This window comes from Phasianus colchicus, chromosome 4 (assembly GCF_987193195.1).
Source record: "Phasianus colchicus chromosome 4, bPhaCol1.hap1.1, whole genome shotgun sequence".
In the NCBI taxonomy this organism is placed as follows: domain Eukaryota; kingdom Metazoa; phylum Chordata; class Aves; order Galliformes; family Phasianidae; genus Phasianus; species Phasianus colchicus.
Genome location: NC_143439.1, coordinates 48,242,273 through 48,368,013, shown reverse-complemented (window position 1 = coordinate 48,368,013; position 125,741 = coordinate 48,242,273). Strand labels below are relative to the sequence as shown.

At 38.7% G+C, this 125,741-nt stretch overlaps 2 protein-coding genes and 2 long non-coding RNA genes across 5 annotated transcripts; 2 read left to right on the top strand and 2 right to left on the bottom strand.

Annotated features, from left to right (window-relative positions):
- The first annotated feature begins 13,606 nt into the window (after positions 1-13,606).
- On the top strand, positions 13,607-107,286 carry GABRB1 (gamma-aminobutyric acid type A receptor subunit beta1). The gene is made up of 9 exons (XM_031588543.2): positions 13,607-13,810; positions 13,885-13,976; positions 14,073-14,140; positions 63,229-63,449; positions 83,646-83,728; positions 99,227-99,361; positions 99,452-99,604; positions 100,363-100,604; positions 105,251-107,286. Exons 1-9 carry the CDS (start codon positions 13,734-13,736, stop codon positions 105,590-105,592), a joined length of 1,413 nt encoding a protein of 470 aa, XP_031444403.2. The 5' UTR covers positions 13,607-13,733; the 3' UTR covers positions 105,593-107,286.
- Positions 16,473-69,461, bottom strand: LOC149918239 (uncharacterized). 2 transcript variants are annotated; one of them, XR_016466177.1, is made up of 8 exons: positions 69,205-69,461; positions 33,338-33,471; positions 31,499-31,575; positions 28,300-28,343; positions 26,783-26,876; positions 24,664-24,845; positions 17,169-17,237; positions 16,473-16,829 (listed from the first exon to the last, which is right to left on the bottom strand). It is a non-coding gene; the product is annotated as an uncharacterized LOC149918239 (long non-coding RNA). The 2 variants fall into 2 exon arrangements; XR_016466178.1 differs by lacking the exon at positions 33,338-33,471.
- Positions 101,853-103,471, top strand: LOC149918238 (uncharacterized). Its single transcript, XR_016466179.1, has 3 exons — positions 101,853-102,050; positions 102,531-102,690; positions 102,802-103,471. It is a non-coding gene; the product is annotated as an uncharacterized LOC149918238 (long non-coding RNA).
- Positions 107,287-111,581: 4,295 nt separating the features above from the next.
- Positions 111,582-115,342, bottom strand: COMMD8 (COMM domain containing 8). Its single transcript, XM_031588545.2, has 5 exons — positions 115,192-115,342; positions 114,626-114,781; positions 113,492-113,644; positions 112,650-112,805; positions 111,582-112,023 (listed from the first exon to the last, which is right to left on the bottom strand). Exons 1-5 carry the CDS (start codon positions 115,234-115,236, stop codon positions 112,003-112,005), a joined length of 531 nt encoding a protein of 176 aa, XP_031444405.1. The 5' UTR covers positions 115,237-115,342; the 3' UTR covers positions 111,582-112,002.
- Between the last annotated feature and the right edge of the window lie 10,399 nt (positions 115,343-125,741).

Sequence of the window (125,741 nt, the reverse complement as noted above, 5' to 3'; positions counted from 1 at the left end):
CCAATTTTAAAAGCTCTATTTAGGCCTCTGCAGATTATGAGTCTGCTTCCCCATATTTTAACTGATGAAATGCAGGCATTTCCCAGCAGCGCCCTCCTCACAGGTACAACCACTGTGTTCCTTAATAAATAGAAGGCACTGGGCACTAAGGCAGACTTATCACAGGAGAAAATATGATTTTTTTGACTCATGACTTTATTCTATCCGAATTTACCTTCAAGACAGACTGAAGAAGAGACCTGAATGACCACTTAAGTGATAAGTAGTACTGTGATATTTGAGTCCAGTCCTGACCAAAGCTGGGTCACTGTTTAAAGAATCAATTAGCTTTCAGATACTCTACCTTTCCTCTCCTATTTGAATCCTGTCTTTTCTGCCCCAAGTCCTGCTAGATCCTCATCTCCTGACTGCCTTGCTGGAATGATGAATGCTGTGCAAAAACTAAACTAAGTGAGCAGCCTGCTTACAGAAAGCACGTATACTCTGTGGAGTATTTACAAGCTTGGACTACGGTAGGATGTCAGTCCAAAGTTACTTAGCCCCAGTGAGAGTAACTCCCAGTGTGAGAGCAGCCTGGTGGAAACCAGCACACTAACAAGTGCCCACTGCCCTTGCTCCATTAGCAATCTGATGAGGAATGACAGCAGTACGTATGAGCAGGTCTTCAGAAGGCTAATTTCCTCACATCAGTTACGTTTGCCAGCATTAATCAGCCTCTTTTTGTGTATAAACAGATGTAATTTGTTTTTCTGGACTAGCCTTAGTCCCATGTTAAAGAATGAACTCTTACAAGGCAGTACTTAGAAGTATCCTCCCGTAATAGAATTGCTACTTTTACAGCACCCTGTGAGAAAAATCAATCCCTTGTGGCAAAAGAGTGAGATTATCTGATCTAGGGATATCTCAGAAAAATTTTGCTGGCAGAAGACAAATTCACAAAATTAAAGCAAGGGCAATAGATGGTAATTCAGAAGTGGGAAGAAGAAGACAAGAAGTGGCTGGTCAGAGGTAGAGAACAAAAGCCAGCTCTGCAGTACTGTCATTTCTAACAGCTGCTGTGGAAGGAAGCCAACAATATCCTGGCAGAGCTGGGAACACCCTTGGGTTCAAATTATTACATGTACAGACACCTGTGTGAACTGAAATAGAAAAGCTGAGTGGTATTCAGTAGTATTAATTTCTCCAAACAAGTGTCCTGAGAAGCATTATCAGTCAGCCCCCTCACGGATCTGTGCCTGGAGTCATAGGAACTGTGGGTGCTGCAGGCCCAGTAGTACCGCTGCAGCTAGAAAACATACTCAGTCATTCCCTTTCAAGTGATTCCCAGGTTCTTTAGAACAAACAATAATTATAATGATATCTTCTGTCTTCTCAGTAAAGGTAACATCAGGTTGAAAGGTCTGTGGACATATCATGTCAGGGCACCAATAAATAAGTACTCCTGGCATCTGAGAAAATTCACAGGTTGTATTTGATAAGGAAAGGTAGACATTAATGTCTTTCTGTCACATTCTGCTTGCTGCATGTTATATTGATGTAGAATCAAGTGCTCTTTGACTGCAGTTACTCCTTACATGTGTTTAAACTGCATGAGAAATCTAGATTTCTCTAAATCAAGAAAATTAGAATACTTATTTATCATCAGTATCTTCCTTATCCCACTTTACAAAGAATTTACTAAAATTAATACTGAAAAACAGAAACCACTGTTGTTGATGTCTGAATGAGTGTGTCGTTCATATGCTGCTGAAACTTTTACAAATTAAGGCTTGAAGGGAACTTAAACAGTCCAGACAGACAGTATACAGTCCTGTAAGCCAGATATATCACTTCTGAATATTTGCTTATACCTTTTGGTATGTCCATTGCCCTGGCTATTTTCCAACATTTTTGAATCACACCTTCAGTGAATTGCATGCATTTGTGGTGTAGACACATACAAAAACTCCCAGGATGACTATTTGTCATCAGCAGATATATGCTGATTTAAGAAACAAACAAACAAAACTACTACTTTAAATCTTCTTTGATCACTTCAAAGAATTTCTGGGTCATGTCATCTCTTTAAACAAATTTGATGACTTGAAAAAGGTTTTAGTGGTCGCAGTCTGGACTGATGGTCTCTAAATATGTTTTCTGAATTCAGCATTTTCTCAGCTTCTCTAGCTTTTACCACCAATTCTTCCAAAATTTCTCCCAAGATATCTCACCCATCATGGACTATTGTAAGAAGGGGACTATTTTTGCCCAGCACCATATGCTCAGAAAGCACTTGAATAACTTAAATAGGCTTTTTTTACTGCCCCTGTGTTGATACATCTCCCTAATGATTTTTGATGAAGCAGATATTCTGGCCATGCCTCAAAAGCAGCTTTAGACAAAGCTATAGAAGAACTTTTTTATTTATTACAACATATAGAGCAGCAGGAAAAAAATTCAGCACTCCTCCCATTTCTACTTTACTATCAGATCAAATGAAAACAAAAAGGAAGTCAGTGCTTTGCTTGTGGAATACATTCTATAGCCTTTCTGTATTTTTTATTAATTTTTTTTTTTTTTTTTTTTAACTGTAGGCTCCAACAACTTTGCAGGTTGTATAAGCAAATTATGGTTTGCAACCTTTTTCCCAGAAAATTGACATGACCAAGGCCTGGCATCAAATACATTAAGACAGCCAACCTTATTGGAAAAGACTGAGGAAGTCTTCAATGCCATCCTTGGACAATTATGGCCCTATCTCATTTTTGGTAAATTACTAAAAATCATACGGGTACCTTTTCGGTATTTTGTAATTTCTGGTTTTTGATCCCTTCTTTGCTCCTCCTCATGAGTGCAAGGGGTCTTTCGTTCTTCTCTTCCACATCTGAAGAGATTCTGGGAACCTGCAAAAAAATACATCTGCTCTTGGCTTTATCAAGACTTTGATCTAGAACTTAGGAGAAGTCCAAACCAACAGTTCAGGGAGGAGCATTGGTGGGGAGTCTGTGGACTGTGAGACCTGAAGTCACCTCTACCAGTATGGTTATCTTTATGCACTCTGGGTTCTGGGTCTGTTGAACGCAATTTAAGTTCTGCTCAGGGAGCAGTAAAATAGCTGCTTCAGATTTCTTCATCTGTTCTTCCTGTCCAGCCTTCCCTTCCCACTGTAGTTCTGTCATTAGCTTATTTCCTTCAGGACTGCACCTTTCACAATTTGATTACAAAGTTGTTAATTCCAGTTTTAAAAGAGTTCCACTGAATGCATTGTAGCTAACATTACTTGATGCAGTTCTTTCTCTCAATAGCTTACAGTCTAGATAGATAAGACTAACTAAGGATTGGGAAAAAGCAAGCACTATTATTCCTATTTTGCTGAGAGAAAAAAAAAGCTTAATTGACAACCCAACTCCACGGAGGAAATCTGCAGCAGAACAGGAGCTTACTACCAGCCTACTGGGTCCCACTTCAGTTCTCTAATCACCACCTCAGATGTCCTTTCAAAGCGCAGTGTAAGCTCTATGTAAAACTGTAACCTTCAGCTGGTCCAGCTTTGCTTCACTTCCATGGCCAGAACTCCTACGAAACTGCAGGAGCTGATGCCGACATGCATTTAGCTGTATATTTTTTCCTCTGACATATGGTATTTACAAGACTGTTCTACAGTACCATGGTTATTTTAACACACATGTCCTCGATACCTTGGAATAAGGCTAGAAAATCCTTTGAGTACCAAATATACTTACATATATATATACTAGCATAGATATATATTGCTATTACTGATTGCAATAGGATTTATGTGGATTCTTCTAGTGATTGACACATGGATTTTTAAGAAGGTAAGCTGTGAGCTTCCTATTTAAGAGGCCTCTACACACTGCATTGGAATAGTGCTTTTGGAAGCACTTACTGCAGGAACAGCCAGTTTGGGACAAAAAGCGTCGTCAGCAAGAAAGCTTTACAGATTTCCTGTGCCACTTCTATTTCTCATCTCATCCTGCACACACACTCATATGTTTGGGCACATCATCAATCTACTTCATGTCTGCATCAGGTTTCTTGTTGTACAGGGGCCACCAGGGCAGGTCACAGCCACCTTCTCAGTGTCAGAAAGGAGAAAAAGGCAGAACTCCTGATTTCAGGCTCAAAAATGAGGATCCTCAGAAAATATGATAAAATCTCTTCATGCAGGGAAAAAAATTCTAAATTGAGACTCTTTTCTGAAAGCAGTGTGAAGGACAAGGCAGCCAGGGTTATGGGGAGAAATCTGGGAAGCCCTATACCCTACCTTCCCCTGTAAGAGCTGTCAAGTTTAACAAAAAATGTGTCAAAAATTGTGGTTGCCCTGAGCAACAGTAGCAAACCTTCTGCAGCTTTCAGAGGTGGCAGGCAGGGCAGAGGGTGCAGAGGCAGATAGAGTAGCTGCATCCCACTGCTGCTGCCTGTTCCTAAAGACAATGAGAGGGCAGAAGCACAACAAGCCCCCTCCCTGGAAGGCTTCGTGTTTCTGATCATTGCATGTCTATTAATCTCAGAAGTGCATGAGTCATGGGCAGATGAGTTAAACTTGCCTCAGGAGCCATAGGTCTGGCTGCTGACTCACAGTGGAGCTGATGGCAACTGCTCCAGTGATTCTCTCCCTGCCGGCATGCTGCCTGGCTTGCCAGGTCTCTCATAGGCAGGTGAGCCTTATTTATCTCTAAAAGAGAAAGAGGGAGAGCACAAAGTCTCTGGGTTGTGAAATAGCTGAGAAAAAGTCTGAATATCTGACCTAAGTGTTTTAAAATGTACTGCATAGAGACTTCAGAGACTTCTGAAGTGGGGCCAACTTCTGATTCTCCTAAGTTTGGGTTGGCAGTGGAAGATTTTTCTGTGCTCTCTTCCCACTTGTAGCTGTGCTGAGGATGGCTAACCCTGCTCAGTACCACCTCTGTGCTGACAGCAGTGTTCAGGAAAGACACGTTTGTTTTGTTTGTTGGGAGAGGACAAGAAGAACCATTACTCACTGCTGCTCTTTTTGCTGGTGTCAGGCACACACATTAAAAAAAAAAAAAAAAAACACATTCCTTTCTGCGTTAAAAAACAAACAACCTACATGTCATAACATTTTAAGAAATACTTCAGCTGCAGAAGGAGCAAGGCATACAGTCATCATAAGGTGTTCTATATCTACCTTCTTACAAGAAAAGCTTGTGAGGTTGCTCATCAACCTCAATCAAAACTTTCCTTATAATGATAGCATGTCTCTACTAAATAACCATGTCAGCTAATAACATGTGCACTCATATTAGGTAGAAAAATACTCCCTTTAAAACACTTTAGCTTAAAAACAAACACAATGAATTCTTTATGACAAGTGAGCTACTAAGCAGACTTTTGCAGTGGCCCAGGGTGTCTGTAAAGAGCTGAGAAAATCAGCATTTATAGCTGTACTTGTAATCTCTGCTGACAAAAGCAAAAATTGCCATCGCAGTAATACACTCCATCTACACAAGACACACAGACTATCTGCTCTTCATTACCATCTGGTGGTTGCTGCACAGAGCAGCATTATTCACATCTCAAAATGTTACACAGGGGAATTTCTATCTTAGCACCAATAAGAAAGGGGTGCTGTGAGAGCACAAGGGGGCTGGCTTTGTTTTGCAGGCCCAGTAAACTTTGTCAAAATAAGAGGGTGGAAGAGAAAAAAGGAACTGAGAAGCATCTGTGGTACCTTGGCATTTCATCAAGTAATTTAATTGTACCTTTATATCACCTGCTGTGGAAGGCACAGTGCATAGTTTCCTCCCACTCAAAGCAGTGGCAGCTGACGCTATTTTGCAAGGCAAGATATCTTGTTGACCACTTCTAATAGCTGGTTCCCAAATCTTCTCCAGTACTTATTGAGTGAGGTTTCTTGCAAAGGTGTCCTAGCAGAGACATTATTATTCATTATCCTGCAGTGAGCAGGAGAGATGTAATCCCACTGTGCAGGAACAAAGTACCTCACATAAACAAGTATTTTGTACCACTGGAAATGCAACCTCTTGGCCCCAGTGACACAGGATGCTGGTCTATATAAACCAGGGGATTGATCCAGTGCAGTTGCAGTATCTGTTGTCTTACAAATATACAAGAATAGCATGAAATGAAGTAAAATCAATTCATTATTGTAATTATAAAATTCCCAAAGTAAAAACAGAAATATTTTTATGGCTCAGTTGCTTTTTATGTTAAAGAAGGACACTTCAATTTCATTCCCAGTTCTGCCACTGATTTCTGTGACCTTGGCTAAGTCATTTAGGCCAAATCTTCAAATAGGAGTACTTAACATTAGTTGTATAGATGTATATGAAGGCCTTTGTAAGAAGGAGTGTCCTAGATCTTGTGGAGTCCAAATACTCAAATCTGCATTTAAAATTTTGATCCCCAGACCTCCATCTCTGAATTTCCTGTTCTGTAAATTGTAGATGAGGCTTACATATGTCGTAGAGATATTTGAAGTATTAATTAGTTCAAATGTGCACAGTGGCTTAAAAATGTAAAATATATAAATACCAAGAATTACTATGAAATAGGTCAGTATTTAAACCATACACATGTCCCCGTTAGTTTAGGCATTTTGTCGACTTTGTGTCTCATTTTGGATGTTTAGCACATAATCAGCTTTCTAAATATTTCTCTGCTGGACACAGGCATCAAAGTACATGAGATTAATACTGAGAAATAAACATTCCTTAGCTAATACGCTGTCTACATGAACAGGTCTCTGCAGTCCCCTCCCCGACCTCTTAGCTCACTCGGACATGAGAATGAAGCACTTGGTTGATGGTGAAAAGGAGCAGATAGAAAATCCAAGGGACAAAAATGAAGTTGAGTATTCTACAAATATAAATGCACAATTGCAGAAGGTAGATGTCAAAACATGAATGGTTCTAACAGGATGGATGATGTCTACACTTGTAAGCATTCCTGCTTATTTCATAGAAAAACATTCACGTATTTTCTATTACCCCAAAGCAGTACATGCTGTTTCCTCCAGCTCACAGCCCAAATAGATGAAGTACAAATCTATTCTGATTTATGTATGCTTTAGACATTAGGGTATTTAATGGCATTTAGGTTCTAGTCCATAACTCATTGAAACAATCTAAACACCTGCCATTCACCCTTGGGATTCTGGAAAGGAACCAGGAAGTGTTTTTCACTCTGGGTTCCCAAACTGCTCACTTGTTGAGTTTTTCTCTGTTATTGTATATATATATCCATTCTATTATATATATATCTGCTTATAATACTTGCAGGTTCTTACAGATTTAATTGTTTGTTTTTAATCTGTTGTACAAATGTTCAAAATCCTTTATTCCTTAGCTCCCAACTGAGACCAGCAGATGATAATATACCTTCATCAAAGGGGGATGGACAGGACCTTCACTTGTTCCCACTTCTGTTGCCAGCTTCTTGGACAATCCTAACACAGAGGCAGTGCTGAAATATATTTTGATGATTTTCTGAAATGAAAACTTGGATAACCTCCAGAACCACAAGTAAAATCTAAGCCTGAATGTGCTAGGCAAAGTGAGAAAAATTCTCTGAGCAAAGGAAAAAGCAACCTAAGGAGACATTTGGCAAGACAAAAGAAGACACCACAAGGAGGTTAAGAATATGAGAAAGACCCAAAGTCCTCTCTTGCAGCAGGAAGGGGAATGCTTCCAAGTTATAAAATTAAGTACATTCACATTATTTCTTTTTTTGGCCTCTTCTGCCCACAGAGCTAAGTCTTCGTTCAACTTCTTATTTCTGTTCAGAGATGGAATTAGAAAATATTTGAAGCTGACACAGTCAACATCACACAAATGCTTGCTTCTGCTCAGGAGAATATGGGAATGCTCCCACACCTCTCATTTCACACTTTAAAGCTTTGTGAGCATTCAGCTTCTTTTGATTGCCCTAAAAGTGACTCTGGGATGGTTCTACCCTGTATGGTGATCTCCCTCCCAAAATGCATGCACAGTGAATTGACCAGTGACCCCTGCTGTTCAACCATCCCTCCCACGGGCCACTTATCTGTGCAGTTAGACCTGGTATAGCCTCTCTGCCCCTATCCCCAGTGTTGCTGTGGTGCCAAATTATCAGTAGGGGCATCATTCCAGTTTTGTGGTCTGGCTGAGGAATCTTTTTGCTAATTGTCTTCTTTCAATTTCTTTTTTCTTACAATTCTTCTCTTTGCACTTGTTTTAGGCTTTATTTTAGGGTTCTTTTTCAGATAGCTAAAAACAGAACAAATGACAGGGCATAATCTATTTCTCAGTTTATGGACTGCTTCCAGTGACTGCTGCCAGCCCATGTGACATATATAAATCACAGATTTGAGACCTGCACTCCTGCACTGGTTAAAGTGATAAGTAAAATTTCTTGTTGTCTTACACCTCACTGCTGACAAAGTGACTCCCCGTTGAAGAGATTCACACTTGCTCTTTATTTCAGCAAGCAAGAAGCATATATTTCACTCATCAGATGTGCTCCTCTGACAGAAAGGAGAGTGCAAGCAGCTGTTGTGTAGGACTACTGCATTTGTTAAACTTGTGCCCACTTTGTTTTCTCCTAGCGTAGGTATGACTATACGTGGCAATACATATTTAACAGTCATTTTCATGGCTGTAAATCTACCCAATTGAATTCCAGAGGAATTTGCCATCAGCAAAGAAATCAGACAGCCTGCAAGTTTTCAGTCTGGCAGCTTTTATTGTTGTATTTTGCTGTTGTTCTAATACTCCCTCTTAAATGTGAGAGGTGAAACGTTTCATAAGCATTCTTGAAATATAATGCAAATTTTCATTCTTGTCACCTTTGTCCTTGGAGGCAGCAGACAACATTATAGATGAAGTGGAATTACAAAATGTCTACCTTTTATGATTTGGGTGCAGTGGCAAGAGGACAGAGAACAGTTCCTATTTGCAGCAGCTCTGTTGTAGCCTTTACTCTTTATTTTTACCAATATAAGCACAACATCTTAAAAACGAGTTCTACGAAATCTCAACCAAATGTTTCTTTTCTTATTTGAAGTTGGCTATTTAAGATGTGTGTGGAATAGGGAAAGAGTTCCCAAATGCACTAAGGACATTTTTAGATAGATCTAATTTGAAAACCCCAGAAGCCCCAGCCAATGGAAAATGCAATTTTTAACCCCCAATCAGACTGAAGTTAAAAATTAAAAATAAATAAATAAATAAACAACAACAAAAGCATTTGCTTTAAGGAAAAGTAGTTAGGACCTTCAAATTTCCAAGCACTATAGAGCACCAAGAGGGCAGGGTCTACTCTAGATAAGAAAGGAGTTAAAGAGGTTAGGACTACAGTTTCCATGAAAGAAGGGCAAACAATTAGCAGAGAAAGAAAGTGGAGTAACAAAATCACAGAAAAGGATTGGAAGGAGAAATTACTGAGCTTCCTCCTGCTCATTTTCTGAGCCACATTCAACTCCTCCTCCAAGTTGAACTAACCTTGAAGATAGATAAAGTTTCTCAGAGCTTGGAAAGGAATGTTTTTTAATTCTAAACTTCTTGAGAGTAAATAATGCAAAAATCTCTCTTTTCTCAAAGTAAAGTTCATTTTGAGTAATATCCCCAGAAAAGTTGCCTTTGAGACAGAATTCAGCAACTCTGACACCTTATAGATGGAACAAGCTAGGCTCTTATTTATATGAGCCACAGATTCATAAGCATCTCTATGAATAAATGCATCACATCACTGAAATGGGACAAAGAGACACATTGCATTCTAGTGGCCCAGTGTGGTAAAATACTTGTATTACCAAAACATGCATTTCTCTATTCACCGCTTTTAAAAAAAACATATTCAATCTGACAATTTAAATACCTTTGCCATGAGCTTCTTCATATGCTGATGCAAAAGCAAAGCTAGAGAAAATTAATTCCATTTATCAGAAAAAATAATCTCTGTGCCATTCTAGTAAGAGTTTCATTTTTTCTACAAAATACCTATAAGGACAGTATGAGGTCCAAAAAGCTTAGAAGCAAAGGTCTTGATCCCACAAACACACATAGAACTTCCTGAATTAGCCTATTTGAATCAAGGGAGCTGCCCATTCCTACATGTGAGTTTGCACATCAGACCACGTCTCCTTCCACTGTGCTTCTGACATCTCACCAGCACTGACAGAAACCTCAGTTGTTGGGAACTGCATGAAAAAAAGCACCTGAAATACATTTCAATAGAAATGATAACATTAACATATCTCATATTTCTTCTCTATGTTCTTTAAATTTCTCCTAAAAACCTAACTCTGCAGTTCTGTCTATAATTGCCTGGTGACACTTAAGACTGCTGGCTTCTTGTAGTTAATACACCAAAGCCTTTAAACTATGCAAATGTATACAGGCTAATTGCTGCCTGCACTTTCTTCATGTCCATGTCAACACTTGTTGAATGTCTTCCTGACTTGTCCTGGAAGCCAGGATTCTCTTTTCTATTAATCGCTGCATTACCTGTCTCAAAGACCTTAATCTCCAGATTCTTGAGATAAGAGTCTCCCATACCTTGGATGAAGAAACAGAAGATTAGCAGAATTACTAATCAGGTAGCATGAAATGGGACATGCAGACACACTGCCAGTGGAGGGGTTCTGGTATTAGGCATGCAGTGCTGGACTAGTGCTCCTCCAGAGGAAGCCAGCTCTGCAGAGTTAAGGATGTTAGGTGAGTGGTAAAGATGTGTGGCTGGAAGATCTGCAAAGGAATTTCAAATTAGTATTACAGATGTTTATTTGAAGTGACTAAAAATTCACAAAATTATTTTGACTATGGATACGGAAGAACAATTTTTGTCCTAGAGTTCTCATTAAATACATTCTTCTCACTTTGATTATAAAACTAAGAACAGTTCACAGTCTGAAGATCTGAGGATAAAGCACAAGTTCACTGTGACACTCCACAGCTCTTCTTGGTTGTTTTTCTAGTGCTCTGAAATCCCCAGAGCACACTAGAATTATCTCCAGCTTGCTATTTTCTGTCATCCAAGAAGACTGCTCACAAGCCGCATTTGATTCAGGGGATTACTGTAGGTATAAAATAACAATAGCATTACCTCTAGCAGATTAAATATGCGACCTATTTTGTTACCTACCACTTTTAAGTATAGATAATACATATTTTTTCACCTGCACACGTAGTCATTTCACAGTTTATAGGTTTCGTTTCATAGTTTCCAAACCTGATCATTTACCCTATTTTTTACAAATTTAAAATTTTCATCTTAAATTGCTAATATATTTCATCAGTAAAATTACTGAAAAAGACCATTTGCTCAATGCCAAGTAAGAAAAAATGTTTATCCCTCCTAATTCTCATTTTTCTTTGACATACGGGATATGCAGTATGACAAGCCCCACAGCCTACTGGGAAGCAGCTGTCTGATAATGAATAATCCAAAGAGCCTGCTTTGCCTTATGTTTGTTGGATTTTTTTTTTTTTTTTTTTTTTTTTTTTTGCCTTATGTGCACACTGTGACAATGTAAAGCAATTTTGCTAATTAATGATGCTGCTTGCACACTTACCTCCAGCCCTGCTTTCACCCAGTAATTCTCCCCACTAACTGGAGAACAGCAAGTCCAGTTAGACCACCTGGGTTATGAGCATCTTGTTTCTGTAAAGCCTTGGGTCTGATTACTCAAGCCAGTCAGCAGCACAAATATTAATTTTCAAAGACTGTATCTCCATACAAAGAGCAAGGAATGAATCATGGAGCTCCCCCTCTCCATTTTGAGCAGGTATCATGGGGACACACCTGCCCTCCTTCTACATTTAAGATGGCATAAAGTATCACTAGAAAGAGATGCATAATCATCACTTTTGTAATGTTTTTTTTCCCTAGTTTTATTAAAAATCATGGCCTTCCTTTTTACAGAATGCATCCACTGAGAAACAAGAAGGATTTCCTTCTTTTTTCAATGATTTCAATGATACATTCTTCTTAAGCAGCTGATATTATCTGAGCAATACATTGGCTTTTTATACTGTGCACTTTCTGATTACCAAATGAAAAAGAGCACTGAAATAAAATGACTTTTAATAAACTGGAAACATTTTTCTTTGTGAGAAAAAAAGGTTTCCTCCTGAAAATCTATGCATCTCTCTCATTGACCCTGTCAATACTAAGCTCAGTGTAGAAATGAGCAGGAGAGGAATTTGCAATTATTATCAGCAATGTTTTAAAATGCAACCTGATTTCCAGCAATGCAAAGTAACACAGACCAGAGCCATACATCCCTGTGTGTCTGACTTTTAAGGCACTCAGGCAGCTCCAGGAATCTGGAAGGCCACACAGGGAACCCACCAGGTTTCACTCAGCCCAAGAGGGAGAATAAAATCCAGCTAGAGCATATGGAATCATGCATTACACTCTTCTGAATCAAGTTTATTGGTTGCAGAAGAAGCTTCAGTTTCATAATCAGACCACCAGGTGTTTCGTCATCTTTGAAAGCTTTTAGAACATGTCTGTGATAATATAAGGCCTATGAAAGTTAGCCTCTTTGCTACAGTCACTCATTTTAGAGGCCACTGGTTCTTTGTCACAGGTATTAAAGAGCTGCAGAAGGATACTAGGATGTCTAATTTCTTACTGAAATGAGAGTCAAGATTCTGCTACACTGGTTACCTAGAGAAGCACACTATATTTTCTTTCTAGAAATAAATCTTTCACGAAGAAAACAGAACCTCAATATTCTTTACACATCCTGTAAAACCACAGAGTGTTTCAATTGGTAGTATATGAGAGCATAGAGGTTCTGCTGTTAATAATAATTCAGCCCTGGAAGCATTTGAAAGATAAGTTCCATCATGGTGCCATCATCCACCCCAAATGAGCCAGAAAGGAGCCTTCCTGCTGCCTGCTGTGGCCATGTAATGTCAGCACTCTTGAGGTGTGTTGTTCAGAGCCCCACACAAATCCCTGCTCTCAGCCCCCAGTCACTGAGGGCCTTCCCAGCGTTCTCTTTGCACAGTGAGGTGTCTGCAGCTGCTTCCAGAGCCCAGCTTAGATCCCAGCCATCCCAAAAGGAGCTTCAGAAACAGACTTCACACTGACAGGCTACCAGCAGAACAGCTCTCTGAAGTACAGTTGCCTTAAACCATACAGAAATGAGAATTTACACAGGATAATCCCCTGCGCTCACACCTTATGACAGATTTTAGCAGGCCAGACAGAGCAGGTCTCCTTTTAGTGCAGGTGTAGCTGATCGCCACACAGCTTTTGGCAAAGTTAGAATTATGTAGAAGACAGAACGCTGCAAAGCATCGAGAAGACCAAAGGAACTCCAGTCCCATGGAAAACCCCAATTTAGTGTTTAAAAGAAACCAGGTAACTTTATCAGGACCATGTTTTCAAACTTTTAATACACGTTGAGTACTGTATGCCCAGCAGCACCAATCGCACCTGATCACTAGCACAACTACAGCATACAATAATCATGACTAGAAAACATTAAGAATTCACAACAGCAACGCCGAAGTTCCATTGACTTGAGCTAGGAGGTGATTAAAAGAGGAAGAAAAGAAAGGTGCGTTCATTGTGACAGCCCTCACGGCCGAACGACAGCACTAATGGCACCTGCGGTTATGCGGGCTGACAAGGATACCGGTGCCCACGGCGCTCCGCTCGGCGCATGCGTTGCGCTGCCGGCAATTGTTGCTCCGCTCCGCTCCGTTCCAACTTGCAGTCGGCCCCCGAGAGGCGTAGGCGCGGCCGGGGCCGGGATGAGAGCGGCGAGGCGGGGCGGCCCGTGGGCGCTGTCGCTGTCCTTGGTGCTGGCCGTGGGGTGCGCGGCGCGCAGGTGAGCGCTGCCGGGCCGGGGAGGGGCGCGGGGCGGCGGCCGCCTCCCTGACTTGGCTCTGCTCCTTCCCGCAGCGCCGATGAGCCCAGCAACATGTCCTACGTGAAGGAGACGGTGGATAAGCTGCTGCACGGCTACGATATCCGCCTCAGGCCTGACTTCGGAGGTGAGGCGCCCGCACTTCTAGCTCCCCGGCCCGATGCCCGGCGGATCTCCGCCTAACACCGGCTCCCGCTTCCTCCCCTTCCTCCCCCCCGCGCAGGTCCGCCCGTCGACGTGGGCATGCGGATCGAAATCGCCAGCATCGACGTGGTGTCGGAAGTCAACATGGTGAGTAGCGGCGGGACGGGGTCGTGGGGCGCCGAGCCCCCCGCGTTATGGCGCCGCCTGCCGGCCGCGTCGCAGCGCCGCGGCAGCTTCGCGTCCGCTCTCCGCCGACAGCATGAATGCCGCGCGGCCGCCTGCAGCGGCGTCGGGACTGCCGAGAGCCAGCCCGGATTCGGGGCTGCCTACCGCAAGGGAGAGCACATGCAGCACAATAGCCGAGCACGTCGGGGTTGCTAGGAAAATCTGTTTGCGCTGTTGGCGTAATGTCTGCATGCTTAAGCCAGCACTCCGTAAGCGCTCGCTGTGTTCGAAATGCCTGCAGCAGGTCTGGGTTCTGCTCGCGGTGGTTCTTCACGCGGTCAGCAGTTGAGTTCAGAAACGTTGGGGTTGCCCTGGCTGTAGCAGCACAGGGATAGATCGGTTTGTTTTTGCGTGTATTTGCTTTTTTAATGTAAAATGGCACCGAATAAAAGCAGCAAAAAGTAAACAATATGAAGCTTCTGCAAAAACAACCTTTCTCGTAGAAAACTGTTGTAGATTAAATGCACAACCATGTCCCTCATCCAGCTATCTAAAATTAGAGAAGTCCCCAAGCTACAGTTGTGAAATGGGTGTCAATTGATTTCAACTCTGCTGCTGAAAGGACTATTACTAGAGATGCAGGCTTGGAGAGCAAAACTACGTACAGTGGTTGCCTCGTTCAGTAGTCTTTTTCCAGAAGAAACTGAAAAATCATCAATTACAATTTTGAACATTTTACAGAAAGGCACTGCAAGCATTTTGCTCTCTCTCTTTTCTTATGTTCGGTCTCATGAAAATCTAAGATGCTTTTTTTCCTCTTTTTAGCTAAAAGAAGCTTAAAACCTTATGTTTCCATTCTGATGTTTCCATTCTGATCATCAGTTTATTTCACACCCAAAAAAAAAAGGGGGGGGAGGGGGGGTGTAGGAAGAAAAATGTAATATATGTCTGTTCAAAATAATTTTCTCACGTGTTTGCTTCATATATTAAAGTTAACAGTTGTCACAGAAAATTGCTGAAGAGAGATGGTTTTTCTCTTCATGCTCTACATACAGGGCTCCTACTTGTCACTGCTAGATTTGTTGATAAACCTAACAGAATCTGGAGGGAGGAGTCTGGTCACTTTGCATGGAGCAAACTGGACTCTGCAGAACATAAAGAGAGCATGATAGAGGTATCAGCTCTTGGAGTTCCTGTTGCTACTTTGTACTCTGGGGGTGGTCATGGTAGGGGCTGTTCAGATGAAGCAGAGGAAGCAGGGAGTTGATTTTCTTTAGGTCCAAACAGTCAAAGAACTAACAAACTCGAAACTGTTTCTCCCATTCTGTAACAGAATCACTGCTTCTGCAAAATGGTGTACTCTGGGATAACCAAACACTGCCAACACCATCACCAAAATACCTGCTCAGAAAAGTCAAGTGTCAACACCTCAAATCCCGTTAATTCAAAGGGGAGTAGATCTGACAGTTTCCAGTAGCAGCGTCAAGGGGTAATAATCGCATAGCACTGGCTCACAGCATTTCTGCTTAGCTCTGAAGGGTTCAACGTACACCTCTCTTCTCCCTTCCAGCCCTTGCACAGCCCCTGGGAAAGTGTAATTTGTTTTTTAATTATGGAAAGTTGTATGCTGGATGTATTCTTTGACTGCTAAGAGGGGCAGCTTGACTAAGATGGGTAAAAAAAAATCAAAATATTTTCATTACATAAAATGCCACATCTTTCCCAGTGGAAGAAAACAACCATTCCTCAGTATGGCCAAAAGACCATTCTGTTCAATCAGTCTCACATAGGAGTAGCGGGGCAGTTGTCACACGCCTGGGCTCTCCTCAGTCGTGTAAAACTTAATTTTCAGAGTGTCAGAAGCAGCTGTTCCAAATCCTGGTACGCATGGCAGGTTAAACTTCCTATTCCAGTTCCAGTGCTTAGATAAGAGTTATCTTTATCTCTGTACCTCTTCAGTGAGTTAGACGAGAATTTGTCTTGGCTGTAGGCTGTCTGCCAAGTCAACAGGCAGATTTGTATGTATGAGTAAATCTAGTCATAGGGTGAAAAGTTGAAATACAGACAACAGAACTATTGTGAATTCTGTGAAAACCAATAGTAATAACTGCTCAATCAGGCAGCTTGTCTACCTGTAGCATCTTTTCTAAATATGCTAAACTATTATGAAATATTCTACTGAATTGTCTTACATGACACAAGCAGGAGAAGTAGGATGTAAAAGTCCTAATGACCAATACTCTGTTCAAAAGCCACTTATTTCCAAATATAAAATAAGTTTTAATCTCTTTCCATCAGATTTTCCCATCCTTGCTACAATAATTGGGATTTACAAAGCATTTGCTTCCAAAGGTATAAAGTGATCCTTCGCTTTGTTTCAATTAATAACAGTTCACCTAATTTTCATCCATGACAGAGTTCTCTTAGAAGAATTCTAGAGATTTACATGAATATAGTGATTTCATTAAGAAACCCTGCTATTACTGAATCTATTAAGTTTCTGTGATATGCATTGCCTGGTTTATCATGATACCTTTATGCTATTAACAAGAGATGCACAGCAAGAATGAACGTACGCAGCATGATTCACAGTAACTACCTTCAAGATCCAGGGCACACAGCAAATCAAATGTCATATTGCTCTATCTACTAGAAAATAGTTGAGAAGTAGCTGGAAAAAAACAAACAAACAAACAAACATCACACACAATACATGACTATTTTCTCTCTAAAATATTTTTTCTACTGAGCAGGTGGTCAAACCTTTATCATAGTGAAAAAGTAGCTGTATGTGCTTTGAAAACCAGTGCACTTGAAAAAGAACCTTTTATAGAGAAGTCGAGAGAGATGCAAAAAAATACATTAGTTCATTTTGGGAAACTCTATACTTAACCCACCATACTGATTTGATATTGGTTTGTGTGATACCAGATTGCAGGTTTTATTTCTGAACAAGAAGAGGGAAAAGAATGTTTCATTGTTCTTTGACATGAGAGATATAATTCTTTACCTTCTCCACACCCAATATTCTTCCCATGCTTTCTCCTTGAGAAGTCTGTCTCATGTACTGTTAACATACCTGTTGGAAAACATATGACCCAGAAATAACTTAGTTTAAACCACTCATTTTTACATCCTTTTGGGAAACTGATAATCTAATATGCCAACTATATCATTTTTTTTTCCATTCATTTCATGTGATACCACCCTCTCATATTCTTTTATCTTTCCTGCTTTTATAATTATATGTAAGAAACTGGACTTTATGTGGAATTTATCTTGTGGTGCATTTTTGATACCTTGACTTATGCTGAATGAGGAAGTTATGTCTGTGGCATAGAGCAGATCCATATCATGACCCCATCACTGTGATAGATTTGAGGAACAAAGTGCCTCTCACAGCACAAAAGCTCCACTGCTCATGTTGTCAGATATCTTTTTCTACTATGTTTACCTTACTTTTCCTGGAAGCAATGTAGTGCTTCAGGGCTGCTCCCAGATCTGCTGTTGAAACACTAGTTTACGCTGCAAATGAAATCCAAGATCAATGCACTTTCTGACATGCCACATCCGCTCCTTTGAAAGTTTATAATCAGTCTGAAGGCTCAACTAATTTAGTGCATTCAGGTCACCATACTTTGTTCAATTTGGGTAGTGAACAGTTCTGCAAGTGTGGAAAACTGAAAAACAAACTCCTGTGACACCATGACCTATAGCAAGGGTCATCTTTATCTTCAGCATGGATCATTCTGGAAGGTTGCATGCTTTTTCAGTTTGAACTTTCGCAGAATCATTTTCCACATAGCAGTGTTGATGTACTTTAGTTCTTTTGAGATCTTCACAAGTTTGCTTGCTGTTCAGTGTTTATCACCAATGCAACAACACAATTCACTCCAAAAAAAGACAGAAATGAGTATATACAGAAAAGAAATAAAGCGCTTAATTCCAAGATCTGGGGCTATCACACAAGACTAACTTGTCAATATATGCATATATATATAGGCAAATGTTTTCAAATTTGCCTATAGATGAAAGGCAACCACACAGATGCCTCCAGAGCTTGGAATAATAGAAGTGCTTCCTATTATTTGAGGGCTGAACCTCTAAATGGTACAAGGTACTTCTCTCTCAGTAGTTACCTACTGAATCTTACAGAAACTGTGTTTTTTGGTTCCAGATATACAAAATTATTAAAAACAAATAACAGTTTGGAATTGGAGTTTCAATTTTTGCTGTATGTTTTTAGACTATTACATATATCTACATGTTACCACATTTCAGTAAATTCTCATTATTTAGTTCAGGATAAAATCATGTTTTGTATTAGTGAAGCGAAATCAAGAGAAGACTAGAGTAATATTCAAGAGAAATATACCACAACCCTGTCCACAGTCCAGGACCCCATTTCAGCCTTCCTTCCAAGGGGCTGGTGTTTAAGCCCTCAAGCTGAGTAAGGCTTAGAACCACTCTAAGTTTGCCCATTACCCCTGTCAGGCCAGCATTTGTACACTAGACCCCAGCTATCGACCAACTTCTGTGTATCCTTGCAGGTTATGTTAAGGCACTTATTTCAGGCTAAGGGACTCTTAAGCTGTGTTTATTGACTGCCTGAAGTTTCACACATTGTCTTGTCCCTTCTCGCTGGCTAGGTTAAGTATCTGAGAAAGCAGGATATTGGCTGCTGTAAATGTCAGACTAAAAAACCAGCTCTCTTCTAGGCAATTTCATACCAAAATAGATGTCATGAATCCCATTTCCATACATCCCTTCCTTCACAGCAGCAAAATCTCCTTTATTTGAATCTCAAGTTTGGTACGTGGAGAACTGAAAAATCAACTTCTTCAGCTCAGCCAGGAAGGCAACAGAAGCAGTCAGGCTAGTTGCAATGATAATAAATGCAAATCCTCAATATAAATACATCCGTCAGACAATATTCATAGAGATTACATTGATTTTTAAAAATGACATAAAACTCAACAACTCTTTATGGAAACTTCTGGGCTGCAGTGCAGAAGAAGGGACAATTACTTTCTAGTTATAGCATGAAGGACATGCAAAGGACTTCAAATGAATATTAATAAGAATGTTCAGCAACTGATTTTATTTTTTCCAGCAAATAAGGAAATACTAGCCAAGTAATAATATATAAAGGTCAGATCATTTCATCACTGTCTGCTTCAAATGTAAGTAATTATGTTAACAGTGAAACATGGAGTGAATGTAGAAATCAACATCTTGAGGTTAAGCAGCGAGGTCACTGTTATTGGATGTCTTGTTGGGTTGTTTTTCATTTGAATACAGAACTAAGTGATACTTCAACAAAATTAACAAGTACACAAAAAGGATAAAGTGATAACTTAAGTGTTGCTTTATATGACCCAGAAAGGTCAAACATATGACTCAGAAAGTGGTCCCTTCCAACCGAAGCCATTCTATGATCTTAATTTGTTTTTAAAATCAAACTAAACTGAGAACAACTTCAAGGTTAATACAAGCAATACACCAAATCCTTTTTTTTAGCTTGACAGGCACAATACTTCACAAGTTTCCTTACTTCAAGGTTTAAATGAACTAGCTGTGAATGCCCTTCATAGAAAATATGACTCTCTTATCTGATGTTAAAATCACAGTTGCCCACAGGCAGTTCTTCCAGCTTTCTCAATTGCTTCTCTCTGGACACAGCAGGTGGCTTACCCTCACTACCTAGCTTTTCTCAAGGGTCGATAAGCTCAGTTCTGACCTATGTACTTCAGCTTGTAGTCCAGATTTTACACCTGACACCACATGGTATCCTGATATGTCTGTGGAGGCAGATATTATAAACCCTGCAACACCTACATTTCTGAATAGAACAGATAGTATTCACACTTCCCATTTGTTTAAAGCACATTCCAAGTATGCAGCACAAGATTACAAATGATAGAAAACTATCTAGCTGGTCTATTGAATTTTAACAACATTTTTTTATAAGCTGCATCTTGCCTCCTCATTTCTGTTGAACCTGGAGGCAAAAATAAATAAATAAATAGAACTGAAACATGCTGCTATTACTATGACAAACTGCCAGAAATAGCTGCAAAGAAAAGGGCCACACATTTCCTTAATCATTCCCCAAAACACTTCTCCTTCCAGGTCTCATTCCTAAAATCTACAGTTAATCTTATAGCAATGGGAGGCTTGTAACGAGATGGATTTTCTCATCCCATAACTGAAGGTCACAATGTTTTCTCCAGATGTTTTGTGCATCTGCATCAAACAGCATGCCCATGAAATCTTCTTGCTTGGGGTCTGTGTGCCTCCACAAACCTCACAGTTCAGTAGCACAAACACGCTGAGGACATCCAGGGTCATAAATGATATTTTAGTAATTGAATTGCCAACAACTCACACAAAGGATCTGTTTCCTGTAATTATCATTTCTCTAAAAAGAAAAAACGTCTCCATAAAATTCAAAGTCCTCCCAGGAACCTGTTGTTTCTTTAAATGAATGTGTAGGTAGGTAGAACGGAGAGCTTAATTAAAAGTTTGTATCTTTATTTTCTTTATTTTCATTGCCTTTTTTATTCTGATTCTGAGAAATCTGAAAGAAGAGAATAACAGAAGCTTCCAAAGTAAGCATCTGCCTTCATAAGGAGATTGAAGGGGCGCATTTCAAATGACTGCAGAACTTAGTGGGTTTTTTTAAAATCAGATTTACTTTTTACTCTATTGCCTGAAGTGTTTTCTGTAATTCTTCTAGGCTGTTCTCATACATTCTCTTCTAACTGCTGTTCAAGTAACATTTGGAAGTAAAGCTGTGGAGCCAGGAGAGGAAATAATCACACCATCACTTCTCCCTGAGGTGTGAAAAGATTCCCAGCTTCAGGAAAGGAACAGGAACATGCTCCAAAGCTACCACCAAAAAAAGACTTGTTCCTGTTTGCAAGATGCCAGGTAGTCTGGAACAACGTCTGAAGTTATAGAATTAAGCCTGAAGATTTCTGTCATTCAGCAGCATCCCCAGCTGATATGCTTTATGGAATGCTGTATTCCAAACAGCAGCTGCTGGGAAGAGATCTCTGGGATGTCTCATTCCATATATTAAAGTATGCTGTGTTTTGAAGCGTAGCGAAACCTCAGAAACCAGCTAAAGGATTCTCAGTTGATACCGGAGTCCAAGGTGGCTACCAGAAAGGTTTTATACTTGAATACTCTTTAAGACTCCTTTTCTTCTTTCTAGATGAAGAATTCTGGAGCTAAAAGGAGTGCATATTTGGGCTTGTGGAGTTCCTCTTCCCTCACATGAAATACTATCCGTAATTCTAACAGCACTCCAGAAAGTATATTAAAATGAAATAGTTTCTACCCCAAAGGCAAAACTGTTGTAAATATGTTCTCTACGAAATTTGTAGCAGCAATCACTGAATAATCTAGGAGAATAGTACCAGATAATCACAGAATGGCCCCGGGTTGGAAGGGACCCCAAGGATCATGAATCTCCAACCCCCCTGCCACATACAGGGCCACCAACCTCCCCATTTAATGCCAGACCAGGCTGCCCAGGACCCCATCCAGTCTGGCCTTGAACACCTCTGGGGATGGGGTATCCAAAACCTCTCTGGGCAGCCTGTTCCAGCACCTAACCACTCTCATAGTAAAGAACTTCCTCCCGACATCCAACCTAAATCTTCCCTCTCTCAACTTAAAACCATTTCCCCTTTTTTCTAAGCAATATTTCTGTATTAAGATTTTCTTATGCTGGAGATGGAGAAGGTAGATTAGACTTGTTGCCTATCACGGCTGACAGCGTCCTTTCAAAACTGCAGTGCTGTCACACTGAGGTTTGCTATATTTTCTGCTAGGGAAAATGCTTGATTGTTTGGGTTAGGTCATGAACAAGTAAAATGGAATCTAAAACAAAAAGACAGCTTCCAGAAAGCTGCATTATCACTTAGCAAGATAGAATTGTAAGGTTTTAAATTCCTACAATAGAATACATAGTTTCAAAGCAAAGATTTCAGACTGCCAAACTTAATTAAAGACTGGAATAAGCGTTCTCCATTAAAATTCATCAATCCATTTGGCTGAGATGAAGAATTTCAGTCGAGTCTTTTTTAATTATCTATAGAATGAACTGAAGAGACAGCAGTTAAAACTGCTGAAACAGATAGATGGCGTCTAAATATTGTTCAGGATCTTAATCATATTAAAAGAAGAGTGCAGTTATTTCCCCAGCATGTTTTTAATCAGAAGAGCCTTTTAAGCACAGCTGAAATAAAACAAGTACCAGACAGCTGCAGGTGGATGCGTTCATGCTGAAATATCTCAGGAGCTCCTAGGCAGCATTGAGGAGACTGCTCCCATCCAGAAAGACTAGATGCTGATAGCCCCATTGGTCTCAGTGAAACTGCTCACGAGTAAAATTTCTTAACCAGTAGAAGCAAGCACATGTTAATTTTACCAGCTTATCAGTTTCTTCAGCACTTTGTATGAGCACTCAAGCTCTCCAGTCAGCAGTTTTTAAACCTTTGTTTTGTTATAATTTTCTGTGTCATTACTTTTTTTTTATGAGAGAATAAGCCTGGAATAAGAACCTTTCCCTGTGTTCTTCCATGCTGATTTATCCTTTCTTTGATCAATTTGCTTGTAAACCATTCATCCTGAATACCAATACACCAGCCAAGGAGAGGATATAGATGAGGTTCAAAGGCTACATAAATATAATATATTGCATCTCACAGGCAGTGGAGCTTTGTCACTAGCTTCCTATGGAAAGGAGTGAAACATGGGATTAGCAGCCACCTATAAATTCAGGATTTATTTTATCCACTGCACCAGGACTGATTTAAAAAAAAAAAAAAAAAAAAAGCTTTCAAAAAAAAAAGCTTTCAAAACATCAATAACATGCTGGGATCCAAATCTGCAATAACAGACTTCATAGCTTGTTAAATGCTTTGTGGATTATTACACTAATAGGAAGCAAATATGGTGCCACTGCAGTAGCAATTTGAAATGAATCCTGCATAGAAATTCAGCTCGCACTGCCAAGAGAAATGGTTTTGTTTTCCAGAAGCTCACCAATAGCATATATTATTGAGATCTCAAGGAATACCATGTTATTTCCTTTTCATTATTCCTAGCAGAAATTTGGAGTAAACAAAAAGGAGAGCATTACAGTTACCAGCGTAAGTCAGAAAAATACAGTGTAAGAACAACTACTAAATAGCAGTATGGTTATTAAACAGGAACCATTCAGCTTACAGTAGTTATTCTAGCTCTTCTCACCAGCACAGCATGGTCTATCAGAGAGAGAGAAAGAGAGAGAGAGAGAGATGCTCTGAGAGGAAATTTGTGCACTGCATAAAATTATCAGTTCATTGAGACAATTTCAAATACAAATATAAAAATTTAATTCATTCTAGAGTGTCTCATCCTTGAGATGGGATCAAGAAGAGAAGACTACAGGGAGGTCTTATGGTGGCCTTTCAGTACTTAAAGGGGGCCTATGGGAAAGCTGGAGAGGGACTATTTATCATGGAGTGTAGCGACAAGACAAGAGGTAATGGTTTTAAACTAAAAGAGGAGATATTTAGATTAGACTGCAGGAAGAAATTCTTTGCTATGTGTGTGGTGAGGCTATGGCACAAGCTGCCCAGAGAACTGGAGGTGCTCAAGGCCAGGCTGAATGGAGCCCTGGGCAGCCTGAGCTGCAGGGTGCAGGGGGGAAGAGGGTAGAACTGGGTGGGCTTAACTATTTTATGATTTTATGGTCTTTTCTTTCATCATTCATTTCCACAACTACATTACCACATAAGCATGATTTACAAGCTTTAAAAGTCACAAGTGAGAGTCTCTTCCATTCTTGGTAGAGATTAGTGATTTTTTATTTATCTGTGTTTAAATAAATTAATTAGGATAAGTCCACAATTTGGAGAAGTATGTGGGAATTAATTCTTTTCCATCCCAACGAGCATGACCGTCACTGTAACAGTGGAGCAAAGCTATCAGAGGATGTCACAGTTCCAGAGGAAAAGATAGTAATTCAGCTAGCTAGAACAGTATGCATCTTAGAATGCAGTGCAGAAGCCTTACATTTCACTCTGTTCAGCAGGAGAGCAGTGCCATCAATAGTTAAATATCACATTATAGAAAAAAAGACAACAGGCTGAGGATGATGTCTACAGTGGAACCATAAGCCAATTTCAGATCCTTACTCAGACTTCTTTGTCCACTGCTGTGGACACAGAGCAACTCCTCTGGCCCTTAGTTTCTCCTCTGTTACAATTCCTGTCTCACATGGATACTATGAGAATTAAACTCATTGGGTAAGAGCTTACTTGGACAGTGGACAAGTTTCTGTACGCTCAGATGGAAAGAAGAGATACACAGCCTGCAGCTAAAAAAGAACCTACCCTCTGTGACCAGTAATTTCAGTGAAGCATCATGGCTTATGACCCAGCTGGTCTGCTCCAGCATCTCCAAAACACTATTTCTGCAGTACCGACAGAACTTTATTTTTTACTTACCTAGTGAGAAACCCCAAGATAGCGCAAGATGTTGCATGGTAATTACATTTTCCTCAGTGGGATTACTGAATGACATATTGTGATATATCAAGAGGCAACTGTGAATTCAACTTGAGTCAGCACAGTAGACTTTGCCCTGTACCAGATGCAAACAGTGCCATGTTTCCAGATGAACAGTATGACTGCAAGAACAAAAGGAAGTTACTGAATACCTCATAACATCATATATGCTTCATCAGCATTAGTTTTCAAAAATGAACACACCTGATTCTGGGCTAGCCTGGGAACACTGTGTATTCATTATTTGTTTAGTTTACATATTTCTTTTATGAACATAGTTTGCAGAATGGATTCACCTCCTAGGAGAAGGCAATAATTATACTCATTTGTAAAAAGAACAATGCATGTCAAAATACAGAATTAACAGTTTTTTCTATTTACTCATTTACATCACTAGCTGCCTGTTTCTTGTAACAGCAGATAAGCAACAGTCATGGCTCATTTGTGAATAGGCTATTTAATTTCATTGAATTTAAGATTTACTTGGTTTTTGGGACATTACAACAACATCCAACAGCAGAGGGCTCTGCTGATCATTAAAGAGGTTGGGAAATTTTTTACGTGTATCCCTGATGGTCTCACCATTTTTGCAAAAATTGCAAGAATAGTGTTTGGGGAGGAAGAAGCAATAGAGAAAAAAAAAAACAAAAAAAAAAAACCACAGTTTCACATGTATTTACCAGGGCAATTACAAGCACGAGCAAAACTTCCCTTCTCTGGAAAAGATTTTTCCTTTGGGTATTTGTGGTAGAGCTTTCATGCAAAATGCGAGTCTTGAAAGTTGAAAAAGTCTTTCCTGATCTGCTGTTCTCTTTTCTCAAATGGCCACTTACTCACTGGGTTCTCTGTCACATCCATGCCTGGTGTGCTTTCTCAAACATAATCCTTAGCAACTCTACATTGCAATTTCAGTAATTTCAGCCCTTTGGTCTCTTGAGTAAATTATGTCTGTGCTAGGAGCAACACATTTACAGCTGTTCACAAAGGCAGAAGCTATAATATTTATATTAATACAACATCCCTCACTCAGTCAACCTTCTGGTTGTATCATCCCACAGGTGCGCCCATGAGAAGATTAATTTGCCACAGAGATTATTTGCAGAAACATTGGTACACCCCATAGATAACAGATTTTGTGATTGTAACTGAGTTAAGAGAAGAACAGTAAGTGATTTACATTAAATTCTTCTGTGAAAAGACTTACAAACAAACCGGGTCAAGATGCTGTATTACAAAAGATGCTTTGCTGGCATAAATTATTTCTCATCACATTTCTGAGTTCTGGGGCTGAGTTAAGATTTGAACCAAATTCTGGAGATAAAGTGTTTTGACCATTTAGTCTCGGGTTTATTACAGACATGAAACAAACAAATTCCTTGGGAGGCAGTATATTTTCCACAGCATGACTGCTAGTAGATAGGCAACTTTTATATGACTTTCCACATCAGTGCCACAGATGAATTTGTGTGCAAGTCTGAGTGAAAATATGTTACAAGAGCAGAAGTAAACACATGTTTTTAATATTTCTCAGGTTTGGGTTTCTCATTGCATATGCCAAGTAGACAGTCATAAAGTTATATACATGTTATTTTTCATACTCAGTAGCTTTTGTTCTGATCCACAAGATTTGCATGATGGGGCAGCAGTGTAAGGACTCACCATGTATCCTATTCATTGACGTGGATATGAGCAAACCTAACACCTGCATGGCAAATGAGAAAAGGGACTTCTGGCAGAGAGCAGGAAAATACCCAGCTTGTTTTTAGTTACGGGTTTGATAAAACTGGTTTGTGCCTGTAGAGATACTTTGAATTAAATTTCATCATTAATATCTCGTTCCATGGATAAAATTATAGCATTTTAAAATGATGCTGAATGGGAGGAAAACAAATGGTGAATGAGTCTTTGGCCTAGACAAAAAGACATAGCATAGACCTAGATTGACAACAGTGCTTAAAAAAGAAAAACAATTATCTCCAGAATTTCTGGGTTTTGTGAGGGTGGGAGGTATGTTTTTCTGAAGTGCAATATAAACATCAAGCAAAAATACATTCCTTACCTTAACAAGAATTGTTCTAATACCTTGATAGCAGGCATGTGCAATTTCTCAGTTTCTTTGTAGTCTTGATGTACGCAGGCAGTCATATTGAAATCTGCATTCACAGAATCAATGATAAAAGAGTATCAGATACTCAGTGAAATGTACTGAAAAAATGATCTGCAGACAGAATATGTAAATAATATTTTAATGAGTATGTAGAGCATTCCAGAGTCAAATGCAAATACCAGACAGTATATTGTATTCAATTCTAGTACAGTCAAATTTTTAAAAATTCAATACATTTTTCATTTGATGTAACAGAGGATGTAATATTAAAAACTAAATACAAAAAAGTTATGAGCACTGCTCCAAAATAAATGCCTCCTATTTTATTATGTTGGCCCATGACATCAGAGGCAGATGTTGGTGGTATGGTAACAGAGGCTGAACCTTCCCACCAGTGTTCTGCTACATTTTGTTGCTGTGTGACAGATGGCAGCAGAGGGGCAATCTGAAAAAATGGTATCTGACATGCAAGTGTGTATGAAGTGAATGTGTATCACTGAATTCCTCCGAGAGGAAATAATGGCACCCACTGACTTTCACTGATGCTTTCTGGATGTTTATGGAGATCAAATGGTGGATATCAGTGCACTGAGTTGGTGGGTGATGCCTTTCAGCAATAACAACAGCAATATGAAAGCTACATTCCGGACGCCCGTGCATGGCTGTCACACCATGAAATGAGAAGGATCTCCATCAGCTCACCAGCACAAGTCAGTGAATTATGATCAGAGAACTGTGTCTAGAGCTGAATATCAGCTTCAGTGCATTGGAATAATAGTGGAATATCACAAAGTTTGCATGAGGCAAGTCCCACACATGCTCAGACAAGAGTAGAAAGAACACTGTATGCAGGTTTGTCAGGACCTATTGAACAAATAAGAGGCTGAAGGTGACAGTTTCCTGGATTGCATGTTATTGGTGATGCTGTCACCACAGAATCAAAACAGCAGTTCATGGAGTGATAAGATGTGAATTTCCCACTGAAGAAAAAGTTCAAGAAGCACTACTCATGAGTAAAGTGATTTGTGCTGTCTTTTGGAATAGGAAAACTGTGATACTTATGGATTTCCTGAAACCTGGACAAGCCATCAGATCTGACCATCACATCAAAACTAAGCTGAAGGCTTAATTAATAGGACCAGAAAATAAGACCACCTTTCTCTTGCATCATAATATCACCAGGCCCCATACCAGTCTGAAGTACATTTCTTATCTTGGCTGGACTGCCTTACCACACCCATCACATACTCCATATTTGGAACCTTCTGACTTTCATCTGTTCAGGCTAATGAGAAGATTAACTGTGTGAACAACATATGCATAGCAATGATGCCATTACAGCAACTGTGAAACAATGGGTCACCCTCTTCGGTGCAGATTTTTATGATCATGGAATGCAGGCTCTCATTCATCGCTGGCTAATGATAGTGACTATGTTGAAAAATGGTGCTTCGTAGCTGAGAACTTACTCTATCAAGCAGTGCTATCACGCTCTTTGAATCTGTTGTAGCTCCTGTAAAAATAAACAGGAAGCATTACTTTTAGAGTGATAGATACAGTAAAAGGAGAATTCACAGAAGTCTTCCAGAAGACGAAAATCAGCCTTTTAGAGAGTGCTACACCATGACTGTGAACAAAAGGTTTCAGCTTTGGAACAGAAACACTGATATTTTTTCTTGCTCTGGAGAATGTTTTGTGAATAGACAGTGCCAAATTTTCCTTGTTTAAAACCAGGCAGTACACCAACAACTGCATAAAATAATCAGCAGAGTGGTATGAATTTTACTTTTTGCTTTACTGGTTTATATATTTGAACACAAGATTTAAACAAACAAAATCAGTGAGTGTAAGCAAAACATCACATCTCAATTTCTATATCCCTCCATAGTGTTCCATGGCAAAAAAAAAAAAAAAAAAAAGAATTCCCCTCTCTGGGCTAAAAAGTAAATGAAAACATAAGGCAATGCAGCAAACCAAGTTCTCTCCTGCAGATTTTATAAGCCACTCTTTCTCTGTTGGTGGCAACTATTGTTTCTTTAGCATGGCATCCTGTGTTTTGAAATGGATGTTATTTGCTCTTTTACATATGGGATTCTTTGGAAAATTCTCCAGTTGACATTTCTTGCTGACAAATTGTCCAAAACCTATGAATCTATCCCTTGCGTCCCACAAAAGCTATTTGTCACTGTGGAAATAGAAGAGATGATAAACAGCAGGGGAGCAGCAGGAGTTGAATGCATAGAGCTCCCCAAGCAATACAACCTTTGGAAGAAAAAAAAAAAAAAAAAAAGAAAAAGATATAATCATCCCCAAAAGAGATAAAGAAATAAGAATGGCTGGTCACAGTTAATTGGCAAGAGCTTAAAGAATGTGATGAGTCAGGCAGAGAAACAATAAGTGAAACAAGGAACTGTGCTGGACAGGGATCAAGGACATCATGTGTAATGTTGGGGATCTTCAAAAAGTGAGTATTGTTTTACCCTGAAAAAGGATTAGAAAGGAAGCTTAGATTCTGGGTAGTCTAATTCAATTCCTAAATCAGCAGTAGAGATGCATTTATGTTTTATCCAGCTATATTATTTCCCTTTACCAAAGACCTGAGCTTTCCAACACATAAATTATGACAACATTCAACAGATTTATTATTGAAATACTGGAATATCACTATGAGATTTTATGGTATCTGATTTTATTTTTCAAGTGAGGCTACCTAAATGAGCTTTCTTTGTTAAGAGGTAGACTCACACAGAATGGTTTATTGCTCTGTACAATGTATTTCTGCCTCTTTATTTTTCTGTTTTGTCAGGTGACTATGATTTGCTTGCAATATTTTCATGTCATTGAGAAGTCTTTTTTTAATACTCATAACATGAGTTACTAATGACTTGAAAATTCATTGTTCAGATATTTAGGGGAAAATGTTTAAGAGGTATGTTTTATGACAGGAAATTCCTATGAAGATGCATTTTTTCCGTACACATTTTCTTCCACTGATTATAAAGCTAAGAGAATTAACAATATTTACTGGATTTGTACACATTGGTGAAAATATATATAATGTTTATGGAGCCTCCACATCTGAGTGTTGTCTTTCCTGCAAGACTTAGGTAGCTGTAGTCCAATTACAGAACAACAAGAAAAGGAAATCGGATATTCCAAGTCTACTTGGAATATTTGTCAAATCAGTAGCATCATTTACTTCTGTGGTGAACTGCAGTAAGAAACTTTTTTGACTTTCTTTCCCATTTACCATCCATCCTTAAATAAGTCCTGGAAGCCATAACAAAACAAAAATTCTTTCTGAATTAAACAAAGGGAAGGCTGGATAACGTAGACAGAGAAGGGCAAAATTGGTCAGTGTAGCACTTCATCACAGCTCTGTGCAAGTTCTCCACATTCATTGTGAATTGTTCAGCTGAGACCAATAGGTTTCCTTTGATGACCAAAGCTGTCATTAAAATATGATAAAGGTCCTCTTCAACAATTAAACTAATTTGTTAAAAGGTGTCAGTGAGTGCTTGCTCACTGTCATGCCATACCTTTTGGGAGTGAGGTAGAAAAGCCACTCTATACTTTCTTTTCAGTATGGCTATTTAAAGGTTATTTAAATTTGGAACAAATTGATGATGAATTAAAGCATGCTCTTTCCTCAACCATTTTACAGTCATAGCTTTTGTAACTTTTGTTACTTTGGCTCAGATAGAAGGTAGGAACTGCAAAGAGATATTCCCAATCAGAAATACTGTAACTTCATTCCCAATCCCATTCCAATGGGAACGATCTCAGTCGGACTTAACATCTCCATGTAACAATAACTCCATTTATACCAGTGAGTTACATCAACAGGGAAATTGGTAACTCTCTTAAGAATTACAGAGACAAAATTATGAGGACATAAGGGACTTAATTATGAGGACAGGCTGAGATCTGGGGCTCTTCAGCTTGGAGAAGAGAAGGCTCCAATGGGACTTTATGGTGACTTTCCAGTACCTGAAGGGGGCCTACAGGAGAGCTGGAGAGGGACTTTTTATTAGGGCATGTAGCAAAAGGACAAGGAGAAGTGGTTTTAAACTGGAAGAGGGTAGATTTAGACTAGATATAAGGAAGGAGTTCTTTACTGTGAGGGTGATGACAACTGGAACACATTGCCCAGCAAGGTTATGGATGCCCCCACCCTGGAGGCATTCAAGGTCAGGCTGGATTGGGCTTTGAGCAACCTGGTCTAGAGGGAGGTATCCCTGCCTATAGTAGGACACTAGCAGTTGGAACTAGATGATCTTAAATGTCCCATCCAACCAAAACCATTCTATGATTCTATGAAAATGCTGGCATCTGTAGCATTTTGAAGTTTCACATAGTAGTCAAGCTAACAGCTAACATTGTGATGATGCTGTTTTTATCAATACAGCTAAGAAACCCTGAAAAATGCTGATTAAACTATGCACTTGATAAGCTTGGGACATATTTTTTTATTTTATTGAAAAGAAACTTCTACAGAAGCTATAGAATAGGATTGCTACGTTAATAATTATAGCTCACTTAAGCTGGCATGACTTAGTATTATTCGTATAATGACAATTTATAATCATTTGTCCAATAAAATATGATTTCAGGCAAACAAAGCTGGAAAATGTCTCGCTTTGAGAATGATTTTTAAATCTCACTTACCAATCAACTGCATCCGCGAAAACCAATGAAATCTTCAAACACATTATAAGACTTTCTGACAAAAAGACTCATACTGCCTAGAATAATTAGAAAAGCAACAAAAGATAAGTGATTACAGGCTAAGCATTTATGTTCTAGGTTTTAGTTGGATGATTATAAATTCTTCAGATTGTAAATTCCTCAGATTCATTATGTTCGCACTGCCAAGAATTACTCTAATGTAGTAGATGAGAATTACTCTAATCTATTGCTGTTGACTGCCAACAGTAATTCTATTAATTCAAAGAGCTAATGACATTTACTAGTATTGCCATGATGTTTATTGCATCTTTGAAAGTATATGGGAATATTTAGTGGTGCATTACTCTAAACAAATGAAATTGAGTCTAAGTAGGTAAATGGCACCTGCACTCCTGAATTATACACTCTGCATCACACACAGAGAGCATTAAGTATGCAAGACTATGGCTCATCCAGTGATAAAACCAATCATCAAGCCAGTACACTTCCAGGCTTGTATTTTTGCATAATGACAATAAATTAACAACAATAAATGACAACAATAATACAAAGATAAGGGTCTGATTCTGGAAGCAGAGCAGCTGAATATTGCAGTACTATCCCCAGAATAAGTCCAGGCTCAGCAAAGCATTCCACAAATGTAGCTGCACTGTTTCTATTTCAGAACAGACATAGGTTAGAAGCAGTTCAGGTTGTCTGTACCAAGACCTGGTGCATCAGGACATGCACCAGGTAATGAAACTATAACGTCAACTCGGTGGGCAGAGTCCTAGCCAAATAGAAGTCACCTTCATAACTTTGAATGCCCAGGGTGTAGGCATCCAAGCCAGGGATATCTCACAGAAAAGGAATGTGCAGTAGGTTTTCTTAGCTGCCTGCAAGCTTGAGCAGTCATGTGGTATATTATGTACACTCATTTGCTTGCTGTAAAGTAACAGATTTCATTCTTCCCTGAAGAATGCTGAAACAAAATTATCCTCATACAGGGCTAAGGAGCTCCTGTAGAAGCTGTTGCGTTATTCTTATTTAAAAAAAAAAAAAAAAAAAAAGTGAGAAAAAAATATCTGCAGTCCAGCCCTACCCTGGTAAATGTCTAATGTTAAATATACACTAATTTCAGACAAAAAATGTTTGCCTGTGCAATTTTTTTTTTTTTTTTTTTGGGGGGGGGGGGTGGGGAGGAGGAAATACTCTTTCCCAAGGAGTTTAGCAGAAATCTAACAAAGTTACAAAATAAGAATGTACAAAATAAAAAGTTCTTTCTTCCCCTTAGCAAGAAGCAGAGACTGAAGTTTCTTCCTTCATCCAAAAATCTGTTCAGGTTATGCAAGCACGTGTATTATTGACTTTTCAGCATACAGCATTTACATAGCCACATTGTCAGAAGAGGTAGGAATGAAAGATTAAATAATAAGGATTTTTTTTTTTTTTAAATAGTATGTAATGCCTGAATAGGTCTCCACAATGAAGTCATAAAAACTCCCTGGAAAGATGCAAGAAGTCTTCTTAGGAGATTACCTGAACAGATGAAATCCCTCCGTACCAAAATTGCACAGACAGACTTAGTTTTTCAGATGCCAAATTTCATAACAAAAGTTCTTTCTCAAACAAGTGTGCTAACGTTTAACAGCAAGACAGCAATACCACAGGGTTTGCAAGCAGGACGTCTGGTTGTTACTGATTTTGTTGTGTTTATCCAGTCTTGTAGCGGAGATTCATCAAAACACACAGCATCAGCAATGCTAACCAAAGTACAAATACAGCAGCTCTACATGGGCTGGCTGAAATGGAAATTGCAGGCAGCTGTGTTCCACTCACCTTCCTCTAGACCAGGGTAAGGGCTGAGATCATAGGCTTTGTATCAACAGGGCAAGCAGCAACAGTTCGCACAACTGAGCACACAGCAGAGATAAGCATGAAGACAGGTAGCTCATTCAACCTTTGCTCCCAGCCTGCATAGGTAGTGGGTACATGACAGAGTCACTCTTCTGAAGCTATGAAACTGAATTTTACCAAAATGAGTAAGTTACTGTTCAATCATTCTCAAGGCAATAATTCTTAATTTTATTTGCACCCATATGAAATCTGCAGCCAACTCAGTACTTGGAGACAGATACAGAGCAGCACAATACATCTCCCATGCACTTTTCATGGCAGAAGGCTAAAGCTCTTGACAAACCATGGCACAAGGAGAATCTCCTTGCTACTGCTGAGCATGTCACGAGAGTTTTTAAGACGTTACTTCACTGTGGTGAATCCTAAAGCAACAAGGAGCAGCCCCATATCATATATACTTAAATTTTCTATGCTTAAATGCCTTCCTATGTTTAGACTTTCTCAAAACTATGTTCTGACTCCAAAGGTCTTCTTACTCATTGTTTTTGACTAGTGTGAGCATTAGCCCAGAAGGAACAAGCAGTTTATACAAATACTCAAACCCATTCTGGAAGAATCACTTCAGTGTCTCAAGGGGACTGAGATCCTTGTCTGATCCTGCCATCAGCCCCAGGAAAGCAGTATCTCTCTGCAGAGTTAGGCTCAGTTTCATAAAGTAAATTTGCTGCATCTCTTACCTATTTAGAAAAATTAGTTTTATTCTTTATATAAGCTTTTTTTCATTTCTTCTCCTGCCTGACAATATCATGTCCAGATACTGAAATCAAATGTTGAAGGCTCCAGATGTATGAACTAAACTATTCCACAGGCAGAGATACCTATTGTGAGCCTTGTTTATTTTCTAAGACAGAAATTCTAAGGCCAAAGCAGAGCTGCCTGTGTGTTTGCAGTCTTGTCCGTATCAGTCATCACAGCTAATTTGTAGCAAGTGATCCATTGATTCATCCTCACTCTGAGGTGTCAAGAAAGTTGTGATGAAAGGCTCTTCTACTACATGCACACAAATAAAATAAGCTCACATAAAATGTAATTTAGTAAGTGTAAAAAATATATGTTTGTGTGAGATAATGAGCAAGGGAAAGAAAATAAAAATCAAGAAAAAATCTGTAGCAAAAGCTGCACTTGGACATCCTCTCTAGTTCCATCTTTATCATCTGGAAATGGCATGACAGAAACACACTTGTGTGCATTTAAACACCTGCCCACACAGAGCAGTCCCAGTTGCATAAAAATGTAAAGCAATGAAAGCCTTTTGGAAAAAAATAGTATTATGTGTTGTAGCTAATTTCATACCCTCCTTGTGCTCATCATTAAAGTATTCACAAAATCCTTCTTTCTTGTGGAATTTAAAACATGCTTGTTCAAATATGATTAAAACTGCACGAACCTTAGAAAGTTACTATTAGAACATAGGTTGTATAAAGAGGATAAATCTGTGAATGACCTTCAAGGATTTTTTCCTCATCTGTGCTAATGTTAATGATGTGCCACCCACATGAAAGCCAGAGAAATACTTATTAGTGTTACTAAAATAAGCACCAAAAGAATTGCTACCAACACAGTCATTTCCACTCCATTACAGTGTCATGAAGCCTACCTAGGATTGCAGTGAACAATGTTTTCCAAAGCAGGGAATACTAGGAAGTCAGAACAATTCATAAACACTGCACGCAAACTCTCCAGCCATCCTACCATTTTAAACATTGTCATCCATTACCACCATGTTTTCTGTGAGTTTTTGGTGTTGTTGTTAAACTATTTCTTGTATTTACATCCATCTTTCACACCCCTTCTTACAGTCCTGTCCCCAGCATACCCAGCCAGAACCTCCTTGTGTTAGGACAGGGCATTACACACCATGGCCCCATCATTGCCTTCAGTGATGAACAGGGCACTACCTGTACAAGCATTTGATTTTTCAAACACAGAAACATAGAGTCAAGAAGAGGTAGTATATCATGCACCCTTCAGATATTGTCACATTAAATTTCTACATGTCAATTGTGTAATTAGATCATAGAAGTGCTAGATCTCAGAAACACTGGATGCTGTCAGACTTGCAGCGCTGAGTTGAATGGAGGTTGTACAGTTCTTCTGCATGCATTTTGAACTGAAGTTACTTTCAGTTGAAGAAAAGTTCATAAGTCAAAATTTATGAGACTGGAATTTGGAGGAGTAGTGGCAGTTAAGAGACCCATTACAACACATCAATTACAAAAAGACAGACACTACACAATTTCCTGGCAAAAAAAAAAAAGTGCTTCTGCCAAGTAAACACAAAATAATAATAATAAAAAAAGCATTTAATTAATATTCTACAGGAAGAACGCCACAGCTTAACTGCTCCCAATACTTAAGACAGTATAAATGGTGCAAGTGGTAACCCTTATTTTTGTTGATAAAGCTTCAAAACAGGCAGGTATGTCTGACTGAATAGAATCAGGCTCATTGAGTTCAGTTGATATCCAAGCTGACTGGACTGTCTATGTTATTATAAGCGTTTTCTTTAAAATGGTTGATCAATAAAGCAGCTGCTAGAGACAACAGTAGTAAAGTTCCTTGTAAGAAACACAGCATTTTCTCTATACTTGTTTATTTCACATTTATTTTGTGCTTTGGCTTTGACTAGGACTAATGTTATTCCAAGAATGTCCTCTAAGTCTGTACATGTGACAGATCATTGTCCTGTCAAGATCCTCTGTTTGCTCAAAGGATAGTGTTTCTGAATCACTATTTATAATTATTATTTTTTTTTTATCTCTTCCAGTATCGTTCACTGGAAAGAGGGCATTTTTGATTTCATTTGTCCTCTACTCTGAATGAGAGCATCTCTCCAATGATTATCGTACACTGTAATCCAACGAGTAAATCGAGATCATTCTGCCCCATAACTCATTGGTGGGAAAAATTCTTTTATTTTGGCTTCATCTCTGTCTTCATGTGATGCAACAACAGCTGATATAAGATATATTAAACGAAATCATATAGTAAACCAAGAACAATAAGTTCAAACAAGTGAGTTCAATATTTAAAGCCTTCACTGATGAGCACTGGCAGTGGCTGTCTCCTTGGCTATCAGTACACTTCACTTCTCTTACTTCACACTCACTTCCTCTCTCACTACTTCCCCTCTAAGTTCTTTTTCTGAAATGCCCTGTTCTGTATGTCTGTGGTTTCCCACCCTAACAAGTGGGAAAGTGCAGGCCAGTCAGGCTCAACACACCACATGCATCCTAACCATTTGGCCCCTTTTGTAAGCCACATGTCGTGCTTAACAGCATAAAAAGTAAGCGTTCCTAAATGTTTAATTGAAAATCATATACTAATCAATTAACCAAAATCAGATATTAATCAATTTCTCCTGTTCTGGGAAGCTTCTATAACAAGTGCTCTATTCAAATTTCTTTCCAAGTCCTTAACTTGAAATTGTTCCCATGGTTAAGCTGGACTGCTCTTTTAGGCACTCCGGAAAATGTAGGACAGAACAGGAAGCCCTGAAGAGAGACCAGAACTGCTTTTATATAGAGCAGAACGCTATGTACAAGGCAATAATCCAACACACCTATATGAAAGCTCTCAAATTTCATAGTCTAAACCTCAAGACTTAATATTTGCATAAAGCAAACAGGTGAACCATAAGAAAACTAAGAATCTGAATAAATAGCAAATTTTCTTCTGCCAGTCTGAGACATGCTACACAATTCATAACAAGTTGTACTCATTGCAACATAGCCAAGTTTAGATTGAAGTATGAACTGCATGTCACGGACAAGGGTTCTGTAGGATATTTTCCACAGTTAGAAGAAGGAATGTGAGAGAATAAAGGTATTAATGTTGTTGGTTCAGAAATTTCAAAAGCACAGCTCTGATAAAAGGATGATTTGTATCATGCAGATCATGCTCTATGTACACTGGACACTACTTCATAGATTATTGTAACCCCTTTCTGTCAGGAATTAGCATGAATAGATACTTAGGTAATTGTAAAATACAGTAATTATACACCAAAAATATGTTACTTTCTTCTTGCCTCTTATCAACTATTGTCCAGATGATCTGATCCAAGGATACGTATTGGCATCCCAGAGAACAGGATCAGAAGAACCCACAGTCCATTCTTTAGGCAGGAATACTGCTGAAGTATAGTACCTGTACCACTCCTGAAACAGATTTGTACAATGTGTACCTAGAAATTGCCAGTGACTGATTTCCCTGTGACATTCTGAGGCATCTAATGCAAAATTTATCATCAGCATAAGGAAGTTTTTCCTTTACTGAAATCTACCTTCCTGCATTTCAAGCCCATCACATCTTCACTCAGCCACTGAAGTCAACAGCGGCCTTTCATGTATTTGAAGACTGATACCACAACCCTTCTATACCTTCTCTTCCTTATGTTAAACACGAGATGTTGCAGGTTCTCTTTCTGTTTAACATCCCACTACAGCATATGCCTTTTTTCTTCCTTCATCAGCTTGACGCAAGCCCATTCTTGTCTTGTGAGCCACAATAAATGCCCCAGATCTTTTTATTCAGAGCTATTCCCTATTTCCTCTTCTGTATTTACACATTCAACATACCTCCTGTTCTCCCTTCCTCTCCTCTTCTGCATGGGAAGTTCTTCCTGCAAATAACTGGAAAGTAGCATCATTGTCTTGCCTTAGCTATAATGTCAGCAAACTCTTCACTATTACTAGACAAGCGGGAGGACGCAATGGCAGTGAATCATGCTGCCTTCATAATTCCATAAAGCTTTCAGCATGCTTTTGCTGCTTTCACACGCTGTATCATCTAGTGGACATTGGCCAACTGTCTAAGCCAACTAGACATCTATCATCTTTTATGCTCCCTGAAGCACACAAGACATTTGTGAAGGGCTGGAAGATGTGAAACAGCATCTACATCATTCTGGATTAACAGCTGAAGGCCAGGCAGGACATACTGCAGAGCCCAGAGAGGCCTTAAATATCCATGGTCGGGCTTCTAAATCCCTTTGGATGGTGCCACAGCATATAAATCTAAACGTGCATAAAGGAAAATATAGAAAGACTGGAATTTCCAAGTCCCATTGGGAACAACGGTGAACTTAGGCAATCTCAAAATAAATGTGATTAGTGGACAAAGATCAGATAGAAAATATTTAAAATCAGTTGCTGAATATCTGCAATCCAATTACATGAAAAATACCTGTCCAGGATCAAATCCTTTGAGAGCCACATGGAGAAATAAAGAGGCAACACTTGTCCAAAATTGAGATCATCTCTACTCAAGCATTTCAGATTTTAGTGCAGAGCCAGAGTAAGTGTTCTTTATTTCAAAGAGAGAAAATTACAATTCATAATCACCTCTTGCAGCAGAAGGTGAAGAGCAGCACATAGGCACTGGTAATCGATGCTGACCCTTGTCTGCTTTTAATCTGCACAAGGAAGAAGGGGGAAGATGAGTATCAGCTCCTGTGGAAGCTGCTACATCTTTAAATCCAACCAGGTGGGTACCTTAGGAAAAGATCCAACAAAACTAATCCACAGCATTTGCCTTGCTGTGCAGGCAGGTAGGGCAAGAACAACTGAAGCTGCCATGATTTGATATCTGACAGGTGTATGCTGCTTGGAAGATATACCTGCAATACGAGCAAGTGCAAGATTTGTAAGGATCAACTATGGCATATACGTGACATCCACGACAGGATGAATTTATAAAAGACAGCTCTGAAGTTGCTAAGTAACAGTATCCTATCCTCACAGCCACTGATCAGCAACAACTTGTTCTCATGCAGTTCAGTATTCTTGATTGAAATTTGTGTGAACAGGTTTTTAAATAAAACCAGATCTGAACCAATCCCTTGGATTTACTGAGTATTTTCTTTGCCAACTTTCTAATAGTCTGTCTTATCCTTCACTCTTGCACCAAATGCAGCTTCTTGTATTTCAGGAAGAGGCTGTGATTTCCCTAAATCCCCACTCTTTCTGGGAGAACAATTAGAAGATTTTACATCAGAAAGTTCACTTCTCTCCCCAATCTCATTAAGAGAAAATAAAGGGAGAAATGCATTCAATGTATAACTTCAGTCTGGTGTCAATTCTTGATCAAAATAAGCACTAAGGTAGCAGATAGAGGAGCGTGACTATGAAGTTTACAAACAACCTGAGTAAATTCTCACCCTGCAGTGGTGCTCCCAGAAGGTCTGAAACAGCCTTGAGAAAAAGATGGTAACACCAAATCAAATCCAACTAGACATAAATTCCCCAAAGCCCATCATCAATAATGAAAACATCTGCTGCAGACATAACAACATCAGGATTTGTATGATTGACTGTGACAGGCAAGGAACTCTGACACCAACCAAGTCTTTTTTGGGGCTCTATTTTTTCAAAATGTGTTAACATGGTTTACTCCTTCCCTTCATCTCACAGTGGCATTTTGCACTTTCTGTTGTTTCAGAATAGAGTAAGCAGTACATTATAGATTATTGTCTTCTTGAGTTAGAATTTCAGTGCTAAAAAGTTACTGTCTGAGGATTGAGCAGCTTCAGCAGCTCCCAGGGACTCTGTCTCCAAGGCAGACACAGGGTCTCAAAAGGAAAGGGTCAGCTGTCTTAACTGTTCTACAATGCTTTATTCCCCAGCAGGGCAGGTGAAAGCCTTGGAAACCTGTCCATAATGGCCAGAAGAAGTAGCCTCACTATGCTGTGCAGAAGCAGTGATGCAGAGAACTGCAGCAGGATACTGCCTTCAGACAGGTCCCTCACAAAGGGAAAGCAAACTGTAACTCAGAGATTGAGTCATCCCATGAGGTAGCAGGCAGTTCTGGTCAGTTCCAGCCAGGAGAAGATTTATTAGCTTAAGAAATTCTGTGCATCCAGAAGTTTGTCCTGAAATACAGCTTTCTGGGAGCAATAGTCATTATTTTCTGCTGGTTTCCTAATATTTTAAACATACTGCTATGAGAATTCTGTGTGTAATCTAGAGATAATTAGTTCCATGTTCAAGCATCATTAAAGGCAAACAAGTTTGAAGTCACCATACACCTTTTGCAACAAGAGCCACAATTCAAGTGCATTTGAAATATCCCTCACCCGTGTTAAAGAGGCTTATGCCAGACTTGCTTCTCACTGGAATGAAAGCTTCACACCATGACTTTGGTTCAGCATGTACAAGTAAGCCCCTTGCCAAAGCACTCCTCTGTAGAAGACACATTCATTGCTGCTGTAGCCCTCTTAAACCAGAGCACACAGCTTTGCCAGAATTATACCTGCTGAGGTATATTCATCACATCCCCCCGCTGCCAGAGATGTTTTCTCTACGGGAATCTAGCTTATTAAGGTTGTTTTCATAACAAAGGAATCTACATAGTGAAGTAAAAGACAGTGGCACATCTGACCTCAGCTAGACCAAAATATTTCCTTGAAATTTTTATTAATTTCAGCTTATATCAGGCATGCCTTGCTGTGAATTCAGGGACTGGCTACCCACCTTTCCCCCCTGCTAATTTCTGTTCTCAGTACATTTCCTTCAAGGAACTTTATCAACACACAAACCTTCACAAACATCCCCTTTGCCACAGGATCTTTTAAATTCTTCATGGTATGCCTGAGCTTTCAGCTTACCAGGACCTTGGATGACACATCTTTATAGACAGTAACATCCAGTCATAGTCCTTCTCTTAGGACATGCCGTTCATCTCCTTTATTGCAGGGTTGTTTACCTAGCAGCATCCATGAACCTGCTTAGGTATATTTCTCCTTCCTAGCTCCTAATACTTCTAGTGACTAAGTCAGCTATCCACCAGGCATTTGCAGACCAACCATGTCTTCTCCTCCTGGAGCAAATACAATATTTCTTAAAAGCTGTTGTTACGTGGTTTAGAAATCTCCTGTCCTCTGGCAGGATATCTGTTTGTTTAAAACTACAAAGATCACAAGCTGTAGCTAAAAACAAACAAAAAACCTGCAGAGATTTTTACCTGAAGCTTTTCTCAGACATGGCACCAGAGAAAAAGGAGAAGAGTTCAAAGAACCAGGCACCTCTCTTACTTCCTATCAGCCTGCCCATCACAGCTCTGATTTTCACTGCTGACATCATGGTTTTTTGTTGTTTTTTTTCTTTTCATTTTTATATTACATGGACTCTCACCACCTGCCAGTCGGGTTAGTTCACCTGTGAGCTTGCTGAGATACTAGTTTTGAAATAGATGTCACTTATCACAACTGCAGACCATACTATGCAACCCTCATTTCTATTTTGAGAACAGTTTTGCAGAAAATCCCAAAACAAAATTCCCAATTTTCCCACTATTGAGTAGATGTTACATAATAAATTCTTCAGTGACCACTGCTAGCTCCTCTAGACTTTCCTTATTATAAAACAACAGATAATTCAGGACCATAATTTTGACATGCTTTAGCTGATCCAGCACTGGATTCAGTCTTTCTTGTATTTATTTCAATAAATACAGTACTGCTCCTCAGTACTGTTCTTCATTACCACAGCCCTTCAGAGAGGGCTGACTTTAGTTCACATTGTATATGGAGCCGTTTGTGTCTATATCAAATCTACTACCGAATGACTCTTGTTAAGGCTTCCTATACATAGATGCTCATTTTTAACAGGTTGTTGTATAAGGCATAAAAACACAGCTAGCACCATTTTGAGTAGACATCATACCAGAAAAAAAAGAGTCTGCAGGTTATTACTCCGTGTACCTGAAACACAGAAATGTTACACACAGGTCAAAGCATAGAGCCTAGATCTCCAGGAGCTCTTTTGGCTGCTTACAGTCACAACTTAACCAGTGCACTCCTCCAATGAATGCTTCTATCACTAAACTTTTGAGCTAGAGTCTTCATAAAGTGCAAAACAGGGAAGGGGAGGGGAAATAAGTCATATTCCAACAGCTTTAACTGAAAAATTAAATAAATAACAACAAACAAGCAAGAGACCTTCTAATTAAGGCTTCAGAATTTACCAGTTTTTTCCAAAGAACACATGCCTGGAAATTTCCCTTGCTTATGACAGACACTTTTTAATGCTATATGTCAGCTAAGTCTCCAGAGCAGGCCGTGTTCCTGTCATTTCACTCAGCATTTCTCACTTCCCAGCTTGCTGTGATAGGAAGGAAAAAAATGGTATATGGACTACTGCAGTTTATGAGATGTTTCTTCTTTATTCCCTCTGTTTTTAAAGCTGTTTGTTAGTTCACACATTAACGCTAATTGCAGCAGCAGAGGCATAAGGCTTGGAAAGTCAATTCTCTACAATAACAAAGTCACAAAACATTTAGGACTTTATGGGGTAATAAGGCAGAAAGCAGCTAATGCAGCATGCAGTGTGCTAGCAGAATGTGTAAGGCATTAAAGCTTAGATAAATCCATTCAAACCTAATTCACCTTTTGGGTGATCTCAATAAAAACCTATCTACTGCATAAATACGTATTGGTGAAGGTGATTATATAAGTTAGAAAGGCCAAATTCTCCTCAGTAGACACTGTGCCTGTACAAATGTCCAAAATTTAATATACTTAAGAACTGCAAACTTTTAATAGGTAATACGTTGATAGAAACACAGCCCTAGCTGAGGCTGGAAGGGACCTCCGTGCTCATCTGAGCCAACCCTCTGCTCAAACAGGGACCCAGAGCACACTGCCCAAGAACATGCCCAGATGACTTTTGGAGACCTTCACAGAAATATCTAAGAGTTCATGACTCCGCAACCTCTCTGGGCAACTTGTTCCAGTGTTCCGTTACCTGCACAGTAAATTTTTCCTGACATTCAGACAGAACCTCCTGCATTCCAGTTTGTGCTCATTGCCTCTTGCCCTGTCACTGAGCACCACTGTAAAGAGCCTGGCTTAGTTATATTTGCAGCCTCCCTTCAGACATTTGCACAAGTTAATGGTCAACACAGATCTCAGGGCACAGCCATACAGCCAGTATTCAGTGCATCACGCTACTCATCCAGCTCATACATCAGCAACATCAAAGTTTTCCTCAAACTTTTTCCTGCACTCCCTCATTCTATAGAGAAATTCGTGAATTTAAACCAAGGAGTGTCACACACACACACGCAGGTGTACAACTGCCCTATTAACACATTACAATCCGTGGAGCAACCCACATTAGAGAACTAGCATTTGGCTAAGAATTTTGTAATTCCTTATGCAGATCAGAGGGAACTTCATTTTTATATATGCACACACACACAAATTCTCTACTGTAGAATAGCTGCAGGGAGCATTTTAAGTAATAGATGATAATTGAGCTGAGAGTAGTTGCTATATTGAAGCTACTTTAAAGAGTGGAAAGGCAGTTTCCTTCCAAAACTATCAAAAATTGCAATTCTACCAAAACCCAAACAAAAATAAACTAAAATAAATAAATAATGTATCAAAATATATACTGACTACAGACAGTGTTTGATACAAAGATTATGTTTCCATTTCCAAAACCTGTAATTTTTCCTGAGAATTCAGGTGGTATATTCTGACAGGTGGCCAAGTAATAGGATGCTTTCAGTATTTGGGTTCTAGTTCTACACTTCTAGACTGAGGACACTTTGCAGTCTTTAATTTCATCTCTGATTTCCAGACGTCAACACATTATCAATTTAAACAAGTCTCTTAAAATTAGCAATGAAGGAAACATTCTACTGATGTATGTATTCATTTCCATTCCCTTCTGCTTCTCAAGTTACTGCTGCAAAGAAAACTAAAAGCACCTTCAAGACACAGATCCCTCCTCCACATTTGAAGCTGTTTGAACATTTCATTTCTTTAACTTACTATTGTGTGACATTTTACATATTGCAGCATAATAACTCTAGTTCTTTACAGAGCATGATTAATTAAGCCTCAGAACAGCCTTGTGAAAGACACAAGATTTATTATATTACAAGTGAGTAAACTGAGGTACAGAGAAGTACAGATCAAGAAGAAACTTGAGAAATACTTAGTATAAGGTCACCACACCATTCTTGCACAGATACTGTCAGTTTCAACTCTTCACTTCTAATTTGCTTATTAATTTGCAAGAAGACATTGAAAATTTTTCTGTTAATTTTGAAATGGAGCTGGCTTAGAATTGTTAGCTAAAACCCATGTTTTTTTTTCTCCCAGCATATGAAGGTCTGCACCTTCAGCATATAAAGGCATCAGTCATAGATGGCTTATGAAGGTCATTCAGAAAGCAAAAAATAATAATTTCTGGAACTGCTTATGGTGGAGTATGATAGATTACTCAGCCCTAGCTGTCACCTGTACAGTTAATCTGATTACTCCAGAAACATATTTTAGCAGCAATAAACCTACCCTAAGTCCAGACAAACTGTCTTGCAAAACAAGTCACTGAAAGCATGAAAGGAAACGTTGTTATAAATAAGAGTAAATAAATTAATATATATATAAATAGCATGACTAAGTAGCACATATAATCTAGAAGAGAAAAGCACAGCATAGTGAAGATAAATAAATAATTTAATAAATATTCAGTAAATTGCCTTTTTTTTTTTTTTTTTTTTTTTTTGGAACTGACAGTATTTTACAGCTAGAATAAATTTTATTTCACAAGGATTTTTATTACTTAGCAAGAGTATGATGTAGGAAGCATGAAAACAAGGGTGGATTTTAATTGAAGTTAACCTTTGTATTCTTTAATCTTCTTTAACCAGAGATACTATTTGTTTTAATTTGCAGCTCATCTCACAAGTCCAGGACCACTCTTTATTTCTAAGTTCAAAGGCCACCAACATAAGCAGCCCTCACTTGTCCAATTTCACATTTATCACACGGTGTTGCTCAACTGGTCCATATCAAACAGTCTCAAGTTGAACAATTTGACAGCTCATTTTGTAAGGGCTAGAAGGCTCACTGTATTTTTTCAGCAAACAGCATGTAGACTGGAAACAAATATTCACCCATGCCAGTGCCTGCAGTTTGTCTTAAGCAGTTAACTCAGCCACAAAACAGAAAAGCACCAATAGCAGAAAAACATCAAAAGAGATTTGAATAGAAGTGTTTACCATCTTGAACAAAAATGGATGAACTGACTAATAAAGGAAGAGATAAAGAAAAACTGTGAGAAGTCATTGCACTCAGATAAAATACTTCACAGCACAGTATGCGAATCTATTAGACTCAGAATCAGACTAGGCTCTAAAAGTAAGAGGACCTGTAGATCTAGTAGATAACTCCCCATTGCGGTATTGAGGGTTAAGCCTTGATGGCAAATTCCCTTAACTGTTGGCCTGATGTTACAGGCCAACCTGGTTACCATTTTTGCAGCCTCCGCCTACAAACAAGACTCCAGGGAGAAGTATTGTTGCAAGTTGGGCTCACAAATGCTGGGAAGCCATCACCAACAGTTTGACTCAAATGATGTTTGACACAAGTCACTGCAGTGTATGTGTAGTGCTCAGTGTTGCCAGCTGCTTACCAGTTCTCATCTTATGGACAAGTATATTTGGGAGGGACGGTATGACCTGGAAACTTTCAGCAACTCTGAATGTATAGAAAAACTGTAGAAATAAAGAGCTGTCTCCATCTCTGCAGTGCTCCACATTGTGTCTCTATTTGTTTCCATATTCTTTTTGTCTGGAGTATCTCCTTTATGAGGAAAGACTGAAAAACCTGGGACTGTTCATCCTGGAGAGGACTGAGAGGGGATCTTATTGACACTTACAAACATCAAAAAGGCAGGTGAATGGTCTTTGTTACATGCTTATTCTGCCACATCTTATCAGTAAATTTGAAAAAAAAAAAAAAAAAACCAGTATTTGAAAAAATACAAGAATGGGATGCAAACACTATTCTAGTCCCCATAGCTTGTTATGCTTCATCATCACAGCACAGTGCCTTCTATTAGTGTAACATGTCTTCTTTAATAAGGAATTATTTTATACCTTAGACAGCGAAAAGAAAGAATAATGAGCTAGTATTCTGGAATCAAACGCCAGATCTTCTCTTTTTCCAAGTATGAAAGTGATTATTAAAAGCTTGGCTGGGAGCCAACTCTTACATGAGGATATGCACAGAAATATTCCTACAGTATTTGAGCCACACACATTTCTGCAGTAGATATCTCAATATTAAAACGCAGAGGCCAGGAAGAACTATTACTTACAAACTATTACTTGCTAAAGAGACTTCTGAATACACACTAGATGGTACATGTGTCTGTAAGCAAGCAGTTACAGAACTTGATTCCCAACATTTCTTTGCTCAAAGTGCAAGGGACACTTTTCATTTCTTTTTTCTTCATTTTTCACAACACTTGAGAGTACAAGAAAACACAAGATGTATCATTCACTTAACTGTTACTCACAGTCATTCAAAGCTTCCACTGTTATTTCTTCTCTACTAATGTGCACTTAATCACAGTGAAGTGTTTCAGATTAATTCTTCACGAGTTCTTTTTCTGCCATTCTTCTGCCAAAGCATGACAGTATTTCATGGTTAAAAAAATTAATCCTCATTATTCCATGACACACTTTAATTAAAAAAAAAAAAAAAAAGCACATGTTCTACTGCAATAATAAGGATAAAATAATGTAGGAGATTCTCTCAGAAAAATACCTTACTTGAATGAAATAATTTTCTTTTGAAAAAAAGATGCCCTGGTGAAGGGCATCTTTTAAAAAGCATAAGCCAATTAAAAGCTGTCATTTGCTCAATAATACATAAGAGAAATTTTCATTTCAGCAAGAAAACTCGGCTTCTTATTTTTGGACAATTCGATATGATTTTTTATTTTTTCATTTGATTATTGACCTGAAAACACATTATTATTCCTTCTCATGCAACTATTCCCCATTTCACAAGCATTCATGCTTGCCTCTTTCTTTTCCCAGGCTTTTACAACACTATATTGCTTAAATCCTTGTATTGCTTTTGTTTTTTTCCCCTCTAGTTTTGTAGAAGAGGTTTGCAAGAAGGGACAGCGTTTCCCAGACTTCATTTCAAATATTCAGAAAAGTGCTTTCCTGTGCTGCCCTCTGATCCCTTCTGGTCAGTTTCCTGATCTCTAAGGAGCCAGTCTTTGCCTGATCCTCACTCTCATGCTCCAGTACTTCAAACTCCACCTCCTCTCTATACTGAGCCATCACTTTCTGCAGAAAAAAAAAACCCTTAAGGTCTAAACAGCAGCTGTAATAAAACATCTAGAGACAACCATACTGCTGACCCCTACCAAAGGTGGATTTTTGTCAGGCAATTGCAACTAAAATCATCTTCTCCTGTCTGCAGGGACCAGCACAGCCTAACCTCACAGCTTGCAGGCATCACTGAAGTTGCGCTGAAAACTTTGAAGCTAGGGAAAGGATGAGTTGCTCCCCTATCTGCAGCACACAAGTCAGGAAACAGCCTGCAGCTTTAGGAGCAGCAGACCCAGACTTACTTGCTAGTCAGAAATGTGTTTTTAATAGTCAGCTTGCATCAGCACGCAAAACAATGGCTTCACATTGAAAGGCAGAGCACACAGTCCAGCCATCCTTGGCTTGCAGAAGTATTCTACTACTGCACACAGCCATCTCATCCTGGTTTCCTAAAGTCAGGCTAACCACGCTCACTGCTGCCAGAGCTGGAACTGGAGCTCAGGACTCTCCAGCCTTTCTATTCATCTTTCTCTGCTTGAATGAAGCTCCTTGATAATAAACTGGTCTCTCTGAATGACCAGGATGGCGCTCAGTGTTCCCAGCCCCACTTCCTGATGCACAGCCAGGTTAGCATGTCCCTGAATCATCTGCAGTATATCAATTAGTACACAATAAGATCATATTTCTTCTATCACATCTGCTGAAAGGTAACACATCAGACTGATAAATATTTCTCTCTTTTCTTCTTTTCTTTGTCCCACTCCCCAGTAAGGCGTCAACTGGTAAAATACATTCTTGCCATTAGTCTCCCACTCCATAACCATGCTCTTTTCAGCACTGAATATAATCCTACTTCTACCCCAGTATTCAAGATAGTCATTGTGATATTTTTTATATTCTATTATACTGACACTGGCTCCAGCTTTAATATCAGTTGAAAATTTGATTGACACATTTTGATTTTCAAGTCATTAAAGAAAAAAACAAAATGTAGTCCCAAATCTGATCCTTGATTATTTCCACCTGTGCTCTCCATTGTTCTTCCACATTCAGCACACACTACTAGAATATTCCTTTTATCCAGTATCCTAATCATTCTTGTAATAATTCCCATCTTCTCCAACACAGCTTGCACAATCTCACATGTTTTGCTGAATACCACACAGTTCAGATCCACCACATTTCTTTTATCTAGACAATCAGCATTCAGAAAAAAATATGAAGTGGTCTACGATCCCTGTTCAGATTCACAATATGTCTGAGTCACAGCCAGGAGGCTTCTGCCAGTGCAAAAGCATCATTTGTTCAGATTCTACGTAAGACTTGGCTTTCAGCAAAGCCCCCTGCAGTGCTTTAATGGAACTCAGGAATCCACATTCCTTCAAGCAACTCTTCTTACAGTGAAGACACTGGGTGCTCGAAAAGCCTAAGTGAATTACTGGCAGCACCAGTGGAAATCAACACGCAGCCCCTGCAGAGGCTCAGCAGCTTAAAACAGATGAAGACCTAGAACAGATCTGCATGCTGATTTCAGTGCCATGACAACCCCACATCACATCTTACAAACACAAGTTGTCTTGGTGAAGCCAGTTTGCACACTTGTTGTTCACAACGGCTGGTCAAATCTCTGTCTTTGGCCTCTCCGATAGAGCTTTTAGTTGTAGCTGACTTACAAATTGATACCTCTATACTGGAGAGAGCTGTGGTAGGTCAGCAATATTCTCCCCAACTGTAAGCAGTTGGGTTGAAATTAGGGATGAGAGCTCAAAATAGGAAATACCAACCACCACGGCAGCCATAAAAGTCATCTGCTGTAGCTTGCAGAAGCTCCAATGCTTCATAATGTTCATAACTCTCATAATGCCTAAAAATGTCTCACTGTAACGTCTTGGCAATGTTTGCAGCTGGGAAAGAGTCAGCTTTCAATAGTTTCTTGGCAGACAGTGTCGACACAGACTTCTAGCCAGGTGGTGACTAAGACGTGGATTTCTGATTGAAGAAAGAAACCAACATGCTTTAAGCTATGTTTTAAACTCGTGCATACACTTTCACTTCTTAGGTAAGCAATACATCTATAACAGCAGACTACTGTCATGCAAGCAAAACATTGCTATAGAATTATCTGAAACTGTCAGTGTCAGTTTTAACACTTGCAAACACAAACGTCCATGGGTGTCTCATCTACATATTTTGTTAAAAGCAGTAAGGTCTAAATCCTGGGTCCCTCACTGGCTAATGTAACCATAGTGATTTTCTTTCAGTTACCAGACTTTTGACTTCTCATGAAATAGAGAAGAGTTGATCCAATATTGAACTGATACCAACTGCTGAACATATTTTGATGCTGAAGAGAAGTAGGGATATTTAAGAGAAGCAAACTTTACATACAGAATTTGAGAAAGAAAGGAATACAATTAAAAGCTGACCGTGGCTCCTAGAAATATAAACTTTTTAAAAAAATAAGGGGGGGATAAACAGGAGGCACAGCTCCCATGCAGAACAATGATCTTAGTGATCTTTCCACCATAGGAAAGCTTTTCTCAAACATCTGGATGGTAATATAGGATTAGTTGTCTCCTGAGAGAAGACAAAAGTCAGAGTAGTATTACTCCACCATTACAGCAGGCAATTTACAACAGTAAGCCTACTGAATTCCATTTTACTACAGCCAAAACTTCCATTTTGACCCTACGTAATCTAAGAAAGATTACGTTTGTTGAATTAACTGTCCAGTCTCTTACAGATATAGAGCTCTTTCTTATCTGATGTTATTTCACTGCTCAATACACAGATATTTATGTATTTTACTAAATCTTTAATCCAGAGATGTCCAAGAGCTAACATTCATTTGGCTGTCTTAGAACAACAGGGCTGACATTATCTATAGTCCTATCCCTGTAACGACTGGCATCAGATGATATGTGAAAAGGTACAAGAATCTCCAGAATACAGGAGGGAATGATCTCTCTACAGCTTTATGGGTTAGACTGAAAGTAGCACAGTTTCAGAGTACAATGACTTTCTTGTTAAATTATATTCCTCTTAAAATTTATTTATGACACATTTTCATCAGTCTATTTTAAAGAGTGCAGATTGGATGCCAGTCTCACTTCTATCATTAAAAATCACAAACCGAAAAGTAATCCAGGAAAGTAGTTGATTTCACTCATCCTAAATTATGAGAAACTGGAGGAGACTTCTGCCTGAGAGTAGTGGTGAGTACTCAAGTGAGATCTGCTTCGGGCTTTGTGCACTAGAGCTCAGGATGAAAGGGGAAGGAATCAGGACTGTTCTTTTTTGATGATCTGCTAATTAAAATGGTTAGAGCAAGCTGTTCGAGTCCTACAGTTACCACCTGATTTTTTATCCTGTTCCAAAGAAAATGCATCTGGTAAGTTTGCTGTAGGATGCTTCAGAAAGCCAATCTAGTAAAAGGAATGAAATATTAGGATAAGAGATAGCAAGGAGAGGCAGAACTGTCCCTAATTGTTTCCTAAACACCATTCTCCATTCCATTTATTAGCTCTACGATTACTGTCTGTGAGAAGTCAATCTCCAGGGAACAGATGTTCATATTATCCTGAAGTACCTAGGGATGTTGTAATTGGCTGAAAGCAAGCAGGAAAACATAATGTTTGGTAATCTGTTAAATTTATTACCATACTTGAACAGATACTAAAGCCACTCATGCTATAAATACATGAGAAACTAGACATCCATCCAGAAGCAAGAGATTCATCTAGAAAGTCCTTCAACTAGCTACAGTGTTTATCTCTAAGCCTTTCAGCAAACAATGATGCAAATATACCAATTCTGCATTGAAGATTTATTTGATCAGGTAAAGAAAATAAGAAGTGACAAATGGAAAAGGATCATTCCACTAAGGCTGTACTTGACCACATCTATACCACATAATCAGGAACCTTGAGAGAAGTAATTTGCCATATTCCTTCTATGACTGTATGGCACAGCGTTGAGCCTTACTTTGTGCTGGAGCACCACTTACTTAGCCACCTGGGATTTATCTCTGAACAGAAGTAACTAAACAGAACTGTTTTGTTCAGGTAAGAATTAGAAATTGGAGACTCACTGCCATTACCACAAAGAAGAGCCTCCCCATAGTCACTATCACTGCTCGTATCATGAACAATGTCGTGATTGTCACTGCCTTGGCCATCCAGCAAAACTGACAAATAGCCAGTATCCTGTCACAGCTCCTATTTATTGCCACCATCTCCTCCTTGCCACAGATCATCTTTATAGGTGCAAGAAAACTGCAACTGTCCCATATTTTACTTCTCTGCCAGGATGCTTCACTGCCACTTGCTTTCTATTCGTGTCCACAAACATTCTCTGTTTATCAGTGTTATCTTCAGAAAAGTCAAGCCGCCTGAACCTCTACATTTCATATGTTTCTGACACCAATGAAAGCCTTTCATCAGTTCTGTAATAACTTAAGCAAGTCTTATCAAAAACTGTCATTGGGAGAACATTATGTTTTATCTTTAAACAAAGGGCACAGACTACATAGCTTGGCCAGCTGCAAGTGAAGCTTTTCTGTATAAATACAAGCAGATTTTAGCCAAAAAAATATATTTTTCTACTCAGTGGAGGCATTAGGGAAAAGAAAAACAACCATGTTTGTCAAGTAAGGAATAAAAACATAGGCAGAATTTGGAGGACTTATTTTCAATCCTGAAATCACAGTGAATTTCCTTTCCCCCATGGATGGAAATTGTCTAATTTGCAAAGCAATGAAAACTTATCAATAGTAAGTAGCTGTTTGCTTGTTTTTAAATGAAAGAAATTAATGAGGGCTTTTAGTGGACATGATAAAGGCACTGCAATGACTCCAGAAATAAACACTGCCTGGCCAACAACCCATGGATTTAACGCCCCTTAGCATCCAGTAGTCTCTCTGACCTATATTACACCAATCAGAAAAGTTAAGGACATCCCAAATCTACACCTTCTCTGTTAGTGATAATTGATCACTACAAAGTGCTTCAACTTCCTCATTCGTACTTGTGACACAACTGTCACAAAAAAACTCTAAGGGGTGTAAAACTGTGTACAAAAGCATTGCTACAAGTACTACTGTTCCTATCTCAGGATAGACACAGAAAACTAATATTAAAGTAGGAAAACATAATAATGATAACAATCTCAGAATGGCACCCAATCCGTCTAAGGTCACCATGCTGGATAGGGTTCATTGGAGAGCCTCAACATTCAGTAACTGACTCTAGCAAGCAAGGAATCCTTGAAGGTCTATCCTGCTTTTCCTCTAGCAAGTATTTTGGTTACTTTTCAAGTTAACTTCTTAAAAGCACTTACAAAAGATTTTTCTGGTAAGAAACAACAAACAAATGCAAGATAACTCTGAAACAGCATAATAAACAACAGAGTATGATAGCAAATAGGTCACCAGATGCCAAGCCACGGACTCTGAGGTCCACAATCATACAAGAAAGTGTCAGTGCAGCCCTGGCAGCAGATGCAAGTTTCTTCTGTCATCCTGACCCAGAAGGCATAGAAGAGCTAAGAGGCTTGGCTTCTGCCATAGCCCCAGGCATAGCCCCAAGCTGCTGTCTCATCCTGCTTTCCCCTTGTTTCCTCTGACTAGCAAATAAAAAACACAGCAACATGTGCCTTCAGTTGAGAACAGTAAACACAGTCTAGGATCTTTCAAAAGTCCATATTTTTTTTCTTATCTCATTTTTCAAGGAGGTAAAAACTCTTCTGGACTGTAGTTTCACAGCTGCTCTGAGCTGCCCCAAGCTGCCCTTTCCCCCCACCATTAGTACATGGGCAGAGTGAGTGGTAACAGGCTCAGAAAACTTACGTAAAAGAAAAACACCACACCAAAAATAATATCAACAAGGTCAATTTTTAAACTGGATCACTTTTCCCTGCTTCCTAACTAGCTATTCTGATGAGAACTGACATACAGGAAAGGATGGGAATAGTGGTCATCTTGGTTTTCGCTGAGGTGAAAGTCTTTGGATAATTCATTCTCAGGGAGATCTTTTGCCATAAGGGTTAAAAGACTGATTTAATACACCAGAAGGCAGTGCTGCCATTAGTGAGGCCTGCACAGGCTGGAGAGTGTCAGGCAGAGAGGAACCTTATGAGATGAGGGAGGGCTTCTGTAGTGTCCTACACCATGGAAGGAATAACCACAGCATCAGTGCAGTTTAGGGGCTGAGCTGCTGGAAAGAAGCCCTGCAGAGAATGAACCTGGGCGTCCTGGTGGACAACAGGTTGGCCATGAGCCAGAAGTGTGCTCTGATGGCCAAGAAGACCAACTGTATACTGAGATGCATCAAAAAGAGCATGGCCAGGAGGTGAAGAGAAGTGATCCTCCTTCCCTACTCAGTCCTGGTGAGGCCACATCTGGAGTACTGTGTTTTGGGCTCCCCAGTTCAAAAAGGACAGAGAACTATTGGAGAGAGCTCAGCAGAGAGCCATAAAGATGATTAGGGGGCCTGGAGCATCTCCCTTATGAGGACAGGCTGAGAGATCTGGAACTGTTCAACCTGGAGAAGACTGAGAGGTGTTCTCATCACAGTTTAAGTATCTATAAAGTGTAGGAGTCAAGTGGACAGTGTCAGACTCTTTTCATTGTTGCCCAGAAACAGAACAAGGAGAAATGGACACAAACTGCAATACAAGAAGTATTACATGATGAAAAATTTATTTAATGTGAGAGTGACAGAGCGCATAACCAGAGAGGTTATGAAGTCTCCTTCTTTGGAAATATTCAGAACCTGCTTGGATGCTTTCCTATGCTTTAGCAGACAATCTGGTTTAGCAAGGGGGGTTGGACTAGATGATCTCCGGAGATCCCCTTCCAATCCCTGCGATTCTATGATTCTGCTATTTTTAATTTTGCTTTATCTATAACCTCATTTGCAAAAAAAAACAAAAAACAAAAAAAACAAAAAACAAAAAACCACACACAAACCCCCCCCCCCTTTTTTTTTTTTTGGTATATAAGTGCCAAATTCCAACTTCCTCCATTAAGCTACTCAGTTTTCCAAATAATTATAATTCTCCCTTGTTCTATGTATTCCCTTTTTACTTATTTTGCAGGGAAGAGAGATTGAGCTTCCATATCTTAATCAGTGCTCAGGGTTATTAGTCATATGCCTTCAAACTGACTGATGAGTTATTTGTTCTGGCTCATACTCTTGTATAGTGTACATATAAGACATGTAGTATGTGTTCACACACTATGAAATGCTTTGAAATGTGGATTCCCATGAAACTGATAATGACACAGGATTTTTATGTTTTTTAATTATATTAAACAGGCCAACTCAATTAGTTATCCAATTGGTTATGCTATAAATAAGATAAAAATAAAACAAGCCTTTTATTATCAGCACTAAAAATAACCTGGATTCTGTTCTGAGGATTTAGTGTCAATGATTCATGCATCCAGACTGACTACCCACAAAAGCCAAAAGCAAGTTTTCTGCAGAAAATTTGCATCCACACTGTAAAGTCAGATATTAGATCATCATGTAAGCAGCTTAATACTTAAATTATGAAGTTGCAGAGGAAAGGTTTTTCTCAAGTTGCCTTTTGTAGAAAAATCCTGGATTTTTCTACAGAGCAAATATTTACAGCACGTTTGGTTTGCAGTGACCACAAGATGACAGACTCAGGATTTGGAGGACAGTCAGGAAAGGTGAGCAGCAGAGTTAAGGCTCTGGATTTCAGGATGGTAAAAATATATCTTATCTGAGTAATTGTCAGGTAAAATTCACCATCAAGCAGCCATACAGGGGAAATAATTTTTAAAGAAAACATAATGAGAACCAGGAGCATTCTGTCTCATCATCCATGAAGAGTAGGAACTTCTGCAGAAGGCATATCTGGCTAAGACAGGTGCTTCTTGATGAACTGAAGCACAGAAGGAAGCATACAAGGGGTGGAAGCAAAGCAACAAAACTGTCTAGAAAAGCAGCAAAGTCTGGCAAGGAGAAGAGACGGAAAAAGAAATCTTATTGCAGCCTATACCTGCCTCAAGAGTAAAAAAAAAAAAAAAAAAAATAGAAAGGCAGTTAAAAAAACAGCATGATATAATGAAGAGCAACAGCTACTAATTGTGCCTTGCCACAGTCAGGGTCCATTACAGGAAAGACTTTTTTCCACCAGAGACATTGCACTACTGGAAGCATCCACTCAGAGGCGGTAAACTCCCAAACTTGAGAGTTTTCAAGATTTTCTAAGGGAAGAAGAGAATTTTTTTTTGTGGATGACCGAAACTTAATGATAGTTCTGTTTCAAACAGGAGTTTGGGCTGGAAACTCCTAGAGGTCTTTCCAACAGCACGTCAGTAGCTTTACTCTACTATGGCAGTATATCTTCAGCATTATCAGTCTGAGTGCAAGATACCTCCCCTAAGATAAGTATCATGTAGTAGAAACATCAAGATGCTCCTTTATTCCCAATTTTAAGAAACAACACAAAATGTTATAATTATTCATTTGAAAGTACCAGAGATAGATTGATCATATGATTTTCAGAACTGATTGCTGTAAAGATAAGCAAATAGATTTCCATCACCAGAACCACAAAAATAAGAATAGCTCCTACCTAACCAATACAGAAGTAAATTCATTTAAAAATATATTAATTAAAAAAAAAAAACAACCACACACCTAACCACCATACTACATAACTATTTATATAAAGGCATTAAGAAATATCTGCAACTATTGTAGAGTTGACCCAACCTCATCTCGACATATATGTAACTTCCCTCCTACATTGTTCAGCATCTTCCTGAACTAAGGAGTCTGGCCATGGTAGACTCTTCTAACTGCTTTCATATTAAGCCCCAGTACAATAGAATTCAGGGTTCTGTGGCTTTCTATCCAGTGCTAATAAAATTAGCATAACAATGCGTTATGGCTTACACAATAGGGTACAAGAAAAATTTCAGCAAACTCCCATCTGCTCCCAGGCTAACAGTCAGCTCAGTTTTGCCTTCAGCACTGTTCACTGACACCATGAGCCTTTATTGCTGTGCCAGCCTCCATAGACCTGCAGTGCTCTTCCTAATGGGCTCATAGTTCACGCCTGCTGAGCTAAGAGGAAATTAAAAGAAAAACATCAAGTGCTTCAGAAACAACTGTTGTCAAAAAAAAGAAAAAAAAGGTTGTTTTCCCATCCTCTTTCTTATAGATACCAAGGGAAGTGTTAGTTTAATTTATCCTTTTTTTCTGCAAAGTTTTTACTTTACAGGAACGTTAAAGTGCTGCATCTTTTTCTTAGCTTGCTTTACACCTCATGTCACATATCAAGCTGTAGACCCTCCAAGGTAATCCATGCCCACCTCACTAAGAGCCAGTCTTTCTTCAGTAAGGAGCTACCTCCTAGCAGTTCACAGTAGAACCTCAGAAATATTGTCTCCTATCAAATGCCCATCCTCATTCCTATGTGTAGGTAATTTCAATCCTAGCTGGCAATTTTATGGCAGTATTGCCCTTCGTTTGAAAAGAATCATAGAATTACAGAATGTCCTGAATTGGAAGGGACACACAAGGATTGCTGAGTCCAACTCCTGGCTCCGGTCAGGACCACCTCAAATGCTTAATGTATTTCTGAGTGCTTTGTCCAAAGACTCCTTGGACTCATCAGGCAGCCTGTTCCACGCCCACTGAGCTGTTGCAGAACTTTAACCTAACCATCACCTGGCCCTCCCCTGACACATCTCCATGCTGTTCCCTGAGGTACTGTCACAGTCACCAGGGAGCAGAGCTCAGCATTATCCCTCCATCCCCTGTGAGGAACTGTAGGCCACCACAAGGCCTCCTCTCAGCTAAGAGAGGAGCAAAACAGAATTTTATGGGAATACATAAGATATTAAGATGTTAAGATAAAAGATGTTAAATAATACTGCACAACTATTTCAACAAAAATCTCAGAAGCAGTAATAAATATAAACATACATCAAAACGCAGAACAAAATGTAACAAAAATCAATGATCTTTCAAGAGCTGAGAAATATTTTGCTTTTTGGTTGACTGAAGACATTGGATACAGTTTTTATCACATTGCTATTAAGAGAACTTCTACCATTGACTGCAAAGGGTAATACTGGACACCAGTACAGTAATGATGAGTGCCTTCATTTCCAACATCTACACTTATGAGTCTAATCTTGTTCCTGGCTGTGCTTCATACAATAGAGAGAATCATCATTAAAGCTATGCAGACTCCTGCCAGATCTCTGCTTCTTTTTGTAAGACACAACTGTGATGCTGCATATTTAATTTAATTGTGAGTTTGTAAGTGCCAACGAGGTTTTTGAGACATACCTTGGGAGAATTACAAGCACTTCTGAAAAAGGAAAAGCGTGGGGCACTTCACTATCAACCTAGCTACCAATTGGAATAATCTAAACATCCACACAGCTTTTTCTCCTGCAGAAATCTTGCATCTATAAGTGATGCACCATTTTCTGAGAGAAAACACAATTTTTGCAGAACTGAAGCTTGCTTAGGGAAAATTCTGATCCTGTTTAAAATAAACTTTATCTTAGGGAAATAGATTTTTTTTCTATTGTCTTGTAGTCAGGGAACCTTCCTATCTTGTTTCCACAACAGAAGTCTGGTTCACAATAACCACATTCTCTTGTGAAAAAGACAGAACATACAATAATTTAAGAATATTTTCAACCTTCTTCCCTCTCTTCTCACTATCTTGAGCTGAGAAGGGGAACCAAATAACACATGCTGCATCAGTGTGCACTTGAAAACAAATGAAGGAAAACTAAATCATGTCCTTAGAAAAAAAAGTAAATGCAGTCAGTCAATCATTAGAGTGCATATCCATATCTCACTGGTCAGCTGACTTAATAAAAATATACAGCTAAGCTAGAGTTTCTAGAGAACAGTAGTAGTAGAATTTCTACTTCCTTCCTCCATAATTTGGAGGAAGAATATTTTCCCCTAATTGTCGTGCAATATCTGAAATTGATCAAATTTTTACACAGGACTGAAAAAAAAAATCACCACTTATATTGCATTGTCTTAAAATAGATCTTTTGCAGGTGAGAGCATGAACCTTCTGTAGGTTCTCCAAGATGAATCAGAGGAGAGCTTTACTGAAGAAGTGCAAACATTTTCCTCTGTGGCACTAGCATCCTTTACAACATATAAAAGAGCGTGCCTTTTCCAAGCTGCAAGTACTTCACCATAGTTTTGAAACTCTACCTTTCCCTTTTCCCTCTCTATCCAATAAGCCCAGACAGTAACCTTCTCCAATTAATCACATCTTGGAGTTCCTGCAGGATTTACACATGTGGTATTCTACACGCATTGCATTATTTCAGTCAGTATTCTGATCATCACTCCAGATTTAATTTTAAATTGTAATTTCAGTTATGTTTCTCTTGATTAAGTTATACTGTATTTGAATTGCATCTTATTTTCAGTGGTGCTGCAAGTCATTTGGTTATTGGGTGATTCCTAATGATTTCATTTACGTTTAAGATCAGTACATATCCCATCACTATTAATACACACTTATATCTATTAAAAGTATAATATTGGTGTGTTTTTTGCTTTGCTATTCTCAAACTCATCTGGAGTTCTAACAGTTGATATTGATCTACAGTGGTTACATAATTGCAAAATATTCTTTTTTTTCCTTTTTTCTCTCTCTCTTTTTTTTTTTTTTTTTTTTTTCCTAAGAATTGCATTCCAGATGTTAATTTTTAGCTTCCTACTTAAACATATGAAACAACAGCAGAACTTAGGTTAGGATGATTTTGGAAAGAGAGAAAATAGAAATTCTTGTAGATCATAGTGCTGAATGTGGCAAATTACAAGATCCCTTTTATTTTGCTCTTAAAACAGGCATGTCTGGAGTCTTTGAAAATATAGCAGACATTTTTACTGCTTTTATATTCCACTTATATATCCCATTATATATGTAATCCATAAATTATCAGATAAGCAGGGCAATACCAGTGTGCCTCCCAGAAATTTTGATTATAATATAGCAATTTATTTCACATATTCTGTTGTGCTGAACTGGTAAACCACACAGTAGAAATTACTTCTGCATTTTAATGCACCTCTACTGGTTTCAAAGAGATGCAGAAGCTTATCATGAAAGAAAAATTCCATTATTGCACTTATATCATGTATACATGTTGCATTACAAAATTATTCAAATATATAACAAAACAAAAATACAAAAACAAAAAAGACAGTTTGGTATGAGACCTCCCCAGTCTATTATTTACTGGAACTACAAACCACTTTCTAACTTCAGTTACAGAAAGCAACAATCACATGTTCTCCTATAAGAATTTTATATTACCTAAGTGAAGTTTGGTGCCAGTGATTATTTATGAGGTTGATTAAACTCAGATTAAGAAACAATTTGTCATTTTGAGGAAAATGCATTAATTTGTCTTATTCACATTTTCACAAAGTCTCTCACTTAGCTGAGACTGGCATGTCAGTATTCCTTTTAACCTCCTACACCTTAAAATGCATCACAGAAGCCAGGATAATGAAAAATCTCTCATGTTTCTATCAGTATTATGTTACAGAAATTAGCTCAGCAACCAGGTCACTTGAAGTCTAATAATATTTACATTTTAAAAATGAAATCAGTAGTAAAGACAAGATGAACTTGTTTATTGAGATTTTGTCATCATCTTAAAAAAAAAAAATTCTGCAGCCAACCACCACTATAAATATGAAAGTTTCAGATACCATTCATACACCTAAAGCTTGAAGCCAAAAAACCTCCAGCAAATTTTACAGGGTAGAAGATGATTAGTCATTAAAATCTCACCTCACATATAACACTACAAAATGTAGAAAATAATTATTCTAGAACACATCCCAAGATGAAGCTAGGTACATGGTCTGCTGGCATTTCCTTCTCCTCTGATAAAATAGGAGAAAAATAAGGCTGTATTCTAAAAACAAAGAACAACTACAAGCACAACAATTAAAAAAAAAAAAACAAACCATCAATTATGTAATTTGGATTATTACACTTCAGATATAATTTGTCACTGAAATAACCTTTAATTTCTCTTTTTAAAATGAAAACTTACAATGACAGGGACACTCAAAAATCACAACATGCAACTCATTTTCTTCACTAAAATACCAAATGAAGAACTCCCAGATTCAGGGAATTAGAAAGAAAATACAACTCTGTGATGTAAGAAATCTGGAGATACTTTTATGACGAAGCTCAGGTTCTCTCCTCTTTAATATTTGTTGATGTGCCACATATTTCTGCATAGTACAGCACAACTTTAGGTCATAGGTTCACCATCTCTGCTCTAGTGCCACCAACAGCAGCATTCTGTATAAAGCACAACTGGATGAAATAAAAATTGAGACAGTCCAAAATGCTAAATACAGTAATTTATTTCATTCTGGTAGCTACAACCAAGAGACAGATTTTTTATTTTTATTTTTTGTCTGATCACATCCTTAAGATATCTTGTAGCCTATCTTGGCTATTTTTCTCTCTGATTGAGCTTTGAGAAACATCACACAAAATTCTCAATTGTTAGCTTTTTTCCCTTTTTCCCTTGATGACATGACAGTTATACAAAAGCAGCTTTAAGATCTATAGAAAATATAAAGGAAAGATAAAAATTGCATGTAGTTGGCTTTGCTGAATTACACGGAAGACAGAGGATACGAAGCAAAGATCTGAGCTTTAAGAACTAAACTTGCCTCAGCTATTTATGATACTTTTTCTATGTAAAAATTGTAACAGTATAGGATAGAACGCAGACAACATGTGAAAACTGTACAAAAACGTTGATTTTTTTTTACCCCTTCATCCAGCTCCCGTCTGCTCTCTGTTTGTGTAAGGGAAGCAGAGGGCAACTTTGACAGGAAGGTGCCTGTGTAGCCAACAGCAGACCGAAGTCTTTCAGCGTCAAGTTTCTTTACATTGGGCCAAGCACGGTCACAGTTCAGCCAGACGCTCCTTCAGAGCTTAAATTAATCTGAGGCAAACCCTGATAGACCTATGTAGTTCATATCTCTGTGAGATGCGGTATTTCAGGCAGAAAGGCTTTTTGAAAGGTAACAATAGTGCTTTGATTTTCACATGTTCTTTGGAAGCCAATAAAGATGAGAAGAGGAATTCACATCAGACAGCTTTTATCCTCTCTATTTCTTCAAAAATTACAGTCCAGGCTAGGTCAGGTTGACAGAGGTGAGGCTTTCCCTTACATAAAAGAAAATCTTACCCAACCAATCTTTTCTATATCTATAATGTCACTTCACTTTTAATGCTAAGTATGTGACAAAAAATGACTTGCAAATTAAAAAGGGGGACAGGGGAGAAGGAAGATAAGGAGGATAAAACTGGTAGTCTAAAAAATTGCTGGAACAGCATTATGTAAGAACTACATCAGATATAAAGAACAGTCAATTTTTCCAAGTGGAAAAGCCATCCTTTAAAAACCACTGAAATTCATAATGAGAAAGACAATGAGGGAGTAAGACGAAAAACTTTTTAAAACAATTTATTTTGAAATCAAGTGGAAAGCTGAAGGACTACATAAATTGCATTTCCCCTAAACTATAGCACAATATCAGGAGAAGATGCTCATTTCCTACGGGGCAATGTCTGATTGCCAAGGACAGAAAGCCCCTCAGTGCCTGGGCTGAAGTGAAATTTGTCCAGCTCTTGAAGATGTTTACAACTGGCAACTGCAGCCATTGCAGAATGACAAGTTATTCATGATACATTCTGCAGTTCTATTTGCTCATTCTCAGAAGGTTTAGGGAGTGTTGGTGTTACTGGATTGCACATAGAATATTTCAGATTGAAGACATTGAATACACTAAGGTATCCTCAACAGTATGCAATGCTATTTGATTGAGATTGGCTGAATTCCACTGTTTTCATGTAAAAGGAAGCCTTGCAAGAGACTGTGAATGTGGTCTGTAGGCTGGAGATCTTGTGACCTGTACACTGGAGACCCTCTGGCACAGGAGGCTTTGAAAGCCCATGGCCAGGGATGTGTGGGCAAATCACTGCCACTGGCAAACAGCGTGAATTAGACACCAACACAAACAAGCTAAGACTCATTGTAATGGATAACAACAACATACTGTGTTCAGTTCTGGGCTCCCCAGTTCAAAAAAGACAGGGATCTCCTAGAAGGAGTCCAGTGAAGGGCCACAACGATGATAAAGGGCCTGGAGCACCTCCCTTATGAGGAAAGACTGAGTAACATAAGTCTGTTCAGCCTGGGGAAAAGATGACCGAGGAAAAAATCTGATTAATGTTTATAAATATCTAAAGGATGGTGGGAGGCTAATGAATGAGACCAGGCACTTCTCAGTGCTGTATTGATAGGCTGTTGCTCCTTGTCCTAAAACTTGAACATTGGATGTTCCATAAAAACATGTGGTAGAAGTTCTTTAAAGTAAGTGTGACAGAGCACTGGAAAAGGTTGCCCAGAGAGGCTGTGGAATTTCCTTCTATGGAGATATTCAAGACTCATCTGGACACCTACCTGTGCAACTTATTGAAAGGCAACTGCTTAAGCAGGGGGGTTTGGACTTCATGATCTCTTGAGGTCCCTTCCAACCCCTGCAATTTTACGATCCTTAAACTTCCTGCTGCATTTCTGATATTCAGCTACCAAACAGAAAGTTATGTTAAGCAACATACGTGCAAAATAGAAAAAACCCTTCTTATTATCTCTCTAGGACTACACCCTTACCATGTACTTCCAGCAATCGTGGAGGGACAAAAGGCTCTCTTATTCTGGAATACCTCTGAACCTAACACTGGACAACAGAGTAGCTGATCAGCTCTGGGTGCCTGACACGTATTTCCAAAATGACAAGAAGTCCTTTGTCCATGGAGTGACAGTGAAAAACCGAATGATTCGGCTCCATCCAGATGGGACAGTCCTCTATGGCCTACGGTATGTTCCAGATGTTTCCTGTTTGTTTTAAATCAGATGTATGGATAGTGATTTTAGGTGCATGTATTATCAATGCACTCCTTTTACTTGGTTTCTCATTGCAGCTTTATAAGTCAGCAAATTTCCATATACTGCACAACAATATATACAACAGTTTTCCAAAAGGCATGAAAATTACTTTTCTTAGCTACAGCTAATAAAAACGTCTCTTTCAGCTCTTCTGAGCATGTTAATGCTACTAATGAGATCTTCTTTACTACAGATCTTGTCTAGTAATCTACCATAACTTAGATAAACCCTTCTAAGATTTCTCACACAGTTCTTTAGAGTGATATGAAATATAAAATTTGGGAGGTCACCTGAAGAAATACAACCAACTTTTAGTAGAGAATAAGAAAACATCCGTAAATTTAAATGAATTATTTGAGAATTACCAACACATCTGAATATAGGTTTTATTTAACCTGCCTTGATCTAACATCACTGCTTCACATTACAACTGCTACTTTATAGAAAACAATCTATATTCACACCTGTAGAGAAAATATATTCTAGAAAAGAGCAGATATAACGTAATAATAACGTTCAAAATATGTAACTGAAACTAAATTATCTATTACATTGAGATGGCTGCAGAGCTTGAGTGAGCTTTGGATTTTTTTTAAAGTTAAAAATAGTTTTGCTGCAAGGCTGTGGAAAACACGCTACCTCCTTGAGACAACTTCGATTGCTGTTATCATTCAACAGCAAAAATCCCCGGAGAGCATAAAACTGATAACATACTTCAGTAAATCTGAGGGGGAAAAAGCATTAAACCTAGATTAAGTGCCTTAAAATTGTACCTAAGATAGGATAGGAAGGAAAAAAAAAAAAAAAAAAGAAGAAAAACTGCTGCAGCAATTCAAAATGAAAGTAACATTTGAAGAAATATAACTTACTTCTTATAAAAAAAATAAAAAAGTTTGATGTGACCTCTTAGCCTATAAAATCACAGCCTTTTAAAATATATCACTACTCATGCTCTCAGAGAACCTTCCAACCCATCAACCCAAGCTTCACAAGAAACAAACAAAGATTTTAAAGCTATTTATTATATTGGCTCATCATAATTTTTCTTTTGAACTTGTTAGATTAAAAGGCCACACACTTTCTACCAAGGCATGCAAGGTACTTTAGTACAGCCAGATCTGTTCTATTGCTTCAGCTGTAAGAAAGTAAACCAGGGACCCATGAGGAAACAGCCGATAGACTACAGAATGTCATTACTACCTGCTAAACAGAGCATGGGAAAAACACCTCTTTCCCTTCAGACCTCCTATTGTTCCTTTCAGTCAAACTGAAAACCAATTCAGCAGAGCAGCTATGATGAGAAGACTTCTTTGCTTGAAAACCTCCCCAGCACAAAGAACAACAAATATTGCATGTATTCCTCATACACGCAGCCTCATCATCACCAGCCAAGTGCAGGAAGAGGTGCTCTGCTGTTGCACTGTTGGCTACATTCACAGCTCTAGCTGCTGAGCAGTGATTTTCCTAAGACAAAGCTGCTGTTTAGGTGCAGGTGAGCAGCATTCACTCTGCCAGCAAAAGCACATGTAACATTCCGGTCCCACAGGAAATACCTGACTGAAGACAGAGGTAACAATGAGCATAAGGAAGAATGAAGTTAAGAGACTGAAATAAGTTTCATACCACAAATGGCAATTAGCACACTGAACATCTATTTTTGCATCTATTAGCAGCCACTGTCCTTACACTAATAAGCATGCCACTGTCAGCCTGCAGATTGTCTTCAGATCATGCCAACAAGAATTTCTTCTATATCAGAAGACATATGCTTCATAAGAGAGATGTTGCAGAAAGTATTCTGAGGTGAAGTTAAACATTGCCCATTAGAAAATTCAGCACAGCTGCAATCTTCACCTGCTGGGTAGAGAAGAGACTTTGCAGCATATTGTTTTACATCCAGCTTCTACTCAGCACACAGTGCAAAGAGTACCACCAAAACTCATGATTTGTGAGCTTAACTTCCATTACTGAAGATGGAGCACTGGACTGGCACAACTCAAACAAGACAGACACCCCCAGTTGCACTGCAGGTGGAGTCGGAGCTCCCAGCAAATTCCCAGTCTGCTCAGACATGGCCTTCAGTCACCCTCCGAGACGCTTTAAACTTGCTTCTCTGCATGCCTCCCATTCCCCATTTTTCTATTTCCACTCCAGAGTTAATTGTGCCTTTTCAGGCTCAGATATGATATTCTACTGGCTTCTTTAAGCAGGAACTGGAACAATCACAGCAATGCTAAATAACCCACTCTACCTGCATCCACGTGCCCAGCAGTTTGGCACTGATGCAATATTCAGTTCCAACACAGTTGAGTTAAAATAAAGCAAGGTTAATTGTCTGACTTTACAGATGAATAAACAAGGAAACATACACTGAATGCACTGAACTGGTTTTAGATCATACAGCAAAATGTTATCAGTTCCCTATGTCTCCATTATAGTACTGTTTCTGTGATGACACAAACAGTTCCTTTAGCTATTTTTTCTTTCAGCTGCTGGATCACAACAGATTGAGGAACGATGTGCACATATCTACTTATACAGACACAGAATGCTCTTAAGCCTTCTGCCCTCTAGAGATGCGAATTAACATTATGTTTCTTAATGCAGATGCTACTTCTGCTTATTATTCATGATAGTGAATGATGTGTAACATTACTAACCAACTAACTCTTTCATTCTATTGCCCAAACAAGTAAATGCACATAAACATATGTAACTCTGTAATCATCTTTCCATTGAATTTCTTTTCAAACATTCCAGGGAAACTGAGTGCAGCTATTAAGTATTATATACCTGAAACATGTTACTTCAGTCTCTATCAAATACTCCCATGAGCATCAATTATTTTTTTATGGCGTACTGAAATACAGAGCCCACTTACATCTTAAGGGAAAGAAAACTCCCTTTAAGTGCAAACCTGCAGCGTGAGGAGGGTGGTGCCTGAGACACACCTCTAGCTTGCTCCAGAGCAGCCTGTGAACTACAGTCTTCATTTCCCCACCCTCCCAGCTTTAGTAAATCATCAGATCACATAGCTGTAATCCTTCTTGTGCTAGCAGCCTCTCTCATTATTGTTTTTTGGGTTTATTTGGCTTTTCAGGCAAGACTCTCTAGAAATCTCTTCCAAAACTTTAGATGTTCAACCAGCACATGGTGTGGATGTTTCTTTCTCCCTTTCTTTTTAGTAAGATGCTATAGATATAATCTATCTTTAAAATATTTAATTTGCTCTATGGAACTGCATACTCAAATTCTTACATCACGGTCTTATGAATGGAAGCTATGATATAAATAATTCTTCCTTAGAATCATCCTGCTACCTCCCTAGTTCATTTCACCAGTAGAACAATGGCACCTCATTGCTTCTGAAACATCATATTATTGTCATACTGTCACAAAATAAATGACTGCAGAATTTAATGTTACATGTTGAAAAGCAACAATGGGCATATTCTTCAGAAAAATTGGCTAAGAGGAGCAAGTGTGGGAAGGACTGGCCCAGAGCACTTCCAGTTGTTACATTTAGTAAGACCATGTCTTCTTACTGCTGCCACAAGGATGCACTTTGCCAGGCAGCGCTAGGAGAGGGTAATCTTTGTTTTCAGTGTAAAGACTTATTTCAGCCTTTCTCACATGCAGGTCTACTAGGTCATTAACTATTGCAAATACTGCTAGCCTAGAATTCATATATTTTAATACAGTGATATTTTACTGCTTTGTGGATTGATTCTGTGTTGTCTTGCTATGAGGCTATGGAGTTTTCCTTCAAACACCCTCATGGATTTGATTAAAAGAGTTGACTGGTCCCTCTTAGGACATGCCATCACCACAACAGGCAGCCTGCTCCCACTAGTACTCAATCTATTGTCATAAAATAGCTGAATGGTTTGGGTTGGAAGGGACCTTTAAGATCATCTATAAACCTGCTATAGTCAGGGACACTTCTCACTAGACCAGGTTGCCCGAAGCCCCATCCAGAATGGTCTTGAACATCTCCAGCATGAGGGCATCCAGAACCTTCCTGGGCAACATGTTCCAGTGTCTCACTACCCTTGTAGTAAAGAATTTCTTCCTAATATCTAGTCTTAATCTGTCCACTTCCAGTTTAAAACCATTTCCCCTCATCCTGTCACTACGTGCCCTTACAAAAAGTCCCTCCCCAGTTCCTCCACTGTCCACATTGCCTACAAAGATGTTAAATAGCACTGGTCCCAGCAGCAATCCCTGAGGAACACTACTTGTCTTCACTTGGACATTGAACCATTGACCACAGTTTTCTCAGTGCAACCATCCAGCCAATTCCTTTTCCAGCTAGTGGTCTATCCATCAAATCCATTTTTCTTCAATTAGGCAGCCAGCATATCATGCAGGACAGTGTCAAACACTTTGCATGAGTCCAAGTACATGACATCAGTTCCTCTTTCTTTATCCACTAAAGCTGTAACTCCATCATAAAAGGCCACCAAGTCACCACCCATTTTCAACTCAAGCCAAAAAACAAGACTGCATTAATTCTAAATGATAAAAACCATGCCACCTAACTGAAAGAAAAAAGACTTTTTATCTCACACTACAGAAAACAGAGCAATTTACAAAGCTTCTTTTTATCAAGAGATATAATAGTCTGTACAGCAAGACTTTTATTCCGTATCTCAATGACAAGAGATCTAGCAGCAGGTATTAAAAAAAGTTACACTGGAGTAAAAAATCCAGAAGAATAAGTCATTATTACATCACAGCCGTGAGAGAAAATTTTACCTTCACCATTACAACATTCACCTGTGTTTTTGGTAGAAAAAGGCAAGAGATCATCTGGAAACTGTAATTTCACCTATGGAGTGTATTTTTAGCAGTGCACATTAGGAGTACATTCTTTTATATAATGCTATTTTACAGATAGATATCTGTGCAGAATATTAATATGTTAACATACTGTAAGTAGCATACTTCATATTGACATATATGAGGTACATGCATTCTCCCAGTTCATCAGAAAGCTATTTAATATCCATTTCTCTCTAACAATATTGATAATAAATTCAAACAAAAAAAATTAAGATTGTACTTTGTATACTATTAACTTCTAGCCTGGTGAGGACAATTACTACTGAGGGAAAAAATAACTACTCAAAACACAACCTCATTCTCATTTATACTGATAGCAGTCAGTGACAACAACTAAAATCAAACCAAGATTTTCAGTTTCTGCAACCAAAATCAAGGAGGATGAAAGATAGGGGAAAATCTCTAGCTTTTCTACTGTTATAGAAGCATTAGATAGGTAAATAAAAAGTCATAGGAGAGGCAGTTGATATTTTCCCAGATACAGAGACCTGCACTAGACTGAAGAATACACCCAGATCTCTTAATAAGTTTCTTCTGATGTATTGTTGGACTGATTTAGAAAGAGCTGCAAGAACAATTTACAGTCTAGAAAACAGCCAAGTCCCTGAGTAAAATAAAAGAAAGTGACAGATGAATTACTCAAAAAATACAAGAGAATATTCCCTATTTGGCACCTTTTCTTTTAGTATCAACATACATGCTTTAATAATTGCCAAGCCAAAACATCTTCATGTAATTTGCTAATAAAAAAAGAAACAGACAAAACCTGAAACTAAAAAGTTTACTTTACAAAGCCATTAATAAGGTGGCATTATTAGGTAATGCAATAACATAATCTTACCTTAAACTGCAGGTCTAGTAATGTTTTCTTCGATTCAGAAACCAGCCTTCACAACACAAGGATATCAATACTTCACATGCAATTTATGCTGTTTTGGGTATTGTTTGATTGAATTACAAATACAACCACAAACCTTCTTTCAGAGAAGAATCTAGAAGCATCAGAATTACTAGAGCTATCAAAAGCTCAAATGAAGAGTAAAAAGCATAGGCAAATACAAAGCAACTTAAAACTCACTCAAACCTATGCTAGGGATATCTACTTAGGAGTAACCTACCAAGAGTAACCACCTAGGGCTCCAAGCCAGCTGCAAACTATTTCTTCACCTACAGATAAATTATGAGGAAACAGCATCCACCTGAGGTCTGGTAGAGCATTGCCTACCCCTTCACATGCCTGGTTTCACATTGGTTGTCTAATCACAGGTCAGAGCAACTCACCCACTGATGTAACTACCAAAAGCACTTTCCATGTGAAAATGCCAAAGACCAATTTTTTTAAAACAGGGTTTTAAAAAGTCCAAAAAGGCAGTGATCATTTTCCAAGAAGATACGTATGCTTTCTTGTATCACCATCATTTCTATAGATCATAATGAAAAGTTTATCATCTAGAAGACAAGTTACCCACTGAGGGTATGCTGACATCTCCCATGCATCACAGAACAAGCAGAAGAAATTTGGTGAAGTTCAGAGTCCTTGGCACTTTTCAGGCCTTCCAATTTAACTAACTATGTGATGATCAGATCTGTGTCACTGAAGGCTCTTTTAGTATAGCCTCTGAAAACCACTTCTGAGGGTACGGTCAAAAGAGATTACAAATGCAATATTTTTCATAATCTTTAGATGAATGGATCTGTAAACTATGCAAGACAGCGTGATCAAGTGGTTTTATTGGAAGCATAAATCATGAGATTTGTGACCTGCTTCTAGCTCTATTTACTAATATATTTGTGTAAATGAAGATCCTGCAGAGCAAGTATGCTATGGAAATCTTAATTTTTTTTCATTCTATTAGGTGATGTAGGATGTTTTAAATTTGTCCTGATGAACAAATCTTTTTCTGATGAAAAATCTTTTTACAAAAGAAAGTCCATCTCTCTGAGATTTTTCTGTATATTTGGAGCAAATATGCAAGCATTTTTAAAGGACTAACAGCTCTCCAAATTGAAGTATCTATGCATCCCTCATGCTGTATTTATTAGCTTTAGTATATTCTCACTGGTAATCAAGACACAAAAAGACTTCACACATCTGTTGAAATTCAAATAATATTTCACCATTTTTTCATAATTTTCTTTGATCAGAAAGTATCTTTGGACACACCTTTGCAGTCCTATGAAAATAAAACACCTCAATTTCGATTTTGTAGCTAATAAACTACAAGAGTATTACCTTAAGCAATCTTCCTTAAGAAATACTTCCAACAGTCACCTAATCAGATATTTGCTCAAGCAGGAGGAGAAAGAAAATCACAGTTTGTATCCTAAGATACCCCAGTTAGAATCATTTGAAATAAAAGTGATTACTGGCATGTTTTATTACATGCTCTCCAAAAAATAAAATAATCAGCTCTAAAATTAGCTATTTTTTATTTATTTATTGGGGGAATAACACACCGTAGGATTGCAGATCAATTATTAATTATTTCTTCACTTGAGACTGCTAATTCTGTTCTTGATACAATAATTGCTGCTGCTTCTTGATACAGAGTGTACATCTAGCCAGCTTGAAGAAAATTACTAAAATGGAGAAAAAATCCTAGATCTTAGATAGTTAAATCTAAATTGGCACAAGACCTCACTCAGACTGATTTTCAAAAACTCTGAGCCAGACAGCGTTGCCTTCCCTGTCTGCCTTTGAATCCAAGGAAGAGCAATTTCCTCTAAAACACTAGGATGAGCCAAAAGAGTATAGCAACTGCCTTACCTAAAATACTTTTTAAAAAATACAGAGATGGTTTTGTTTGTTTGTTTGGTTTTTTAAGTTTTAAAATACACAGCTATCATGCAAGTGTGAGCAACTAGCAAGCAGCATCTCTCACAGATTTCTCAGTGTTACCTGGGAGCCCCCTGCTGGGGCTTTGCCTCTAGGAATTGAGCAGAGAAAGAGTTTTGTTTTGAAGGTGTGACACAGATGTTTCAGTAATATTTAATTACTCTACATATGGTATACTATGATCCTTGGAGCCAGTGAATTCTTAACTGCTCACAAGCAAATCACCAAGTAGAGGAAAAATAAATACTTTTCCTCTGCACAACAAATTCATTTGCTTGGTATTAGTTAAATAATTTAAATGCTTAAAAATAGTCTTACGTCTGGAAAATGCATACAGATTGATTTGGTCAGCCCATGCACTGGATAGAAAGGATCCAAACCTGCAGATGGTCTGTGTGGCTGTCACTGTGGATGCCATGAACAGAACTGGATTTGTTCAGTTTGATTAACAAAAAATGAAAACAACAACAACAAAGCACTGGATGAACATTTTTAGGACTGCAGAAAAAGCAAAATGCCATAATGAATCTTCATCTTTTAAGGAAAAGTAGTCTTTTCATTATGCCACCTGATTTAACTGCAACAAGCAGACAAGCTTTCAGGAAAGTTACCAGGCATGCAAGCCTCTCTTCAGGGCAAATAGAAGCAACAGCTTTCAGGTTAATTACAGGACAATTGCTCTGAACTCACAGATCCACTGGTATATTACTTCAAAGCAAAACTCATACAAAAGATCCAACCCATACTGCAGCCACTACCTCCTGAGTGTCAGCAGGTACTGCAGTGCTATGCATTGCACACTTATAATACGTGGGATAGTACACACCAGCTTTCCAGAAATATTTTATATCTATATCTTCTCACTCTTCTGGTTATGAGCAGGGCAGTCATAAGGATGAAAATGCATATTTCTCTTTGAAGATGTTTTGTAGGACTCCCTGTAAGCTGGAGATTGAGTGGTGGAATGGCTGTTTCATTCAAAGTGTTTTCTCAATGGCAATGAGAGTTAGATTTTATGAGCAATGAGCTTCTGGCTGTTTGATATGTATATAAGCCTTCATTTACTGGTGATTTTTTATTCTATTTCTAATTCCTTCCTCCATTATTTCTTGATGACAAAATGTCAGGCTTATTTTTAAGATGTCAGTGAAAATATCAAAGCACTGTCTTGAAAAAAATTCAAAAGCCTGCATACATATGAGATTATAAGTAAAGCTGCCTGGACACAGCACAGTCCATGAATTTTCACTGACATGGGGAATAAATCAATCTTCCACCATACCCAGTCACCTACAGAATTTATTTATTTATTTATTTATTGTCAGCTTAAGTATTATTTGCAAAATTGAATTGCTGTTAGTAAGCTTAAAGAAAAACTTCTGGCTGTGGCAAAAGGAGTTAAATGACCAAAAGGAAAAGCTTACTATAATTTATTCCACTACTTTCAAGGACACACTTATTTTGTGAATATGCAATAAGATGTAAAATTTAGGTGTAAATATTCCGCTTTCCCATGCAGTCCTAAGTTATACCCAGGCAGAACATCTTAAACTAGTAGAAGCTCCAACATACAAGGCATTACTAAACCACTTTTCAGATCTCTCTCCTGGAAAGATTCCTAATTCTCTCCTTCAACCATTCTGTGAAACCTCAGGGTAATGGGTTTAGAATTTGAGTACAGTGTAATAGCTCCTTCGAATGAACGGTTTGCAGCCCATACGAAAAGGCAAGAAGCAGCAAGAAAAAGGTGATTCTGGGAGAAAGAAAAAAAAAAAAAAAAAAACTTAGGCCAGAGGGGAGGGAAATTGTTCTCTATAAATTACATATTCCATTTTCATCTTAATCTGCTGCAGGTAGGTAGGGAAGGAACTTGTTTGCTTATTTCTGAGATAAGCCTTCCTGTTCTTTAGAACAACGGCGTTTATGATGCCACTGAGCAGCCATCAAGGCTGTAGGTTATTAGAGTGCCTTTTCTTTAAGCTTAATGGAACACTGAGTGTTAGCAATAACCATGATTCAAATATTAAACATGAGAATAATAGCCAAAACATGTACAGGATGGAAAGCGGATAGATCAGAATTTCAAAGCAATACAGCTTTGAATAATAATAATGTCTTTGATATTTTCCTGCATTTTCATTAGACGTCTGCATTAAAGAAGGCCCATGTGACTTACTATGTCTTCCCTCATTAGAATATTCCAGAGAAGAACTACTGAACTATGAAATCCAAAAGAAAATACAGAACAGTAGGTGAGCAGAATATCTCACTTTGTATTTCTCTTTTGGCCCAGAAGAGCAAACAAGTAAAATCATCCAGCCACCTCCTGGGGTTTCAAGCAGCCATGCAACAGCCAGCTTGTGAAAGAACAACACAGAGCGAGAGTTAAGCATCACACCACCTGATTTTATCTAAAAAATTCTCCTTCATGAGTCAGACAACTTGAATATAAAATGATAATGTATATCATAAGCTTCTATCTTAATTTCATATATTTAAGTAATGATAAAGTACATCTCTCATCTAAGCATTATCATCAGTTGCAAACACAGAAGAAATAGTTATGAAAGCTTGTTCTATCTCACGTATTTAGGTATTTCTGAAAGGGAGGTTTTGTGGTTTTTTTTTTTTTTTTTAATATATCATTATTTTTATTGTTGGAATAACCACATTCTTATTGAAAAAGAAAAGGATTGTAAAGGCCACAACTGAATTACCGAATAACATTGAGATTTTTGCTTCTTCTGTCTTCATGAACACTACATAAATAAAGGCAGAACAGCATTCATTTTATAAAGTCTACCACAGCGTGCTTTTAAAGCTAAATAAAAAATAAATGGGCACAACAATAGGTTCTGACTGTGAGGAATTATATGTCAACTATTTTTGCATCAAGCACAGATACACTGCAAGGAAAGAAGTAAAATCTGAAGAGTCCAAGTCTGCAGAATATTAAATTTTACTTGAGGCAGGATTAAAGAAGGTTACAAGAAAGCCTGATACAGGTCAGCAGCTGAGCCTGAACTAGGAAATTCTCAGAAGTACATGAATAGTGTCTGTTGTGATGAAAAAGAGCTGAGGATTTCAGTCTTGTATTTATTCAGCCCCATGATTCAGATCATAAAACATGTACTTTTTATTTTCATCGAGTCTTTGATTCTTAGCTGGAGGAGCCAAGAGCTAATAGATCCTCATATAGCTCGCTCACATTTCACAGATGCATGAAATCTTCATGAATATATTCATACTGCCATTCAGAATATAGATAGTCTTCATGATTTTAGTGAAAAATCAAGAAGGGAAGTACCATAAATGCAGCTCTAAAGTCAAAATGAGTATGCAAAAAAGTCCAAGAAGATTCTGGTCATATCTCATATTGGATTTCAGATGGAAATTGGCATAGTTTTAATTACAGACTGCCAGCCCTTTAAAATGCTGTGTCATGAAGTATCAATAGTGCATCATGAAGCACGGAGTGGAAAAATTGAATTCTTAAGTACACAGTGGTATCCTTTACTCTCCTACTTGAACACATGTATGTGCCCACCTCTTTGGAAAAGTTTATCTTTTTAAACAGCAGACAACACAGACAACCAGGCAGTCTCTTTCTGTAACTATTAAAAATGACATTCACAGTTTTAAAAGAGGGGGAAATGCAGACAGATAAAATAAGATCTACAGAGATACCACAGGAAAAACTTTCATGTGAGTATGTCATCTACAGGACATAAAACACTTTATTTTATGAATCATGTAGTTAGCTTCTGAAACAAAAGAGTTTATTATACTTATCCTGTGTTCTTTCTTTATGAGGGATATTCAATTTCCAGAGTAGCAGTGACAGATTTTGTGCATTCAAGATACTGCATAACTACATTATGGTCTTCTGGATCACTGATGCATGCAGCAAATAAAAGAGGTTAAGAGTAAAAGACATTAAATTTTTATTATAACTGAAGTCTAAAACCAAATAAAATGGGATGGAGCTTCAACATTTGAGTAAGTTGTTCTTCTCCCAGTCCTGAATTAAAATTTGAATTTAAATATGCATATGGTTTTGTCAAACTCCGTATAACAGCTAGTATTACTGAAAGACTAAAAGAGTAACCCTCCTCCCTGTATGCGTGCAACACATCCAAATATGCAATATTGATCCCCTATCAATTTAAAGTTATCAATCTCTCTACCCTGAAAGATCTCCTCACTGAAAAACAATATCTCACTGGCACACAGCTGATTTTCTTTTCAACATGACCCGCTCAGGAGAAATCTGCATATGACTCATCAGTTCTGGCAGTCAGGAGAAGTTAATGCTTTAAATACACCAAAGCTGCTCACTCTCTGGGGTTTATTAACCTGCTCCATCTTATGCAAGTCTAGCCGAAGACCTGGGTGAAAAGGACAAGCTCAAATAAATTATTCACACAGATGAGTTCATAGAAGTACAAATATATTCTTTTCCTAACCAATGCTGTGCTGATTTAAAATGGTCACTCCTAGTTCATTCCAAGTACACATAACATCCTCTCTGCTTGGGACTACAGATCTCATACAGATGCTAACTGAGGTTGCTTTGCTGAACTCTTCATCACCTATTTCAGTCACTACAAGCCAATTATCATCTTACCCACATTAACTACTAATTAACAAAAAGAGACTCACAAAGGCCATTGAGGGTGCTCCCACAGTTGCCTTACACTGATTCAAAATTACCGAATAAGTCTTGGGCCAAGTGCAATGAAAACATTCATTTCTTCCCCAATTTATCTCATCTTCCAATTGAGATTCATTGATAGGGCTTGATTATCAATCAGTTTTCCTGTAAGCCAGGGTCCTGAAAAAAAGCAATCTAATTTCTTCATTCATGCTTTATACTGCCATTGAGGTCAATATTTCGGCAAAAGTAAAGATCCTCTCATTAAGCTCAAGTGTAAGATTTTTATTTTAATTTTAGTTCTGCAAGGAAATTAGTCACTGCACATGGTAGATTAACTGCTGCAGCTCAGCTTCTTCAGGTGCACTTGAGTTTCCTCAGAACATATGAATCAAGACATAATTACTCTGCCAGCATCACTGACTGAAATTATTAGTGTTCACATTCTGCTACTCATCTGGGACAAATGGGGTGTGCTTACTATCTAGTCAAGACGGAGGAGGGGAAGGAGGGGAAAACTAGGGAAATTCATATGTAATGGAGCCTGAGAAGTACTTCAGAAATTGGTCACAATGTTAAGAATCACTTCAGTGATCTGGAAAGGCTTAACAGTTTAAGCTCTGCTCTATGAGTGGTAAGAGCATATTTTGATTAGGTTCTGCAGTCATTTACATGCATGAATCAGCACAGTGTCACATTTAAGGAGCCATTTATTGTTGCTATTGCAATTTCTCCTAGTTGATACATGTTGATAATAGGTTTTATAGGTGAGCCCTTTATAAGGCTTATAAAACTTAACTGCAAATTCTAGTAGAAAACTCTGCATCAGAGTTTCTCCTGTCCCTCATATTACATCTTTTTTCTCTACTGCACCTAACAGAAAATGCCGCCACCTATTTCTATTGCATTCTCCTGGGAGTAGGGACTAGATTCAAACCATGTTGGACAAAGATGTCCTAAAACCCTCACATCAGATTCCTTTGTACTTGAGTAATTACTGGATTCTGCTTCCTTCTAGCTTAAAAAGCAGCAGGGCTCATTGGTGCCAGGACAGTCCATAAGCAATTTGCTACACACACTAACTGCTTAATAGTCAGAGGACACTCTACATTCAAAATCATTCTGCAGAGATTTAGAACCATTTGTTTTATTAAAACTATATTCAAAACTAGCTATCTCACTTTACTTTCCTCTTGGACCTTCTCTAATGCTAAGCAATTCTCATCTGTCTCTCACTTTTTGTCCTGCAATGTACCTGTGCTGTCAAACTGACCTACTTCTTGCAGTAAATTTCAGCTCCAATTCTCAGGCAACTTTTATTGAAGTATCTTTTTTGCCCTGGTATCGCTATAGTTCTCTTAGGATTTATATTATGAAATTTATTTTCATAGGTTTGAGGCTGGACTGTGAAATTTCTCACCGCGCTGAACATTGGATTACAAGCATCAAATAAGTCTGTTTGCTAATATTTAAAAAAGTTACATTATAGCATTTTAATGATTTTTTATATTTCTAGATCTTTACAAGCAAGTGATTCATTTCCACTGTAAGCAGAGTTATTTTTTATGTACTCTGATGAAGAGAAAAAGACCTTACATTACCTATTCATAGTGCATATTTGGTTTTGATTTTAGAAGATTCTAAATCCAGTCAAAGCAAAATTCTTTCTTTCAGATTATTTCTCTTCCCCTACTTTTCCATGTTAGAGTCTCTCTTCCTCGTTGCCTCTCACTCAGCCTCTACCCTGGGGCTTCATGCTCTCCTGTCAGCAAAGGGTCAGCAAGCCTATTTGGCCTCATTTTGGGTAATCTCCTCACCCTGTCCTTGCTTTATGATAGTACTATGCAACTGTTCTCTGGAGCAGAGTTCTAGCAGTATCTAACTGAGACTATTCAGCAAAGATTTGTTTCCTGAAATGGCATAGCCATGATTCATTTTCTGACTGAAGGGAAAAAGAAGAAGGATAAGAAGTGGACACTATGGCAGCCTAAGCAGGCAGCTGGATAGATTCCGTGGAAAAGAGCATACATGAATAGAAATAATAATAGGGAGTGCAATGCTTTTTTATTTGCTATTTAGCATTAATAGTTCAAGCCAAGTTGTTGATTGATGTGGCACTTTGTAGATTGATTTTTCATGCCTAACTTTTGCCTGGAAACAGACAGACTTTTATTTATGTCTCAGAGATAACCAGACATTCCTCCTCTACATTTGCCAAGTGTATTCACTCTTAAAAATGCTACTAGGTACACAGGGATGAACAACAAGCTCAGAATGAGTCTTTCAGGTCCATTACTGCACTGCAGCACTAGACAGTAGTACTGTAGTAGTTAATTCTTCTGATTCTTTTCAGTAGTATATTTTGTTTTACCACTTATTTTCTTCTTAAAATATATATATATATTTCAGCCCTTGAAAGACATCGCAGAATTTGATCATTTAAGCTTTTCTGGTTGCAGCTATACTAGCTCAAGATATTGACCTCCCCAATTGCTCTTCACATTGATGTTTGAGGTTACCTTACTACTGAGTCATTTGCATTTCATTTGAGGCTCGATGTGGGCAACTAACAGGGCAGCCTGGAAGGAAATAAATGTGGAACAGAGGAGGCAACAGCATCAAAATGTAGTGGGAGCCTTGTCCAGAGCGTACAGTCTGTCCCTACCAGCAGTCACTCCATGTCACCACTGTCCACAAGCAGTGGAAGAGATGACTTCTGGAGACATATGAGGCTACTGCATTGAAAACAAATTATTTCAAGAAAGGTCAGAAGCTGTCTGCACTGTGGGTTGACTGATCACTGTAGCGTCAATGGTTGGCTTGGCAGCTCTGCCTAAAGCAAATCCAACAAAATTCTAACGAAGGCTTGGGAGAAAGCTTTGATCTAATTTCTATTTACCTGCAGTAAATATCCCCCTGCTTAAAACAAAGCATAAACAGCATGTTTACTTACCCAGACATACATATATGTACATATACAGATATATAATATCACACCTTTCCTGGAAAGGCACACCATACAATTTCTAAGAGAGATTTAAACTATTTTGAAAGTTTTATTTTTCAATTAAAAAAAAAACCAAAAAACACAGAGGAGAGGCAAATCAAGCAAACTCTCACTAGTTCTGGATATCACTTAAACCGGGAAGAGTGTAAACATTTTTTCTTGGTCTCAACTTTGTAAAACATAAATAAAACTACCAAATATGATAAAACATTTTGAACCCTTCTCACACTAAATCTTAGTCTCAGCTGCTTATAGTTTTAGCCCTCTGAGCTGAATATTTCTCTGTTCTTCTTCCTCAAGATGCTTTTTATCTTTCATTCTTAAGAGACTCTACTGTTTCTGTGAGCAAAGATTAAAAGAAAGTGTATTTTGCACTTGCTAACCTAAATCCATACAAATGCTCTTCTTATAAACTTGAGCGTTATCTCAAACTACATAGTCTGCAGTACTGATCTGGTGGTTAACAGCTTGTCTCCCTGGAGTCATAGAGTTGAGATATATTTCATGCTGCTTTTGTGAGGAAAAAAAAAAAAAAAATTAAAGCCAAATTATAATCGTTTCCCAATAAAGAAAAAAAAAAATGTTAATAAACTCATCTCTAAAACACCTATATCTCTTACTAAATCTAGCTCAGGAGCCAATCATCCCTTTTTCTCTCAACTTCTAATGAGATCTTTGAAGACACTGGCTCATCCTAAACTTATTAACAAATGTAAATTCTTTTCTAATAGAATTTGATCAGACAAGCAATACACAGATTGATGAACACAGCATGTACAAGTACACACTATATTGTATAAAACACATAACACCAACCCTTGCTAATGCTCAGATACACCTCTTGTAAGTGGATTTCTCTTGTAAGCAGGTTCCTCACAGCACTTGAAGCTGGGCATGCTTTCAGGGTCAGAACTGATATTTTCTCCCTGGGACAAGCAGACAGCCACTAATCTCTTAAGCTTTGCTTTGAAATTTACAGTAGGCACAACAACATTGTACATAGCATGGACAGAGAAGGAAAAAATTGCATATTTAAATGCACAACGCCTTCTTCTACCCCTTCAATAACTCTGCGTACAAGACATCCCATTAGATCTCTAATATAAAGAGACAAATAGGACAATTACTCCAGGGATACAGGAATGAATTCTGATATAAAAAAATTCCTATAGGAGTAAGTTCCCTGATATTACTGAAGTTACATTAACACAGAAGCAATATATTACCTAGGATATGAAAATGTACTTCCAGTGTGTAATACAATCCCCCAAGCTCCGCAGTGATTAACAGAAGCATGGCTACTTTTAATTTTATTTGAAAATTTCAGTTTGCTTTCTTTTTCCTTCCCCTTAAAAGAGTTCACCCCAGTTCATATCCTCATCTATATTTATAATTTATTCTCTGTTGACTGAGAGAAAAAGAACAAACATTAAAATTTGATACCTTTTCTCCAACTGGGAAGAAACATCTCAGAACAGAATTTGCATTGTTTAGCTCTGATCATCTCCACATTTAGTTGTTCTTCCTGTCTTAAATATTGCTTTTCTTTCTTCTGTGAGAGTTGAAGAATAGTTTTTTGACAACATTATGATGAAGTGTTCCAAGTATTGAAACACAACTTCACTTCCTGCCCTCATTCTGAACCTAAACTGCTTGCTGCTGATGTATCCAAAAACATTCAGCTTTGGCACTTGTTACTACAAGATTTACTGCCCTACAGGGAAACCTCTGTCAGTATTACACAAGAAGGCCTGTTTTGCAAATACTGGACAGCACTGTTTTTCTTTCATACAATTTTATTTTAGTCCAGAATAATTTGACTATAAGTAAGAATATGGTATTCATAGAGTCACACACACACACACCCAAAAAAAGAAAAAGCTAGGAGTGGATCAGATAATTTGAAATACAATAAATTATTTTGAAAAAAAAAAAAAGTTTTTTGCATTTCATAAATATTATTTCTCTTGCCTGTTAGAACTGCTTACCTTCTTTGTTTAATTACATTTAATCATTTGTCTTCGGAATAAACAAAAGGATGTAAAGAAAGTAGGGTAGAAAACAATGCACAAACAGATTGTATTTGCTTCAACATTGAAGTAATACCTAAATTAAGGCACAGTTAATAAAACAGAAATCCTGGAAAAACCACACCCAACTTTTGAGATAGAAATAAAACCTTTTACAAACACAGGATTAGTCTTCCCCTTTCACTTTTACGGTGTCTCATGACATTCCAACATCATCACAAATACTCGTGCCCAGGGATTTTCAGGATTAAATTCCTTTAATATAATTTTATTGTGGTTTTGTCCTATAGAAAGACTATTGCATTTCCATTTTTGCCATTGAACTTCATATTTTGCATTTTCATATCTACCTGGTTCATATGTAAACCATCAACTACTACTTTGACTGAGAGAATGCATCCAGTAACAGGTATGCATGTTTTACTCTGCTTACAATAATAAAAATTATATCAAGGCAGCAATTACTATGGTAGCATATGTGTTTTATTTATATCCTTAAGCAAGTTTTAAATTTACCCAGAACATAATATCATTAAAAATTTTACACAACTGAGATCTACCATGATGGAGAAAAAATGCTTGAAAAATAAATTTATGAACCACACATATGATATGCCGCAATTACAAGTAGCTATTGTCAAGAAAGCCCAAGAATCCCTATAAAAATTAAGCACCTCCATCTTTAAGAGATGCCACATAGTTAGCACGTTGGTGCCTCCTTCCATTTTGGATGAGCCTCCAGTAACTATCATCTGCATTTTCCCATCCACCTGAGCACTAGGTTCAAGTTCTGATGAACCCCTGGTTGGGTGCTACTCATCATCCCCTGTGCCCAGGACACCATACCATGTTCAAAGCTGCAGGTCTATAGGGGAAATGGGAAGTGACCAGCTTTCAGATTTCCACATCTTGATAGTCACCCGCTCCTAACTGCCTAATAGTGTTCCCCAACTGGCCTTCCCACCTAGCATTATGTGGCTATCATCTCTGCAAACTTCAGCTAAAGCCCTCTTCATCTAGAAACAGCTGCTTGCTGCAGCACCAGAAAGCTTAGGGGTAGGAGAGTCATGAGAGGGAAAGCTGCTCCCCATTGTTTACTACTGAACACTTACCTTGTGTCAACAAAAAATTCTTGATATTATTAAGAATGACAAATTGCTGCTGCTTATGTAAGATATTCAAAACTGCAGAAGTCAGGAGTACATACACACTGGCCATTAAGAAACAGCTGGCCACTGTAACCCTGTGGTCTAGAAAACATTATGTCTACTTCTGTACACATTTAAATAAATCTGGCTGATCCAGGTGAACGAAATTACCTGAAAGGCTGATCTGTTAATTGGGAACAAAACATTGCTCTATGAAACCTTAATTAAGAAGCATTTAACTGTGACTAATGTTAGTTATGTACGATCTTCAGCATTATTAAGTAGAGTTCTGACAAATCATTACTGCATGGTTTTTTCAGTGTCTCTGAGTAAGATACATTTGTACAAGGCTAAACTAAATGAAGTCCTACCTGTTCTGAAGTTTTCAGCAAAAGCCATTAAGAAACATGTAAATCAATTCAATGAGCAATACTCAAGACAAAAATCAATCTCGGTGGAAAAGCAGAAATATCATACTTTACACAGTATTATGCAGTAATTTCATGGGCTGGTTTCTCTGTCACAGCACTTGCTAGACAGTTCTTATACACAAGTAGACAGATGGATTGTGAAGAATTAGGAAATTTGAAGCATGTCAAAATAAAGAGACGCATGGCTTTTTTCCCCCCTTTTTATTCTATCAGTTCTGTGACAGCACAAATTATCATCCCAGTGCAGCATGTAAGTGTGCTTGACTTCCATCACATCAAAAGTAAAATCTCCAGATGTGCTCCTGTGGTGCTAATTACCATGAAATAGAACCACATCTAGATCCAGAAAAGAGGAATCTTTCTCAGGAAGGAATTTTTCAAGAGAAGGAGAGAGAGGCCAGTTAAATTTCAGGTCACGTTTGCCCATTCAAACTTCCAAAGTTTTATAAGCATGTAAGCATCACAAAAAAACAAAACAAAAACAACAAACAAACAAACAAACAAACAAACAAACAAAAAGACAAACCTGAAACTGCAGATGCAAACTCACTTCTGTGAGTTTGAAAGCACCACTGCAAGTGACTTTCTTAAGTAACCAACAGGTGATGGACATTCCATAAGATTTTTATTGCCTAATACAATTTTGAGAGGCAATATACTATTCATACTGATAAACTGATTATGAAACCATAAAAATAATGACTCACATGCTACTAGTGCTTCCACAGCATGGAAAATGCACATGCATATCAGACAAATCTTAGAAAGCATTACATAACAACAGAATGAAAAATGGAACTATTGCAGTACCAGTTATAAATAAAAATATGTGCAAACCAATTTGAAGATGTTTGAATTGAGAACACTAAAAATGAAATGTCCAAAGAGAAACCTCAAGAAATGTCCTTTAAAACACTCAACAGTTTTTCTTCTAAAGTTTTCTGTCAAAATCCTACCCTAAGATATTTAGTGTATGCTTTTAAGCTTTATACTATATTTGGTGTATTGTGCTATATAAATTATTTAATCATGCTTCACAAGCAGTTTTGTACATCAGCAATCCATGTGCACTGCTGTTCAGTATTTAAACAAAAAAAATACACTACAGAAAGATTTACCTAATCAAATAAATCAAATGTGGTTTCAAAACTGATTTTTTTCACCCTCCTCTTATAGGATTACAACAACAGCTGCTTGCATGATGGATCTACGAAGATATCCTCTGGATGAACAAAACTGCACTCTAGAAATTGAAAGTTGTAAGTTACTGGAGGGAGAGGGTTGGCCATTAATTACTTGGCCCAAATTTAATCCGAGCTGCAGCCTCTGACATAAAATTAGAGAGGTTTCTCTCAGTTGAATAAGTACTTATATACATAGATCTGAACTTACCTCACTGAGAAATGCACACTCAGTCTAGAGCACTGATTAGGAAAGATGAGCTCTCAGGCCAACATTTATACCAGTTTATAACTTCTAATTGATAGCATCAATAAAATGCCTTATTTAAAGGCCAAAAATGCACACATACCTTCAAAATTACTCTTCGTAATCAAGTACTTCTTTTTTTTGTAAAAGCATACTCAATATCAGGACTTAATCAGTAGAATTGCTGTTTTTAGTCCAGATTTTAAATTGTTTGCTGCTTTTCCCAGAATGTCATCTTATACTGATTTTTAAAATACTGCCAGGTTGAGAATTATTCTGACAACAAAAGATTTTAATAAGTAAACATCTCCAGTATTTTTAATGAAAATTATTTTTACCAGAGAGAGAGCAAAAATTAATAATAATATATTTTATCTTTAAAATAGTGTTTTGGGCACTGCGAGCAGACATACTGAAAAGAAAAGCAGGGAGTCACTGTCAACAGGGTTCCCATGAAGCACATCAATAGCTGCAGTCAGGACTCACCACAGTTACATTGCAGTTCACCATTCAACACATGCAAGGGAGTCACTGGAAGGACATGCTGGTTGTACACCATAGTTAACCCTCCACTACAGATGCAGTGGCAAAACAAGATGAGCCAATTTGATATGCTTGGGTTGAATAAGGCAAACACGCATTAATCTTCCATGAACATCTGTTTTTAGTTAGCCCTGCCCGTATCTACATTGGTCAGAGAGTACTGAAGCACTGCAAACCCACACACCTGTATATGAACATTAATACAGCTATTTTCTTCTCTTTCTTGGAAAGCAGAGGCATTAGTCAAATTTTAGCTTCCTCTTCCAGTGCCACCCATCACCGTATTGTTCTCAACAGTCATTTTCTGTTGGAGAAGAACTCTGTCTGGACTTCATAATCCAGCAGTACAGAGCCACTCACTAAGCTGCATGGTTGTCTTGCTTGTCCTTGGGCTTGGCAGTTCACTGCCTCTTTGGCACACAGAAATGTTGATGTTGCTTGCTGCTGCTTGGCTCACTTTTTAGCTTAAACATAAGAGGGCATGCAATGAATACATTTGGAGAAGTCGTCGTTTTGATTTTTCAAAATTAAATGGATATATACAGTACAATAACAATCAAAAATAGCAACTTCATACTGAAGTCTCTTTCATACTAAATTCATACCTGAATTTATTTACCAGGATGTAGCTGATTTGAAGTCTCCAGTCCAGTCATGTCTGAAGCTGATGAAAGTACATGAGCATTTATCAGCTAATAGGCCAAATAATAGGAAATGTCTGGCTCATGTCTCTCTATTCATAAGCTTTCATTACATTGAAGCTTTGTAGGAAAGAATGTTCAGTGAGAATGGGCTTGATACTATCACTGAGACTTCGTCAAAATCAAGACTAGCATCAGATCAAATAAGCAATTAAAATGCTAACGCTATCAGGGATGAGAGAACACCATGTCCCTCATGTGGCCAGTCACATGTCTCCAAAAGGAAATTGCTTTTCAGACCTTCACTCACTATAAATAATTCATGTCTTCTAGGATATATATGTTGATATTTTTATCTGTTGATATCAGTATCTGTTGAGATGAATCAAAGAAATCAAAATTTTTGTTCACAATTTGCCAGCTGGACGAAATTTGTAGAGTGTGTTACTTCTAATGAGTATTTAGATCAGTTCTACTAGCAACTGAATGACTTCCCAAAAGCAGGAAGAGGCTTAACTTCTACTAAAATCCTAGAGGTTGTGCCAGGAACACTGGCACAAATTGAATCTTTGACAATTTACAAAGAAAAAAAAGAAGTCTGTTAGTGTACCCCAGCTTTCTCCTGTGTATTCTAAAACTCTTGAAATTATTGATGATGCACCTGGAAAAACATTCTGGACACAGTTCTAAGACCAGAGCACCCCATTTTTAGGCTTCTGAGTAGAAGTAAACCAGTCATCTTGAGTACTCAGCATTTAGGAGTCCGCATTAATCTCCTTGAAAGCTACCAGAGGGCAAAATGGAAGTGAATTAGCAGGTGACAACCATGACCACAGCCCCTCTGTTGGTGCCACACACACCAGACATGTGATGTTTTCTTCCACAACAGAACCAATTTACGAGGTTCCCTCTCTTAGCCTCTCACCTTAGATCTTTGATTGCATATCAGCCTTTCATATTTATTCCTATTATATAAATTGTTGCAGAGCTAGGATGAAAATGAAATTATTAACATTTTCTTGGTTAGAAAATGTTTTCTGCAAGAAAGTTTTATCCAGCTTAGTCTTATTTAATTTAGAAATTAAATAAAAATGTCATTTAAATAAAAGGGCCATGGAAAGTGGTGCTGTAATCAGTAAGATACTCTGGAGCTGCCCACCACTAAGCAGCATCCCTGACTACTAGACACACTATGTGCCATGTGAAATGTCAGATTATCTCCAAAGTACTGGAAAATCTGGGGGGTAATTTTTATACTGTGTTTATACTACTTATATGTGAACTCCCTTGGCACCGGGTTCCAGAGCAGAATGGTTCATGGAAATCATCACTGAACAACAATCACTACTTTGAAGAGATGTGCTCTGTCTTGTCACTGACTTTCTTCTGCTGCTACCTACAGTCTTGTTGGTTCCAGCAGGAGTTTAATAACAGTAATATTGACCTTTCAAAATCCTTACTTTACTTCTTAACAGTATTTTTATTGTTACTGCTGTTACTAATTGTGCAAGGTAGACACAGCAGAAAGAAAACAATCAATTAAATTAAACGTATAGTCAGCAAAAAGACCTGCATAGATGTGTAAATCTATGCAATATTGATAGCCCTAAATCTAGTAGCTGACAACAGCATGTAATGTGATATAGAAGAAATAGCTCTGATCTTTAGCTGGTGAAAGCTGTTAAGACCTCATTTCTGTCAATTAAAGCACTGCAACATACACTAAATGAGAATCTTCTCTTTTCAATTAGTTGCCTCAAATGTTTGTTCCAAGTGAACACCCTTTCTTCAGCCCCACCCTTTAAATTAGATCTGATCAGGAGAGACACTGTAAGTGAGCTCCGAAGTGAAATATTTGAAGGAAGAGTTCAATGCCTGTAGAAAGTGCACATGAAAATCAGGAATTTAAGCAAGAAGGCAAAAGCAGAATATAAGAACCAAAGTATGAGCTGGTAAAATATCCAATCCTGCACTTAAACAGGAGCAGTTATTAAACTGATCTCCACTCACTTGCAGACGTAAATACACAGCTTGCAGGGAGATACATGTCTGAAGATGTAATTATGAGTGCAACAGAAACAGCAAGAAAAAATCTGGAAGAAAAATAAATTCCAAGACACGAGACCATGGCCAAGATGGACAGTGCATTCCTCACTCTGCTGTTAGATGACCCTAAAAAAAAAGGCTGAGATTCTTGAGCATACCAGGATTGTTACTCGCTCTCCTAGACTCCTGCACAAGGAAAGTGGGGCTGCTACATTGCCCTCTCACTTCCCATAGTTCTTCAACAAAATGGGACTGTCATATCTCTTCAGTTTCAACAGGGTGCCAAGAAGATGGCATCTGAGCCAGTCCTCTCCCTGCCCTAGAGTGCTTCCTGCCATAGAAACCAAGAAATTTGGAGACTCATTTGGCTCTCTAAAAGCTCAGTGCATTCACAGCAACTCTATTCTATTCATAAACAGAAAGGCAGAGTAATTATATCTCACAGGGATTCTGCTGGAATTAACCAGAGACGATTCCTTCAAAATCTAGAGCATTAGGACTTGGCCTTAATAATACTCACTGGTGACTAACATAAAGCAATGCCAATAGCAGCAAAAAACTGTGCTACACAGAAATAGGAAAAGAGCACAAAGAATAAGAACGCTGCCCTACTATCTAATCTCTCCAGTGGATCAGCCAAAACCATGATGATACATGCTTATATTTAGCCTATAGAATATTTTAACTTAAAAATAATAATAAATAAATAAATTAATTAAAAATCTGACTTTCCTGAAGCTATCTTATAGGCTGATGGAAGCTATTCCTATACAGAGAGATGCAACCATCCAGGCGGAGAAGAACATTTTGGCTACACATATTCCTTCACAAATAGTCAACTGCTTTGCTCAAGTACTTCACCTTACTCCACTGCTGTGGAAGCAGATGGGAGACCATATGAGGGCTTTAAATCTGTTTTGGTGTCTGTTAGTGTGATGGCCACCAGAAACTTGTCTGTATAAAAGCGAGATTTTGTGACAGGAATTGCTTTGTCAGCAGAGCTGGGATCTGTACTAACCCAGTTGTCATGGACCAGCAGACCTTGCAAAATAGGAGGCTTGATGCCTGATTGGAGGTAAGGTTTCTTGGCACCCTTACATGAGCTCTGATGGATGGCAATTTGGGATGTTAAATCCCCTAGCTGAATGTTCTGCAGTGCCAGCAGGCTCTGGTGAGGGTTATAATAGGGCACACCAAGATGCTATAGCCTGGCTGTGGCCTGTAGTGGCAGCCAACTGCAGCGTTCCAGCATCCCTTCTTACCAACACAAGAGCTGGCCTTGCTGTGCCACCTGGGAGATCAGATGGGACACTTATTAACACTCTTTGTCCCTTTGAGTTCCAGTATCACAGTCATGGCATGATCTTTTAGCCTAAACTTGCATCTGGCTTTCACTCAGCAGAAAAATGATGTGCAGACAGCATCACTCTGACGATAAACCAAATCCCCATCGGGGTCTCTCTCCATCAGACTTAAGTGAAACGTGTTTCACACTCACAGGAGAGGTAAGGACAGGCTGTGCTCCAGTTTGGCAAAGCTATTTACTCATTGGCAAGTTGCCATGTGTTTCACAAGAAGTCTGTGAAGATTAGCAAGAATGGTCCCTTTGGCCTTAAAAAAATCTGTGTCTCTATGACAACCGGAATGCTGCAGCATGATTCAGGAATCAACATCGCAACACTGAGACATGTGTTAGCCTGATTGGTAGCACTCTCCTACAAATCACATTGCTTGTGTGGGAGATCTCAGTGAGCCCAGAGGAGCCTGAAAAGGCTGAGCTGAAGGAAAGACAAAGAATTATTTAATCAGCAACAGCACAGAAAATGGCAATTCCACCTTGACTTCATTGTTTTTATGGCTGTCTCTGCTTCATAGTGAAACAGACATAACACTAAATACGTATAATGCTAAAATGGAAGAGCAACAAGCTCACAGTGATACTGCAGTCAATCAATAAAATATCCCACTAGAACCTCTGGATGCTTTGTTGCCGAAAGAAACAAGTGTGTTCATATCTAAACATTCATTATTGCCTCTGTTGGCACAGAGCCGTTTGACAGGATGAGATCTGAATAGATTTATCACAGCTCCCTGTTTGAGGAAGACTGCATTGATTCACAGTATGATTGCATTTGAACTACCAGTGATGTAAGAACCAACGTCTCAAAAAAAGTTCTATTTTATTAAAGATGAAAACCTGTCTTAAATCCAAGCTTTCCCAGACAGCTTTTCCTTTACATGCCTACAGATAGAAAAGGTAAAAAACTGGAAGGAAAATCAGCTCTATTCTTTTTTCAAGAGATTTGATCTTTCTGACTTTTCGAATGAGGGCAGTTTCCACCCCTCACAGTTCTCAGATTCTCATCCACAAATGAAGAGCTTCTCTCATTCACCTGTGTGTCAGATTCCCTTACTCCCTCATAATAACTATCAGCCACAATCCCTTGCCCCAGTGTGTGTCACTTTACATAGGCACTGGCAGCCCTAGAGAACAAGGTTTTATCCTCTTTAACGGCTCTCTGTTTATGACAGTGTAGAGTGGAGAACTTTTCTGCTTCTGATCAAACCCTTTAGCTGCTCTAAAACACACAGCCACCCTCAAATTACGTTTGAACTTGATGCACTACGGAGAGAGGGAGGTATCTGTTCCAGAACTCAGATCAATCTAAACAGTGACATCTTTTTTGAGATTATCTCAAAAATAGGGGCTCATTTAGAGGAAGGGATGATTTCTAAGGAAACATGTATGCTTGTACATGAGTCACTATGTCTGTAGTCAGAGCAGCTGCAAAAAATAATCTCTAAACCCAGTCAAGTCATGTCTTTTTGTAGAGCTGCCATGTTGTGCTTTGAGATAACATCATTGTCCTAAGATGTTACAAACCTAAGTACAGTTTATGTGTTTACTTGCCTTCTGCCAAGGTGTGAATTGCCGTAAAAACAGAATCCAGGACAAACTGAAAGATTTTGGTACTCTGGGATTCATTTCAATCCATGAGAATAAATTCTTGCTCCAAATGCATCCAGCTTCACAAATGCAATAAATCTTGAGAAATTTTCTGTTTGGTGCCAATTCACTCTATGTCTTCATCTGTACCTATGGCTCCTTGACATCACAGCAATACAAATAAGAAAAACACATTGCCTCAAGTCTCTATGCAGAAAGATTTCTTACCCAATCTGGCACAGCATGAGTGTGAATAGGTTTATTACTGAGCAGGCCATATATTCAGGTCCTCCAGATGCCAGGAATCCAATCTGCAGAACTGAGAGCATAAGTCCATCAGATAGAATTCTTAAAGCTTCTTCTGTTAGTTTTCTTCTATCACTGCTATCAGCTTTATCTTAAGCTATTCATCTTCTTCACAAATGTAAAGAAAAAAAAAAAAAAAAGTGCAAAAGCAGACTACACAAAGTACTAGTCCTTATGAGCAAACCACAGTGCATAGGAAATTTCAAGAACATACTGAGAATTTCAGATTTGTTTGAGGAGTTCATTGAAAAATGATATTAGTATGAACGAATTTATCTTTTCTGTCAATCAGCAGCCTTTGAAACAGCAGCACTGGGCTTTCCTGGCCACCAAAACTCATCTGCCTGGTCATGCAAGGATCACCTCCTTAGACAGGTGCACATTTCTCTCCCTGAGTCTTAGTAATATCTGTTAACACTGAAGTGCAAGACTGTTTTGCACTCTATTGCTCATTACCCTGCAGCTGGAAATGGAGTTAAGGCAATGATTCATTTCATAGCAGACAATAGATGCCAGGATCTGGTCTGCTTGTGGATGGGAAAACTGAAAGGCTGCACAATTACTTAAATATAGATCTGAGCAAATGAAGCAGCACCTAAAACACTGCTGAATTGTTGGTCAGTATACCTATTCCCACTTAGCAATTTTGGCTAATATCACCAAAGACTAACATTTAATTCAGAATATGTGGCCAGTCTCCTCAGTAAACTCTCTCCATTCTCATTCATTGATATTCTGTAAGTGCCTATGAACTATAAATTGCCTACAGGGAGCTCTTCCTGAAAAAACATGGTTGTTTAACACATTATCATTTCTCATCCAAACCAGACAGAGCACGACAACCTTACCTGAATTCACATTTAAGGTCAAAGCAACAGAATCCTCAATTTGAATATTTCAAACGCTAACTTGGGCTACAATTTGTATCAACAAGAACGGGCACATAGAAAATTGTTCAGAGTCCATTAATTACAAGATCTTGAACCTTCTCTCTCTCTGGAGCACCCGCCCCTCACCATCACCCCACATTAACCTACCAGTGAGCCACACACCTGCCTCCGCACACAGCTGCACATACTAAGATGGTTTTCACATCACCATGTAGGAGAGTCTGCTCCTTTACTTCTAAGTAGAGAAAAATTACTGCATATTTTGTAAACATTTTCTTAGCAATAACAGAATCTTGCTAATTTTGTACTGCAATTTTGCTATTTGCTATTTTTCTCCCTATTGTTGCTAGCACAAATTCAGTCTCTGCAATACAGGCAGCCCCCAAAATGCCTGTAATTTGCACTCCTTAGCTTTGTTGTGTACTGCAGTACATGTCAAGGTGTTTGACATGACACTGTTTTATCTCCATGCTTCAGTGGGGTAAATTCCCTCAGGAGAAGACAACGTCATATGTGCTTCTTAACTAATGAGTCCTTTCTTTAGAACCAAGACCAGAATTCAGTCCAACCCCCCATCAGAGCTATAAATCTATTTATCAAGAACAGATCTGGATATACTTTCCTTTAAAGAGGACAAAAGAACTGCATGAGAATGTAAGGTGTACTTGCATGAGTCATGCTGGCATAAGTGAAAACATGCAGTGTTGCAGTTCAAATAGAGGCCCTGCTGCCTTGCGGCCTGACACAGCAGAGCGCAAAACAGATGGATGTGAACTTCACATGGCTTCTTTGTAGAGCACATCAGCTGTACCTAAATTTGGGAGAATCTGCCTGGCAACAAAACAGGAGTACTTAGAAGTATATCTTAATTAACCAAATGAAATAAGCACTCAAGGGCAAGATGCATTTACCATATGAGCACACAAAACTATGTACCATGCAATATTGACTGAACTAAATTAACTGAACACTAAGCAGCAGGACCTGTGTTGCTAATGTTTACATAACGTGCAAATAAATATCATTGTTCTCTTTTTAACTTTGTAAAGCAACACGAGTCAAAAAAAACATCCCAGATTATGGTTCAGAAGGACATAGCTACACACTGTGTAGGGGGTTCCAGATGAGAAAGGAAGAGCAGCAGAGCAAGGGGTGGAAAGACAAAAACTCTACACAAAACATGCTCCACTGAAAGCAGGTATCCTCATCTGGTTAGTGCGAAGGTTGGAAAACCCTTCAGATAGCAAAGGAAGTGTTGCTCACTCTTAACAAACTGAGCAATCTCATCCAGAACTCCCAGGTGCACTGCTGCTGAAGCTAGATTACTAGCTGAGAAGATAGCTAAAAGTATGTAGAAATTAATGTCTGAAGGCTGTACTTATCAGGGCTGATTGGTAACTAGCAAGTAGATATATGTATGTATTACATACACAATTACACAATTACCCAGTCTGTACACGTAGACACTGCCCAGTTGTTAATTAGTCTGGAGCACATATTGTACATTTGCTTAATTTATGTAGTTTAAAAAGAAATATAACTGTTGCTAGTTTTGAGACAGTAAGTCATCAAAATGCCTCAAATTACATCACTGACTCTGCTAAATTATTCAGATATAGAAAACCAGGTTTTTTATGTCATTTTGGCCACTGTGTTACCATGGACAGGTTACTTATTACTTCACAAAATGCATGGGCAGGGACAAGATTTCCCATTCACAATATAATTTACACTAATTATACACAGATTTGTAGAGTTAGAGGCTCTCAACGTTAGGCTAAAAGTCATCACTCTGTTGATGAATTAAAAAGATGCGTTGTAAAGGTGAGAGACACCAGACAGACCAATCTGAAAGTGGTGGAACATATCACAGATGCTTAACGTCTGTACTGACATAGATGGAAAGTCTATCTTGCCAGGAATCAGTTTGTCTCTGACAGTGGCCAATAACACATCTATGAAGTCAGAACAGAAATTTCTCCAATCTGTTATTTCAAGTCAGAAATACTAGCATTATATTTAATAAAGATAGGTTATTAAATATATGATCACTTCTGGACAAACATAAACTTTCAACAGCACATCACCTCAAGCAATGAGTTTTGCAGTGTGTCTGCACATTGCTTTTCTCTTTATTTTTCCAAACCAGCCTTTAGGCAATTCCATTTGTTATCCTCTTGGTCCAAAGGCGTAAGAGATTGCAAATAATAATTTCCTGTTCTACCTTGCTAACTTACAAACCTATAGGCTATCGTCACAACACTCCCTCATTCCACTCATACATGCCCCATACTGAAGAATCAAGACTGAGTCAGTCCTCCTTTCCATGAAACCAAGTCTGTCCTTAGTCATCCTAGTGGCCCTTCTTTGCATCAAATTTAATACACCCATTTTTAAGAAAGAACGGACTGAATTTAATAGTCAAGATCTATCCACAAAGTGGATTAGAAAACACACGAAAGTGTGAACAAAAAATTTTGCATTTCCTCTCCATGTCTTTCCTAGTAATTCCTGGGTTTGATTGTTTATAGCTAATGAGAATGAAATTTTTAGTGCAAGTCTGACTACTTGTATGACTCTTCCAGAAAGCTTGACCAGACTCTGAAACGTTTCCATCTATTGGGACTGCAGTAACACAGAGGAGTCCTGTTGGGTTAGCCATTAAAGAGATATTAAGCAAAAACCAAACAATTCTTCTCTGAAAGGATTTCCAACCTTGTATCAAGTCTCAATGGCAAATGAGATGTAAAACATTAAAGGAACAACAACAACAACAAAAAAAAAAGATAGCAAATAGCAGTGAATCAGTGTTAAAGGTGTTTGCAAAGAGACGCAAGGCTATAATTCTCTTCCTGAACTAGATTAGGATGCTGCAAGAGTGACTCTATACAGTAATAGCATTTATTTTATGCTTCTAGTGGATGGGAAGCAAAGTCTCCAACCGGGATGGAAGAGATTCTCCCATATGTTAAATTTATTTTTACTCGAGAAACCCTCTTAAATAACTGACAATTTGTAGTACTGCAGCAATCTAACAAACTATTCATTTGGGTCAGTACTTGTTAGGCTAAATTCTGACTCATGTCCATGGTTACAATCTGCCATCTGCCTATAGAAAGTAGAAGGCTGCCTTCCCTCAGATCAGCCTTTATTCCTCAGTGAAACTCACTGAAAAAAAAATCAGCTATAAACATCCACTCTAATACAGCAACAGGAAACCATTTCATGCAATTCTACTGCCCAGATATTAACTGGTAATGTTGCTTTCCAAAGGTGATCTTCAGATATATGGTGCTGCAATTCCATGCTGGGTTTAGGCTGAAACTATCAATTTACCATTGTTTGGATTTTCTGCACAGTGTGCAGAAAAAATGCTTTTCTTTAACATAGTCATAGGAATACTAACAATATGAAACAAGAAATATACTGTAAAAATGCATTCAGCAACCACGACCAAGTTGTTAGGAAAGAAATGATCCAGTAGTGGTAGAAGGGTGGGTTCCAGCCTCATATCCTTACATAAGACTGAAGGCTTAGGGCTCACAGCCTAGAATATTCTTTGGAAATGAGCTATTAGAGTCAGATCCCTAAGGAAGAGATCCTGTTGCTTGCTGTTTCCGAGCTACATTCCCTGGAGAATCAGACAGAAAAAGTGTCTCCATTCATACAGCACTGGGGAATTTGGTAATATGAGTACAACTATGATTTTATTTGTGAAGTTAATGTAATATAAATCTTTATTTATCCCAGAGGTATTTGAGAGGTAATAGCTGGAGTGAAAAATAGAACAGCCTGGTGACATTAACAAGTAGTACACTGTTAACCTCTGCTTTATCACAGTGTCAGCAACATTTCTAAAACTTCTTTTCTGCAATCAGCAAGATTTATATATAATCTACTTATTGCCATGCTTGAATCCAGTTACTTTCTAGACTTGTGGTACTTCTGCTTAAGTGTTTTCACTCAAGCTCTCAGCTGCTGGTCGAGAAGCAAACAAAACAAAGCATTGACACATGAAGGACTGCATTACCATTCCTAGACATTATTTTCTAGGAAGCAGAAGTTTAATATCATTAGTTGAGCCACAGAACATATTTTCATAGAATCATAAAATCTTTTGAGTTGAAAGACACCTTTAAAGGCCATCCAGTCCAACTCCCCTGTAATGAACAGGGACACCTACAGCTACGTCAGGTTGCTCAGAGCTTCATCCAACCTGACCCTGAATGTCTCCGGGACGGAGCACACACCTTCTCTCTGGGCAACCTGTTCCTTACTGCCCTTACTGTAAAAAACTTCCCCCTTATATCCAACAAAAATCTCCATTCTTTGAGTTTGAAACCACATCTGTTCGTCCTACTGCAACAGACCCTGCTAAAGAATCTGTTCCCTTCTTTCTTATAGTCCCCTTCTTTTAAGTGTTGAAAGGTTCCTATCCCATCTCTCGTGATATTATTTAAACCAAATCCCAACACAGCTGGCATTTTAGTGGCTCTGAAGAATCTAGCAAGCAAACAAAGGCTTAAACAAATCAAGTAATTTTCACGGAAGCATTTTTAATAATAGAAAAAAAGAAAAGCAAACAAACAAACAAAAAACCGTCATCATCTGTGATTAACGAGGTGACCAAGGCGGGATGGCCGTGCGGAGCTGCGGAGGGCGCGCGGTCAGAGGCAGCGCTCCGCGGGGAGCGGGCTCCCCCTAGTGGTCGCCGGGGACCCTCGGCGGCCCCGCTCAGGGGGAATGCACTGCGCTGAATGAGATCAACCTGTGCCGGTAGCGCAGATCAGTGGGGTTCATTTCGCGCTCTGCATTTGTGAGATTATTTTGTACCTGTACCTACAGCCTTCAAGCCTCGCATCCGTGAGCCAGAATAAGACAGGAAAGCAATGACTCTCACACACCTGGAGAAAAGTGTGATGCACATAGTGAAAGGCATTAAAAATCATAAGACATCAGGGACAAAACTGGCAGGAAGAGTTCCTGCTGGATTCTTTATCGTAGAATCATAGAATTACTCCTCTAAATGCAACCATGAATGAAATTAATGCCCCTGAATCAAAATTATACTAAGTCTTCCTCCTAATTTCCCGAATTCTAATTGGAGGAAATTCAATGGACAAATCAGCATGTTAGAAGCATTCCAGATTCATTTTTGCAGTGTTTGGAAGTTTGTAAAGTTGAAAGGCATGGCCTGCCATCAGGGTTGGTCTGTCAGCAGCCAAAATCTTCCATGCAAGGCTTCTACTACTGGTCCAGAGAGTTTACATCTTTGTAACTCTACTACAGCAGCAGCAGCAGCAATTTAGCTAGAGGCACTGAAGCTGCCTATCCAAGGGAAATGGAAAGCACATGTGCCTCTGTTACAACCTCTGGTAAACTGTTTTTGCAGAAGACCAGTAACACTACACACTGCACTGGCAACACGGTACAGTCCATAGGTAGCAAGGCAGACCTGTTTTTCACTTTTGAGATCTGCCCTCTGACGTTTATTTGGTACTGTTTTGGCCTTAACAAGTAAATAGACAGAAATTCATCCTTCAGGGAAAGGAACAAAGCCTAGCTTTCTGAGCACTGGAGGCTGCTCTACCCTCAGCCAGTGCATGCTGAGACCTGACAAGAGGCAGAATGGGGGGGAAATTGGAGGGAGCAGTGTGGAAAGGGTGACAGTGAGGAAAGGCAGATGAATCAAGTTCATCACCTTTCTCCACGCCCTGAAGTTGACCCTTTGATTCTCACATCTAAACCTTGCCCTGGCTCTCTGCAGCAAGTACCCATGAAATTTTGGGTTGTGTCTGCACCCTTCTTCCTATCACTGTCTCCTAAAGATGAAGTAATAACTATGCCTGTTAGCTCACATATAGGATGTCTGTGTGGTACCAAGGTGACAGATAGTCAATATGCTTTCAGCAGGAGATGATAGCTTGCCATTTGCTCTATTGCACAGGGTCTTGGGAAATATTCAAGAGACATTCTTAAAATAAAGATTTGCATGAAAATGAAGTTAAGAGTTCCCTGGCATTTTTAAGCAGACTTGGCAGCCTTCATTTCCTGATCCAGTTGTTCAGCATCACATCCAACATCGAGCTTGTCCTAGGCTCGTGGTGTCTGGGCCTTGTCACTGAAACCCCACACCTAGCAGCTGTCCTGACCACTGGCAATGACAAGATTCTGGGCTTCTGCCAGACAGCACCAAAAAGCCAGCTAGCAGTGCGGGCCTGATACGGGTTACTGCAAATCAATTAGCATAAGCAATGGGTAGCATTGAAAGTTTAAGTAAACAGCAGTAATTTGTATTACATAGATTAGCATAGTTTCATCAGCAAGCTATAGCACAGCTCACAAATAAGATTGAACCTTGTTCAATCCACTGTGGTGTGTTTGCATCAAAAGTTGCTTGTTCACTAGCTGCAGTTTCTCAGTTGTCCATCCTTCCCAGCAGCAAGGTTTGTCTCCTCCAACTGTCCCCAGGGTAGCTACAGATCTGGTTTGCATGTGGTCAACCTTCAGAGATGAGGAACTACCATAGGAAAAGTCATCTCCAGTCCGATTTCTCTAGCTAGAAAAGACATCACGAGTACACATACATAGTCAAGTTCTAATTCTGCAGAGACTTCTGGTGCTATGGTTTGTGCCACTGTCTCATTTCCTAAAACTTTGAGTTCAAACTCCTTCTTCTATTTAATCTGTGTTATATGATTTAAACTTGATTGTAATTCACACCTGAAGGAAAAGTCTAAAATTAGATGAGATGTTTTTTCCTCCTTTAGTAGAAATCTGTTCTAAACGTCATCAACTGGGAGATTTTAAAATTCAGCCACTACTGAGCTTCATTTAAACATATTTGAAAATGCTAACAATGGCAGAAAGGCAGATTAATTTCTAATTAAATGAAAAATGGTCATCACTGTTAAAAGAACAGAGAAGAAATGTGCTAGTTTTGGAATAGATAGGAAATACTCTATGTTAACGGCCAATAAGTGATGGCATGGTCTCATTAAAATATAAAATGCTGTATGAATTCCAAGGGGGTAACTACAGCTCAGACAGAGTCAGAGTATAGTACAGGTTTATGAATTCTTCTGGAATCATCTTTCCTGGTCCAAAACTGCTGGATCAGGTACTAGGTCAGGTTGCCCAGAGCCCCATCCATCCTGGCCTTTATCACCTCCAGGGATGGGGCATCCACAACCTCTCTTAGAATCTTGTTCCAGCACCTCACCACCTTTTTAGTGAAAAACTTCCCCCGACATCTAATTTAAATCTTCCCTCTTTTAGTTTAAAAACATTCCCCCTTGTCCTATCACTATCTGTCCATGTAAATAGTTGATTTCCCTCCTGTTTATAATCTCCTTTTAAATACTACTTTTAAACACTCCTTTTAAAGCATGTAATGAGGTTTCGCCCCTCTTCTCCAGACTGAATAAGCCCAGCTTCTTCAGCCTGTCTTTACAGGAGAGATGCTCCAACCCTTTGATCATCTTCGTGGCCCTTTTCTGCACCCTCTCCAAAAGCTCAACACCTTCACTGTGTTGGAGGCCCCAGACCTGGGTGCAATATTCAGGGGCTCACGAGGGCAGAGTAGGGAAGGACAATCACCTCACTCACCCTGCTGGCCACCCCTCTTCTAATGCAGCTCAGGATACCATTGGCTTTCTAGGATGCAAGTGCACGCTGCTGGCTCATGTTAAGTTTTTCATCTACTCAGACTCCTAAGTCCTTCTCAGCAGAGCTACTTTCAAGAAGTTCTTCTCTTCTTGTTATCTCTATGTCTCTTTTCATGCTCAGAAGTTTTCCCTGGACACAAAGAAGGCAGTGGCTTCTGCAGAGCAGAAATTTTATATATGAGACTGAACTCCTTACCATGAGCAGCTCCTTCCACTTCAAACACAACTATTTAAGCTAAGTAATAAACCTGAAAGAAAAATCAATAGCCAAACTATGTCTCTGTTTTAGATGGATACACCACTGATGATATTGAATTTTACTGGAATGGAGAGTCTGCAGTAACTGGAGTTAGTAACATCGAGCTCCCACAATTTTCTATTGTTGATTACAAGATGATATCAAAGAGAGTGGAGTTCACAACAGGTAAGCATCAGCTAGTTTGAAAAGCTTCTCCCAGGTAGCAATGTCTAACTTTTCTTAGGCACCAGTCATTATTTGGCTTCATTCTTTCAGGAGCATATCCTCGGTTATCACTTAGCTTCCGGCTTAAGAGAAATATTGGTTACTTCATTCTGCAAACATATATGCCTTCCACGTTGATCACAATTCTGTCATGGGTATCTTTTTGGATCAATTATGATGCCTCTGCAGCCAGAGTTGCTCTTGGTAAGCTATTTTGTAAATCACTGCAATACACTTTTCAAATCATAATGCCAGGTAACCATTTTGTCCCACCTCTATTTTAACCCGCCGCTCTGTAAATTCAACTAATCACATTTGTGTCTAGAGCTATTATCTAGATGCATTAACAAAATGTGATTAGAGCAGACTAAAAATAATTTCATCCAGCTAAAAACAACACAAATACATACACTATGCATAACAGTCAGGCAGATATGCTTTAGTTCAGAGCATTCCTTTAATAGCAGAAGTTGTATTGATACAAGCATTTCACTTTCTCTTTACCAAAGATCATTTTACTATAAAGCCACACTTTCTCCTTTCAATTATATGCTTTCAGTCTTAAATTAGTTACTTAATCCCATCCCCTGGGACAATGTAATCTAGTCTTTGGGCCAAGCAGAGCTACTGCCATATGAAAAGGAAGAATCATTTCTTCACATAGTGGTTGACTCTTTGCTATACAAGTCAGCTAGCACTACAGTATAAACACATTGTGTCTTCAACACTGACATCTGAATTATTTGTTTATGCCACGTAGGATAAGAAAGGTACATAGGGTAAGGAAGGGCAAGTTCCTGTGACATCTACCTTTTCAGTTCTGGGAGAAGCATTCCCTTAGATGTTAAGGATCTGATAACATAATTAAGCTATCAGCATTACAAGTGCATGGTGGGCAATGCTGTTATTCTCATATCTTCTTCACCATTTCTTCCACCAATATCCACTTCTTTCTTTTGCAGGAATCACAACTGTGCTGACCATGACAACCATTAGCACCCACCTTAGGGAGACACTGCCAAAGATTCCCTATGTCAAGGCAATAGATATTTACCTGATGGGATGCTTTGTGTTTGTGTTTCTGGCCTTGCTGGAATATGCTTTTGTAAACTATATATTCTTTGGGAAAGGACCCCAGCGTCAAAAAAAGGCAGCAATCAGAGAGACAGGCAGGAAGAGCAGACTGGAAACATATAGAGTCCAGGTAAGATGTTCAAGCTAACATTTCAAACATGACTTTTGCTGTGACAATATTGTTGAATATGATGTTAGAGAGAAATGCAGTTTCAACACCCATGCAAAAGCGGTTAAAATTGTTTAGAGAAAAAATATTTTAAGGGCATCGCAGCACGTTTGGTTCAGTCTTCAATTGAAAACAGAGTAAGAAGCTACAGAATATGTAAATGACTATTCAGAACATGCAGGCCTTTGCAGCACAGAAAAAACAAAAGGAGTACGAGAATGTCAAACATTTACCACTTCAACTGTAAAGATGGACTCAGCTGTGGAAGGTGGTACTGAATAAACATTTGTTATACCATTCCCTTTTATACACTAAAAGCTCACCAAAAGTAGAAAGCAAAGATAAATTCTGTTTCTTCAATAAGTCTCAAACATAGCCTACACCACTGAATTCTCAGGAATTCAAGGAGAACTCTGCCAGATTATAGTAGCTCTCGCAGATGTTAGGATTTTTTTTCTCAGACTAAATTCAAGCAGATCACATCTACTCTTCCTTATGTATAAATTTAAAATAAAAGAAAAAAAATACTGTTATTTTCTTTACAGGAAAATGTTAAATTTACCAGTATGTCACTGAGCACTTGCAGACTTCTGTAAACCTATTCCAGTTTCACCCAAATTTCAGAAATAAACTTTTCCTTAATTATATTTGACCTAGTCTGACTCAGTGAAAAATACATATTATAGTGAAACCAAAAAAAAAATCTTTCTACTCTCTGATTTTTGAATACATATTCCATCTGGATGGATCCCATCCAAGCTACCTTATATGCTTCTGTGCTGTTGTTGAGGTCATCGCTTTTGGATGAAATATTTGAGTTCTCTGTTCAGAGCAAAGAATAAGACCAACACAAAACACTCTTACCATCAGCTTGATGGATGATTGTAATTTTACATTTATGTCAAGAAGTGCATTTCTGAAATTCTGACATTTTGTTAGTCCTGGAGTTGTGTGCCTACCTGGATGTTCTGTATTCCTGCAATCACACCACTGCAGCTAAGCACCATGCTATCAGTCCCAGCAAAATCATGAGCTCATTAAACGTCCTTACCTTCATTTACCTCCTGGTCCAGTACACAAGATGCTCTATTACAACACTTGCAAAATTCAGCTCAGGTTTGTAACAGTCTCTAAGGCCACAAAATATTATCCTGCACAGAGCTAAGGAAATATGGATCATTGTTTCCATTATGGATTGTTCTGTGCAGATACTATCAATCTGTTTCTATGGAAAATAAGAAAGAAGAAAAACAAGATCCAAAAAATGGAAACAGTCTCTTTCACAGCTCCTGGGCTAACCCAGCCTGGGTGGAAAAAAAGCACAAGTGTTCCCAGTGAAGAGTGATGTGTTGGCTACCCGGGTCCCAATGCACACACCTGAGTTGGGATAAGAGAGTCACAGCACAGGTGAGCACTTTTCCTTCACATATGGTTAGCTCGTTTGAATCACAAAATGCTCTAGCTCATAAAGAAGGGCTTTTGTCTAAATGTTGTGCTGGTAGAGATTATACCAAGAATGGTAATCAAGAGATTAAGCCAAGAATGGGATGGGGTAGATTTGCAAATTGTCAAACGTGCCAGAATTTTTCTGAAATCAAATGTGATGTATGGACATTTTGTACCATAATTTAGCAGTGTTGACTCTTTAGGGTGCAATTCTGTTCTGATAGTGAGAACGAGCAGACTGCTTTCTGTCTGTATAGTGCAGGTTTGACAATTTATATACACTCATATAGAGATACACGTATGCAGATACAGACACCTGAACAGATACTAGTGGATTTAGTTATCCCACTGGGAGACACACCAATATGTGACCTTCTGAGCACTCACTTTACTCAGCATGGCAATGCTGATGTTCAACAGCAGTACTTCTGTTTTTGGCAGGCAGAATGTACATGGTCGGAGCCAGAGGAACGCAGTAAGCTTGTCTGATCCCAGTGAAGACACTTTCCAGCTGCTCTCCATCAGCTTTTGAGATTTTTCAGTGATATAGTCTGTACCAGAGCAGGGCAGAGCCTCTTCAGAACTCAAAAGAAGTACAGTTGTAAGTATGCACAGCTATGGGATATTTATCCCTTTTAACTCGTATTGCATATACGGGCAGGGACCTATAACCAACAGAGGGTAGTAACTGTGGCTCCTGTCTTTGTGCCAGGTGAAGATACTGTTTCCATCTGACATGCAACCCTCCCAGCTGAAAGAGTTTGACTTCCTTCACCAGATAACCAAAACACCAAACCAAAATGTGAGGAAAAGAAGAAACTGATCTGGATATTAGCACAGAAAAGATCACTCAGTAACTGATATTATTCTGCTGTTCTGTATATAGAGGTTCTCTGCACTACAAACTGAAGAAGATGAAAATAAGGCCACTCTAGTTTTACAGTACATACCATTTTATATTTCAATACACAGGGGAAAATGTATTAAACAAGCTTTCTGTTTCTCTGAATAAAATGTAAAAACTGATTCTATCTCCTTGTCTGTTTGTCAAAGGAAGATGTCACAGAGGAAATCAACATAATTATGGATAAATAGGATTCATCTCTGATCAGGCTGGTAACATTATCCGTGGGTCTCTAGCATAGCCCTTCTCTGCCATACTACTGCCAGCACACTCAGCCTGAAGTCCATGCTAAATCAATAGAGATTAATCATTACAGATATTTCAGGAAGTCGCATTTATGCACACTTTCAAATGGGAAAAACTATGTGATTTTTGATGCCCCTGGTATTTGTAAGGCTCTGTGCTCTGAACTGCAAAGCTTGCAATTCAAAGTCTGAATTGTTTCATGATGTATACAACTCATCCCACCTAAAATGATTTAAATAAAACCCATTAAAAAAAAAAAAAGGGATAATTCATAACACTTAGTTTAGGAAATCATAGATTGCTTGGTTTGTAATAAACTGTCAGTGCATATTAATTTGAGAAAAATCTCTGTGAATCAATTTAAATTGTAAGCACTTATGTGTTGTCTTCACAAGAGAGAAGTAATAATACTGCCTAATGACGCTTGCACTGCTGTCACCACTGTTACAGCACTAAAGCAAATTAGCTTACACATTAGATTATGCAATCAAACAGCTCAGGTAGCTATTTGGTAAAACTGAGGAGAAAAGGTTGACCCATCAAAAACTTCTCAGAATTAAAGAAAATCTAATTTTACACGGCAATCTGAGATCTTTGCTTTTTCCACAGAAAATGTCAGAATTTGAGAGTCGTTTATAGTCATTTATAGTTAAAGGATTCCTCTAGAGAGTATGAAACCCTAGCTTAAAGCATCTTCTGGCTTAAAAGACTTGACCCATATCTCAAGTAAATACTGCAACCACACTGGTCTGGGACCAGCTGGCCTCCCTACCCCAGAATATGCAAGGTGGTGGGAACTGTGACATTCCCAGTGATTGGTCATTTCACTGTGTTGTAAAGAATCAGTTGCTAAACCTCAGTGAATGTTATGTCTGTGGCGACTTCATTCCTCCTTCTAGAAAGCTCTTTACAGACATCCCCCTCACTTCTTCATTTTCAGTGAGCAAGGACTCAGAGTGGCACATCTCATGCTGCCTTCCAGCCATCCTCCACCACAGCTCTTGAGGACTGTGTGCTCAACTTGGAGTTTTCCTTGAATGTACTTCAAAATTTCTGTAGGTTACACCAATCCCTAGCTCTTCTACTTCTTGCTAAAAAGGTAAAGACCAGAGCATGAACAGAGTGAGGCATATCACAGAGGTGCTTCACTAGACTACAGATTGGCAACAGGTGATTTTTTTTTTTTCCTTTGTATGAACATATTTGCATACAGTCTTGGTTTTCACTTTGGTACATTTGGGGCACGCGCAAGGCCACAGCTTACAAAAGCCAAATGTAACACGCAAGTCTCAAGGCCAAGTCTTAAAAGTTTCATGTAAGAGGTCTGTTTTCTGTTGTGTATTTCCTTTCTGCGAGCTAATGTGGAAGTTTAAATACCTGGAAATTTGAAATATCTTAGAAATCTTCACGAGGTTTTACTACAAACGTAGTAAAGATCTTCATCCAAAGATGAGTAAAAAAGTAAACTCTTTGTAGTAATGCAACCATTTATGTTCAATCACTTGCACATGAAAAAAAGCAATGATATTGAAACACAGCTTGTGCCAGCCACGTTCATGCCAGTTGCAGTTTGCAGTTCTTTTCTCAAGCACATAGAACAATGTAATAAACAACAGCACAAATAAACATAATGGAAATAAAACTTCTGGTAGCAACATAAAAAAATGCAACTGCATGTAAGACTTCCTTGAGTAAAATGGATTTTTAGTCTGTTTGCAGATGAGCAAATTAACGGTATGCTGTGGGCAGCAGAGATTTCCATCTCTACCACAGATTCATTCTCCAGAATTAATTTTCATCACAAGCTTTATATGATAACTGGTATAATGCTCATGTACCTACATGTTTTTCATATGATGATCTTACCATTACAAGAACTCTTTTTGAAACTAACCTACAACACTAAAACTGTATAAAAATGACAGAGATTGGAATATTTTCACCATCCATCTATGAGACAGCTCGGGCTGGCTGAGGAACCTATCTAATTGATATTCCTTCCTTGGCACAGGTTGAGCCCCACGGAAACATGCTGCTTAGCACACTCAACATAAGAAATGATGTCAGCAGCTCGGATGTGTTCTTGAGCCGCCGTGATGCCCAAGGCCCCATGTACACATCTGATGGTCTGCAGCACAGAAGGGCCCTCTCTGGCAGGGCGCCCTACAGCAGGAGCGCACTGGACAGGCACAGGCTTCATCAGAAAGGGCGCTTGCGAAGGAGGGCATCCCAGATCAGAGTCAAGATACCTGACTTGACTGATGTTAACTCCATAGACAAGTGGTCCAGGATGGTCTTTCCTGTCACATTTATTCTTTTCAATGTTGTTTACTGGCTGTATTATGTACACTAATGTATGCAATAATGTTGCTGTACACTAACATATTGAGGCTTGTTTCTTTTCCATCCCATTTTTGCTAACTACGAATATCTGCAATAAACATAACGTGAGATTTTCAAGGTAAGGTACCTATCCAATGAATACCTCTAGATCTAGGCTTTCAAAGCAAACACTCAAATAAATGAAAAAGCACCCATACTCACCACATTCTGATCAGAATACTACTAAATTCCTTAATTTCTACGGTATGCATCACTCACAATCTTCCTGTATTTGCTTTTGTCTTTTTTAAGTGGAATAAAATTTAGCCACATACTGTAATCCCCTGGCAGCATATTTCCAAACAAGATAGTAAAATGACTCAAAGCAGTCATCATGTCACAGTATTTAAGTATTAAAAGTGTAAAGAAATCAGAAGAAATAACTTTCGCAAGATTATAACTGTTGCATCACACACCATTTCAAAATAATTCTACTAAAAAATGTTTTCATTCAAGGAGATATAAGCCAACTAATATTTCAGAGAGGCCAGGATCTTCAAAGGAAAGAAACGGAGACAAACTCCACTGAGTTTTCAACCATGGAATCAGAGGTTTGGACCTAACTGGAATTTTGTTATTTCCACAAAGTAGCAAAGTTGAAATTGATATGCCATCTGTAATTATGTATTAAAATCAGAAAATTCCTGCAAGCAATTGCTACAGGATACCCCAGACCCAAAGCGGACTGTTTTCTTGGCTTTCAGATTTCCTGTATCCAGTAATTGCAACACATCTTCCCAAGAGCTAGCAGAGATCTGGGAACAGATCAAGCAAGAGTTCTGCACACAGGGTCCTACAGATTTCCCGACTCTGATGAAGAACAGAAGACATAGCCAAGCCTAAAGGCACACTAGTGGTGCTGGATACATGGCTCTTCCCACTCTCAGAGCTCAGATTAGGCCAACACCACTGCGTGTTGCCAAACATAAACCCAGGCAAGGAGCCGAGCCCCAGTAACCTGCCTTCAGCTAAAGAGTAGTAGGTCAGCCATCTACCTGCAGCAAACCTTCTAAGAGTCTAGAAACAGTCCAGAATGATAAATGCCCAAGAATGGGAATAACTTCAATGTATTTATTACAAAAAAACGTGAAGCTGCAACAGGCATTTGGCATCGCTAATCCAGTGGGGTACTTGAGTCTAGCAGTTTTGTTGTGAATTCCAAGGTCTCAATCTCATCCCATATTCAGTGGAGCACAGAAATTGTCTCAACCTTTAATAGAATAGTTGCTGTGACAGCTTAGAGATCACTGCATACCTGCCTGATTACAATAGTAATTTCTCTGCGTGCTACAGGTACAGAAACACCAGCAAAGACTCCTCTGATGGTCTAACATACCTTCAGCTTAACACCAAAACTGTAACTATAATTTTGCATATATGTATCCATCCGCTGCTATCAGTAATAAAAGAACCCAATGTCAAATGCAGTCTGCAACTCACTCTTAGGAAATAGCACCTAACTGTGACACTCAAGATCATCTAAACCAAAAGAGAAAAGGAAAAAAAGCTTTCAGATGCTAACCTGCTCCTGTTAACCTCTCTCCAGCTCAGAAATGCCAAACTAGTTCAACTGATTGGACACAGTCAAAGACAGAGTAGAAGGAAAGTCCATGAAAACAGAGTTAGCAACCAAAATATAACAGATTCAAATATATTTGATATATAGATATATCTGGAAATAAATTCAAAGAAAGCAACACATTCTGTACATTGGTATTGTAAGATGTGAAAAACAGTTTTTGCACTTATTTCCCAAAGATATTCCCAGGAAGGCCACATCAGTTCCAGTATATAGAGATATTACAACTTCTCTTTCCCACTACAGCAGTGAGAGCATTTGGCTTATAGGTGAAGCCCACATCCAGTACAACACTGAAACAAGATAATAAAGGATAAAATAATAAAGGATATTTAGCCCTTCTGTAGATCAAAGATCTGCTATGGTGGTCTTAAACATTTTTTTCTTGTAGGTTCCTAGCATCTGAATACACATAGTTCCTAATTTGTGTGTCATCCAGTTTGTTCAATCACAGATAATAGCAGTGGGCTACAATAAGTTAAATGCACAGTACCAAGCCATGAAAGGAATGGAGCTGAGGATGGGTCATTTACAAAGAACTGTGACAGTGCCCCTTCAGTGGGGCACATTCCAAAATAGCAGGGTCCAACTTACCATACCATGAGTCCTCCAACACACGGCAACAGTAGGAACTCCAGAAACCCCAGGCTTGATACAGGTTTTGTACGGTATGTACACAGCCCTGGCTGTGGTGGGAGCTAAAAGTCAACATCCAGAGTGAGGAAACAACCAGGGGCTCTCAGCAGGAGGTTTGGCAGCAATGGCTAACAGCTGTTTCACAAAATCAGACAAGAGGTCCTTACTGCAGGTTGGCAACATCTCATTCCAGAGCCAGCATCTTTGGCCTTAGACACAACTCCTTCCTGCCCATTTAACCACCTGACTCTGGTAGGGAAAACAGAATTTGACACACACGATTGCAAGGAACATTTGATTTAGACTAAAACCGCTTTCTAGCCTCAAAAGAGAATTAAACCAAAGCTTGGGAATAGCTAGCATATTTTCCATTTTTTCCAAGTGTTTTTAGCAAAAAGAAAAAAAAAAAAAAAAGCAGAACACACTTCTCACTTTAGAGCAATATCTTGTCAGTAAGGGAAAAGCAGAGGTTATGAGAGACATGGGTTGGAAAAGTGCAGCTATATATGGGGAGCCTGTGTCCACTGCCATCTGCTGTTGTAAGCTGGTAAGTGCAAAAGAAACACAGCCTCTTCCCAGCAATAGGCTGCAGACATCTGAGTGGCTTTAAGCGATAAAGGTGAGTAATAGACACTTCAGCTCTAAACTCCTTAGGAACAGACTTCCAGCTCAGTGTAGATTAGGTGCTATTGTTAATTAGATTTCAGCTAAGCTCTCCCTTACAATATGTGCAGCTATTTCATGCAATTTTGAATGTTACTAGATTTAAAGAAACTTGTACTGGAATTTCTTCCTAGCTAAGTTCCCAACAATCAATCTTCTACTATCACAACGTGCATATATGTGTGTGCACCTATCTGAGAATCTGCCAGTAATATTTCACTCCACTGGCAATTTCACACTAAAGGCAACAGAAGAGTAAGGGCCTGCGTGGTACAACATTCATACAAGTTTCACAGAACAGAGGACAAAGCTGTTAATCCATCCCTCTTCTCTGAAAGAAAGGGAACCCCAGCCCTACTAGTCATTGAGGAATTCACATGGGACCACAGATCCAGAGGGAAATAGGGTTCATTAGTTCTTATGCTCCTAAAACTATTTTTTCAGTTATAACAATCTTTTAGATTCATTCCAGCCTTACTTCTCTTCAGCAGTATTCCACCTAAATTATGGTTGAAACAGCAAGTGCTGTAACACGGATGATGTCAGACTGATAATACGTCTAGAACTTACAGTTCTCTGAGAGCAGAGCTAATCCATCTGATGGTTCACATCTCTGTAATGTCATACTGTCTGTTGTGACCTATTTAACCATGTATGACCTGATGCTAGGAACACTTCACCCCACAGTCCACCACCAAAGCCACCCCTGCAGACATGCAACAACCTCCAGTAAGTAAACTTTCCAGATCTCCCAGCACCTTGTATTACCATAGAACTTTGTAAAAGTCCACAGAATGACTCTTCGTGAGGTTTGCCTAATTTTCTACATCATGACTTGGTCTCTTGTTCTTTCTGTAGAGGTCTTGAAGTAGGTACAAAGAGCAAATGTATAGAAGGAATACTGCCAAACATAATTAAAGTGGATTTAAAGAAGTAAAAAAATTACAGGCTAACCTGATGCACTTAAGAAAGCATTCTCCAACAGCAGAGAAGGAAAAATCCCTTTTTTCCCTAATACTTCATTATTAATTCACAATTCAAACTGCTAGTGAAGTTACTCTCCCTTTCAGATAAAAGAACGATGACATCAATGCACTTACCAGAAAGGCTTACTCCAGATCTCAGAAATTTTCTACAGGCTAACAGAGGTATGGGTCTCTTCTAAGAACACAGTATTTTGTCACACACAATTGCTTTGTTGCTAAAGCACTTTTATGGCAGTAGTCACTTCCATACTGCCAGCTTGCTGGTCTGACCTAATGCTGATTTACTTTAGTGTGTATGAAGTGACTAATCAAAAGAAACATCATTTTCTGAAATCACAGGAAGATTTCTGTGAAATGAAGTGCAATGAATGCCAATGAAGGGAAAGTTACATTACTTTTATAACTCACTTCTATACTTTTGAATCAAGATGCACTGCATTTTCTGATTCAACTGGTCTGTTTCTGCAACCTGAATTTCTGTAGGTGCTTTTTATATGCTGAAATCAAAATTTCATTCAGTGTGTGTGCATTCATTATACATACCTTTTTTGTTAGGGCATTTAGTTCAAAGAGCCTACTGCACAAAATTTAGTTTCTCATCTTAATTACTTGTTTAAGAGGTTTCTTTATGATGCCTATAAAACCACAGGGAAAACAGAATATATTTAAGGTGGTTGATTTTCCCTTTTTCCACTTGAGTATACTCTCCATTTGGAGATACCACTGTTCCATAAAGCCCTTAAAACTGAGACTCTTGTATGTGACAATTCAGGAATGATTGAGTGAAGAGGAATGAGCTCAGTAAAGAGGAATTACACTTTGGTCATTTGAGAGAGTACAGCAGCACACTTCACTGCCACAGACAACTACAGGACCCAAAACAAACTGCTCCCCAGCAGGTACAAGCTGCACTGTAAGAGGTTTTGTCTCAATGGAAAGATGTTTTACAGTGAGAACACCCCAGGATGTGGTAGAATCCCTATCACTGGAGGTTTTTGAGATGAGGTTGACCATCGTGCTGGACAATTGCAGCCAGGTTCTTTTTTCCCATGAAAGGTTGGACCTGGTGACTTTTTAAAGTCCCTTCTAATCTATGCTGTTCTTCGAGACAGTACAAACATATGTCACTGAAAGAGTCCTTTCTTGCTTCAGAAGTACCTGTTTCTCTGAGCAGAGACAGAACAAAACAATCTTCTGCTAGAAGGTGTGAAGCACAGAGCAGAAAATGCTCTTCTTCACTTTCTTTGGTCAATTTCCTTTCAACTGACTGGAGGCCATTATGTGCCTAAAACAGGAAGGCTTGCTTCCCTGTACAGATTCAAGGTCAGCACATGTTTCTTCAAATGCTAACCTATGACAGCAATACTTCAGGTCCTAGTTCTTAACTGTTCTCTTCAGCCATTCACAGATTATTGAAGTTTGCTCACTATCAAAAACATGTATGATTACATGAACTCTTGCAGTAAAATTTGTATAATATTTACATACAAAACAGCTCACTGTACATTAATTACTGTCAAAATGTAACAGAAATTGTTTCATCTTTTTAAACAACTGAAAAACGATTCTGCAGCCTTTTCTGTTCAGTGCTGCAGTAAAGAGCAGGACAAACAAAAGATGACACTGAAGATGAGATACCACAGCATGCCTCTAGTGTAATTACAAATTCATTTGACATAACTTGCTACTAAACTTAAAATGCAGCTTTGTACACATTTACAACTCTGTATTATTAAGACAAAGTCTGAAAGAGCATTTAGTTATATCTGTTTTATATCTGCATTTTTAAAATTGCTATCAGCCAGATATGTAGCAGATTTTTTCAACAGAAAAAGAATTCATATTTTCTGGCCTTTTATTGTTCAGAAAACACCAAATTATTCCAAATAATTTTTGAACAATTGGTATTCAAAAACCTCAGTAACCAACTGGTTGAGCAGGAAGGTTGGACCAGATTTCCTCCAGAGTTCCCTACCAACCTCAACTGTTCCATGACTCTAATACTCCTTTTGGTTGTAGGACTGATTTTTTCCTAGCATCTACAAAAGATTCTGAGTTTAGTGAGTAGTACATCAAGAAACAATTTATTGCAAAAATTCACAGATACAGTCAGTTTATTTACTATTTACAAGTATAAATACATTAATGCTACAAATATGCTGTCATGTTCATTATCATGGCATCAAGGACATGCAATTAAGACTCCTTGGTTTCATTAGGCACCTGTGCAGTCACTCTCAAAATCTAACCAAAACAAATATGGCACATCACACATTTTACTTTTTTACCTTTCTAAAAATCTTTAGTACTAAAAGCAATTTTGATATTTTCACCCTAGCAGGTATTTTGTTTTCATAAAAGGATAAATAGTTTATTTGGTCACTATTCATAACTGCCTTCTCAGTTCAGTACTTCAGAACATCAACAGCTTTTGATTTTGATTTTTTGTTTCTATTACTTTTTTCAAGTCAACGGGAGAACCATCACCAGCAGACCTTATCAGTGATCTGAATTCCATCATTTCAGCTGCAAGACAACCTTCAAGAGAAAAAAAGAAATAAGACAGAAGTTGAATGAAACAAAAAACTTAAGCAGACCGGGAAACAAAGCTTTATGCTGGCTGTTACCATATGTGTAACTGTATAAACACATCTTTCCTCTGGAAAACATATCATCCCTCTGACAGTTCTCCTGTACAGCTTCTCACAATTACTACTTCCAGTTACTTTCTTTAGCACTTACTGCACAGAAACCACTTTTCAGCTCCACATAACCAAAAATAGTAAAATAACTTCCAATTCCAGTGCAATTCCCTTCCAACAAAGCATAATCAGGGGCACCACTTCTAAAGCGAATTTCTCCTTGTCTTTTCCTTGAAGCATGGAGATGACAACATCCCTTACCTCTCACAGACCTTCAAGCAGATATATGGCATGTTGAAACTACAAGAGCCAAACAAACTGTTCTAATAAGTGTCTGTCAAAGATGCACATAAGTAGATATACACAGTCTGCTCAATGTAAACCTTTCTGCAATTCTACAGTCATCTTACCCACGAATTATTTACTCTGGCTTTTCAGCAATATATCAAGAACAATTCCAGTTAAAAAAAACCGTAATGCACAAGAACTCAGGGAAGGAAAGATGACATCATTAAGAGCTACCTTATTAGCAGCTTCCAGAGCATTTATTAGGTTCTGCAGCTCTTCCTTATTCATTTCTATTGAAATTGGTTTAATTTCACCGTTTTCTCTCACATCCAAATCAAGATTCAGAAGTGGCATTTGCAGCGTGGAGATCTTATCACTGGACAGAGCAAGCTAGGAAGTTTGATGAAACAACAAACTATAAGGTGAAGTCATTAAGTTCTTAGTCTTTTACAACATCAGTTCCATACTTGATACCAAATGGGTATTACCAGAACAAAAACCCACATGACAAAACTGAAAACCACATGACTAACTGCTCACAGTCATCTCTGCAGCCTTTTCTGCTTGATAATGTTTTTAAATACCAACAATATAATAAAAGCCTCTCCATAGCAAAACATTTGGCAAAATAATTTTTTAAAATGACTGAGCTGTGACATTTGTGTACTCCAGATGAAAAGCAATGACATATTTGATTATGGCTCTTTGAAAGTGAAAGCATGTGAATTCTGAAGTAACTCCATTAAAATTGTTATGCCTGTATAGAGTTACGTATTAGGCCTCAAAATCATGATATCATATGAAACTTTCAAGTGTTACCAAGTAGTGTTAAATTTTTTTTTAGGGAGAGGAGAGAGAGAGAGATTGCAGCATTAGAAAAGGGAATTTTATCTTCAGCTTACACAGATTTCTGTCCAAGTCTTTGATTTGGTATCATGACAATAGTTTTCTGATACCCACAAAAATTGAACCAAGTCCCAGAATGAGCAGGCCTACTAAGGAGGGCATCTAAAGTTACTTCTTCATTGTGGAATACTTCTTTTTATATTCAAGCACCATTAAAAAAAAACTCTTACTTTTAATTGCCAGTCAAAATCCTGCAGCTGGGCAGATGAGATTGCATTTACTGTTTCTATGAGTGCATTCCTGATTTCTTCTTTTCTGCCTTTTAGACATTTTATGATTGCTTCTTGATAGTTTGCATTTAACTCATTCATCTGCTGAACAGCCTGTAAGAATAAAAAATGGCTGCTTAAAATATGAACCAAAGAAATTGGATGTACCACCTGTAATAGCCTGTAGGATACCCATACGTATCCAAGCGTCTATCTAGACAGATGTTATACTGCTATACTATACCATAGCCTCATCTTTCTCATGCAGCTCTCAAAGGCTGTTCACAGCTGATACCGAGCCAGCATTTATTACAGCAATGTAAAAAAAAATTATGTTCTTGTCTGGCAGTAATTCAATTGATGCACACAATCCTTTGTATTAAAAGAAGCAAGATACTGAAGCCTTCTTAGATGCCATGCTAGAACCAAAACAAGAATCACACACATAACCAACAAGTTGAGCTCTGAAGGTTTCTGGACATCAGAATGGAGACCAAAGATATTTGCTCAGCTGAAACATACTGATGTACTGACTTTCCTATGGCTATGCAAGTATCTTTATTTGATCTAACTACCAGCAAGTAGCCTAAAGACCAGCAATGAGCAGAAGATGAGAAGATTCTTGATCACGAAACAAGATTTTGCAGGAGTTACATGCACTGGAATACCCTTGAATGACAGTCCTTGTGAGGCATGGTCCATTCACAGCCTAGATGTTTTCAGGATTAACATCCAGTTACTATTTTCCAATAAACAAGAGCACAAATTGTTTATAGTTCTAATTAACATCAACGACAGGTTATGTATTGTAAGCAAAACAAGTTTAACTTCACAGTACCTAAGATACCACTTTAAGTCACCATAACAGTACAGTATCATCCAGCACTATTTAATTAAAATGGTATCCAATTTTCTTTTAGAAGTCTTATAATTCTATTTCTACATGCTGCCCACTTTCCACCTGACCTGAAACTACTCAGTCTGGCACTGTTCAAATGCTACGCTACAAAAATATTTTAGGACTAAATGAAATACAAAGCTGATCATCCCAGAACAATCTCTCAAAGTCAAACCCAACCAGTGAGGAGCCCTTACCTCTTCATCAGTTATGTTTTTGCCAACGGCCGTTTTGAAATACGTCCTTGTTCCTTCCAAAACCTCCATCCATTCCGCCAAGCTCCAAACACCGCTGTAATCCTGGTACCGAGGATACCCACGTCCACATATGCCATCAACTACGTTATGAAGGAACTGGAACAACGCAGTATACGTCTCAAAAACGCCCTGTTCCCACGGTTAGGCTGCACCAGGTCCATCAGGCAGCACAATTACCCCCCCCCCCCCTTTGCTGGACGCAGCCTCAGTGCTCAAATCCCACGCATCGCCATACGCCAGAGCAAACCGAGCACGCATTTTCGCTTTCGTTTCTCAAAGCACGGCGGAAGCCCCAGAGGGAAGGCGATGCCGCCTGAGGGCCCACCACGGCACCGCCGGGAGCAGGCGGGCCCGGCCTCGCCCACGGGAAGGCTGCGTCCGACGGCCAGCAGCGCCCTGCCCTCCCCATCCCACCCCGCGGCCTGCTCCCAGCTGTACGGGGCCCTGCCCCACCAGTTGGTTGCCCGGTGCTGAAGGCCCGGTGCCCGCACGAAGCAGGAGCCCACCTCCAACGCCCGTCCCGGCGGCAGCTTCTCCAGCAGCTGCAGCATTTCCGCCCGTCTCCTCGGCGGCCGACCGGCACCCGCTCCCCGTCCCGCGACGCCGCGCGTGCGCGCATGCACGCAGGGAAAGGCCCGCCTTTCCGCTCACGAGTCCGCGGGTTCGAGGCCCGGCCCGGCTCCTGCGGCCTGCGTGATAGAATGTGCAGGAGGGTACCACACGAGCACCCACCTGCCGTAACTTGTACAGCCTTTAGGCAGACATATGAGAATGGCATAAAACTATTAGGGAGTGTCCAAAGAGGTGCTTCTCCTTTGGATGTATGAGGAGTAGCTGAAGTTCCTGCGTTTGCTCAGCCCGGAGCAGAGGAGCTGATAGGAGGCCTCATGGCAACCCTACAGCTACTCGCAGGGAGCAGAGGAGCAGCTCTGAGCTCTGCGTCAGCGCCAGGGCCAGAAAGAACGACACGGGGCTGTGTCAGGGGAGAATCAGGATGGGTGTTAGGAAAGGGTTCTACATCACAGGGTGGTGGGCATGGAACAGGCTGCCTTAGGCAGCAGTCGTGATTCCAAGCTGCCAGAGTTCAGAGTGCATTTTGACACTGACATCAGATAAAAGGTTTGAATTTGGGGTGACCTGAAAGGAGCCAGGAGCTGGACTCGGTGATGCTTGTGGGTCCCTTCCAACTCAAGGTATTCAACAGTCCTATGATTCAGACTCTAGGCAGAGTCAGAACTCCCAATATTTCAGCTTGCAATAACACTTGTGTTGTTGAAGCTCTCCCTGTTCTGCAGCTTCACTTTTCACCTCGTGTAAAATTGAGTATACAGATGTATAATCAGTAAGCATACAGAGAAGTTAGGCTGGAAAGATTATCATGTTAGAGAGGGATAATCGGAAATGAATGGAAAAGCTTATCCTTCTCCTGGCTTGCAGAAAAAGACTCCAAGATGAGCAACCTCCAGAGAGAGATCCTTCCTCAGTGGCAGTCAGCCCTTAAAGAGGGTCTAGGAGAAGTGGAGCCAGGCTCCACCTCTTCCAGTCACACAGTTGCCTTCACCTGTGCTCCTGCGGCTGACTCATTGCTTACCTCAGGTGATCAATCAGAGAGGTTCAGACCATGATTCAGTAGTTCCTGTACACCTTGCAACAGCCTAACTTTCACTGATCAGACAGGAGTAAGATGAAAGCTTGCAGTAGCAAGCAAAAGGCCCACATATTAAGTGAAACCAGAAAAGCTGGGATAAATACTAAGAACAGAAGTTTATGCTGCCAGGATAGCATTTACCAGGAACAACTCATTTCTTTTCTCTGCTTTGCCAAATAGTGGAGAAAGCCAACCAGCCTGAGACTGGGTATGTAGAACAGGCTTTAACATTAGCAACAAACTTTCTGTTCCTTACGTTGATTTGAACATGGACATGACTAAGCAGCAACCTCCTAATCACTTATAGGAGAAAAACAGTACACAAAACACTGCACAGAAACAGATACAGAATCACAGTCTCAGAATCATAATCATAAATTGGCTTAGGTTGGAAGTGACCTTAAAGCCCATTCAGTTCCAACCTCCTGCCATGGGCAGGGCTGCCACACACCTGCTCAGATTGCCCAGAACCCCATCCAACCTGGCCTTGAACGCCTCCAGAGATGGGCCATCCACAGCTTCTCTGGACAGCCTGTATCAGTGCCATACTGCCCCCTGAGTAAAACATTTCTTTCTAATGTCTAACCTACATTTCCCCTCTTTCAGTTTAAAACCATTCCCCCTTGGTCTATCACAGACTATGTAAAAAAATAAAGTCAGTCTCCCTCCTGCTTTTAAGATCCCTTCAAGTACTGGAAGGAATTCTTGTAGGCAGACCTTATTTTACTGAAACCCCTTGACAAGTTCACTGGCATGAGATCATACATAAGTAAATATAATATCAGGCCCTAAGAATACAAAAACAACTACAGGTCTGTACTGGTGGGTACGAGGGCTGTGGAAAACTTCAGGCTGGTTAAGACAGTTTGCAGCATGTCTTCTCCAACCACTGGGATGTGAGGATCAGTGTGGTGCGTGGGAGTTCCGGGGAAGAAACAGATAGGGAGGAACTGATTTCAAGTTTTGCTGATTGTAAAATTTTCAATTCTTCTGAAGGTTTGCTACTACTAAAAGATGAGGCTTGTAATACAGGTTTCTGGGAAATGTATTTAAATGTATTAACATGAAATTGCTTTACCCTGCTCTTAAATTTAGGAATAGTTGCAATTGCAAGAAAAACAATTTTTATTGCAGATCATTTTGAATAGTAGTTTCCTCCGTTCCACAGAACGTGCTTTATCATGATTGGAAATCTATCCAGTTTCTAACTGTACTACATTGCATACTACAAACCAGAGCAGCAGAGGGAGCTTCTGCTCCAAGCAAGGCAGACCAACAGACCACACAGAAGAAATAGAAAGGAAGTCCAGATTTAGGAAGAAATCAAATAGCAGAGGGATAAGGAGAAAGTTCGTGAGTGTCCTGCTTAGTAGAAAGGGACCAAAGAAGTGACAAATTCAACAGAGCAAAGATGTAAAACCTGAAAGACAGGAACACACAAACCACACATTCTGACAAAATCTCAGTGAACATCTTTCAAAACAGATTATTCGTTGCTTTTTGTTGGTGGTGGCTGGTTGATTGGATTTTTTTTTTTTTTTCCAGGTTTGAAGAATAAGGCATTTCAGTTTTCATGCACATATAGTTTAAGGTAAAAATTTTTATTTGGTCTACTGAGATAGGAGGAGTGGTGTGGGCAGAACAAGGAAGTCAGAGCTGGGTAAGCTGAATCCATGTATCTGAGCCTATGTTAAAGGACAAAGTAATGCAGCAAACAAGGCTGCCTTGGCAGTTTGGGATTTGTCTGGACTTGCATTATTGGGATCCACCATCAGGTCTTAGGCCTTAAAAGTACCAACTTATCATAGTTCCATACACAGCAGCAATAATCCATCCTACCTCTGAGTGTAAGCTGTCAAGTAACCACTAAAACAGAGACAGGCCAGAACACTTGTGGAAAGCAGATAGACAAGAAACTTCAAGATGACAAGAAAAGCAGCAGTTTCATGAGCAAGAAATGTGAACTTCACATTATATTATCCACATTGCTGCTGACTCATTGTTTTGTTTTTACAGATAACCCACAACTAAACTGCAGTAGTTAAACCTATTTTTAAATTAATCCTTTTGCTGCAATGGCAAATGGAATAGCAATAACTAAAACATTTGGAAATAATTAATAATCAGAATCTCTTAATATTATTATTGTACTGTTAAATATTATAGCAAAGATGTGTTTTACATTGCTCTACAGATACGAAGACCAATATAAACTATCCCCTGAGGAACTGTTAAATTTGTATGTTAGTACAGACAGATTACTATGTATTTCACCAAGACAGATGTGCCAGTAAAGCCATTTAAATGGAGGAGCATGAGGTTGCAGTTTCAGATGCACACTGGCTCTGAAATGGAGGTCTCGCTGTTCCCTTTGTCCTTTTTTCCAGCTCTACTTTCTTTCCCGTTAGAGTGCTTGTGACTGCAGGATAAAACTGCAACTGCAGAATATAGCTGATATAGCTGAAAATTAGCTGTTTTTCTTTTGTACTTCTTTATTTTTGTCACGGGGTAAGTTTTAGCCAAGTTGCTACAGAGCACTGCTTCTGACAGAAGTGAACTTTATGTTTGCGAGTGAGAGGAAAGACAAAACTACTCCTCCTGGCAGTCTGGGCTTAGGTCAGATGAAATTAGTCCTGAAATGAAACCTTTCAAATGGATTTAAATCAGTGAACCACTTTGACCACTAAACCAGGAATCTAAAAAGCTTTTGTAGAAGATTATAAACATGCACATAGTGATCTGCTACAGCTGAACATTGAAAATAATGCATCTTCATTTAATTTTTACACTGATCACTCAGTCAGGCTTATAAGTGAGGCTGGATAAACAACATGACATTGATGTGCAGAACACTGATGGTTATTTCCTTTTCATAATCTGTCATATGCATCATTACCTTAATTCTCTATTCTATATACAGCTGAAATGTCTGCAGGCTCACTATATTTAGCATTCAGACTTATTAAGCTCTGGAGTTGATTTATAGTCTATCCATTAATATTCTCCTAGTTCTCATTTTCTACAATTCAGTCCCACTATTTCCTGTCCTAAGTTCAGGGAACATGTTGAAGAGTTTATTTTCATCTGATCTATTACTACCCTTTTATAAGGAAAGGTCTATTGTTTTCATTCCTATCTTTACACATTTCTCCTTTCACATTTAAGAATCCTAGGTAAACTGAATACGTTCCTAGGTAAACTGAATACGTAAAACCATCTACGTGTCATGACTGGAATTTTACTTCAGGTCTAATGATTGGAATGGTTGGAATGCAAAAAGAAAACAGCAGAAAGTAAATGGTAACTTTTGGGACACACATTAAAAATACAAGCCAAATTACTGTCTCCTTCTCTAATCCTAGCCCTAAGATTGTAATATTAATAATGAATGGTCACAACCTGTTGATGCTTTTCAGAATTCTTTGGACATGAGAAAAGATAAAAGAAAATGCCCTGTGGGTAGATTATGATGACTCTTAGCCCTATTAGTAAGCAACAATTAGTCGACACTGGAATATGCTGCATAGCAAGTTGCACCAACATGTCATAACAGCAGTGAGGAGAAAGTATTCCTAAAATAATAAACATACATCATAATCACACAAGGAATCCATGGAGTGTATTTATTATATGGCTCTGATCTGAATTCTACTATACTATTCCACTGTATATTTTATTTTTATCACATAATATTTTATGGCAGTGAAAACAGTAGTTGGCCAAAAAATTTGTGCTGGAAAAACTCCTTGCTGGCAGAGGTTATTGCAGTAAGTGCATAAAAAGAGAAGGTAATTTTACCAGGCTAAAGTAGAATACACTTTTCTGTTACAGCCACATCTATGTTAAGAGTGTTTTTGTCAGTACAGAGCTTTTTTTTTTTTATCACTAAATCCCTTCCAGTGTAAATACAACCAACTTACTCTGAAGACAGATGGTCTCAGGGTTTACAAGACTTTCTCAGTCTTGTCAGGCTTTTCTCAGTTTGGCAGCACTAAATGCTGGCCAGAATGCCTGGACTTTCTGGAGTCTCTAGATTATATACAGGGAGCAGTTTTCCACATCTACTTCCTTCCTATTTCTGCCCTTTTCCTCTTTCATGGGGAATAATAGTTGAATAAGCTTCACTTGAGACATTTCTAGACTTCTATTGAAAAACAAATCATGTGAACTCATCCCTGTATCCAAGCTCAGGGAAGTGGAGTCTGTTAGTGCATTCTAGACATACAACTTTCTTTGAAGGATGTTTAAAATCTGTTCCTTTACATGGCTTTTTTTATTGGATGGTGTGAATAATGTACTTGGATTAGAACTAGGATAAAGAAAAAAATCCCAACTCTGCCACTACAATATTTCCCGGACACTGACAACCCATTTAATCTTCATATGGCTAAGTTTCTTCACCTGAAAAATTAAGATAGTACTATCTGGCTGTTCCTATGGCCAGTGTAGGAATCCATTAAAAGCTTTTACATCATCATGTTTATGACCTTTGATTAGCTTTGATAAAAACCTTCAGTTCCTCTGTATTTTGGGAAAAGTCTGACCGTAGCAGCAAGCCAGGTATGTGTCCAGAATGCTGGAATTTTTTTTTCATGGTAATATAATATCAAACAGGGCATGTATTGTGCTCTTGAGGAACAGAAAGAAATACATTACAGAGGAAAAGGAGGTCAAGAGAATTAATTTGAAAGTGCAGTAAGATCTCATCTAAATGTTCATGTATATATTAGAAAAGTAGAATTTGGGAAACAGCTGTAAGAGTCTTTACAGTTACCAAGTTTTCAAACTTCGCTAACTATTCTGCTGTTGCTGCAGTTTTATGACCTTCATGACCCATCTTCCCATTGCAAAATCTTCTCTGTATTATTTTAATGCAGTTCCCTTTTTCTTCAGCAAGAGACTGAAAAGCCCAACAGTTATCCTGTGCTATCTCAGATTAACAAAGATGCAAAAAATAGAGTGGCACACTTCATACTTTTTTGCAAAAGTAAATGATTTTCTCGTGGCTTAGTCATTGATGATTAAGACAGTCGAGCCATTTTATCTCAGCTTGCCTATGTGTCATCTATCATTCTAGGGACGAAAAAATATTCTGATTTACCTAAAATCAGGTAAATTTGATTCTCTACCTGAGAGAATCAAAGCCCAAGAAGCACTTTCATGTCCATCCACTAGATCATAAAATACTTCTATTTGTCCAAGAAACAGATTTAATAGTTTGACATAAGCTACTGTATAAAAATAGTTAGAAAAGCTTAAATCTTACTTAGAAACTTAGAGTTGTTTGTTCAGCAGAAAGGATAATGTAAAAAACTGTAAAAATAAGTAAGCAGAGAAAAATCTTCAGAAAAAAAATGTAAGCTCCATGAGAACTTTCTATAAGCACAAAAGAGAAAAAAGCAATGTTTACTAAATAGCTTATTTGATACCATTGACTCAGCTCATTTTACATTTTGATAAACAGAAGAGTGAGAATTAAGGTTATTTTGAGGACAAGTTTATATACAGAATGAGAAGAAAAGCACATAAGTACATTCAGTCTGTATATCAAAGGAGTTCTGATGCACAATAAACTAGTAGCAGTGTAAACAAGCTAATAACAGGTTTGCAATTGTAGACAAGATAAGGCTGAAGATTAGCCACGGGAAATTGAAACATCACAGTAAACAGAAAAATAAGGGATAAAGTAATTTACCTGTGCATAATTCTACTCAGCCAGCACTACTTTCTAACCATACATGCGTCCCCATTGTCCTAGAAATAGACCAATGTTAATTCAGCAAGAGAGCAAACCCAGACTCTTAGAAACTGAAGTCTCACACATAACCAGTTCATTTTCTGTACTGGAAAAAGTAATAATGCCAAGATAAGGAGCTGCAGGAAGATGATGAGAGGCAAAGTGTGAGCACTATACAAGTGAGTACTGCAGTCAAGTATTCCTTTAAAACTTGTCTACACAAAGCTGGCACTTTGTCCAATATTAAATAAGTTCTGCACGGATTTGTCAAGCTGCATTACATCTTTGGGTGGACACTTTTATTCAGAATTTAGTTAGTCTTCGTCCATTTTGATATAATTCATTCTTATCGTGTTAACATTAGCAAAACAAATGTGGACAGATAAATACCAGGAAGCAAAAGAATAACTTAAACATTTAAAACAGTAGTCACTGCTGGCAAAAGACCAAATGGGTATGAGGTTTAGTTCAGAAGATAGAAGATAATTCTTAACTCTCACAGCAACGTTTGCTGGAGCAGTTTTCTCCTGCAGTAATGAGAGCAAAACACCCAGTTGCTTTCAAGATAAAGTTCAGTCCACTTATGAACCAGATTGCATGGCATGCTTGGAATAACAAGGGAATAGACTCAGCACATAGAAGGTGACTTTCAGGAAAGCTCCCATGATAATATTTATGCACCTGCTCTACCTCACTCAAGATTTGCAAGTTGTATATAATATGCACAGAATATACCTTGCACTGTAAATATATACTCAGAAAAGTAAATGTTAAATCATTCAAATAGAGGTGCATTGTCTGAATCGCTAGCAGACACTTTCACATTATGGTGCTTATTCTCAGTTGTTTCAATTCTTTATTTGTAAAATGGAAGTACTAATTTTGTCTTGTCAGACAGGAAGTTATGAAGGAAAATTCATGAATATTTATAAAACGTTTACTCAAATGATGAACACGGTCTCCCCATGCGGAGATCAATAAACCCATTCTGATTTAGACAGTGTACAATAAATAAAGGTCATAGCCACACACATATTAGAACAGAAGAAGACCAATACTGAACAGCTGTCTCATTCACTGTGCATCCATCATCTTGTGAACTGAGTCAGACTGAGTTCCTGTCAGAAAATGGATCCACGGATCTTGTAGGAAGAGACTAACTCAAGCACATCTGCACAAGGAGCAGCATTAACTTGCACTGGCAAAACAGAGGGCTTTCACACATAACATTGTGTAGGACTCCAAATACAATATACAGCCAGTGAATTTGTAAGCAATAATTCCAAACAATTTAAAATTGTAGAGTTTTGGTGAAATCTCTGCTACAGTTAAATTATTTGGATAGAGCTTAGGAGAAAAACAGTGATCAGATTATTGGGTGATAGTCAAGCCCCTTTAAGGCTACAATTTATGATGAGTATGCTACCACATCTTCAAAGACATTTCAAGCCAACATATCACAGTATGCCATTATTTGTACCATAAATACACACCAGATCTCTTTAGTACATCCACAGTCCTTACATTAATGCAACTGTACTTGTTAAGCCAGTGCAGGAACATCTACACTGTGGTGGTGATAACCATCCATGTCTATAAAGCCAAATCCCCATTGGCACTGCTATTAATGTGGATTTGACAGTAGATTGTTTGGGGAATCATATACAGGTCCTCAGCATTTCATTAACTGGAAGTACTCCATGAAATGCTTGATGGCATGCCATGACAAACTTCTGTTTTCCTTCCAGGTCTTCTTGGGAAAGTTTTCAATCTGCCAGCATGTTTAGTTAACACAGTTCCCATGATGTACATTCCTTTCTCTCATGTGTCCCAAGCAGTGCTAATATGAGCACAGCTGGATGAGCTGTTCATGCTCATGTTTCTGGAGTTATTGCAGCCATGAACTGATAGAGAGTTTGAAGAACACAGAAAATCAAAGAGCTCCCTAACTGTGCTGAATTCATCAATCACTCTCACATGCTCATAGCTTTCCCTTTTTGTGTGACAGTTCAGGAATTAATATGGAAGACGCATGGACAATGCACAGGAAAGAAAAAGATACATCCATGTGGAAGACATTCAGTGTTACTATCTCCACACAAAGTTAGCAGGGAGATTTCTGAATTGAGTATTACCTCTGATATGTTTTCTTTGTAGATTCTCTACCATAATATATTTGGGAAAAGACAGCTTAATCATACTTTAGAGAAGCTGCATAGATGCTTTTCATATCTGGGACTAATACCATTTGTACTACTAGGCAGCTATACAGAAAGATAAAAGTGAAACCACATACATGTAACAGGCAGGTGGGGGGCACCCGTAAAGCCTCTCACCCACTCAATCAATCCATCTTGGAGAAGCTCGTATATCCTACACATCTCATTAAACTGCAGAGAGTGCTGCTCTAAGGCAGCTCAGCTCCTTTTGGCAACAAAGCTAGCTCATTCGTGGTTTGGTCAGGTATTTTTGCAGCACAGTGATGTGCAGGCCTGTTGTTACTGTTATTGTTGGGCAAACAAGGGAAATAAAAGAACATCTTTTGTAGCCATGAACTTACAGAATAGAGAGGCATGCATGAAAAAATATGAATGTGGAAAAGTGCATATGAATTATTTACAACTGCAATGTGATTACCAGAAAGGTAGCTATTTTATTAAAAGCTTTGCAAAGTTTTCTTTCTCAAACAACTTGAAAGTTGTCAGTAAATCAATGTTAACCAATAAAACTACATTGTCAGTTGTCAATAAATCAGTGTTAACCAATAAAACTATATTAAAGTAACTGTTTTCTGGCAGGCCTGCTGTTTTATTGTGTCTTGCAGCAGCTCACTCTGCCTTTCCCTGTGTTGCATCCTTTCCTATAGCAAGTGAATGAGCAAAGGTGCTGGATACTGCCAAGGAAATGGAAGAACATCTAATCTTTTTCCTGCTCAGAAGAATACAACTAACTGCTTAATTTCAAGACAGCAGATATAGACTTCCTTCACACAGATCTATTTTTATTCCACCTTACATGTCAGTATGCTTTGTTCCTCTAGCCATATGGGCAGTTCAAAGAACAGAGTGCTGGATCCATTCACTGAAACACGACTTAAGGGTATTCAGTGTGTGGTCAGAGATAGGCTAAAATGCAGAATACAGGAAAACCACACCACACACAGAAAGGCGAGCACAACCTGCAGCTACCACTCAGCCCAGCCCTCTGATCTCTAGTTTGCAAATAACTTTTCTGTTTCAACTTTTTGTTGTTGCTTCTGTTTGTTTGTTTCAGCAGAAGATGGTCTTGGAGTGGAAATCTTCTGACTTTGTAAGAACGGCTATGTGGTTTCTTTGCAAAGGGCAGCCTACAGGCCGTAAGAGCAAAAAAAGGGCAGGACTGGGCTTCAAAAGGGCTATTGATGACAAAAGCTCACTGACATTCTGATACCAGTGATTTGCTTAAGATAATTAGGGCAGCTTCCCAATAGCCAGAGGTCTACTTCTTAGAAAACAAGAGAGCCTGTTTGCTAACCTTGATTAGCCCAGTGGCTAGAAAACTTGATGTTTAGACAGGCCGAGCTGCCTTTTGTGCCAGACTGTGCTGGCAAACGACCAAGAACACCAATTTGCACAGCAGGCTTGTCAGGCATCAGGCTCTGCCACAGCAATGCTCCCACCACAGCCTCCACC

What these genes read in the sequence shown, in the direction of transcription:
- GABRB1 (XM_031588543.2), top strand. Translation starts at nt 13,734, where the DNA reads ATGAGAGCGGCGAGGCGGGGCGGCCCGTGGGCGCTGTCGCTGTCCTTG. An exon ending in GTGGGGTGCGCGGCGCGCAG is followed by an intron (nt 13,811 to 13,884) that starts GTGAGCGCTGCC and finishes TCCTTCCCGCAG; the next exon opens with CGCCGATGAGCCCAGCAACA. An exon ending in CCTCAGGCCTGACTTCGGAG is followed by an intron (nt 13,977 to 14,072) that starts GTGAGGCGCCCG and finishes CCCCCCGCGCAG; the next exon opens with GTCCGCCCGTCGACGTGGGC.
- COMMD8 (XM_031588545.2), bottom strand. Translation starts at nt 115,236, where the DNA reads ATGCTGCAGCTGCTGGAGAAGCTGCCGCCGGGACGGGCGTTGGAG. An exon ending in ATTTTGACTGGCAATTAAAA is followed by an intron (nt 112,806 to 113,491) that starts GTAAGAGTTTTT and finishes CAAACTTCCTAG; the next exon opens with CTTGCTCTGTCCAGTGATAA. An exon ending in CTCTGGAAGCTGCTAATAAG is followed by an intron (nt 112,024 to 112,649) that starts GTAGCTCTTAAT and finishes TTTCTCTTGAAG; the next exon opens with GTTGTCTTGCAGCTGAAATG.